This window comes from Microcaecilia unicolor, chromosome 2, assembly GCF_901765095.1.
Source record: "Microcaecilia unicolor chromosome 2, aMicUni1.1, whole genome shotgun sequence".
NCBI lineage: Eukaryota > Metazoa > Chordata > Amphibia > Gymnophiona > Siphonopidae > Microcaecilia > Microcaecilia unicolor.
The window spans coordinates 424,268,674-424,412,852 of NC_044032.1; the positions used below are offsets into that span (position 1 = coordinate 424,268,674).

The 144,179-nt window shown below is 43.0% G+C and overlaps 2 protein-coding genes across 2 annotated transcripts in view; one reads left to right on the forward strand and one right to left on the reverse strand.

The window, feature by feature from the left end:
* The window catches only part of BANK1 (B cell scaffold protein with ankyrin repeats 1), a 561,218-nt gene extending 535,364 nt beyond the window's left edge, over positions 1-25,854 (forward strand). The window contains exons 15-19 of the mRNA XM_030190750.1: positions 4,395-4,458; positions 9,334-9,363; positions 13,353-13,426; positions 19,673-19,746; positions 25,533-25,854. Coding sequence (XP_030046610.1) covers positions 4,395-4,458; positions 9,334-9,363; positions 13,353-13,426; positions 19,673-19,720 — 216 coding nt within the window. The 3' untranslated portion in view covers positions 19,721-19,746; positions 25,533-25,854. The remainder of the gene's footprint in view (positions 1-4,394; positions 4,459-9,333; positions 9,364-13,352; positions 13,427-19,672; positions 19,747-25,532) is intronic.
* A 31,180-nt stretch (positions 25,855-57,034) lies between these two features.
* On the reverse strand, positions 57,035-115,776 carry LOC115461146 (NACHT, LRR and PYD domains-containing protein 3-like). Its single transcript, XM_030190751.1, has 7 exons — positions 115,566-115,776; positions 99,476-99,762; positions 93,394-95,074; positions 86,935-87,021; positions 86,102-86,185; positions 79,844-79,927; positions 57,035-59,611 (listed from the first exon to the last, which is right to left on the reverse strand). The coding sequence occupies exons 1-7, from the start codon at positions 115,655-115,657 to the stop codon at positions 59,236-59,238; spliced, it is 2,691 nt and encodes an 896-aa protein (XP_030046611.1). The 5' UTR covers positions 115,658-115,776; the 3' UTR covers positions 57,035-59,235.
* Between the last annotated feature and the right edge of the window lie 28,403 nt (positions 115,777-144,179).

Here is a 144,179-nt window from a genome sequence, read left to right on the forward strand (position 1 = left end):
TTCTGGCATTTTGGCATGAGCATGTACAGCGGCTCTCAGGCTGGCATAAATTCTTACATTTAACTCCATTCATGCATATATATTCACTTACACAGTTATTCTGTAAAGAAAAGTAGATGCCTTCTTTCTTTATAGAATAGGTTCCACATTTCACCCTCTGCTTGCCTAAATATAGGTGCACTGTTATAGAAGTGTCCATCTATACATGAAAACCAAGTAGGCATCTATTTCAAGCCTATTTTATAAAGAGACAAGGAGGGGCATTTTCAAAAGAAACGTTCAAGTTGCGATTTGGACGTCTTTAAAAAAAAGTCCAAATCCAGGGGCGGGGATGGACGTCCATCTTTCGTTTCAAAAATACCGTCAGAGACGTCCAAATCCACTGCAATGAATGAGCAAAGAAGTTTAGCGAACTCGGAGCAGGCGAGCGCCGCAGCACCCCCCAGCAGCGTGCACCCGGGGCAGACCGCCCCCCCTTGGTACGCCACTGTGGACGTCTTTGACTTTTGGCAATTTTCGAAACCAAAGTCATCCAAGTCAGCACTGGTCCCCCTGACATGCCAGAACACCAATTGGGCACCCTAGGGGGCACTGCAGTGGACTTCATAAAATGCTCCCAGGAACATAGCTCCTTTACCTTGGGTGCTGAGCCCCCCAAAACCCACTACCCTCAACTGTACACCACTACCATAACCTTACGGGTGAAGGGGGGCACCTAGATGTGGGTACAATGGGTTTCTGGTGGGTTTTGGAGAGCTCGCTGTTTCCTCCACAAATGTAACAGGTAAGGGGGGTATGGGCCTGGGTCCGCCTGTCTGAAGTGCACTGCAGTACCCACTAAAACTGCTCCTGGGACCTTCATGCACTGTCATGGACCTGAGTATGACATCTGAGGCTGGCACAAAATATTTTTAAAGATGTTTTTTAGGGTGGGAGGGGGTTATTGACCACTGGGGGCGTAAGGGGAGATCATCCCCAATTCCCTCCAGTGGTCATGTGGTTAATTTGGTCACCTTTTTGTGCCTTATTCGTAAAACAAACATGTCCGGGTGAAAACATCCAAGTGTTGATCATGGATGTCCTTTCTTTTTTCGATTATGGGTCAAAGACGTCCAAGAGCTAGGCACGCCCAAGTCCCACCTCCACTACGCCTCCGACGCCCCCTTGAAATTTGGATGTTCTTGCGATGGACTGCAGTTGGAGACATCCAAAATCGGGTTTCGATTATACTGATTTGCATGTCTCTGTGAGAAGGACGTCCATCTTCCGATTTATGCCAAAAGATGGACGTCCTTCTCTTTCGAAAATGTGCCTGATAGGCACCTGTTGTGACAGACTTGGAAGAAAGGGGGAGAGAGGATATGATAGAGGTATTTAAATTCCTGTGTTATAAATACACAGGAGGCGAGTCTCTTTCAATTGAAAGGAAGCTGTGGAAGGAGGGGGCATAGGTTGAAGGTGAAAGGGAATAGGAATAACCTAAGGAAATACTTCTTCACAGAAAGTGTGGTGAATTAGTGGAATGGCCTCCTGATAGATGTGGTGGTGATGAATTGAAGAGAGCTTGGGACAAGTACATAGGATCTCTAAGGGAATGATAGGGAGTGTAGATGGCATAGATGGGCAGACTGGATAGGCCATATGGAGGGGCATTTTCGAAAGGGATGTCCAAGTTTTGATGAGGACGTCCTTGTAAAACGTCCCCATCTAGGGACGGGAAACCCATATTTTTGAAACAAGATGGATGTCCATCTTTCATTTCGATAATACGGACAAGGACGTCCAAATCCTGAAATTTGCTCATCCTTAGAGATGGTCGTCCCTAGACTTGGTCGTTTCTGATTTTTGGCGATAATCAAAACCAAGGACGTCCATCTCAGAAACGACCAAATACAAGCCATTTGGTCGTGGGAGGAGTCAGCATTTGTAGTGCACTGGTTATGGGTCGAGGACGTCCTAGTGTTAGGCATGCCCAAGTCCCGCCTTCGCTACACCTCCAATATGCCCCCTTGAACTTTGGCCATCCCTGTGACGGAAAGCAGTTGAGGACGTCCAAAATCGGCTTTCGATTATACCGATTTGGACGACCCTGTGAGAAGGACGTCCATCTTCCGATTTATGTCGAAAGATGGGCGTCCTTCTCTTTCGAAAATGAGCCCAATGGTCTTTATCTGTCTACGTTTTTCTTTGTTTCCATGTTTCTATATAGATATAGCAACAGTATCCTGCTATATGATAGTTACACTGCCTTTATAAAAGAAGCATAAAATTCTCCTCTTATCTGTTAATGATTAAAGTTTTAAATGTGAGTCTATTGAATTTAAGGGGTCATTTTACTAAGCTGCAGTAAAACATGGCCTTAGAGCACCCTTATGTGGGGCTTTCTTGTGCGCTAAGGTCATTTTTACCGCAGCAGGAAAATAACCAATTTTCTCAATTAATGGCCATGTGCTAAATTTTGATAATGGCTGCATGCTAATGGCAATGTGAACCCTTACTGCCACCCATTTTTTTAAGTGTTAAGGACTCGCATGCAAATCATTCACTAATCAGTACACAATAATGAGGCTGCGCTAACCAGTTTGCACTGTCATGCCCTCTCTCCACCCCCCCAGGACACGCCCCCTCTGAGAAAAATTCAGGATTTATTTTAGCGTGTGGTTTGCACACATATATATTGAGATTTTACCACAGGACACTTCAGCGTGTCCCTCATTAAGTCCTTTTAAAGCTGTGGTAAGCACATGCTACCACTTACCGCAACTTAGTAAAAGGACACCTAAAACAGAATAAATCAGCTCACTTCAGCACTCTGCACTGCTTTAGAGACAGTCCCTGTTTCAGATCCCAGACCAGAGTTTTCTACTTCCCAAGTCATCTGGAGCTGGGAATGCTGTGCAGGTGTCATTGAAAGCCCTATAAGGTGACATCTAGTAGCTGAATTGTAGGTTCCTATAGGAGCACTGGTGGATGGCTCCTTGCCTCAGCACGTTTGCTGCAGTTCAAACTAAAGATAGTGGGAGGGTTGAGATTTTCTGTAAAATAAAAGGAAATAATTCATGGGTAGTGGTGAATGAAGACTCTTGGTGCCAAGGAACTACCATCCAGCCCTCCACCTCCACCTCCTCAAAAATCTCAGTTTCACATAGCCAAAAGTATAGCAAACCAATGATTTTTAATGGCTAAGGAAAATTCTTGTGGAAATAAATACTCTCTGAACATGAACAGGTAGAACTTTACTAGTGGTCCAATTGAATCTGGACACACCATGAAAGTGATGACAACTGCTCACAGTACAGATGTCCCCTAACAAAGGTGAATCAGAGAAACTCTTTGTCCCCTCCCTTTATAGAATGCAGTCCTAGATAAAGGTAGCATAGAGAGATTAAACCATGACACTGCGTACTTTTGAGTAAACAGTGAGCCGACTACCAGTGTGTTGTCCCAATTGTGTTTAAGGTGCATTAGATTACTGCATGAGACTTGTGAAGTAGAACATTTGAATTCAACCTTTTCTAAGACTCCTGAGGCAGGCCGTATGGCCAAAACACGATTCGTGTCAAGTCTTTAGATGTTTTTTTTATTAAAGCTGTATTTATCTACTTCATCTAGTCAATTTCTCCTTTGGTGTCACCTTTGCTGGGTTTTTTACTTACTACATACTATATGTCCACAAACAAAGCAAAAACCAACACTTCCACAAAAACACAGCAAAAGAAAACCACAGGAGTTGAAGTGACCAAGCCACAGGATGATCCAAGATAGCAACAAATGAAATCTTTATTCACAATGGCATAAATTTTATCTGGATCAAGGTCTGTTTTGGACTGTGCATTTATACGATTGTGAATAAAGATTTCATTTACTGCCATCTTGGATCATCCAGTGACTTGGTCATTTGCACCCTTTGGTTTTCTTTTGCTGTGCATACTGTATAACAAGGCTTTCAAGACCTGTGCTGGGAACCTCATCACCAGTCAGATTTTCAGGATATGCACAAGGAATATACATACATTTCATATACTGGAGACTCACAAAATGCTAATTTATTGTGGCTATCCTGAAAATCCTGGCTGGCCTGGGGGTTCCCAGGATATGTTTCTGGAGCCCTGCTCTATAATGAGGCCTGAGGGGAAGAAATTTTCAAGGACTTTAGTAGAGGAATTTTGAATATTAATTCAGAACTGTGATGAAAATAAACTGAGTCCCATTGCAGTTAATGATAATTATTTACATGTAGAGAATGAACTGCTATTTTCATTTCCAGGTATTTAAAATAACAATCTGAGGTGTGAGCTAGCTGACCGCTCTACGCAGCAGTGTCTCATATCACTATTTCAGCTTTGCATCCTTTTTTTGTAAAATAAATTCAAATGTCTTTTTTTATCCTTAAGGAAAAACTGCGTCAACTCAGAGGCTGTATTATTGGAAATAGACCAGAAGAAGAAGTTGTCTATGGTAAATTACACTTTCAATATCTCAAGGCACTAAACACAGTAGACTGCACCATGTCCACCACCTTTTATGGAAATCACATGATCATTTCTAAATTAAAAGTTTAATAGAGCAACAAAGCAAATGGTTTGCAAGATCCAATATGGCAATCATCAAAAAGAGCAGACCATGTAGAAGATGCAGTTTTTATTCACTACTTTAGCTTCCAGGTTTATACAAACACGCTCAACATAGCAATGTTTTATATATATAAGAACATAAAAATAGCCATATTGGGTCAGACCAATGGTCCATCTAGCGCAGTTTCCTGCTTCCAACAGTGACCAATCCAGGTCACAAGTACCTGGCAGAAACCCAAACAGTAGCAACATTCCATGCTACCAATCCCAGGACAAGCAGTGGCTTCCTCATGTCTATCTCAATAGCAGACTATCCGCCTCATAATCGAAAGTCAAAGGCGTCCAAAAAGTGACCCAAATCGGTAGATGGGCGACTTTTTCGCATGGGTGCCCAAATCGGTATAATTGAAAGTCGATTTTGGGCGGTCTTCAACTGCACTCCGTCGCAGAAACGGCCAAAGTTGACGGGGGGGTGTCGGAGGTGTGGTGAAGGCGGGACTAGGGCGTGTTTATCAGCCGAGGACAGATGAGCGTCGGCCAATAATTGAAAAAAGAAAGGCGTTTTTAGTGCGAATTTGGGTCACTTTTTTGGACCCTTTTTTTTCACGAACAAGTCCCAAAAAAGTGCCCTAAATTACCAGATGACCACCAGAGGGAATCGGGGATGACCACCCCTAACTCCCCCAGTGGTCACTAACCCCCTCCCACCCAAAAAAAACAACTTTAAAAACTTTTTTTCCAGCCTGTATGCCAGCCTCAAATGTCATACCCAGCTCCATCACAGCAGTATGCAGGTCCCTGGAGCAGTTGTTAGTGGGTGCAGTGGACTTCAGCCAGGTGGACCCAGGCCCATCCCCCCCTACCTGTTACACTTGTGGTGGTAAATGGAAGCACTCCAAACCACCCCTAAAACCCACTGTACCCATATCTAGGTGCCCCCCTTCAGCCATAAGTGCTATGGTAATGGTGTAGAGTTGTGGGGAGTGGGTTTGGGGGGGATTTGGCGGGCTCAGCACCCAAGGGAAGGGAGCTATGGACTTCAGAGGTAGTTTGCTTTGTTTTTTTGTTACAAGTGCCCCCTAGGGTGCCTGGTTGGTGTCCTGGCATGTCAGGGGGACCAGTGCACTACAAATCCTGGCCCCTCCCACAACCCAATGCATTGGATTTGGTCATTTTTGAGCTGGGCGCCTTTGGTTTCCATTATCGCTGAAAAACGAAACCGCCCAGCTCAAATCCGCACAAATCCGATGCATTTGGCTGGCACAAACCGTATTATCGGAAAAAAGATGGACGCCCATTTTTTTCTAAAATACGGTTTGTCCCACCCCTTCATGTACCCGTTCTCAGAGATAGACGCCCATGGAGATAGGTGTTCACGTTCGATTATGCCCCTCTATGTACTTTTCCTCTTGGAACTTGTTCAAACCATTTTTAAACCCAGATACACTAACCATTGATGATACATCCTCTGGCAACGAGTTCCAGAGTTTACATATTCATTGAGTGAAAAAATATTTTATCCTGTTCATTTTAAAAGTAATACCATGTAACTTCCTTGAGTGTCCCCTAGTTTGTACTTTTTGAAAGAGTAAAAGATCAATTTACTTTTACCTGTTCTACACCACTCAGTATTTTGTAGATCTCTATCATATCCCTCCCCCCCCCCCCCCCCCACACACACACACAGCCATCTCTTTTCCAAGCAAAAGAGTTTTAACCTCTTAAGCCTTTCCTCATATGAGAAGAGTTCTATCCCCTTAATCATCTTGGTTCCCATCTTTGAACCTTTTTCTAATTCTGCTATATCTTTTTAAAGATACAGCGACCAGAATTGCACACAATACTCAAGGTGTGGTCGCACTATGGAGTGATACAGAGGCATTATAATATTTTTTGTCTTATTGTCTATACGTTTCCTAATAATTTCTAGCATTCTGTTTGCTTTTTTGGCTGCCATCACATACTGGAAAGAAGATTTCAGCTTATTGTCCATGATGACACCTTGATCTTTTTATTTATTTATTGCATTTGTATCCCACATTTTCCCACCTCTTTGCAGGCTCAATGTGGCTTACAATACATCATGAGTAGTGGAAATATATTAAAAATAGACAATTATTGTTACAGAATGATCTTGGACAGCATGATAATGATAAAACATGGTAGTGGTATAACAAGCATATATTGTAAGACAGTTTTGACTATGTGTGGGGGAGTTATGTGTATTCACATTGGTTGATCTTTGTGGGTGCTGACTCCTAAGGTGGAACTTAGCATCAAATAACTATGATTTGGGTTTTTAATTTTCTCAGGAGTCTGTAATGAGGGACTTTGTCAAACGTTTTCTGAAAATCTGGATACACTACATCAACTAACTCACCTTTATCCACATGTTTATTTATTCATTCAAAGGAATTAAGCAAATTGGTGAGGCAAGACTTCCCTTGGCTGAATCCATGTTGATTCTGTCCCATTAAACCATGTTTGTCTATGGGTTCAGGGATGATCTTCTTTAACATTATTAGTTTCTTTTATTTTATCACTTGGGGCCTAATTTATCCAGATCTTTTCCCATAGACACAGAATGGAAGCAAGGCCTTAGCCAATTAGGCCCTTTATGTATTACTACTGCAACATATTTGTGGCGGGTAAGATGATCTTAGCGGCTGCATGGAAAAGACCGCAGTTACCGGGACTTCAAGCCGTTTTGGAAAGGCTAAGCACCTTTCAGTTGCTGTGAAAACTTACAGCACTGCGCAGAGCACAAGTAGCCCAGCATCATAAAATCTGGGACTTATATAGTAAATGGTCCACTGCTAACAATGCTGTAGATCCTCTTAGCACACATCCCCTTAATAGAAAAGGGTAGGGGGGTATAGAGGAGAGGGGGTAAGGAGGGAGGGGGGACGGGGTTTGTATTAACTGTAGACAATGTTGTCTGATTTTTGTTGCATAAGTTGATGATTGGATATTCTAGTTGTCTTTTCAGCTAAATGGAAACAATGTTCTACTATAGTAGTGTATTGTGTTGAAAAACTCAAAAATTAACAATTAAAAAAAACCTTTTAATAGCTCCCCCCTCCACCCCCACGCAAAAATAAATAGAGATAGATAGATAGATTTTTTATTTTTTACTTTTTTTACACAGATGCAGCATAGCACATTATGGGATGGCTTTACTTTTCCTTAGCCATCTTCACAGCCCCAATATTGTGCATAAGTTGAAAATTGTAAAAAGTAATCCAAATAGTACTCATGCAAAAAACACTTATGTATTTGGGACCTCAGTCAGTCGGAGCTGCAGGGCACTCTATGGTTCAAGCCACCGCTCTCCTATTCGTCACCGGTCTTCTTTTTTTTCATTTTGATTTTCTAAATCGTTTTATGTTTATATGGATTTCTCTATTCAATGTGGAAATTCAAGTGAACATAGTGTATTCAAATACTTAGAATCTTAAAGAGAAATAGAATCAAATCCCACTTAATTCCCGCAGCTCAGATTGACTGAAGTCTCAAAAACATATCAATAAGTACTTTTTTGCATGAGTACTATTTGGATTACTTTTTACTTATCCTTAGAACATTATGCAGGATTACACCTGTTCACTCCTAACATCACGTCTATAGATAGTATTAAATCTAAGCTGAGTGCAGCCACAAAAACTGCAGGAACATAAGTAACTGCCAGCAGTGATTCTAGCAACCATCAAAGGACAAGTCATGGTCAACAGTTATTCTTCAGATGGAATAGCTGTGACCAGGGGTGGAATAAGTGATCTAGATCAGTGTTTCCAAAATCCGGTCCTGGAGTACCCCTTGCCAGTCAGGTTTTCAGGATATCCACAATGAATATGCATGAACTTCATTTGCATATACTTCATCATTATATGCAAATCTCTTTTATGCATATTCATTGTGGACATCCTGAAAACCTGACTGGCAAGGCATACTCCAGGACCAGACTTGGGGAAACACTGATCTGGGCTCTCAGGCTAAAAGGGTCATGGGCTCCCAACCACCTATCAAAAATGATTAAATTAGGTAGAACTTAGGGCACAGTTGGGCCCTCTACAGTTGTGGACCCTCAGGCACTGCCTTGTTGAGTAATTACCCAAGATATTGCACTTCTGGAAATCTAGATTTTTGAAAGTTCCTAGCCAGCTAAGTATGAGAGACTGCCAGTTAGATCTGATTCAACCTAGCAGCTGGAAAGTATACTCTGATTTAAATGTCTGCATGCTTTTTGCTGTATAAAACATAGATGTTCCCAGAAACATTTATAGTTTGATGAGAAAACTATGTGTATGTGTTTTTCCCATGCAAGTTGTTCCACAGAAATAGCTGGTGTAACTAAATGAGATATTTTACATTTACATAACTTTTAGACAGATTTTCAAACAGAAATTGTCCAAGTAGTTTCTGTTTGTGCCCCTGCTAAGCAAACTACTCAAATATAGCCTTATATATGTTGAAAATTGGTCTTCTACAGGACACCTTTGTGTGGACAGGTTAAACCAATCAACAAAGCCTAAACCTATAGAAGTGTTGAGCTCTGGTTACTTGTTAAAGTTGTAAATGTTCATGCTGAATGGTAGTATCACCACTGTAAAATGCTAAATATTTTGAAAATGTCTTTTTTTCCCATTTCCCTTAATAGTTATCCACTTTTTTGTTTTGCTGTAACTTAAGTGGCATCAGGATCTTAAATAATTGAAGCCAAACATACCATTCTCTGAATTTCTTCTTCTTTCACCAACAGACAAAATCACCATTGTCCATCATCCAAATGGTAGGTGAATCCATATGGCAGAATGGATCTCGTTATCACTTTTGGTCTTAATGATTCTTCAAAAATAAAACCAGATGATATATCCGCAGAAACCAGAAAGAAGTTTATACTCTTTTCTGTAGATATGAGATTTAAAAGAAATATAACTTGGTTTGAAAAATTGGTTGAGTGATTGGTAGCAGAGAGTAGTGTTACACAGACCAGCCAATATTCAAAATGACTTAACCGACTGGAAATGGCCGCCAACCAGTTGAATTGCTTCCAGTCATTTTCAGCGGCACTTAACCTGTTATCATCACTGAAAATGACCGGTTAGTGCTGAATTCAAAAACGACTAACTTGTGGGTATTCCAGGGGCAGAAATGGATTAAGTGCCAATATTCAGCCCCTCACCACATAAATTGGGCCGCATAAATAGTAGTTCTAATTGTAAGTGGTTTGGTTTGTGCGGTCGATGGCTGAATATTGACTTAGCAGGCTCAAATAAAAATGGATATTCAATGCCGAAGCCCGAACAGGGCCTGGCATTGAATATCAGGGAATAACGCTGGCAGCGGGCAGCAAAATGCTCACCACTGCCGGCTGAATATCGAGGGGAGAGTGATTAGAGGCATGACTCAGATATTGAACCTAGAGCTGATGGCATTCAGTATAACTCATACTGCAGCAGGTCAGTAGGGAAAGTTGTGGCTCACGTGAAGAGGTACTGATTCATGCACATGCTGGCTAGACAGATACTGTGCTCCCTAAATGTGTTCTGTTTAGGTATTACCCATGCATAAATACGATGTGAGAGTGCCTCTGTATAAGTCACTAGGGGGTCCTTTTACAAAACCACGGTAAAAAATGGCCTGCGGTAGTGTGGGTGTGTCCTGTTGGTACGTGCTTGGTCACTTTTACCGTGGCTGGAAAAAGGCCATTATTTAATGGGCCAGGAAATGGGAATGAGCAAAAATTAGAACTAGCACGCACATATGGCCTGAGCCCTTCCCTTCAGCCATTGACCTAGTAGTAAGGGCTCATACGCTACCCACAAGGTAACCATTCAGCGTGTACCAACATGGCCACGCTGCCAATTACTGCTGAGAACACCCCCCATGGTAGAAAATAGAAAAATATTTTCTACTGCGGGATTCAGCGCATGCCAAATTTGTAATTACTGCTGGGCGCACACACTACCCCAGCGGTAGTGCCGATCTGGCATGTGCTACCCGTGCGCTAGCCCTTCTACAGCTTTGTAAAGGGGCCCCTAGAAGCGAGACTTCGTCTGGAGTATTGTGCCCAATGCTAGAGGCATAAGCCAAAAAGAATAAAAGACAGATCACCAGGCAGTCCAAAAAAGGCTATTAAAATGGTGCAAGGACTTTACAAAAAGCCCTATGAATTGATGCCCAAAAATCTAACAGGTCAATATTCAGCTTCTGCAATCAATGCAGTTTTTAAAAGCCAGTCGCAACAGCTATATAAAACACGGATATTCAGCGTCAACTAACTGGATACTGAGCGGTTCTGAATATCTGGGTAGAGCAGCAACTGCCATCACTCTCTAGATAGTGATATTCAAATAGCAATCTAGATAATAGTAGAACAGCCATTATTCTGACCTAACTTTATCTGTGGAGTTACCTCCAACAGTGCCCTGACTATTACTGCTCTCTGGATAACTACCAGCTGCAGCCTAGCTCTGCCCATTCACCGTCCCCGCACGATCTGGATAGTGCCGCTGAATATCCACGTCCAGTGCTGGGTAAGGTATTTATCCAAATGTAACCCCCCTGTTGTATAGGGTTACTGAGAGGATAGAGCCCTGGTAGAAGGTCACTGGGGGGGGGGGAGTATCCTAGAGGTCCCGGGGTGGGGAGTAAGCCCAGCCTTAGGGGACGGGTTAGGAAAGAAAATGTAGAAAGATAGTGCAGCAAAGGGGATGAGTGACATAATGGGAGGAGTTAGAGGGTGATAAAAGGATTAACATGTGCTTGCACATGGTCTTTGGTGGTCCCAGAATCCCCTGCCATTAGATCAGTGTGCAGAAAGGGGAGTCCCTGGTTGAGAACTGGCAAGCCTTGGGTTTAGAGAAGGAGAGAAGTGATAGTCCAGATGAATAGAGACTGTCAGTGAGCTCTGGAGAGTGGATGAAGAGGATCACTTCCAGGAGCTGGAGATGGGAACTGGGGAGAGTTAATTTTGGTTTTTTAATATTATATATTATATATGTTTTAATTGTATTATTGTTTGTTTTGTAGCCCCTGATGCAGCCCAGTTGGGCGAAACACGGCCTGTGTCGGGCTCATTGTTTCATTTCACCAATTGTTTATTAAACTTTGATTTTATTTTTACTGATCTGCTCTGCTCTGTTTTGTTTCCATCCTGGAGTTTGCGGATCAGCAGTGGCATTCCTAGTGTCGACGACTCCCGGGCGGATCGCCGATGCGCCCCCCCCCCCCCCCCGGGTGCAGCCCCCCCCCCAGTGAAATGACCCCCCCAGGGTGCACGCAGCTGAGGGGGTGCCGCGGCGCGCGCCTGTCGGCTGCGAGTTCGAATCGCTACGCTAAATTCTCTCATTCGCTGCAGCTCCCTCCCTCTGCCCCGGAACAGGAAGTTACCTGTTCCAGGGCAGAGGGAGGGAGCTGCAGCGAATGAGAGAATTTAGCGTAGCGATTCAAAGTTGCAGTCGACAGGCGTGCGCCGTGGCACCCCCCAGCGGCGTACACCCAGGGCGGACCGCCCCCACCGCCCCCCTTGGTACGCCACTGCAGATCGGTTACCCTGTTGTTTTCGTGAATTAATCTTGGAAAGTGTTTCAAGAATCAATGACTCCCAAGGTCATGCTACCTAACTGCCAGCTTGCATCCCACAGGAGAATTGTAGCAGAGACTGAGTTCCAGGACGAAGAAGAGGTTCTATGAACCCATTAACCACTTCTTTTTCCCAAGTGGAAACACTGTGCGTCAACTGTAAGGTGAAAGGGTCAGAAGGAGTCTGCACGTCAAGGAGGCTTCACGCCCGCTCAGACCCCGGACCCGAGGAAATGCTGGAAAGGGGGGAGTTTCACAAATAACGGATGCCATTATTCAGATAAAACCCTTTGAATATCAGGCCCAAAACATATATATGTTAGAGCAGGGGTTCTCAACCCAGTCCTCGGGACACACCCAGCCAGTCAGGTTTTCAGGATACCCACAATGAATGTGTATGAGGTAGATCTGCATACAAACAGTGTATGTAAATCTATTCATTCGTATTCATTGTGGATATCATGAAAAGCAGACTGGTTTGGTGTGTCCCGAGGACTGGGTTGAGATTGAGAATGCTTGGCTTAGAGAAAGGAGAAAAGAAAGGATATGTTGGAGACATTCAAATACCTCAAAGATGTAAAGAATATACAAGAAGCAAACTTTTTCAGTGGAAACAAAGTTCTAGAACAAAAGGTAATGACATAAAACTCAGAGGGGGCTGACTCAGGAATAACATTCTTCCTACTGGAGTTGGTGGAGATAAAACTCATAACGGATTCAAGAACACATGGGATAATTATAAAAGAATCTTAATTGAGAAGAAGTGACTGTAAAGCCAGAGCAACTAGTTCTATGACATTGCATAAGGAAGAAAATTGGGCAGACTAGACAGGCTTTACAATCTTTATCCACCATCATGTTTCTAGATACAGAGGATGCAGTAATGTCAATCAGTTCATCTAGTCTACCCAGTTATTCTTTTGACAGTTTCCAAGATTCTTAATTCGTTCCTTTCAGTGCCCCATATTTTCTCATATCTACTGGGATTCACCCATCTCTATGATAATCTAAATAATCAATAATCCTAACATGAGCATTGCCTGAACATCCAGCCCCCTAGTTCCACTTAATATCCGGCCAGAGGGATTTAGCTGTTACTGCCTATTTTTCCAGTATGCCTTCTAGATATTTCTGGATTGCAAGACAAACCTAGCTGTGGCATACCACTAAATTAAGTCACTTTCTGTGTTCTAGAAACTGTTAGAAAAAACAGAAGAAGGAGCCAAAGCTTGGATAAAAATATGTATGCCATGCCATGCAAACCAAAGGTATGTGAGATTTGAAGTATTCTGTTTTACTTGTAGAGTTGTAGATTTTCTTCTGGGTATCAAAGATGGGTAAAGTAAGCAAAATACATTTTTTTAAATTCTTGTGTGGGGAAGGAGATGAAAATATAGAAAAGAGAGAAATTAAAAAGAAGTGAAAAACGGAAGGCAATTCCTTTCTCAGGTTTTTTGCTATTTGTCAGTGTCGAATAAATCTATGATCTCATCTTGAGAAGTCATCATGCCAAGGGTATAGCCAGACAACAGATTTTGGGTGGGCCTAGGCAAGAATTGGGTGGGCACCAAGTGTTCTCTCTCCCCCCCCCCCAAAAAAAAAAAAAAAAAAAATTATCTCAGCTGGTGGGAAAACGCTTCTTTCCACCTTGGCAGCAGGCATGCACTGAAAACTGAGCATGCACAGGTGCCGGTGTTGTGGAGAGTAGCATTTTCATTACCATCAGGGGGAAATCTTCAGCTGGCGGTGCTTGGGATTCCCATCAGTTACCACTAAACATGTGCTACTGTTGGGTGGGCCTGAGCCATAAATGGGTGGGCCCTGGCCCACCCAAGCCCACCTGTGGCTACGCCACTGCATCATGCAGTGACCAGCATATCTCTGTGTAACCCTTATTCTCAGGTTAAAAGAAAACATGTAAAGAATGTATAGAAATTAAAATTATTTCACAATATCTGACATCTTGAACGCCTGGATAACCCTCTTTAAAACAAAAGGATTAACATGATTAACCAGCTTTGCAACTGGTCTAGTGGTTGAATGGTGTTGCTAAAGACCTGAATTCAATTCCCAAGTCATGTCTTCTGTTCCTAGGCCAACCATGGCTTAGGGTGTTGAAAAGATGAAATGCACAATCCAATGGCAACACACTAGCTGGGCTTCAGAATCTACCTTATTGGACCTTCATACCATGGCCTCTTGTTCTAGATCAGGTTGTTTAAGTTCAGTCTTCAAGGACTGCAAGCCAGTGGCATAGCCAGACAGCCAATTTTGGGTAGGTCTCAGCCCAAAGTGGGTGGGCACAACATTTTCTCTTTGCTCCCACCCCCACCCCACCCCAGCACTTCCCAACTCAAAATATAAATAATTTAGCTGATGAGGATTCACAGCCTCTGTCAGCTGAAGACTTCCACCATAGATGGCCAGAACTTTCTTTTACCAAGCTTGGCAGGCATCAGCAAATCCTTGAAGCGCTGATGCCAGCACCCCAAGCATGCTTAGTTCTCAGTGTCTCAAGGATGCTGTCACCATCTGCTGAGCTCAGTAGAAGGGAGCTCTGGCCACCTTCAGAGGAGGTCCTCAGCTAGTGGGGCTTGGGGATCCCCACCAAGCTACAGCAAGAGTCAGGGCTGTTGTTAGCCATGCTGGGGCCCAGGGTAGAAAATAAAGAAGCCCCCCACCCCCCATTCTCTCTACCTCCCCTCCAATCTCCCCATCTGCCATTACAGTCACAATGACAGACCCTCACCAAATACAGAACAAGGGATCACAAATTAGAAATAAATAGATGTAGACAATAATTGAACTGGAAACCTCAGCATGTACTGCAACACTGGAGAAATAAAAATAAAAATGCACTTCCTTTTCTACTGAACATAATAAAAAGACAGCTGCTATGCACATGTCCCAGAACTAACATATTCTATATAAAATGTTCAAAATAAAATGCTTTTTCTACCTTTGTTGTCTGGCCATTTTATGTTTCTATCATGTTGGTTTCCAGATTCTCTTTCCCACTTTCCGTCTGTCTTTTGCTAATTCTTCAAGTGGCTGCTATCCATTTGTCTTTCTTCTCATTCAATTTCCTCAATATACCTGCCTCTGCAATATAGATTTTTTCCGTTTTAGCTCTTTCCTTTTTTTTTTTTTCATTTCTGTTCCTCTGTCCACTCAAATTTCAACCTCTTTCTAAACCTTTTCCTTCTTTTTACTTTTCAAATATCTTTCAAATTTCTATCTCCTTTCACTCACTAGCTCTCCCATTCCCAATCTCACTCCTTCCCAGCCTTCCATTCCCTTCCATCTTCAATCTATGTGCCATTACTATATTTGTACCCCATGTAATCACTATCCTCTCATTCATTTTCATGCTATCCCCACTCCCTGGGCCTGTCCCACATGGTTTCCACCATTCCCAATGTCTCCTTCCCTCTACCCTTCTAGCCCAGCATCTGCTTCCTCTTTCTATCCTCCCCACCCTCATAACCTGACATCTACCTGTTCGTTCCACCCCAACCCCACCAGCATCTTACTGTCCCTTCTCTCTCCTCTCCAACCCCTCCCCCATGGTCTAGCATTTCTCCCTCTCTCTTCCCTCCCACCCATTGTCCAGCATCTCTCCCTTACTCCCTACTGCCCCTGGATCCAACATCTCCCTCTTTCTCCCCTGCCTCCTCTTGTGCAGCATTTCTCCTCTCTCATCCACCTCCATGTCCAACATGTCTCCCTCTCTCCCATTGTTCACTATCTCTCTCTTTTTTCTCCCTGTCTTCCACCCCTGGTCTAACATCGCTCTCTCTACCATGCAAAATCTCTCCATCCTTTCTTCCCCTCCCCTCCACCATCATGTTCAACATTTCCCCCTCTCATCTCTTCCTCATTTCCCTCCGCTGCTATGTCCAACACTTTTTTCCTCTCTCTCGTCCTCCTTACCACTCCTGTGCAGCCTCTCCCCATCCCACTTCACCCATATCCAATAGTTCTTCCTTTCCATCCACCCACTCATATCCAACAATTCTCTCTCTCTCTCTTCCCCTGCAGCATTTCTCCCTCCCTCTCATGTTGAACAATTCCTCCACCCTGCCTAGCATTACCACTGTCTCACTCCCTCACACTAACAGTGCTCCTGTCTCTCTCTCTCCCTCTCTCTCTCCCCCCCTACTCCCCTCCCCCACCCCACATGCTGTAGGTTTTGTTGGCTCCCAGCCTCGCTTACCATCTCTTACCATCTTCGGGCCGGAACCACCTTCTCAGATATAACCTCCTCTTTTGGAGGAGGTGGGGCTGGTGCATAGGAAGCAGTCACAGCGTGCAGACAGCCCCGATTCCATGTAGCTTTGTTGTAGAAATAATACCGCTGCCTGACAGAGATGTTAAGGGAGGGAGGGAGGGAACAAAACCTACAGCATGCTGACGGATGGCTGGGAGAGGGGGAACTGCAATACTAAAAAGTTGATGTTTGGGCTGGGGAGACGTGGAGGGGCATAATTGACAGGGGCGCCCAAGTTTTCCTGAGGACGTCCTCGAGGACATCCCAGCGAAGAGACGGAGAAACCTGTATTATCGAAACAAGATGGGTGTCCATCTTTCGTTTCGATAATACGGTCGGGGACGCTCAAATCGCACAATTTAGGTCGACCATGGAGATGGTCGTCCCCAATTTTTGGCGATAATGGAAACCGAGGACGCCCATCTCAGAAACAACCAAATCCAAGCCCTTTGGTCGTGGGAGGAGCCAGCATTCGTAGTGCACTGGTCCCCCTGACATGCCAAGACCCTAGGGGGCACTGCAGTGGACTTCATAAATTGCTTCCAGGTGCATAGCTCCCTTACCTTGGGTGCTGAGCCCCCCAAAACCCACTCTCCACAACTGTACACCACTACTATAGCCCTTATGGGTGAAGGGGGGCACCTACATGTGGGTACAGTGGGTTTGTGGTGGGTTTTGAAGGGCTCACATTTACCACCAAAAGTGTAACAGGTAGGGGGGGCAGATGGGCTTGGGTCTGCCTGCCTGAAGTGCACTGCAGTACCCACTAAAACTGCTCCAGGGACCTGCATACTGCTGTGATGGAGCTGGGTATGATATTTGAGGCTGGCATAGTGGCTGGAAAAAATATTTAAAAAAAATTTTTTTAAGGGTGGGAGGGGGTTAGTGACCACTGGGGGAGTAAGGGGAGGTCATCCCCGATTCTCTCCGGTGGTCATCTGGTCATTTAGGGCACATGTTTGTGCCTTGGTTGTAAGAAAAACATGACCAGGTAAAGTCATCCAAGTGTTCGTCAGGGACGCCGTTCTTTTTTCCATTATCGGTCGAGGACGCCCATGTGTTAGGCACACCCAAGTCCCGCCTTTGCTATGCCCCCGTGAACTTTGGTCATCCCCGTGACAGAAAGCAGTTGAGGACGCCCAAAATCAGCTTTCAATTATGCCAATTTGGGCGACCCTGTGAGAAGGACACCCATCTTGCGATTTGTGTCGAAAGATGGGCGCCCTTCTCTTTAAAAAATAAGCCTGTTAGTCTCCCCAAGTCTTTTATACTTATAGAGCACACCATTGTTGAGTAGGCCTGAGACCAAAAACAAAGAAGTCTTCTGATTTTGATCTGGCACTTTCAAGTAATTAGAAGACCATTATAACCAAAGTTGACTGAATCGATTGTAGGGCAACATCTATCTAAATATCTAGATAAATTTAGGGGCTCATTTTCAAAACAGAAAAACGTCTAAAAACAGGGAAATAAATGTATTTCTCGCTGAAAAAGAAAAATGCTTGCAATTAGACCTGCTTTTAAAAGCATCTAGGGTAAGGCTAAATCTGTCTTTTTGACGCATTTGTGATTTTGCTGAGTTGGAGAGTGTAGAGGTGGAAGTGGTCATTTCTGAGAAATAGTGAAGAGTTTGCTGAGTGCTTTGTTAACCTTTGTGTGCTTGCCCCAGTCTGAACCTTTTCACCATTACATTTCCTGACTTGCCTCCTCTGTGTCTTAGCTCTTCAAGTCCTTACCCACACCTGCTAGCCCCCAAGCCACACCCATCCCTTCCTCTATATCTCGCCCCCTTCCCCCACCAAACCCTTACTGTCCCCTGACCCCCACACCTCCCAGTCTACATCGCTACCAGAGCCATCATTTTGATTACAAGAGTAATCAAAATGCTGGCTGGTGGTGGGCTCTTCACTGCCTAGGGCAAAAAAATATATATATTTAATCATTAAATATACCTTTTTTGCCCTATGCAGTGAAGTGCTTAACCCACCCAGAAGCCCACCACCACCAGCCAGCATTTTGATTACAATTACATGACACAGTGGTTAAAATTACCTGCATGGCACCTGCTTGCAGTTGCATGTGATGCAGATCACCCTGGCTCCTGTACCTTTTGTGGGGGGCCGAAGGGGCGTGCTCAGCTGCTGTGATGATTGTGTGATTGATTATTAGAACAGACTATTTCATCTAAGTAGACCCGGCCGGCAGGGCAGGCACAGTGTGGAATGGAGGAGCAACACCCGTGACACAGTCAGCAGCATTTCTCATGCGGCACTGCATGAGGCGCCAGCAGCAGCGTGCCGTGCGCACTGTGGGGAGCAAGGCAGTACAGTGTGCAGCTGAGGAGCAGGAGATTTTATTTAACAAAAAATAAAGAAACAAACCAGAGAGCAGTGCAGGCACAGCGGCTGAGAAGGTAGGTCGGAGAGTGGAGACCGCGAGAAACTAGAGCGGCGATGCAGCACGGGATGGCACTGCAGTGCTCATGCTGGCTTACTGAGGACCAGATTTAAGTCAGAAGAGCTGCGTCTGACTGCCAAAATTCAGGTGGGACTGGAGGTGGCTGAGCCGCAAGGGCAGAAAGCCTGTGACTGACCCTTTTCAGTGCATAAACACTTTGATTTCCATGATTTGATGCATTGGTAAATGATCCAAGTTTTGCTGCAGTTAGTTTTGTAGCAGTAAATAAGAATGCTCAGCATGAAAACCTCATAAATTTTCACTGACTTCTGTTGGTCTTTATTTTCAAAAGCATACTGTTGCAACCTTAAAAATGTGGCACTAGTATATCTGACCATGCGCTGGTAGTCCTCATCGATTTGTAGAGTCAATAAGGAGTGGTTTTACCTCAAGGATGCTTTTTTTTAAATTTAGTCTCCAAAGTGAGGGTTGGAATGGTCACTAGGCCTTAAGGTTTGGCTCATGGAAGTCAAGAGGCTTACACTGGGATCCGTGGCCCCTTTAAGGGGGCATGTCAGGAGCATTGTACACATAGTAGTACACAGATGCTTCCTGGAGAAGTTAACTACACCTTTCAGGTGTAGATAATTTTCCTGGAAGTTTATCACAAATCACATTCTTTGCTTTACATGGTAAATGATGTTTACTACAGGCAAATACATTAATTCATCTTAGTAAGTAGGTGCTTACATTTTTAATTTAGAAAATTTAGATTTCAGTATTTCAATTGTTCTATTATGTCCATTATTTATACTACAAATAACACTACTTATTTTATATCTTGTAGCCTCCTCCCCATTATAAGCCAGTAGAAAAGGATTGTGGAAATTTTTGAAGTCACCAAGATCTAATTAGGAAAAGGTATGAACATTATTAAAATTATTGTTTTTATTCATGTAAATTAACAATAATCCAAGAAGCATGTTCCCAATAATTGGTCTGAGACCCCTAACATACCTATGGTTTATCTTTAACCATTAGTATTCTTGCTTCTATCGCAATGAGTAGTTCCTATTAAATGTTCAAACACTGCTTGTAGTTTCATAAATGTCTTGTGGAAATCATTAACACTGTACACTACTGACAAATCTGCTATACCAGTACAAATCTGTTTGTTGATTGCCTGATTTAGTCTTCTATTCCAGCACTTATTTCCATACCTCCCCTCTCTGTGGGACAAATAATTGGTCTGGCAGGTTAGCATGGGACTGTAGCAGACTTATTTTCAAAAGAGAAGGGTGCCCATCTTTCGACACAAATCAGGAGATGGGCGTCCTTGTCCCAAGGTCTCCCAAATCGGCATAATCAAAAGCCGATTTTGGACGTCCTCAACTGCTTTCCGTCGCAGGGACGACCAAAGTTCACAGGGGCGTGTCGGAAGCATAGCGAAGGCGGGACTGGGCGTGCCTAACACATGGGCATCCTCGACCGATAATGGAAAAAAGTAGTGCATCCCTGACGAGCACTTGGACAACTTTACTTGGTCCATTTTTTCTTATGTCCAAGCCTCAAAAATGTGCTCGAACTGACCAAATGACCACCGGAGGGAATCGGGGATGATCTCCCCTTACTCCCCCAGTGGTCACTAACCCCCTCCCACCCTAAAAAAAAAACTTTAAAAATATTTTTTGCCAGCCTCTATGCCAGCCTCAAATGTCATACCCAGTTCCATCACAGCAGTATGCAAGTCCCTGGAGCAGTTTTAGTGGGTGCAGTGCACTTCAGGCAGGTGGACCCAGGCCCATCCCCCCCTACCTGTTACACTTGTTGTGGTAAATGTGAGCCCTTCAAAACCCACTAGAAACCCACTGAATCCATATGTAGGTGCCCCCTTCACTCCTTAGGGCTATGGTAGTGTTGTACAGTTGTGGGGAGTGGGTTTTGGGGAGGGATTGGGGGGGGGGGGCTCAGCACCCAAGGTAAGGGAGCTATGCACCTGGGAGCAATTTATGAAGTCCACTGCAGTGCCCCCTAGGGTGTCCGGTTGGTGTCTTGGCATGTCAGGGGGACCAGTGCACTACGAATGTTGGCTCCTCCCACAACCAAATGGCTTGCATTTGGTCATTTCTGAGATGGGCGTCCTTGGTTTCCATTATCGCCGAAAATCGGGGATGACCATCTCTATGGATGACCATCTCTAAGGTCAACCTAAATTTCGCGATTTGGGCGTCCCCGACCGTATTATCGAAACGAAAGATGGATGCCCATCTTGTTTCAATAATATGGGTTTCCCTGCCCCTTCGCCGGACGTCCTCCAAGGACGTCCTCAGTAAAACATGGGCGCCCCTGTCAATTATGCCCCTCTAGGCCTGATTCACTGGCTATAGGGAAACAGCTTAGTGAAACAACATATGTATTTAATTTTGCATAAATCTCACTATTCCACTTTAAATTTTCTAAAGCATTAATTTTGTCAATGGCTAGTACAGTGAACATGAATAGCTTTCTAGAACCACCATGGTTAGGTGGAATCCTAAGGAACACTTATTCACCCTAATTCTTATGAAATTGCATGCACAACTTTACATTTAGCACACAAGGTTGCACATATAAGTTACAGAATAGTGCTGGTTAGGTACATAAATTAATTTAATAATTAGCTGATAATTGGTATTACTGTCTCTCTGAAATTCAAGCATACCAACATGTAGCATAGTATAGCATAGTAGACGACGGTGTCTCAGATTGATAAACGCTGCTACATAGCTTTATGGCGCAGATTCTTGGATGACTATACTGTACATCCTTCACCTAGCTGATCAAATTTTGGGCAGTCAAGGGCGATGGGTGGGGGTGGTGGACTTTGGTCCTGAGGAACTGAGTTCAATTCCCACTTCAGGCACAGGCAGCTCCTTGTGACTCTGGGCAAGTCACTTAACCCTCCATTGCCCCATGTAAGCCGCATTGAGCCTGCCATGAGTGGGAAAGCGCGGGGTACAAATGTAACAAAAATAAAAAAATAAAATATGAGTGGGAGACGGATAGGTGTCTGTCTGTCATGGTGTGTACGAGGCTAGATTGCGTGTGGCAGAGAGTGGGTTGCTTGTTTTGTTTTGCTTCAATTGCATTAAAAAGTTCAATAGCAGGAGGCATAAATTTGTTGTAAAGGTCCTGATTACCCTGTTGCACTATTGTGTATTGTTTTGACGCTGATTGTTTCTGCACTTGACCATTGCAATGAAATACATTTTTAAAAAAATTATTGGCTATAATTGGTGCTAATTAGCAGTTACGCACATAACTGCTCTAAGTCAGGATTCTAGAAATTCAGCATGCAAAATCCATAGCTTGCAACTGAAGGGAGCATGGACCTGGGAGAGGCATGTGTGGGTCATGGACACACCCAGCATTTATGCACACATGTTATGGAATACTGGCAGTTACAAGCATGTACACCAGCCATTAAGCTAGCATAAGTACTCGCTCCTAAGGCACGTAACTGTGGACTTATGCCAGCATTCTATAATGCAAATTAAGTGCATAATGTGCACTTAGAACACAGCATCCCGGCACCTAACTTTGGGTGACCTGTAGAGAACTGTGTATATCTTTCAGCTACTCCTTCTTTAGAATATTGTTTTGTAGAAAACAATAGGCATGCACCTCAAGAGATACCGACCAATATTCATAGCGCTTGAATCACTTACCGCTGCCTAACTGGTGATATTCAATGGCACTTAACCAGACAGCGCTGCGTAACCCTAGTAGCGCTTTAGAAATGTTAAGTAGTAGTAGTAGTAGTAGTAGACAGTGCCACTGAATATAACCACAGATCGCCCAACACAAAAGTGGGCAGGTCAGGTGCAGCACTTGGGGAGGAAGCATTAGGGAGGAGCCAGGGGTTATATGGGTGTCGGCAATATTCAGTGCTGGGACTCACATAGCTAAGCAGGTTAATTTAGAACAGTTCAAAAGCTGTCCTAAATTAAAGTGCTTAGCTATGCTGGCCCTGGCACTGAATATCAGCCAGGACCCGCATGATTATTTTCTAATTTGAAAGCCCCTCGATCCCCTTCCCAGCTTCTAAAATGGACCCCCCCCCCCCTTCCTCCTAACACCTCACCCCAGACCACAAGAATCAAAGCCCTCCCCTCCCCCCCCTGGAATGAGTACCCCAAACCTCCGAGCTCTAGGTAGGTCCCAAGCTGATGTCCCTGGTGGTCCTTAGGGATCCTTGGGGGCAGAAGTGAAAGCCACTTTCGCCTGTCCCTTGAGGGTGGCATCTGCAAATGGCTGCCACAACCTCTCGCAGCAACTCACGGTACTTTGTGTACTATTGCAAGCTGCTGCGAAAGTTCATGGCAACCATTTTCCAATGACAGCTGAAAGGGGAAGGAGTGAGAGGGCTTTGCTCCTGCCTCTAATGACTGCACTAGGACCACCAGGAATATAGGTAGTCCAGGGGATCTACCTAGACCTTGGGGAAATGTTGGTGTTGGGGCTTGTTCCAGGGGGAGGGGAGAGGCTTTGATTCTCGTGGACTGGGGGTAGGAAGGAAGGGTGCTATCTTGGAGGCCAGGAGGGAGATCGGGGGGGGGGGGCTTTCAAGTTAAAAAATGGTTATATAGGTCTCAGTCAATATTCAGCCAGGGCCCACATAACTTTCTTATGTGGGCCCCAGCTGAAAATCGGCCGGAACCCACATAGGCTCTGGCAGCCATCCCCATCAAATGTAGCCCCCTATATTCAATGTTGGTTCCCGGACATGGCCTGGTACTGAATACTGAGGGCTAATCAAGCGTTTATACAATGCTGACCACTGCTGGCTGAATAGCTGGCTGGAGAAGGTCAAAATAGAAGTTGTTACTCAGACCCAAGGATGGCAGTTTTCAACTAGGACATTTTACCTGTGTAAATAGTCTTCTTATCCCATAGGGCTCTTACTTTTAACTGGGCTGCAAAGAGGTGCTCCCGGAGGCATATTTAGGTTGGGGAAGAACATAGCACATGTCCATGACATTTTCACTAGGAGAGTGCTTAAGAGGGGTGGTTAGTTAGTGGTAATAAACTATCACACTCCACTGCATGAGTAAGAGGGGTGGTTACTAAAGTGGTAAAATATTGCATTTTATTACAGCTTAATTTATTGTGAGATTCAATAACCTGCAGTAACTCAGTACTGCAAGTTAGTACCTCCTGAGGTGAATGAATAAAAAAAACTTACATTCAGCATCATAAGCTGCCTTATTCCTGAAAAAATTAACACTAGCTTTAAGCTGGCATTAATTTTACCTCTCGAGAGCATTGGGCTGCTAATGTCTAGTCAGATGCTCTGGAGCATAAAAGAAATCACCATGATATCTCTCCTCCCCCCCCCCCCCCCCCCCCCCCCCCCCCAGCAAATCCCTCTACCCCTTAATACTCCATCAGACAGTATTTTCCTGCCACTAGGTCCCACACATACTTCCAGCACAAGAAGCTCCCCTGGAAAAGGAACCCCTGGTATAAAGATCCACATGTACTTATTGAGACTATTCCTGGCGCCTGGTGTTTACTAGGGGGAGGGCACAGGAATGATCCCCATTTACTCCTGCCCCTAGGCTGCCAGCAACAAAATGGCACCAGTCAACCTCTAGTAGTATCGTTATAGTACTACTGTTAGGGATCAAGCTGCCAAATAAGTTTTTATTTGATTTACTACCTCTTTTATGGATCCTCTGAGAAGATAAGAATATAGGAAAAACCATGCAAGGTCAGACCAAGGGCCATCAATCCCTGCATCCTGCTCCAACAGTGACCAGTCCAGCTCCCAATCGGTCAGCAGCTCATAAAAGTAGATTTATTTCTTATTGCTCCTTTATGGGGATCAGCACTGACTTTGCTATGTCTTCCTAGAGAATAATCGTTTGGGTTATTTTCTTCTAGGAACTTGTCCAAACCTCTTTTGAATCCTACTTTGTTTTGTCGCCTTGACCTCTTCCTCTGGCAAGAGATTCCACAGCTTAATTATGTGCTGCATGAAAAAGGTTTTGATTTGCTGGTCGTTAATTTCACAGGGCATCCTCTCATTTTGTGTTGGTTGAAAGGTTAAACAACCATTCCCTATGTAACTGTTCTACCCCACTCATGATTTTATAATATGATGTATCCCCTCTCGGATGTCTTTTCTCCAAGCCAAATAGCCCTAACTTGTTTACTGCCCCTTAATAAGGAAGTGTTCTGTTCTCTTTATCATTTTTGAACAACCTTCTCTGAACCTTTTCTACTTCCACCTTATATCATTTTTGAGATGGAGCAACCAGAACTGCAAATTTGGTCAATGTATTGTCCACAATGGCTCCAAAATCTTTTTCTGAGTACCCAGCATTTTGTCCCTGTAGTTGTGATTTTTTTTCCTTATCTATATCACTTTGTAATTATTCATATCAAGTTTCATTTACATTTTCAATGCCCATATATTTATACCTACTCTTTGGGAGGCAATGGCTAAAGCCAGAGAAACCACTGCATAGTTTTCTTGGAGTAATTTTCAAATCTTTGCATGGAAAATCCAGCAAAGTCTGCACAGAGAAATGTATGCATTACCCTTGCAAGCAGTTATAAAATTCCCTATAAAACAAATCTCAAAAGATACAATGCCTGGAGTCTCAAGAACTAAAGGTGCTGATTGTGTTTACAGCCATCTAAATTATATTTTCCTATTTTAGGTGCCTGAGGTTATATTGCACTGGGAGTGATGAGTCATGACACCACAGAATCCTCAAAGACAAGGAAGACAGATAAGACTTCTCAACCTCATTCAACCTCATCCTTCTCAAGACAGGATTTTGCTGAAGAAAAAATGTACTGTTGTTTTACTGACAAAGGAACTTTCCCTCTGGTACCTCGAATGTCCTTCTGGAGAAAAAATTTCTATAGTGTTAATCATTTAGGGACACTTTTACTAAAAGACATAAAGTCCTTAATGCATAGTAAGGGGGAAATTCTATATATGACGTTCAAATTTGAGCACACAACTTAATTGATCGACACACCATTAACTAGCAAAAATTGGGCACTAACAATTATTGCAGTTAATTGGCATCAATTAGAATTCGCATGCGCAAGTGGCTGCGTGCTATTCTATAAGGCTCAACGCCAAGCTCTCATAGTGCATATCTGAAAAGGGGGCCTGGCCAGGAGGATGTTGGGGGCATTTCAGAAAGTTGCTCGCAGAATTACAGAATTTGCCTGAAGCGTGGCTAAGTTGGATGCCTGCATTTCCACCTGCTTTTAGTAGGCATAAGTATGGTGCCCAAAAGTTAGGCACAGGATCCATGCCAAATTATATTTTATAAAGGGCACGATCCCTTTATAAAATAACACTTACACCCAGATTCTATATATGGCGCCTGAAAATCTGCACGGAAACCGAAGTGTACTCTATAACAATGCGCATAACTTAATTTGTAAACTAGCAAATCACCATTGTTGATTGGTTTTTAAGCAATTACCAGCACTAACTGGCATTAATCGAGATTTACGCGCACAACTTGCCAAATGTGTTCTGTGACGTGGTGCGTCTAAATTCTAAGATGCATAGCTGAAAAGGGGGCGTGGCCATGGTGGGGCATGGGCGTTTCTAAATACTATGTGCATTATGCTAGAATACACCCGATCTGAGCCTAATTTAGGTGTCTGGATTTACAGCAAGTAAAATGTGGCCTAAATGGAGGCAACCAAATTTAGTCATATGGCGAGCCTCTCAGCGTATTCTATATACCGCACAGAAATTTAAGCCTAGTCCATAAAATTTAGGCGTACTTTGGAGAATACATGCAGGTATAATTTTTTTCCGTGCAGATTTTTCAGGTGCTAAATATATGAATCTAGCCCTTAGCGCCCAATTCTTTCAGTGACAAATTTTCAGCACCATTTATTGAATTCCCTCATTAGCGCACACTAACAGGCTACCACAGAACACGTTAAAATGTTTTGTGATAATTTGCCTGTTAGCGTGTGCCAATCAGCATGTTTATCTATTTATTAAAAATGTTTTTGGAGGGGGTGGAGAGTCGGCATTCCCATATTATCCAGCTAGCACGTTATGCTTAGCACACGCTAACTGCACAGCTCCCATAGGAGTTAATGCGGGAACACCTAGGAGGTGATAGCAGGGGCGTAGCCAGACTTTGGCAGGAGGGGGTCCAGAGCCTGAGGTGAAGGGGCACATTTTAGCCCCCCCCCCCGTGCTGCCGACCCCTCCCCGCCATTGCCAACATCCACCCCCCCACCAATGCTGACACCCAGCCCCCCCGCCGCCACCACCAACTTTGCCCCCCCCCTGCCAACGACCCTCTTGACCCCCTCCCACTGCCAACCCACCGTTGCCTACCTTTGCTGGCGGGGGACCCCAACCCCCACCAGCCGAGGTCCTCTTCTTCCCGCAAAAGGCTTCTTTCTGTTTCTGACATCAGGACGTCAGAAACAGAAGGAAGCCTTTTGCGGGAAGAAGAGGACCTCAGCTGGCGGGGGTTGGAGTCCCCCGCCAGCAAAGGCAGGCGACGGCGGGAGGGGGGTCAAGAGGGTCGTTGGCAAGGGGGTCTAGGGTCAAATCTATGGGGGCCCAGCCCCCCCTGGCCCCACCTAGCTACTCCACTGGGTGATAGATTCTCCCCTGTTAACTCAAGGCAGGTGCAGTGTGCTAATGACAACATTAGTGCACAGCCAGCAATAAAATATTTTAACCCTTCTTCCAATAAGTGCTGCGTTATATCTAGGTTTAGCGCTCAGTAAAGTACTGCGTTAAAGTGTGTTAAGACCAGAGTTTACCACACTTTAGTAAAAAGGCCCCTTTATTGAGTTACAGCAGGATGAAGTCTAATTTTTAAGTTGTTTGAGCAAAATGACAAGTAAAACTTTCTGCTTTTTGGCAGTTTGCCATCCTCTATTTAAATGTTAAGGATGTAGAAATGTAGCTCAACTTGTTCATCAACCCCATATTAATTCAGTACTTATATACGCTTATTATAATTATTAAAAGCTATTGTATAAATGTTGCATGTATTTGTTTCTGTTAAGTCAAATTTAGGATGATATAATGAAAGCAAAGGATTACTGGATCCCGAAATACAAACATAAGTTAGAAAAACAGACCAGATGGCCCAGCTGTACCAGAAAATTTGGTGTAAATTTCAAACTTATCTCCTGCTCTTTGGTCCAGCCAGGGCTGGGAATGTTGCAGGGACTGTCTGAGCTCACAGGGAAGGAGAGCATCCCAGCCATTGTACAATAGTGACCCTTATTCAATAATTCAAGAGTGCACTGCAACTGCAGTCTTTTCTTCTCTGCTATCATGCCTAAGCAAAATCCAAGCTGGATATCAAAGCAATAATATAAACAAATAGAACATTAGGAATTATCAGGAAAGGAATGGAAAACAAAAATGAGAATGCTATAATGCCTTTGTATCTCTCCATGGTGTGACTGTGTACAATTCTGATCTGCACATCTCAAAAAAGATATAGCAGAATTAGAAAAGATACAGAGAAGGGTGATGAAAATTATAAAGGGGATGGGACGACTTCCATAGTAACACAGTAGATGTATGGTCCATCCAGTCTGCCCAACAAGATAAACTCATAGCATAAGGTAGGATTTGATACTTCATATTTATACCTGATCTTGATTTTTCCTTGCCATTTTCAGGGCAAAGACCATAGAAGTCTGCCTGGCACTGACCTTGTTCTAAAACATCTGAAGTTGTCATCGAAGCCCCTGAAAAGTCTTACTCCAGCCCATCCAAATCTGTTCAGCAATGATCAGGGCACAGACCATAGAAGTCTGCCCAGCACTGGCTTTGCATCCCAATTACTGGTATTGACGCCTAATCAATGCTAAGCTTCATTGGGTCCATTCATTCTAAACAGGATTCCTTTGTATTTATCCCATGCATTTTTCAATTTGGTTACTATTTTCATCTCCACCTCCTCCCGCAGGAGGGCATTCAAAGTATCTACTACCCTCTCCATGAAAAAGTACTGCCTGACCTTATTCTGAGTCAGCTCCCCTTCAACCTCATTCATGTCCTCTAGTTCTACCACTTCCCGTCTCTGGAACAGGTTTGTTTCTAGGTTAAAACATTTCTAATATTTGAATGTCTGTATCATATCTCCCATGTTTCTCCTTTCCTCCAAGGTCTACATGTTCAGGTCATCAAGTCTCTTATCATAAGTCTTGCTAAGCAAACCCCAAACCATTTTCATCGCTTTTCTCTGAACCACATTATGTCTTTTTACGTCCTTAGCAAGATACAGTCTCCAAAATTGTGACAATATTCCAAGTGGGGCCTCACCAATGACTTATACAGGGGCATCAACACCTCCTTTCTTCTGCTAGTTATACCCCTTTTTATGCAGCCTAGCATTCTTCTGGCCATGGCCACCGCCTTGTTGCATTGTTTCGTCACCTTGAGATCCTCAGACATCATTACCCCAAGGTCTCTCTCCTGAGCCGAGGTTATCAATCTCTCTCTTCCTATCTGGAACATCTGCTTTGGATTTCTGCACCCAAATGCATCACTCTGCACTTCTTTAATTTTAACTGCCAGACCCTTGACTGTTCTTCTAATTTTTGGAGATCTCTTCTCATGGTTACTACTCCCTCCGGGGTCTCCACTCTATTGGCTATCTTAGTGTCACCCACAAAAAGGCAAACTTTTCCTTTTAACCCTTCGGCAATGTCCCCCACAAATATATTAAACAGAATAGGCCCCTACACTGACCCTTGAGGCACTCCATTGATCATCTTTCTTTCCTCAAGCAGATTCCATTTACCACCACCCTCTGTCACCTGTTGGTCAACCAATTTCCAATCCAGTTCACCACTTTGGCGCCTAAGTTCAGCCCTCTCAGCTTATTCATGAGTCTTCTGTGAGGAACGGTATCAAAGGCTTTGCTGAAATCCAAGTAGATTACATCTATCGCAGTTCTTTGGTCAACCAGTCAATGAAGTCAATCAGGTTTGGCAGGATTTTCCTTTTGTAAAGCCATGTTGCCTCAGATCCTGGAGCCCATTATTAGCTACCTTTTCCTTCAGCAGTGACTTCATTATTTTTCCTACCACCAACATGAGACTTACCAGTCTGTAGTTTCCCCACTCCTTTCCTGTCCCCACTTTTGTGAAGAGGGACCATATCTTTTGTCTCCAAACCCGTGGAACCTCTCCTGTCCGTAAAGATCTATTAAATAAATCCTTAAGAGGTCTTGCCAGGACTTCTCTGAGCTCCCTCAGTTCCCTGGGATGTACCCCAACTGGCCCTTAGCTTTGTGCACTTTCAGATTTTCAAGGTGTTTATAAACGCTTTCTTTCTTGAAACCAGGAAACTACTCAGGTCATGGGCAAATGTGTATAGTTATTTCCAGATGTGTCTAAGCAGACACAGAATAAAAGAGCTTTTCTTACCCCCCCCCCCCCCCTTTACAAAGCTGCGTGTTAATGCCAGCACAGCCCATTCACTTTGAATGGGCTATGTCGCTATTACATATCGGCAGCTGCTAGCACGGCTTTGTAAAAGGTGGGGGTTAGTCTTTAGCAAGAAGCGCAGTCCATTGGAGAACAGTTCTTTTTGCACTTTCCTGTAAAATGTTTGATTAAAATATAGTGGACAATCATATGTTTTCTGGGATTGATCCAAAAAAAATAAAAATGTCCTGCTTAGCGATCACAGAGTAGTTTCCTTATTGGGTTAGGGGGCTAGGCCACAGTAGATTTTGTATAATTACTCCACCCCTGCCAAATCTTTATGTATAATCTTTTTCTTCTTTATCGTTAGTAGTTTTTTTTTGTTTTTTTCGTTTTTTACATCTGCTCCCATGATTTGTGTGATCTTCTCTTTAACATTGTGGGTTAGAGCTTTGATGTCAACTGTTAAATTTATCTCTTTAGATTATAATTGCATTTTCCTTCTGATTTACTTGTACATTATACATCTTAGTTTTTCTAGGCAAAGGTTTTTCTTTGTTTTTGTATCTGTTAAAAGTTGCGTTCACAAATCAGCACAAATAGCCAATTTGCACATGCAACATAATTGATTAATGAGCCAATCAGCATCAATAATTGGCTGCTAACAACCAATTATTAGTGTTAATTGGCCTTAATTGAGAGTGTGCCCATCGTATTCTATAATGATGTGCGAGTAACTCCTATAACGTGTAATTTCAAGACGGCATGCTTAGGGGGGTGTTTTGGGGGTGTTCCTATGAGTTACGTGCATTTTTATAGCATACTCCCAATCCATGCCTAATTTAGGTGCTGCCATTTACACCTGTTTTCAGCAGTCATAAATGCAGGCATCTTTGGTTAGTCGCTTTAAAGAATAGCACTCAATGCATAACTTTTTTCTGCGCCAATTTTTCAGCTCGATTTACTGAATCTAGTCCTAAATGTCTAGTTTGTTATAAAAGGAATATATTTTTTTAATTATTTGATCAATTGGACCTTCTTTGTGTAAATATATCTACGGTGTAATAAAGTGGTTTTTATTCACAATGTGCTGATTGCCTTCTTCTCACCTTACACACTACAATCACTGTAACATTTGAAACATCACCTCACTCTTGCTAAACCATTTCTGGTTTTATTTTATTTTTATCTGGTAATGCTGCATTTAGGGACCCTTTTACAAAGCTGCAGTAAGCACTGTGTGTTTACTGCACCAAAAAATGGCATTCCGTGAGGGGCACTCGGCCATCTTGCAGTAATTATGGGATGTGCAAGCATTACCCGTGTTTACTAAGCCACACTACAGGTGTGTTAGCATTTTTAGCAAGCGCTAACTGTGTAGGTGCCCAAAATATTCCTATGGGTGCCTACACAGTTAGCGCGTGCTAATTTTGTGCACATGCTAAAAATGCTAGTGCACCTTAGTAAACAGGGCCCTAAATTGTTTTTTTTTTTTTTTGCACAGGGTACATCTCTGGGTCACAGTGGGCGTGTGCTGTGTGCTAACCGATTAGCATGTGCTTACTGTGTGAGCCCTTACTGCCTACATAATGGGTGGAAGTAGGGGCTTACATGCTCATGGCAAAATTAGCATGTGACATTAATTTAAAAAATAGAAAATTCGACCATTTTACCCCAGCAGTAAAAATGGACTTAGCGTGTGGGAAAGACCCACGTAATGGTGCGCTGACACTTTGGTAAAAGGGCCCCTTAATTTTCAGAGAGTAGCTAAATGCTCAAAGTAACCAGTTATGTTTAGCCAGCTATTCTTACACAACTAACCCAGCTAAACATTTGCTGAAATCTAGCTGTCTAGATTTAAACCAGCTATGACAGTGCTCAGAAATGGCTGTCTAGCTTAAAAGCTTATTTATCAAAAGAGGATTATAGGCTAATAGAGCCTATTGACTAATAATACATTTTGACAAAACACTGATATCTTGGAATATAGCATTTTATAAGTAAACAAATAACAATTTAGGGCAAGCAAACTTTCTCTGCTACCTTGATAACCATAATGAATAGAGGAAAAGACTTCAGAAACTCCATGTCAGCTGGTCCTACTTATAACAGGGCCGCTGACTGCTCTGCTCTGTGTGGCCAAATATTAAGCTCACACTGGCGAGAATCCTCATTAGTCTAAAACCTCTAGCGCACTAGCAGTAATTATTTTTGCATGTTTTCAATTTTCCTTATACATGCTGTGCGATATAAGTACTAAAAAAGTACTTAGCTGTGGCTGTGCTGGAATAGGAGCGAATGTCCGCGCCCAACAACAAGCTCCTGTTTCGCTCTACGCTTCTTAAGGAGCCGGACCTTACATCTTTTCACAGCACCTTCCAAAAGCCACCAGCTGACGTGGAGTTTCTGAAGTCTTTTTCTCTATTCATTATGGTTATCAAGGTAGCAGAGAAAGTTTGCTTGCCCTAAATTGTTATTTGTATGCTCAAATAAGGACAAGCACCAAGAATATAGTTTAATAACATTTTATAAGTAAGTAACTTGGTTTCAGATAACTACAGGAAGACATAAAGGCTCACATTAAAGGTTGGACAGATATCATTCTGCTAGTACCATTTATAAAAACCTTATCTACATATAATTTCAAAGTCTTGTGTTCTTTATTGACAGTCTCATGATATCCTTAAATATTTACTTAGTACACTATACTGGTGAGGGATTTGAAAAAGCTAATTTGAGTATTTATAGGCTATAGTGATGTGTAGGATTATAGATGGAATGTGTTTCCCTCCAGCCGTGTTCTACGGAGAAACCTTTCCTTTGGACGGATACCACAGCAGTGAAAGCATCCTTAAGTTATGTAAATAATAAGCTCTTGTTGGTCAGTGAGGAATTAAGGAACCTTTTTACTAAAGCGCAGGAAGTTTTTGTATTTATTGCACTTCGGATATGCCCATCATTGGCTCTGTATTTACCACCCAGGGCAGACACTTATTACATGGCAATCACGGGACATGCACCTGTAGATAGTGTGAGTTCACCTGTGCTACCTGTTGGTGTTTATTAGCATGGTTGCCCCAGCAATATCCCAGCTGTCAAAAAAAATGAAGCCATGGCAGTGGTTCCCCCTTCAGACTCTCCCCCTGATCACAAGTAGCCCCTTGATCTCCCCCCAAAACCCTACCCCCTTGAGCAGACACCAGCCTCTCTCCTAGGACTCACCCTTATATGGCAGCCTGACCTCTAGTGGTAGACTATTAGACTATGGCTAGGGGTTGGGGGCACCATTTTGAACCCAGCACCAGCAGGGACAAGAGTCTAGGGATCGCTGTTGTTCTTTGACCCCATCACCACCAATGATTCAGATAGGCCCAGGGCCCACATGGGGTAGAGAATGCCTTGGAAGAGGTCTGGGAAGCCAAAAGGTGAGAGCATGCCTTAAAAACATGGGAAGTCATGTATCTTTAGAGGGTGGCAGGTCTTGAAGGGGAGGGGGACCCCCAGACCACCTTGTTGATAGTATTGGCCCCTTTAAAGATGGCGCCCTGGACTATCAAGCCACCTGTAACTGGCTCAATGTTCCTAGGCAGGAAAAACAATACCAGCTTTGATCTAGCATTATTTTTTCATGGAATAACATAGCTTAATAAGTTCAGCACAAGCTGTAATATTTGGCTTACACAATAATGAGGTGTTTTGCATGCTTTGCATCTATTTTGCAGCCTGAGGTACATTAAACTAGCGTGCATTACAGTAAAATAATGCGTGATTTTGCTGTTTAATTCTTGTTAAGGGGTAAAAATTGTGCATTATTCCTAAGCCACTGGGGGACAGGAGCAGAGAGAAAGAAGCCTTCAATTAAGAATATAGGTAGTAGTAGATTCTACAGCCTGCTCATTCTGATTGGTTTTATGAAGACCCTGGAAAATAATTTTTGAAGTGTTTGAAAACATACAGAACAGTGACTGAATAGCCCCTTTTCTCATAGTTAATACCTGGGAACACCTGATATTTAGCTGCCTTGTGCTTCCTAGATTCCAAAATCATTGGGAAGGGAGTGAGTTTTGAGTCAACCCAAGCTGAGCAAGGGAGTCGCTGCACCCCTCTCTTTCTTGCTGCATGATTCTCTCTTTTATGGTCCAATCTAAATACCCAAAATACTGCATTTGAATATATATTGATCTGCAGATAGTGTTTTCTTCTACCCTTTATTTTCCTGAAACATACAAATTAAAATAAATATGTCCACGTTGTGCAGGTGAGATTAGAAGGGTACATGATGTTTGCATGAGTAACTAACAGATTTACATATGGAAGTAGCCATTTTTAAAAGGCCCTGATGACATATATATAAGGCAGCATGCAGAGATTTCAAGGAAGCATGTTCTGAGCATGGTCTGGCTTTCATGCAGGTATAATTGTATTCCATATTTTAGAATGACAATGTACTCAAATCCAGGAAAATTTCCCCATAGGCATGTACATCTACTTCAAGTCATTCATAACTGTCACTTACTTTCTCATTTGGACCTGGGCTTTGAAGGAGAAATTGAGAGAGAAATTGTTCCATATCAGCTGATGTTAAAGGGGTAGCATATTCCTTTGGCCGATGTTTATGCTTTTATTTATGCAGAGGATGTCACTATCTATATCCCTTTCAAAAATGGTATTCATGAAATTCTTAACCTGATCAAATTAGGTCTTGACTTGATGGAATCTTGGGCTTCCAAGTTTAAATTAGCATCAGAATGGCTGGTGTAAGTACTCACACCTAAATACAAATACTGTATATACCCGGTTACACTAGCATTCTGTAAAGGAAAGTAGATGCTTACCTTCCTTTACAGAATAGGCCCCCAAGAGGTGCCCCTTTATAGAATTACCCCCAAATGAGTAAATATATACAAGCACAGTCTCGATTAGCCGACCTCCACTAATCCGACCATCCGGCATATCCGACAGACCCCCCCCCCCCCCCCCCAGTGACGTTATCACATTGCATCTATTAAAATATTTTGTTTTAGAGCAGGCGTATGTACAGTAATTATATTTTAGCAGCAAAATGTGCTATAGTGTTGTTAATAAACAAATTTTGAAAATCAAGAACTCTATCCTGCTTATAATCGAATGAGAAAAACGCCCAAGTTCCGACCTAAATCGGGAGATGGACGTTTATCTCACAAAAACGAATAATGCGGTATAATCGAAAGCCGAACTTGGACGTTTTCAACTGCACTCCATCGCAGAAGCGTACAAAGTTGACGGGGGCGTGTCAGAGGTGTGATGAAGGCGGGACTGGGGCATGGTTATCACCCGAACAGAGATGGGCGCCTTTCGCCGATAATGGAAAAAAGTATGCGTTTGTAGCTAGAATTTAGGGCACTTTTCCTGGACCCTGTTTTTTCACGAATAAGGCCCCAAAAAGTGCCCTAAATTACCAGATTACCCCCAGAGGGAATCGGGGATGACCTCCCCTGACTCCCCCAGTGGTCACTAACCCCCTCCCACCACAAAAAATTATGTTTCACAACTTTTTATTTTCACCCTCAAATGTCATACCCATCTCCCTGGCAGCAGTATGCAGGTCCCTGGAGCAGTTGTTAGGGGGTACAGTGGACTTCAGGCAGGTGGACCCAGGCCTATCCCCCCCTACCTGTTACAATTGTGCTGCTTTTTTTTGTAAAAGTGCCCCCAAGGGTGCCCGGTTGGTGTCCTGGCATGTGAGGGGGACCAGTGCACTACGAATCCTGGCCCCTCCCACAAACAAATGCCTTGGATTTATTCGTTTTTGAGCTGGGCGCTTTCATTTTCCATTATCGCTGAAAAACAAAAACGCCCAGCTCACAAATTGTCGAATAAAACATGGGCGTCTATTTTTTGCGAAAATACGGTTCGGTCCGCCCCTTCACGGACCCGTTCTCGGAGATAAACGCCCATGGAGATAGACGTTTTTGTTCGATTATGCCCCTCCACGCCTTTGTTTATGCAGTGTTTTCCATATTATCTGACTTTTTACTTATCCGACAATGGGTCGTCCGTTTACATCAGATAATTGAGACTGCAATGTATGTGCATACAGGCTGCACATGTATATTTGAGGAGACGTTTCCAAGGCTGGGGCTGAGGAGGGGTTTGCACTAGCATGCACACTTTTCAAAATTCAGGCATATGTGCATTTCAAGTGTGGGTGTAAATCGAAGTGCATAGTTGTCCTGAGGTAATGTTCAAAGTGAAAGCGCACACACATTTTCCTTTTGAAAATCTGGCAAGGTTCACTCAAAGTGTGTGCGTTCTTTCTTTTTTTTTTAATTATGTTCTATGTATAAGTATTATCAGCCATTACGTTCAAGAAATGTTCTAGTACAGACAGCTGTTATAATTAGAAAACAAATCATCACACCCAAACATAAGGAAAGGAAAAAGGTCTTAACAAGAAAATCATCTAAAACAACAAGCATATGCCTTCTTTTGAACCATCGCACAGTCGTAAAATGACCTGCAGAATTTTCAGTCCTGTCAAGCTAACATACTCCTGAAAGTTATCTCTACCTCCGTGTCAGTAACCAAGATTTATAGGAATTCAGCAAGCTATAGCCATGATGTTCAATAAATAGAATAAAATATTAAGTGACACCACAACACTGTTATTAGTCAATTAGCTTAGAACAACAAATTTGTAAGCAATAAATTAAGGGAGATATAAGGGCAGTATATTTAGCTAATGAAAACTTAATTAGAGCAAGAGACCGGTGTGTGTTAATGAGCACTCTATTATGAATCTATTGTTCTTATTTTCTCTGGCTCTGGGTTCCCTTCTCTATCTGATTGTTTTACCTTTAATTTGAAGGAGTCAATTCATTTCCGTGCATATTTTGCACTCCCAGCATGCTGATGTACTGTGTGGAACATTGGCGCTAATAGGCTTAATAAATGAATACAAGGAAATACTTTGTAATAATTAATTGCATGGTATTTAAATAGCTGTCAAAGTTAATGGAAGTTGATATTGTTAATGAATCAAGTTCAAGCATTTTACTGTTTATCCCTCTATCAGAATAGTGATTCAAAGTATGTTTTTAAAGTAAAAGATAGAATAATGGAAGCAAATTACTTTAGATATGAAATAACAAGCGACACCATTTTTCCATGCATGCACTGCAGTAAACCCAGAAAGGACTAGATCAAACTTCATTCATCTTCCCTCTCCTCCAATCTTTGTGACACTTTAGGCAACTCATTACATAGTAACATAGTAAATGACGGCAGATAAAGACCTGAAAGGTCCGTCCAGTCTGCCCAACAAGATACATACCATGTAAAATGAGTTTAATACTTTATATGTATATCCGAGTTTGATTTATCCCTGCCTTTCTCAGGGCACAAACCGTAGAAGTCTGCCCTGCACCGGTTTTATTCTCCAAATACCCTGTGCCACCAGAGGTGTAGCCATGGGTAGGCCTGAGTGAGCTGTAGCCTCAGTGCTCAGGTCCACCAAGCTGAAGATGAAGAATGTACCAGCTGGCCAACCACCAGCAGACTCTGAGATCTTTAGAAGACTCAGGGCCAGAGTTAATATGTGCATCCTTATAGGCCCTGTAGCATCCCTGACCCCTTCCCCTACATGGCAAGGGGTCAACGATGGCCTCCCAAGTCTCTCTGGATAATAGGTTTTTATGGACTTTGGCTCCAGAAAGTTTTCCAAAACACTTTTGAACCCTGCTATGTTAATCATCTTAATTTACAAATTAATTTGCACTCATGAAAAATATCTTTCTAAAATTTCTTTTAAGCCTGCTATTTATAAATTTCATAAAGTATTCATTTGTTTTACTCTTGTTTGAATGGTTAAAAACATAAGATAAGAATAGTCATACTGGGTCAGACCAATGGTCCATCTAGCCAGTATCCTGTTTCCAACAGTGGACAATCCAGGTCACAAATACCTGGCAGAAACCCAAATAGTGGCAACATTCCATGCTAACAATCCCAAGGCAAGCAGTAGCTTCCCCATGTCTGTCTCAATAGCTGAGTATGGACTTTTCCTCCAGGAACTTGTCCAAACCTTTGTTGAACCTCATTAATGATTTCATAAACTTCTATTGCATCTTTTCTCAGTCATCTTTCCTTTAAGCTGAAGAACTCTAACCTGTGTAACTTTAATTCACAAGGGAAGTGTTCTATCCCCTTTATCTTTTTGCTGCTATCCTCTGAACATTTTTCAGTTCCACTATATACTTTTTGAGAACAGGAAAGCAGAACTGTACACAGTAATCAAAGTGCTGTCGCACCAGGAGCCTACATAGAAGCACAATGATATTCTCAGTTTTGTTCTCCTTCCTTTTTGAATAATCCCTAACATTCTATTTTCTACAGCACATCAAGCTGAAAATGTCAACATATTGTCTAAATGACTCCAGGATCTTTTTCTTTGATGGTGACTCCTAACCAAGAACCCAGCACGGTGTACCTGTAGTCATAGGAGCCAACTTTTCAAAATGATTGGGGGTGCTGAAATTTTTTTTTTTTTTTTTACAAGCAGTGCGTCCCCCCCCCCCCCCAAAAAAAAAACCTTAAAATTCTGTCTACTGCAGTCTTCACCTGGGCAGTGGCAGCACCGCTCATAGGCTGCCTGCAACCTGCACCAGGACTTCTTCCCTGAACAGTCCCACCCCTCAGTCCCCCTATACTGTGCAAATATAAAGAGATGCAAATTTCAAAAACTGACATATTTCAATCACTATACTATAGGTTAACAAATACAAATACAACAAAAAATGGAAAATATATCATTTTAGTGGACTAAATACATTTTTCAATTAGCTTTCAAAGGCCAAAACCTCTTTCCTCAGGTCAGGACAGTTAGAGGGGTGGAGGATACAGGGCCTTGCAAAAGTCTTCACACCCTTGTAAATATTTTACTGTTGTCTAAAAAAAACATATTTAATTCAAAATGCATTAAACTATCAGCTTGTTTTAACTGATTTATGTGACATCAAAATATGAAATCAAAAAGCCTTGACTAGTTAAAACTAATTTTACCCGAGTGAACGGCAGTGAAACAAGAAGAGTACAGCTGGCTCCGTCTTCAGCTTCTCCTTCCCTCTCAGCTCAGCTGTGGACCCGCCCTCATTTCCTGTTTATGCAAGGGCGGGACGCTGAGAGGGAAGGAGAAGCTGAAGACAGAGCCAGCTGTACTCTTCTTGTTTCACTGCCGTTCATAGGCGGTCGGTGGCCCAACTGTTTGGGGAGGCTAAAGGGGGCGGGGTTAGGGGTGGGGCCAGGGGTGGAGCTTAAATCCATAATTGTCTGATCACACACAGAAAAAAAAATAAATTAATGTCACAATTAATACCTTTTATTAAATTTAGATATTAGCTATGTATCATATGTCAAAGAATAAAGTGGTTGCTCAAAGCATATACTAACCACAATCGCTCAACTGCAAAACACTATGCACAACTTTGTGCAAAAACACACTCAGAACCTTAGTGTACCATAAATATTACACTGGGCAGAACCTAATACACCAATATACCACCCATACGGAAAATGTAGACCGTCAACAATATTGAAACAAGGGATCATAATATCACAATTCTCATGTAGAGCCACAAAACATCCTAATTCATGTTTAATGTGGGATAAAATGTCATAAATAAGTAAATAAACTTTTAATGTTGAACACCTAATTCTCAACGTGGACATATTCCAAACACTATAATGAAAATAAAATGATCTTTTCTACCTTTGTTGTCTGGTGACTTTGTTTTTCTGATTGTGCTGGCCCAGTATCCAATTCTGCTGCTATCTGTCCTCTTAACTCCGTTTCCAGGGCTTCCTTTCCATTTATTTGTTTACTTTCCGCCTTTCTTCTTCATTTCTTGTCCTACATCCATACGTAAAAGCTGGGTCCTCCGCAAACTTGACTGTCCAGTGGATCCAGCTTTTGCCTATTTTCTTCATCCATGTGCAGTTTTTCTACTCTCTTCCTTTTCTGTTATCTCATCTCCTTCCTCACTCCTCCCTCCCCCTCCATGTCCAGCAACCCTCCTCTCCCCCCCTACCCTCCCCTCCATCTACCCATATCCAGCAACCCTCCTCTCCCCTTCCCTCCATCCAGCAACCCTCCTCTCTCCTTCTTCCACCATGTCCAGCAACCCTCCTCTCCCCTTCCCTCCATCCAGCAACCCTCCTCTCCCCTTCTTCCACCATGTCCAGCAACCCTCCTCTCCCCTTCCCTCCATCCAGCAACCTTCCTCTCCCCTTCTTCCACCATGTCCAGCAACCCTCCTCTCCCCTTCTTCCACCATGTCCAGCAACCCTCCTCTCCCCTTCCCTCCATCCAGCAACCCTCCTCTCCCCTTCTTCCACCATGTCCAGCAACCCTCCTCTCCCCTTCCCTCCATCCAGCAACTCTCCTCTCCCCTGCCCTCTCCTCTCCCCTTCTTCCACCATGTGCAGCAACCCTCCTCTCCTCTCCCGTCTGCCCTGTTTCCTTCCTGCCCCCCCCCCGTACCTTTAAATATTATAGTTTTGCTGGAGTCGTGGGCAGCCGGCATTGAAGACATTGGCAGGCTTACACCGGTTCCAGCAGCCTTCCCTTCCCTCGTTGCAAGTCGGATGATGGCTCCGCCCTCGTAGAAACAGGAAATACGTCAGAAGAGGGCGGAGCCATCATCCGACTTGCAACGAGGGAAGGGAAGGCTGATGGAACCGGTGTAAGCCTGCCGATGTCTTCAATGCCGGCTGCCCGCGACTCCAGCAAAACTATAATATTTAAAGGTACGGCGGGGGGCGGGGCAGGGCAGTGGCGGGCTGGGGAGGCTTAGCCTCCCCAAGCCTCTTATACGGGGCGCCTATGCTGCCTTTCACTCAAGTAAAATTAGTTTTAAGAGTTGGCTGGGCAGCAGGAAGGCAACGAGGGCAGGTTTCAAAATATTGGGGGTGCTCAAGCACCCACAGCACCCACGGAGTCGGCGCCTATGCCTGTAGTTGAGATTATTTTTCATGAGTTCATATTAAATTTCATCTGCCATTTATTATTATTAATATTTATTTATACACCACTCGTACCACATGGTTCTACACAGTTTACAATCAGCAAAAAAGAAAAGAAAAGATAATCACATTCACAAACAAAAATATATAACAAATACCTTAGAGTACAAAATAAAAATAAAATCATATAGTGAGACTAAGGGGTCCTTTTATCAACCAGCGGTAGGCTACTGCCAGGATAGCACACAATGAATCAGTCCTACTGCTGGGCTTGCCCATGAGCCCTGCGGTAATTCCGTTTCCACCGCATGCCATTTCCGGTGCTAGAAATAGGGGGGTTTATTACGTCGGTGGGTGAGGAGTAGGCATGTCTGGCGGTAATTGGGCTGCATTACTGCCGGGTTACCGCTGGAGCCCTCACCGCCTCCTATATAAGAGGCGGTAAGGGCTCCAGCAGAAAATGGTCTCACACCACTTTTTTAAGTAGCACAAGGGTATTTTCTGCCTCTATTCTGAAAATGCCCTTTTACCCGCTGCAGTAAAACGTGGCCTCAGTATGCAGCAATCCCATGCACTGACGCCACCGTGGGCCACCTTCTACCACCACTTTGTAGAAGGGCCCCTAAAATTCCATGAAGATTGGGGATATCTTTTAAATCTTTACATTATTCCTAAACGATAGATAAGAAGTTGAGTGTTCAAAACAGAGAACAATTTCCTTCCAAATTTTTGGAGTTTGAAAAGCTAAGGGGGTCTTTTACTAAGGCACTCTAGCATTTTTAGTGCAGCTAATATTTAGGGCGCGCTAAAAGTTAGAGACATCCATATATTCCTTTGGACATCTCTAACGTTTAGTGCACCTTAAATATTAGCACATTCTAAAAATGCTAGCATGCCTTAGTAAAAGAGGCCCTAAGAGATTTTCATAAAGTTTATGTCTTTTTTTTTTATTTGTACCCCGCGCTTTCCCACTCATGGCAGGCTCAATGCGGCTTAGGTACTTATTTGTACCTGGGGCAATGGAAGTTAAGTGACTTGCCCAGAGTCACAAGGAGCTGCCTGTGCCTGCAGTGGGAATCGAACCCAGTTACCCCTCTCGCTGATGGAAAGGATAAACGGGAATTATTATACAATCTCCTATTCATATTGGAAAATTGAAAATGCAAAATCATATATCCTGGACAGTCACCATTTCAAACTCTATATAAAATTCATGAAAATTTAAACATGATTCTCTCCTCAATAGGCAGTGAATTTCATTTGTATTGCTTGTTGTTTGAATTTAATTAAGGAAGTATATATTCTCTGAAGACGGAAAAACTGACTTACTGGAAGATTGCATTTTAACGAATATGTGTGGCAACTATCAAAATGCAATAAATTGTTTCGTTCCATGGGGTTTTGAAATAATGTTGTCTCCAAAAGTAGTGTCACTTTTATGAAAGGAGATATCTGAAGGCAGCGGTTCACAAAGCTCTTTTGCGAGCAAGATTTGCTAATAGAGAGTTACTTTAAAAAATCGCCAACGATCTCAAGAAGAACTTCTGACATGTTTTACCTTTTAATAAAAGAAGGGATTTTCAAACCGTCTCAACTCAAATTCTAAATAACAGAAAATGTTTAAAATTGTAGTTTTGTGGGTGTCTCACCTTGTAATTCTAAGATTACACAACCGGAATCATTTCCAATAAATCAACAAGGAACCTCAAACCTCCTGATAGGGAACATATTGCATAAAATGCACCATCCACAATTTTCTCAAGGAGTAGGATACTATCACTGGTTCCAATGAGGAGAATGAGAGAGAAAAAAAACCAAACGCAAAAACTCATGAATACATGAGAAAAACGGATGGTACAAAAACTCTCCCTCTCCTTCACTAATTATAGAAATTAACAGGATGAAACACCTCCCCTCAAAACCACCAATCCGGTAAAAAAACGGTACTTACAAAACCCCAAACATGCACATCAATTTAAAGCCTGTACCCATAATGTATAAAACTAACAAAAGCTAACCGCCCAGTTTCTCAAAATACGGACCTCTCTGGATCAGCAAACAGCCATCTTGTTAGTGCATGTATTAATGATTCATGGACTGTTTGCTGATCCAGAGAGGTCCGTTTAAGGACCCATCGTAGTGCCCTTCCTGAAACAGCTTGTATATCGGTGAAACAAGGCGCACTTGTTGAAGGGTGTCACGGGATGGTGTCAACATTTCAGACTAAACAGCGTGGTGATTTCCCCAATTGCACTGTCATCAGCCTGGATTTACAATACTAACTCAGCCTGAAGTTATAACAAGAAGATAAGTGAATGTGATGTGCTGAGAGACATTGATTGGGAATTGGTTCCTTGTATTTTGAGAAACTGGGCGATTAGCTTTGTTAGTTTTATACATTATGGGTACAGGCTTTAAATTGATGTGCATGTTTGGGGTTTTGTAAGTACCGTTTTTTTACCAGATTGGTAGTTTTGAGGGGAGGTGTTTCGTCTGTTAATTTCTATAATTAGTGAATCCGTTTTTCTCATGTATTCATGAGTTTTTGCGTTTGGTTTTTTTTCTCTCTCATTCTCCTCATTGGAACCAGTGATAGTATCCTACTCCTTGAGAAAATTGTGGATGGTGCATTTCATGCAATATGTTCCCTATCAGGAGGTTTGAGGTTCCTTGTTGATTTATTGGAAATGATTCCGGTTGTGTAATCTTAGAATTACAAGGTGAGACACCCACAAAACTACAATTTCAAACCTTTTCTGTTATTTAGAATGTTTTACCTTTTAGTCAGATTTCTAAGCATTTTGTTATAAAGTTACAATCCCACTGGCATGTTATGCAGTTGCACCCAGTCTGAAGATTTTTCAACTACAGCATACAAAAGAGGCAGGACTATTGGAGATAGATTTAATACACAAAAATACTTTAGTCAAAGGGAAATTGTATGGGGTTCTCATGAAGAATGTGGGAGATGCCAATGGTGTTCTAATATTATTGCAGGATCTGAGTGGACAGTCCCGCAAGTGGGGAGAAAGACAAAAGCTCGGACCTCTACTTCTTGTAATAGTAAACATGTAATGTATGCTATTATTTGTCTCTGCTCTTTAGTAGATTTAGGGAGGATAGCCGTCCTATTAAGGTTCGTTTAAACAAACATAAATCTAGATTGACAATTAAGACAGCTCAAGCCCCATTAGTTCAACGCTGGAAATAGATGGGTCATGCAGTGGGGGATTTTCATTGGAGAGTGAAAAAAGAAGGGTGGGAGGGAGGTAACATTGCTCGGAGACTGAATTTTGCAGAACAGCGATGGATTATTGCTTTAAACACAGTTGCTCCTCTTTGGTTTTTCATCTGCATTATCAAGAGTGCGTGCAGCGCTTCTGACGGACATTTTAAATAGTCTTTCTAAAGACTACCACGTTATTTTTGAAGAATCAACCTTATTACCATTTAGCAATTCTCCGTGCAAGAGACTCCTGATGCAGGCCTGACGGCCGAAACACGACGTGTCGAGTCTTCAAACCTTTAATAAAGTTTTTTATTTAAGAACATCTTCCAGTTTCTGGTATCCTTGGTCGTACTCCCAATTTTTAAAGAGTAAGAGTCATGTGATCTATTACATTTAAAAAGAGAGCAGTTAGATGTTGCGGCCAGAGTGTGGAGGCTTTCGGATGTCCAACGGCTTGGGTATGTGATAATATGATGTAATTTTATAATGATAAGATAGAGGGGAGGGACGACAGATGACTGGAGTTAACATTAATGATGTGATTTCTCTGGTTGCAGGGGTGCACCTTGACACAGATCATGGGAGTGAAATATAGTCTGTGTCGGATGTTAATTCCCCTGAGTTAAAACCCTTTATTTTCATCAAAGATGAGTATTTTTTAAGACATAAGACTTAAGCATCGCCACACTGGTACAGACCAAAGGTCCATCTAGCCCAGCACCCTGTCTCCAACAGTGGCCCATCCAGGTCACAATCACCCGACAAGATCCACGGAGCAAAGCATTTTGTACTGCTTGTCCCAGGAATAGTGGATTTTTTCAACATATTATTAAATAATTGAGAAGTATAACATATTTATGAGTTTAGAGATTGAGAGAATATAAGAAATAAGAACTTTCTTTACAACCTATTGACCGATGACGAGGTGGGGACATAAGACTTGCCATAAAGAGAAACAAGTGCTGTTAGTGAGCAACACTGCTGAGGTCAAAGGTTAAGGCTTATAGAAGGAAAAGCATCTGGTTTTGTGATATGGTTTCCAAAAAACACATCAGCAAATTATATTGAGTGATTCTTTTTAGTAACAACATGTTAAGAGAAACGCAACTCAATATTAGCCTGATAATTGTGCAGCATAAAAAATGCCCATGCAAAAAAAGCAGGTGCTTCTCAGGATCATTTTCAAAAGGAAAGTATATTCGTACTTTCCCTTTGAAATCTGCTACAAAGCCTACAGGGAAACTTACATGAAGACTTTGCAATGTTCAAAGTTTTTTTCCATGGGCAAGCAGGATTTGTTTGTTTGTTTTACCTTCAGAGATGACCTAGCTGAAAACTGCTACCCTGACAATGGGCAAAAGAAACCACACTAGTGCCAATGAGGGTCATTTTATAAAGCTTTTTCTATGTGTGCTTAAAATAGGAACCTTTCTGGACTTCTCACATGTTAGAAAAATACCCGGGATGTGGATGCTTTAATATGCTCTCAAAAAGGAACTGGGCCAGTTTGAGGGTGGGTAAGTACACATAGGCCTATCATTCTTGAAAGCCCCCTTATCTTTTCCCGTGGGTGCATTTCCATCTACTTTAAAGCTGGTATGAATGATTAGGGGGAAAAGAAATGCATCGTGCTGCAGGCAGATCAATTTTGAAAGGGAAGTACTGTGGACATGCCATATGGCATGCAGTATTCAGAGAGCAGACGCAATCAAAAGAGTTGGTGCTAGGCTGGCAAAACTGAATGAGAGAGTTATGAGGACTCTGCTCCTCTTTTGATGGGGTCTTTTTTTTTTTTTTCAAGCATCTCAGCTTTCCAGTGGGAACCTTCCTTGTTTTCTCAGGTTATCCATATTGTGTCTGAACATTATACACTGTGGTATTCTATGCAATCAACTTTATAAGCTACTCTGTCATTGTCTGTTCTTAACATTGCTTATTTTAATATTTAAGCATCTGGGGTAGATATTTGTTAAATCCTAAAGCAATTAGGCTTGATTATTTGGTTATATTTTTTAATTTCACAGCTCTCAAGCTCCTAATTTTCATTAGCTACTACTGGGAGGTCAGGCACAGGGAATGTGTGTGACTTGACTGCTTTTCTAAATTGACATTAAAGCTCCAATGACTAAGAAACCCCCAGGACAGGTTTAGGAACCACTGCTCCAATGTACCTTCATTGTGTAACAGATAACTGTTTAATTTATTTGCAAGTTCAGTGTATGAACAAAACATATTTTTATATGCTTGTTTTATTTCTCTCAAGTAAATCCCAGTCTTTGTCTTTCAAAACAACAGTGCATTTCTCTGTTATTAAATGCATCTCCTTCTCGTTAAGGGGGTACATTTAAATGGCTTACGCAGTGTATAGGCACATACAAAAAGGGTAATATACAAGAAGCAATTTTGAGAAGAATGGTCAAGTACTAGAGAGTTTGTACATAATTGTGTGCATGTAAAAAAAGGGGCATTCACTAAATTATAGTGTATCATCTATTCCTCCAGTACATGCATGCGTCATCAGAAATGTACCCACATGCTTATGCCTCCTACATAAGGGGGAGAGATTCTATATATTGTGCCTTAAAAAAAAATTGGTGCTAAAATCAGTGCCAACTAAGCGTATTCTATAATCAGTGCCTAGATTTAGGCGCCAATTATAGAATATGCTTGGTTGATATTTCAGCACCTAAATCTACTCATATTCACATACCAACAACCGTTGAAAATGCAAAAATTCTTTAATTTTTATTTGTAAGAAAATTAGCTCATAGTCATTAAAATGTGCTTATCACACACATACACCACCATTCACATCCACACCAGTGGCGTAGCCAAGGGTGGGCCTAGGTGGGCCCAGGCCCACCCACTTTGTGCTCGGGCCCACCCAGTAGCAGCACACATATGATGTGGCTGGCAGGGATCACCAAGCCCCACCAGCCGAAAACTCGTAACAACTTCCTGCATACCTTGTAAACAGCAGATCTTCACCAGTAGTGACTGATACATACTGTTCGCACCGACCCCACAGCCTTCCCTCTGACGTATTCCTGCCTGTGCAGAAACAGGAATTTAAATCAGAGAGAAAGCTGTGGGGTCAATATGAGCAGTGTGTATTAGTTGCTGCTAGCTGCCGGTGAAAATCTGCTATTTAAAAGGTATGTGGGGGAGGGGAGATGTTTGAGAGACCATATGGCATGCAGGCGAGAGAGGGAGAGACCAAATCACTTGTGGGAAAGGGCAGAGTTCTGCCCACCCATCTTGGTCCCAGGCCCACCCAAAATTTAGATGTCTGGCTACGCCCCAGATCCACACATACCATAAAAGGTTTACATCAAACACTTACTAACTAATACAAATGAAATCAGACTGTTACTAAACAAGGACTAGTGCATCACAATGGAATTACACAGCTATTGATTAATCATCCTAATACATAAGTCCTTTCCACATTGAAAATCTGGTCCAAATTTATAAGATGAATTCCGTTCCTTTAGGACTTCACTGCAGATGTTCTCTCTTGAAGTTAAATGTCCTTTAAATCACTAACTCTAAGTGGACAATTATCTTCAGCCCACATACATCCGTGTTCAGCACTTCCAAATTAGTAATACTATTGGTAAATGCTCTTCCTCATGGGTTATATCACAATAAGAAGTTGAACCTGGACCTGACATGATCATGTTTCGCTAAAATTAGCGTCTTCAGGGGTCTTGTTCTAAACAAAATGACAATGAATTATACCATACAAGCTACCCACACCATTCATTCAAATACACAAAAAAACAATCAAAAACTAACTTACCAGCTCCTCCAGGTGGTTAGGTACTCAACTCCAGCGATGCTCAGATGAAAACATCCGCAAGGACGCTCACTCATGCGCATAGTTGGCTACAGGATCCCAGGGGTTTAAATACTCCAGTGATGTGCAGGTGAAGACAACCAAAAGGACGCCCACTCATGCGCTTAACTGGCTCCCAGGGATTTAAATGCTCATTTACATATTCAACCACTCGATTTCTTTATTTAGACCTCCAGAAGGAGGTCTAAATAAAGAAATCGAGTCCTGGAGGTCTAAATAAAGAAATCGAGTGGTTGAATATGTAAATGAGCATTTAAATCCCTGGGAGCCCGGTTGGTGTCCTGGCATGTCAAGGGAACCAGTGCACTACAAATGCTGGCTCCTCCCACGACCAAATGCCTTAGATTTGGCCAGGTTTGAGATCACCGACATTAGTTTCCATTATCGCCAGAAACCAATGCCGGCCATCTCTAAAGCCGGCCCAAATGCTGAGATTTGGCCGGCTCCGACCGTATTATTAAAACGAAAGATAGCTGGCTATCTTATTTCGATAATACAGTTGGGACGTCGCTTTACGGGGCTGGCCATAAAGACGGCCAGCGCCGTTCGATTATGCCCCTCTATATCTCCCATTATAGTACAGAAAATTGTGACCTTAGCACATGAAGAATACAGGTTGGGAAAGAATATTTCATGGGCTATGGCCTGTGATCAAGTACAGATCGAGCTTAATACTACCTTAAAGGAAATTATGATCACTGCTAAGTTAGGCCACTGGCCACCATCTCTTGATCAGATGGCATGGCTGCCCGAGAAGAACACTTTGCTGTAGAGTTTGAATTATTTACGGAACAATCCCTGGTGCAGTCATACACCTCTGGTCTCCATTACTATTAATGAGACAACCTATTCCACATCTCTGGTCACCAATGACTCTATTGACAATCCAGACTTTATACCATATGCTGTGCATCCATGGGAGAAGAGACTTTACATGAACTGCTGAACTTTACAGGATTCCATGCTTTTATTGATCACCTTAAGACAACCTCCAAAGAAGCGAATCATACCATCATTTATCAAAACGGACAGATTCAACAAACTGTTGAAAATTTGCTACAAGTTGCTCATGTCTCTGGGAACTTTAATTTGGGTATTCTCCTGCTGCTGCTTATGTATTTAATGTTCTTATCCACTCTATCATTATTTTAACTGTTGTACAAATTTTGTTACGCATTGTTTTGTTATGCTATAAAATGAGACACATGTACAGGGCCGATCTTAGGCAGGGGCGACAGGGGTGACCGCACAGGACCTCGCGCTCCCAGGGGTCCCGCAGTCCCTACGTTGGTGGTCTTATCGCAGCTTCAGAACCCCCCTCCGAGTTGGAATCCCTTTGCCCCGCCCCACCATGCAGCCTTCATGTTACCTAAAAGGGTGCTACGAATTGGTATGTGGCTGGTAACCAGCAGTCCTCTTCGTCAGAATCATCCAATTAGGAGCTCTTTCTTAGGCGCCAGACAGGCTCCCTACAACCAACCACAGCTGCATTTCTAGGTGTAGTTCAGCCACATGAAAAAACTGTGGCTGAGGCTGGAGGCAGCTATGATTAAATGTCATACCTGAGTGCTGAGAGCGAGTAACCCAGGCAGCTGCTGCTCTCTTCAGACAAATGAAGTCGGGTCAGCGACCGCTTCCTTCCTCTCTGTGAAGACTGCGATCCTGTTGCAGCCTTAGCCCAGCTGTGCTTGGACACCGACTGCTGCTCCTGCTCCACACTTGTTTGGTACGTTCTTAAAAATACTGGTCCAGCTAAGAAATCACTTTTCATTGCTTTTATAATGCTCTTTTCACTACTTGTTTGTAGCAATTTGTTATGAGAGAGGGAAAACAAAAAGGGAGAATAAATCATGATTTTTCTGTAGAAGGGAAGTGTTAAGCAGTATGGTGCTAGGATGAGTGAGATTGCAGTTTAACTCCTTGCTAAACTGTTAGGATTCCGAGGGATGATCCTGTCTGGTGTGAGGTGTCTGCACTGAGATGTTGGTGAGGGAGACTCGTGACAAGGAGCAGGCTGGCAGAGCTGGCGATCGGTTGGGGGGGAGGGGTGAGGAATGTGTGATCCTGGCTGTACTGTGGTAACTTCCTGTTGCGAGCAGGAATGAAAACAGAAAAGTACATCTTTTGTTGTGCTCTTAGAAAGTTTTTTAAGTTGTAAAACTTTGTTGCTCCTCTCTTCCCTTAACTGAACTGTGCAAAATCACTTTTTCTCTCTTTTCCTGGGTTGTACATGGAGATAGTAGCGCAATATGCAAATACTATCTCTACTGGTTTCAACAGATTAACTAGGTCATGCTTAGAACAAGAAAATAGTAATTCAAATATTAGAAAAATATTTAATCCATTGGGAAATACTTTTAAAACTGTGGAGCACTTTTTCTTCCTGTCATTTCGGCATCTGGAGCCAGAGAAGGCTTACCGCAGGTCTGTTTGATTGTAATAAGAATAATAATTTTAAAACCAAAATTGCAGGAATTTAGATAGAAAGCCCCAAGTTGGACCATTTAAATGTTGTTTTTGGTTGTTTTAACATGCTTTAAGGAAATAAACCTCTTGATCGGGTCGGGGCTAGGGAAGGGGCCAGGGGTCCCCACCAAACTGGTCTGCACAGGGCCCCGCAGTTGCTAAGACCGGCCCTGCACATGTACTGTAGAATATGGGCACGGCCATGAGCCTTGGGTCAAGGCCTAAAGGGCAAAGGCTAACTAGTCTGTGTGACTCAGAAACTCATGATCTGATAAGACATCCTTGCATGCAAGCAGGCATGAAAAAGGAGGAAGTATGAAAAGAAACAGGAAAATGTGGTTTAGCAACATAGGGGAAACAGATGGTGAGAAAAGAGAACAGGATGATCTCTGAAGAAGGTAACTTGTTAAAGCCATGTTAAGCATTGTTTTGAAAAAAGATATATAAGTAGCTGTATCAGAGCATTATTTTGGAGAGACAGCTTCAGATAGTACTTATGTATAGCAGAGCTGTTCTCCCATGAGAAACTATTAATTGTATCTATATTTGGTAAGTAATAAAAATTGCTTTTCTCATACGTGGTCTTGGTCTTTTATCACTCCAAATTGTGGGTGGCTGGTACATAATAATTTGGGATGGTTGTAAAAAGACTAAAAATAAAAGTACATCTCCTTACAGCGCATCTCCTACAAAATACCATCAACATTTTAAGATGGCTACACATACTTTTTCCAATACTTTTCCCAGCATCTCCCTCTGAAACAGTTTAAGTTGGCCTTTTTTACTGCATTACATCCCAGGGGTCAGCTGTAGTATATTATTGTTTCCCACTATCTCATACCTTCATGTATGGCATTCTGGTACCCTTAGGCTTTAACCTCTTCAGAAAAATTCCTGCATCCCTTATGCACTGTTCATTCTATGATGGACACTGAGATGGCATATTGGGTTTCCCCGCCAAATAGTGGCTGCCCTACCTAATACATGAGGTTTGGACTCATAATGGGACTTGCTTATCTCCATAGCTATGGAGATAATACTGTGCAGGATAGGGGACCTCCTGGTAAATACAGAAGTACTATTGGAGGTATGTGAGACATACAAGTATGGCAAGCTGGCCACTGCTGTGTATAGAGCAGTGGCGGATGTGAATGTTGTATCAGGTACCCCAGGTTTGCTTCCATCTTTTCCCATTTACAAAACAAAAGTGTGCAGATGTCAGAGTTAGCCTAACTGAGGCTTCAGGGCCTACTCTGTCAAAGACCTCTGGAAGAGCAGCTCTGACGTTCCCCCTTCCTAGTCTGATCCCTGGGAATGTCAGTGAAAGACAGGATGTCTCTTAACACCTGTGCTTCTAAGCAATAACCAAAATCTGCACAGGAAAACAATAAAAATAAAACCACTGTCTCCATAAACTGTTCTAGTTCACAGGAATTCACACTTCCTTGGTGAATCAGGAGGCATAGGATCAAAGCAAACCAAATTATATCATAAGCCAGTGTGGGAAAAGAATTCAGTATTTAACCCCCCCCCCCCCCCCCCCCCAGAGAGAGACAAAGACAAACATACACTCTCTCTCTCTCTCTCTTTCTCTCTCTCTCTCTCTCTGCCCAGACCTGAAAGAGACAGACTCTCATTCACTAAAAGGCATCAGGCAGACCCTGAGGCACACTGAAGCACTGCTGTATTATCTTTCTACCCTAAGTGCTGTAAACTGATTTCTAGGTAAAATACCTTTTGCCAAGCCACATTCGTGTGTTGTATTATTGTGCTACAAAACCCATTGCCTCTAAGAAGTGTACCTAGGACCAAGGAACTCAGAACCAGATAAAGTCAAAGGCTGACATCTGACCTCATTAGATAGGAAAGCAATATCCTCCTATCCTCCTTTTTTCTGAGAAGTTCCGAGAGAAGAGGACATTTCTCAGGTAAGTGAACTCTATTTTGCTTTGTGCTTTGGGAACTTAAAGATTGGGGTTTAAAGGAGGAATTGTAGGTTAGTGATAGACAAAATAAAAATATAAAATGCAAATTTTATCAAGTAATCTCCATAGTCTTTTCCAGTTAGTTTTAAAAACTTTGTACCACAGCATTAACAGATAGAATCTAGCAGGCACTGCGAAGGTGGTGGACCTCACGCATCACCTTGATAGGATTTTAGATAGTGCTGGGGAGGAGCCGGCTGTCTTGGTACATGTGGGTACCAATGACCTAGGAAAATGTGGGAGATAGGTTCTGGAAGCCAAATTTAGACTCTTAGGTAGAAAGCTCAAATCCAGATCCTCTAGAGTAGCATTTTCTGAAATGCTACCTGTTCCACTCGCAGGGCCCAAGAGACAGGCAGAGCTCCAGAGTCTCAATGCGTGGATGAGACGATGGTGCAGGCAGGAGGGTTTTAGATTTGTTAGGAACTGGGCAACATTCTGGGGAAAGGGGAGTCTATTCCGAAAGGATGGGCTCCACCTTAACCAGGGTGGGACCAGGCTGCTGGCGTCAGCATTTAAAAAGGAGAGAGAGCAGCTTTTAAACTAGAAATGGGGGAAAGGCCGACAGTCGCTCAAAAGCGCATGGTTCAGGATAAGGTATCTTTCAAAGATATCACCAAAACAGGGAAGATAGAGTATCCTGATAGTGAGATTGCAAAAGAGACCATAGTAGATCAGGTGTCCTTAAATAAAAATAAAAATCAGACAAAAGATTGCAAATTAATACTGTCAAGTACTAAGCATGATGTAAATAGGAACAACAAACATAGTTTGAAATGTCTATATGCGAATGCCAGGAGCCTAAGAAATAAGATGGAAGAGTTAGAATATATTGCACTAAATGAAAAATTAGATATAATAGGCATCTCTGAGACCTGGTGGAAGGAGGATAACCAGTGGGACACTGTCATACTGGCCTACAAATTATATCGTAGTGATAGGGTGGATTGAATTGGTGGAGGGGTAGCATTGTATATTAACAAGAGCCTTGAATCAAATAGATTGAAAATTTTGCAGGAAACAAAACACTTCTTGGAATCACTGTGGATTAAAATTCCATGTGTAAAGGGGAAAATGATTGTGATAGGAGTGTACTACCGTCCGCCTGGCCAGGATGAACAGACAGATGCAGAAATGTTAAAGGAAATTAGGGATGCAAACTGGGCAACACAATAATAATGGATAATTTCAATTGCCCCGATATTGACTGGGTAAATGTAACATCGGGGCACGCTAGGGAGGTAACATTCCTTGATAAAATCAAGGACAGCTTTATGGAGCAGCTGGTACAGGAGCTGATGAGAGAAGGAAAAATTGTAGACCTAGTCCTTAGTGGAGGGCATGATCTGGTGTGGGAGGTAATGGTGTTGGGGCCGCTTGATAACAGTGATCATAATATGATCGGATTTGATATTAGCTTTGAAGTAAGTATACATAGGAAATCAAATACGTTAGCGTTCAACTTTCAAAAAGGAGACTATGATAAAATGAGAAGAACTGTGAAAAAAAAAACTTAGAGGAGCGGCTGCGAGGGTCAAAAATTTACATCAGGCATGGATGCTGTTCAAAAACACCATCCTGGAAGCCTAGGCCAAATATATTCCGCATATTAAAAAAGGAGGACGGAAGCCCAAACAACAGCCGGCATGGTTAAAAAGTGAGGTCAAGGAAGCTATTAGAGCTAAAAGAAAATCCTTCAGAAAATGGAAGAAAAACCGACTGAAAATAATAAGAAACAGCATAAGGAATGTCAAGTCAAATGCAAAGCGCTGATAAAGAAGACTAAGAGGGACTTCAAAAAAAAGATTGTGTTGGAGGCAAAAACACATAGTAAAACTTTTTTTAGGTATATTAAAAGCAGGAAGCCAGAAAAAGAATCAGTTGGACTGCTAGATGACCGAGGAGTAAAAGGGGCGATCAGGGAAGACAAATCCGTAGCAATTAAATGAATTATTTGCTTCGGTCTTCACCGAGGAAGATTTGGGTGGGATACCGGTGCCAGAAATGGTATTCGAAGTTGACGAGTCGGAGAAACTTAATGAATTCTCTGTAAACCTGGAGGATATAATGGGGCAGTTCTACAAGCTGAAGAGTAGCAAATCTCCTGGCCTGGATGGTGTTCATCCCAAAGTACTGATAGAACTGAAAAATGAGCATGCGGAGCTATTGTTAGTAATATGTAATTTATCCTTAAAATCGAGCATGGTACCAGAAGATTGGAGGGTGGCCAATGTTACGCCAATTTTTAAAAAAGGTTCCAGAGGAGATCCGGGAAATTATAGACCGGTGAGCATATTCAAAAGCATGGATTAATGAGAAAGTCAACATGGATTTAGTGAAGGGAAATCTTGCCTCACCAATCTACTACATTACTTTGAAGGGGTGAACAAACATGTGGATAAAGGTGAGCCGGTTGATAGTGTATCTGGATTTTCAGAAGGCGTTTAACAAAGTACCTCATGAAAGACTCCAGAAGAAATTGAAGAGTCATGGAATAGGAGGTAGTGTTCTATTGTGGATTAAAAACTGGTTAAAAGAAAACAGAGAGTAGAGTTAAATGGTAAGTATTCTCAATGGAGAGAAGGGTAGTTAGTGGGGTTCCCCAGGGGTCTGTGCTGGGACCGCTGCTTTTTAACATATTTATAAATGACCTAGAGATGGGAGTAACTAGTGACACAAAGTTATTCAAAGTCGTTAAATCGTGGGAGGATTGTGAAAAATTACAAGAGGACCTTACGAGACTGGGAGACTGGGCGTCTAAATGGCAGATGACGTTTAATGTGAGCAAGTGCAAAGTGATGCATGTAGGAAAGAGGAACCCGAATATCTACGTCATGCAGGGTTCCACATTAGGAGTCACAGACCAAGAAAGAGATCTAGGTGTCGTCGTTGATGATACGTTGAAACCTTCTGCTCAGTGTGCTGCTGCGGCTAAGAAAGCAAATAGAATGTTAAGTATTATTAGGAAAGAAATGGAAAACAAAAATGAGGATGTTATAATGCCTTTGTATCGCTCCATGGTGCGACCGCACCTCGAATATTGTGTTCAATTCTGGTCGCCGCATCTCAAAAAAGATATAGTGGAATTAGAAAAAGTGCAGAGAAGGGCGACGAAAATGATAAAGGGGGTGGGATGACTTCCCTATGAGGAAAGGCTAAAGCGGCTAGGGCTCTTCAGTTTGGAGAAAAGTTGGCTGAGGGGAGATATGATAGAGGTCTATAAAATAATGAGTGGAGTTGAATGGGTAGATGTGACACATCTGTTTACGCTTTCCAAAAATATTAAGACTAGGGGGCATGCGATGAAGCTACAATGTAGTAAATTTAAAACGAATCGGAGAAAATCTTTCTTCACGCAACGTGTAATTAAACTCTGGAATTCATTGCCAGTGAATGTGATAAAGGCGGTTAGCTTAGCAGAGTTTTAAAAAGGTTTGGACGGCTTCCTAAAGGAAAAGTTCATAGACCGTTATTAAATGGACTTCGGGAAAATCCACTATTTCTGGGATAAGCAGTATAAAATGTCTTGTACTTTTTTGGGATCTTGCCAGGTATTTGTGACCCGGATTGGCCACTATTGGAAACAGGATGCTGGGCTTGATGGACCTTTGGTCTTTCCCAGTATGGCAATACTTATGTATGTACTTATGAGTAGGAGGTTAAGCTTATTTCTGATACATTTCTTAGGCTGGGCTCCAATACTTTGACTCCTAGATGGTGCAACCCAGTCAAATGCTGTTTCTTTTCCTGAACCATTGCTGCTTTCTAACAAGGACACTGGGAGTCCAATTATATTTTTGCCACAGGTTCTCCAGTATCATTAGATATGATTTGAAAAATGGTATAGTAGACTGAGATTCTACCTCAGATTTCAAAATTTACTCAAGACACTGTACAGAAGATGAAGGATCTTGATTCTAGACTGAATATTCTTGAGAATGCATAGCAAAAGTTTGATCGTTCAATTTCTACATTGCACACAGTAATGAGGAGGCAAAACCATGAAGGAGACACAAAAGATGATGAAAAACAACCAACAGACTCTAAGAGTTCATATCAGAAGTTTATTCCACAATAAGTACTGGACTCACTCGACACAAATCGTGTTTTGGCCGCAGAGGCCTATCTCAGGAGTCCCTAAACAATACAAATATATAATCAAATAAACAACTATCAAAAAATCAACATACGTCAAAAGGTAATAAAACAATTGATGACACAGTTATAAAATGTACATAAAATTAATCATATAAAACAATCATAATCATATAAAAACATTATGAGAAACATAAGTTACAAACAGGAAGAGAAATAAAGGAGTATGATATCTACAGAGTGCATTTATAAAGAAAAACAAAAATCTGATAAACATAAGCTCAGATAGTATGAGGACTGATTCTCAAATGGAGATTTTAGAGAATACCTTGAGAGCAAGATATTTGCGTTTTCTTAATTTCCCTCTCATTCATTATCTGTCTCCACTAGGCATATTTAAGATATACCTTAGAGATATTTTAAAATATCATGAGGCTAAATCTATTTCTTCTGTTAATATATATTACCTTCTCAGGGGATTTAAAAGTTTGGGAGTAGAGGGAAGTTTTGATCAATTAGCATCTACTGATAGTCTTGATCTCTCTCAATTTCTAGAATCATCTAAAGATGTAATAATGAAATATGCTACTTTATTAGTGGTGTTTCAGTCTAAGAATGAAAAGATATCTATCAAGAAATTGCATTTCACTAATTGATAAGAGCTTTTCTGTGGCCAAGTTGTAACTGTTTTCCCTGATGTATCAAGACAAACCCAAGTTTGTAGAAAAGCCTTTCTGCAACTGAAACCTAAGGTCTTAGAAGCAGGGGGTTTCTTAAATCTCCCTGCAAATGTCTCATCAGTCATGGGAATAACAATTACATTTTCTGGGAACCAGTTCAATTGCAAAGTTTTCTGGTGGATATATTTAAAAAGGATAATGTTGAGTTTATCTTCAGCTGTTGTAATGGAAGACTTCATTTATTAAGCTGCACTGCTTCGTTTCTTCGTTTCTTCTTGTAATTATTAATTCTGTACTCCATCAGTTACCTACAGTTGATCCCTGTGATGTGGACTAGACTTTGTGCTAGATAATTATGGGATTCTCTTTGAGCTTAGAAAACCAAGCACAGTGAGGAAATGGAGTCATCTTGTAGAACTAAACAGTCTTTTTTATTCCAACCAACATGAATAGCATAAAAGAGATAATTCTTTGAGCTTACTATTATCCATTTTTCCTAATATGCATTTTGGTGTGAATGTATATTTTAAATTACAATTTTAAAAAACACACACACAAACCAAAACACAGACACACACAAGAATAAAAACCCCACCCCTCTTTCTATACAGCTTGATGGATGCCAAATGTAAGCCCGGTAAGTTGGGAACAGGGACACACTCTCTTCTTCCTACTTTGAGGGATCGAGCCAAGACTAGGATTTTTCCTAGGAGGTTGGGTAAGCTATGCAACAGACTTGCACAGCCTCCTAGGAAAAATCCTATTTCATATTCAGAAACCCTCTCATGTAGTCAAACAATCCCTGAGGGAGTGACCCCCAAAGCCCAAAATGCCATGAAAGTCAAGCAAAGGGTTTTAAAACCAGCCTGATATTGATCAGGAAGCCAATTTAAGGCTTGCAAATGCAGTGACATACGGGCCTATGGGCTGCAACTAAAAGCTGAGCAATAGCATTTTGAATCCATTGCAATCAAGGTGAAGACCCTCAAATAGAAAATTACAGTTTAACTTTGGGCTAGATTGCTTGGGAAGAACCCAAACGATATGTGGTGTTTGTAATAAAACAGCCCTCTGTGGCCATTCGAGTATCCATGTACTGCGTGTTGCGTTATTTTGCTAAATTTCTGTATCGGTCCAAGTAGTGCATGTGCCCAAAAATATATGTTAAAATCTAAACCTTCCAATGTTAGCACACTTTTAGAACATAAGCCCTTGAGCGCCAACAGGAAAAGATAGATTAGCCTGGGTCTGGTCAATCAGCCACAGTGTTGTTAGGTGAAGGGAAATAAAGGTCAGTAGGAAGCCACATTGATACAAATGCAATAAATAATAATAATAACCTGTGTTGAGTGGCTTCAACAGCTACAGGGATCACAGAACTGGTACTCACTGTGTAACTCAGACAAGAATTTCTGGATCAGTGGAGTACACAGAATAAAACTAACTTGTATCTACAAGCGAATGGAGTTAGGAAAAAAAATGCAGTCAATATTGGCAGATATTTACTGCACCTGTTCTGGATAACTTTGTTTTTCCATTTTGAAATTATAACAAATATAATAATCAAGCAGTAGTTCTGGACAACTTTTGCATTCCTGGAACCTCCTCTATGTTTCAGCTGCGTCTGAGCGCTGACTTCAACTTCATCATTCTAGTTCAAGTATCCGAGGTAAGTTGAATTTTCCCATTTACTACTGGAACACTGAAGATTTGCTCCAGAGTGTGCATCCTCCTCTTCACATTGTCCACAAGGCAGTGTTGCATTCTCTTCTGTAGCAGCTTCGCCATTTCGGCATACCATTCACAGGCCCAGTCTGTTCCCTGGCACAGGCTCAGCCCTCGGCACACTTTTGTCAGGAAGGAGACCAGTTTCTCATCCGTGCATATCTCACATCTCTGAAATATCCACTGAAACCAGCCCTCCCAAAAGTCTCTGCCGGAGGCATCGTTGAAATCAGATATGATGAGGTTTCCACTGGACTTGGCTCTCAATTTTATAATCTCACTTTCTTGAATTTTGCTCCCAATAATTCTGAAACGAAAAGATATAAATGAAATTTGAATCTTGTGTCATTTAAGAAAAAACAGAAGATAATAATGGGTACAGTTGCAAAGTGGTTAAAATGCTTGCTCTGTTAGAAAGAGTGGCTATGAATGATCGTGGTATGTTAGAGACGAACAAAAAAGTGAGGTGGAACCAAGGAGGATATCAAACAGTCTTTATTGTGTTTCGGCACAAAGGCCTGCCTCAGGGGTCAAGTGAATTTTTGTTGTAATGATGGAAATGTTTAATAACAAAGAGAAATGTAGTCAAGGTTCTAGCTGTAGAATTCCTGCAGTATCCTCAATGGGTCAGTGAACGGTGAATCGCAATAGCCGTCCAATCGGCCATTACAACAAAGATTCACTTGACCCCTGAGGCAGGCCTTTGTGCCGAAAGACGGCCATGTCGGGTCTTTTTTCAGCTGTTATCAATAAAGACTGTTTGATATCCTCCTTGGTTTCACCTCACTTTTTTTTTTTTTTTATTTGTAGAAGACTTTATTGGATTTGAGAAAGACAATTCAAATACAAACTGAATGCAGCAAAATACAAAAGTAGGTATGTGAGGTTTGCTCCTCCTTTTCGCTTGTCTTGATCATGGTATGTTACCAGGCGTACAGAGCATTATAAAAAGACACATAAGAAATGGTGCCTACTTCATGGAGCTCACAATCTGGTCAAGACAAACAGGCAAAAATCAAAAAAAAAAAAAAAAAGAAGGTGGATTACAGAGAGTATTCAGGAATGGGTAGCCTTGAGTCAAAAGGGCCCTTTAGAAGGATCGCATGACATCTACACATGTAAATGGCGGATTTACAATGCTGCTAGTTTACATATGCAGATGCCAAAGGATACAAAAGAACGAACTTCTGCATATCACTGAAGACCCATCTCTTTAATAAAGCATACCACAACGATCAACCATTGTGAATATGCACAACTTGCCTATATATGTTTAGAACTGTTTCTCAATTATTTGCTTGTATACTATAACTCTGTTTAAGTATCATCATGATGACCAAGACTTTGTAATACTAAATGTTTATTTACTAACATTCTTCCACTACTCATGATGTATTGTAAGCCACTTTGAGCCTGCAAAGAGATGGGATAAGGTGGGATACAAATGCAATAAATAATAATAATAATAATAATGCATAAATTTGAAGAGGGTCTTGTTCTGGGTGGTCTAAAAACTATACAAATGCATGTATTATGTTTAAGAAATTTCCCTGTTGGCATATACAGCTGCTGCAAAACGTGTGTTAGAATCAACTCATTTAGACTGGGGGGGGGGGCAATTATGTTTGCCTCAATGGTGTCTTAACATCAAACATTTAAAAAAAATACAAAGCACAATTATTTCACTAGGCTCCTTAATGGTCTCTTTTTGTATGTAATTGTGGCAAACACGCCTGCAGGTTGCAAGATCAGCACTTCCGTGTCCAGTGTTTACACCTGAAAAGCGCCGAGTGACGCCATTCTTTTTCTGAATGTTTTTGGAAGCACCAGCACATCTACATGCATTGCCTGTTCCTCTTATATGTATTTTACAGAACCTTTGTAAAATATTTGGGGAATAGTTTAGCATCCTGAACTGGACGTCTTGAGTCCTAACCTGACTTCATTTTCAACGTGTGGTTTTCAAGCTGCAAGGGCGGTGGGGTAGGAAGAGCGGAAGGCTAAGTCCTCCCCATAAAGCTGCAGTAATACTCTGACACCTTGAACTGACATCAGGAGTCCGATATTCAGTGGCCCCTATCCAGGTAGGGGAAGCTCCTACCCGGCTAAGAGCAGATCACTGGGGCCACCCACTGGTTTTGTAAGGTATTAACCAGATGATGATGCTGAAAATCTTCTCTGATCACCCTGGTGCTATCCAGATAGTCTCGCAATGTAACGAGTAAGACAGGCAAATATTCAAGTATAAACAAGTCACAATGAAAAATGAAGAGGAAGGAAAAAGCCTCAGAACCATACCCTTTGTGTAATGCAAATAATAAATTAGATTCTGAAAAGAAACTTTGTTACTGAAGAGACTTACCTGCAAAGTGGATGGGTCCAGCAGACGATGGCCAGTGTTTCACATTAGGGTACATCCAGACTAAGTGAACCATGCACACTGTGGCTTTTGCACTCGACTAAGACAGTGTATGCGGTTCACTTAGTCCGGATGTACCCTGAGGCAGCTTTAATGCGAAACACTGCCCATCGTCGGTTGGGCTGGAACCCATCCACTTGCAGGTAAGTCTCTTTAACAACAAAGTTTCTTTTCAGAATCTATTAATTCCATTACACAGTGCACTATAGTATTGACCAGAGAAGGTATTTTATGCCAGTGAAGCTATCAAATCCCCATTGTTTTGTTTAAAAACAGCCAGGGAGGAGTAGCCTAATGGTAAGACGGAAGGATTAGCCTAATGTTTAGTGCAGTGGGCTTTGAGCCTGGCAACCTGGGTTCGATTCCCACTGCAGCTCCTTGTGACCTTGGGCAAGTCACTTAATACACCATTGCCCCAGGTAGAAAGACTTAGAATGTGAGTTCTCTAGGGACAAAGAACCTGCATATAATGTGTACAGCACTGCATACGTCTAGTAGTGCTACAGAAATTAGTAGTAGGGTGTGGTTCTGAGGCTTTTTCCTTCCTCATCATTTACATAGTGATGTCTATACTTGAGTATTTGCCTGTCTTACTTGTTACATTGGGAGAGTATTTTTTTTGGATTCATATGTTGGTTCTCTTTTATTCAGTAATTGGGATTGTACTATCCAGATATTGTCAGGGGGCAGAGCTAGAAGTTATCCAGGTACTGTAGATATTCAGCGCCGATACCCAGATAACAATTAAGTTAGGACAGAAAAGTAGCTATCCTAACTTAACAAAATAGTTATTCAGAAGCTGAAGCTGAATATCAGCAGTCACAGTATCTGAATAACTTCTTACAGCTGCCTTTTACCCAAACACACAGCACCAGTATCTGGGGACAGTCTAGTACCAAACATCAGGGTATAAATTTCAATGCTTCATTTGAAATCTACGTCCACCACAGAGTTTAAATATCAGGGAGCAAAAGTCTTCAGTATTACAAGTCTCTGCCATCTGAAACAATCCATTACAGAACATGAGTCAGAGGAAAATAATCTTACATCAGCAAATAAAGCACCTAACGGTGACAGCCAGCAAGAAATTGGCTTCTCAAAAATCAAGAGGATTTGTCTGTAAGCAGAAAAGCTGCCAGTAAAAGATAAGAACATGATTCAGATGTTGACGCTTTCAACATTGTTCTGTTTTTCAGTGTGTACAAAGCTGTCTTAAGACAGCTGACAGAACTTAAGTGACAAATCAGTAAAGAAATAAAAAGTAAAATTAAACGTGGAGACTGAACACAAACAGAAGTCTCACTTGTTCCTCCCCATATCAAAAATTTAAGCTGAACTTATTCCAAATTAACAAATTCAGCATAACACATTAAGGTTGGGAGGCAGGGATAGTGCTGGGCAGACTTATACAGTCTGTGCCAGAGCCGGTAGTGGGAGGCAGGGATAGTGCTGGGCAGACTTATACGGTCTGTGCCAGAGCCGGTGGTGGGAGGCGGGGCTGGTGGTTGGGAGGCGGGGATAGTGCTGGGCAGACTTATACAGTCTGTGCCAGAGCCGGTGGTTGGGAGGCGGGGATAGTGCTGGGCAGACTTATACGGTCTGTGCCCTGAAGAACACAGGTACAAATCAAAGTAGGGTATACACAAAATTAGCACATATGAGTTACCTTGTTGGGCAGACTGGATGGACCTTGCAGGTCTTTTTCTGCCGTCATCTACTATGTTACTATCCTGCTTATAATCGAATGAGAAAAACGCCCAAGTTCCGACCTAAATCGGGAGATGGACGTATATCTCACAAAAACGAATAAAGCGGTATAATCGAAAGCCGATTTTTGGACGTTTTCAACTGCAATCCGTCGCGGATGCGGACAAAGTTGATGGGGGCGTGTCAGAGGTGTGGCGAAGGCGGAACTGGGGCGTGGTTATCTGACGAACAGAGATGGGCGCATTTCACCGATAATGGGAAAAAGTATGCGTTTTTAGCTAGAATTTAGGACACTTTTCCTGGACCCTGTTTTTTCACGAATAAGGCCCCAAAAAGTGCCCTAAATGACCAGATGACCACTGGAGGGAATCGGGGATGACCTCCCCTGACTCCCCCAGTGGTCACTAACCCCCTCCCACCACAAAAAATGAAGTTTCTCAACTTTTTATTTTCACCCTCAAATGTCATACCCAGCTCCCTGGCAGCAGTATGCAGGTCACTGGAGGAGTTGTTAGGGGGTGCAGTGGACTTCAGGCAGGTGGACCCAGGCCCATCCCCCCTACCTGTTACAATTGTGCTGCTTAATGCTTATTAGTCGTCCAACCCCCCCAAACCCACTGTACCCACATGTAGGTGCCCCCCTTCACCCTTTAGGGCTATAGTAATGGTGTAGACTTGTGGGCAGTGGGTTTTGAGGGGGATTTGGGGGGCTCAACACACAAGGGAAGGGTGCTATGCACCTGGGAGCTCTTTTACCTTTTTGTTTGTTTTTGTAAAAGTGCCCCCCTAGGGTGCCCGGTTGGTGTCCTGGCATGTGAGGGGGACCAGTGCACTATGAATCCTGGCCCCTCCCACGAACAAATGCCTTGGATGTATTCGTTTTTGAGCTGGGCGCTTTCATTTTCCATTATCGCTGAAAAACAAAAACGCCCAGCTCACACATCGTTGAATAAAACATGGGCGTCTATTTTTTCCAAAAATACGGTTCGGTCCGCCCCTTCACGGACCCGTTCTTGGAGATTAACGCCCATGGAGATAGGCGTTTTCGTTCAATTATGCCCCTCTATGTATGTAAGAGCCCCACCAAAGCCTTCTGTATATTTTGTTCAAGATAGCACAAGGTACTATATACAGGAAAGCAGGCCTCAACAAATTTTCTTAGGATCTAGGAGCCAGACTCAGAACAACTGGAATTATTTATGCATGTATATAAATCACACATTAATAACCTGCTTGTTTTGATGTACAGCAAGCTATCTATTACAGAAGCAGGGAAGGAGTGGATAAGGCGACACTGCTCTTCTCCACTGCCCACCCACCCACAGCCTATCTGGCATTGGAGAGTGGCTTTAAGATGTGGTTGCTGAGGCAATGGAAGAGAGGCTAAAGCTGAAGCTACTAGGGGTAGACAGGGAATGCATCCACCCACCTGCCCCTAGAAGATGCAGCCTTAGCCTCTCTCCACTGCCCCCAACAGCTACAGGTTTTAACCTCTCCACCTATTTCCAGCAGCCCCAACCTAAAGCCTCTCTTCAACACCTACCCAGCCACCCCAGCAGCCTTCATCTCACATCCCTGCCCCCAGCAGTAGCCTCTCTGAATCTCTAACTGCAAATCTCTGAATCTGCAAAATCCACAGCCATGGGGTGGGAGCAAGCGGACATTGTTTCTGCCTCACTTCACACCAAGGACCCCCAGTAAGCCCAGGGACTGAGAGTGGGAGTAGGAGTGGAAGCTAAGTAGCCTTGCAGCCCAAGGACATTTTTGGAGGGCCTTGGGCCCCAAGAGCGGTGAGTGTGAAGGGGGCTCAAATGTGTTCAAAAATGTTATGAAGGTGCCGGACCAATATTCAGAACCGGCACGACAGCTTTAGAACAGCAGCATAAGTAAGCACTGTTTAAATATGTGGAGCTTTTCAGTAATAAAGTAAAAAAGTTTTGACATCAGGCTGTTTTATGGAACACTTGACAGTTACCAGGTTTTACCATTGTATTGGGCAATGCGAGTTGTAAGCAATGTGACAGTGTCGGAGATTCTTTTTGTGTTATAGATCGCTACGAGAAGTATAGCTTAATAAGCAAAGCAAGCGGAATTGCAGATATCAATATGGTTTTCCCAGAAAAGGCCAGTTGATGTTTATGGGCAAAAGAGGACCCGTTGGAGACATAGTCCCACATGAGAAGATAAGTCAAAAATAAGTTGTATATTTTGACGTATGTGACTTTGATACTGATAAATATTATTGCAATATTGAAGTGAAAGACTGCGAAATCCAAGCTATACCATAGAAGCTATACTCATTAAAGTTCAAGATAAGAAAAGAGGAAAAGAATGCAAAACAGGGGTTGTTTTGCCAATGAAAAGAGGTCGTTCAGCAAGTCTGTGAGCACTATAATATTCAGATCACTGACATACAGAGGCTTTTCCCTCTCTTAAAATTCTATTTCCTCAAGAAAAAAGAGGTAACTTGATTATTTAATTTATTAATTGGAAAATTAAAAAAAATTAAAATTAAAAAATTGTGAAAAAAATCTCCACAGTTAAGATATAATGCATATAGTAGAAAAAAAACACTGATTAGTTGTGATTGTTCTCAAATTGAGGTGGTGGAGTTCTTCAGATATTTGTTATCATATTTACCCATTTTTCACTGTTGAATCTTGAATTGTGTACTGCAAATGGAATTTGTTTTGCATTTAATTAAAAGCATGACTACAGGAGACCACTAAAATCATAATGCATATTGATCCTGGTAGCATCCTATAAGGAAATAAATTGCTAAAATATTTTTTAAAACTAAAAAAAAAAACAATCCCATAATTTGAACATTGTATATAAAATAACTATTAATAAACAGATAATCACATAAATAATTAGAACTAGTCATAAAGGTAGCAACTTTCAACTGTCTCTATCGGTGAGAAGTACACACATACTTTTGACCCTTGTGCTCTGCCCCTAAACCACAGGACATAAATTAAATTTGAGAATGGCACCCCTCTCCCCAAAATGTACTAGAGAGGATAACACATTCACCCACGCCTTGTGGCAGTATTCTGTGGTTCAGTGGTTTTGGACCGTGTTGATCCATTAAGTATAAAATTGGATCTGAGAGGGGTTGATTCAGTGGAACAACTGTTATTGGACAAACTGGGGGCCTTTTGGGGTCAGGAAAATAAGTCTTGTAGCGCGGAAATGCATCATGTAATATATTGGATATCTCAGGAGGGTCCTAACCACTGGCATTGGAGAAATTAGTTTCACCTGTTGGCTTAGTTGGAGGCTCGGGATGCTAGGGGATACCCAAAGTGGAAAAAGCAATTCCTTCAGGTACAGTAGCCTTATCTACAAACTCTTCAGCCCCATGGCCTTAGCTTCTTGTTAAATATGTTATGAGCGTTGTCACCGTTTAGAGTGGGGTAGCTTCACACAAGGATCATGTTTATAGCTATCTCTCTCTGATTAAACTACGGGTTGGGGAGCCCCCTCCCTTCCTGAGGCACAGAGGGTGCAAGAGTAACGGCTCTCTGTACGGTCTGTGACGGTTTTTTTGATCACATGAGGGAGGGGCCCCACACTGAATGATTTCCTTACAGCACTACTCATATGGGGCGAGGAGTTGAAGGAGGTAGGGGGATGGGGGTTTCTTTTGTATTTTTCATGTTTAATTGATAATAAAAATTGTTTAAACAAAAATTTGAGAATGGTGATATCTCCACAGATTCCCAGTAAATATTTTAAAAAACTGAGTTGTCAATATTCAGGAGAGGCTTCTGCCCACTTAAACCAAACTAAGTGGGCCAGCCCCAGATATTCAGCAGCACTTAAACCAAGCAGTGCCCCTGAATATTGGCTAACTGCCGGGGCACTGTCTGGTTAATGTTGGGGCAGGAACTGGCACTTATGCAGGCATCAGCCATATTCATTAACAGTGCCCGTATCTCTAAGCAGGCAGATAGGAGCCGCACAAAAGACAATCCTATCTTTTCCCACTTACCGTAGCTATGCGGATGCTGGCACTGATATCAGCCAGCACCTAATTAACTTCCAGGTTGGTTGCTGACCCAGATATTCATTGTGGTACCCAGATGTGATCCTGGCATTGAATATCCAGGTTAGATTCAATCCATGGTGATCAGTGGCTTTAAAATCGCTGACAACTGCGGGCTGAATATTAGGTGTTGAGTTTTATACACTTCTGAAATAAAGAAACTCATGGCTCAGCTTGATTTTGTTTTAATGCAGCTTGAATCTTCCCCAGACTACAGAGAGCCAAGACTCTAATCTTAAATTGCAGAAAGTTTTCAAAGCTTAATTAGCTAAAAGAATATCTAGCTTGCACAGCTTTCTGACAGAGTATTTAAAATGGTTGAAACAAAAATCAGTCCAAGTGCTATTAAGTGGATTGAATGCATGAATCTGTCCAGTCTATAAACAATGCAAATGTCTTCTCAATCTGTAAATCAAAGCGCAAGATAATGTTGTCACCTATAAGCCCATCAAGGCCACCGAGAGGGGAGGGTGGGGGGGGGCAAAATTCCCCGGGCTTCCAAGGGGGGCCCGGTGCCGGGGTCTCTCTCCCTCTCCTGCTCGGAGCAATGGTGGGGTGGTGGGGGCAATCCGCCCCTGCATTTGAAAAAACATATATCTCAATCAGCAATGCAGCATCTCACGTCTGGGTGAAAGAAGCAGAGCGCCTCGGGCCCGGCCTTCCCTCACTGCGTCCCGCCCTCCTCTGATGTAACTTCCTATTTCCACAAGGGCGGGACACAGTGAGGGAAGGCTGGGCCCGAGGCGATCTGCTTCTTTCATCCAGACACAAGGCGCTGTGATGCTGTTTGAAAGATTTTTTTTTTAATGCAAGGGGCCGGGTGGCAGACAGAAGGGGGCTGTTGAGGGAGCTGAGGGTAGGCAGGTGGAGACTGGATGGGGGGTAGGGGGGGCTCAGATGGGAGAAGGGGGCTGGAGCTAGAGCTGGAACTGGGTTCTGAGAAAGGACAGGAGGGAGAATGGGGCCATGCCTGGGGCAGGGGCAGGTGGGAGAACGGGTATGGGGCTGAAAAGAGGGGGCAGATGAGAGAATGGGGCTGGGGCTGAAAAGGGGGGGTCATAATACAAGACAGGTGGATGAAGGGGACTGGAACTGGGGGCTGAAAAGGAGGGTAGGTGGGATAAGGGGGCTAGTACTGGAACTGGGGGCTGAAAAGGGAAAGGGGATAGGGTTACCATATGGCTCCAGAAAAAGAAAAACAGATTGAGACAGTCTAGGTTTTACTTCCATTGCTTTCAATAGAAGCAAACCCCAGAGTGGATCAATGTGTTTTCCTTTTTCTGGAGCCATATGGTAACCCTAAACAGGGAGAAAGTGGCTGAGGCTGAATCTCGGGACTGGTGGTGGGAGAAAAGTGCTGGGGCTGAAACTGGGGACTGGTGGGATAATGGGGCTGGAACTGGGGGCTGAAAAAGAGGGGGCAGAGAGAGAGGGGACAGATCCTGGTTGGAAGGGAGAGAGAGGGAGGGCAGACCCTGGATGCATGGGAGAGGGAGGGCAATAGTGGATGGAAGGGGCAGAGAGAGAGGGTAAACTCTGGATGGAAGGGAGAAAGAGAGAAAGAGAGCAGACTGTGGTTGGAAGGGGGAGAGAGGGCAGACAGGGGCAGATGGTGGATGGAAGGGGAAGACAGCAGATGCTAGACGGAAGGGAGAGAGAGGGCAGATGGCCTGGGGGGGAAAGCAGCCACAGGGGAAGGCCATGCGGCAGAACGAAGAACAGCAGCACTGGAGAATGTGATCTCTTCTGCTGGTGGGGCCTTGGGATCCTTGCCAGCCAATGTACTTAACAATTGCAGCAGGTGGGCGGCAACAGCGATCGGAGAGGGTGGGGTGGAGGCAGCAGTGATCAGGGGGGGTGGCAACAGCAGTAGCGACTGGGGGAGGCAGCAGCAGGGATCGGGGGCGACGGTGATCCTGGGGAGGGGTGGGGGCGGCAGCAGCAGCCTTCCCCAGGCCTGGCTCAGTCTCTTGGCGGCCCTGAAGCCCATACTCTTATGCAAAGAGATAGATATTGAGCCCGTGGCGGTCAGCATCTTTTTAAACGCTCACTGCTGTGGGCAAAATTAAGTACATAAGTACTGCAACACTGGGACAGACCAAAGGTCCATCAAGCCCAGCATCCTGTTTCCAACACTGCCCAATCCAGGTCACAAATACCTGGCAAGATCCCCAAAAATATCAATATATTTTATGCTGTAGGAAGCCATCCAAACCTTTTTTTAAACCCCACTAAGCTAACCGCCTTTACCACATTCTTTAGCAATGAATTCCAGAGTTTAATAACATGTTGAATGAAGAAAATTTTCTCTGATTCGTTTTAAATTTACTACTAGTCCTAGTAAACAAATGATTCACGTCTACCCATTCCACTCCACTCATTATTTTATAGACCTCTATCATATCTCCCCTCAGCCGTCTTTTCTCCAAGCTGAAGAGCTCTAGCTGCTTCAGCCTTTCCTCATAGGGAAGTCGTCCCATCCCTTTTATCATTTTTATCACCCTTCTCTGTACCTTTTTTATTTCCATTATATCTTTTTTGAGATGCAGTGACCAGAATTGAACACAATATTCAAGGTGCAGTCGCATCATAGCCCTAGATATTCAATGCCAGGCCATGTCCAGGCACCGGCACTGAATACCTGGGTATAACTGGTTAGGTGCTGGCCTCCAGAGCTTACATGGGTCCTGGCTGAATATCAGCTCGTGCTCTGCTTTGACTGGGGAGCTGGCTGGGACTTCTGAGGGCAGGGCTGGCGAGGCCTGGGACACAGCCCCGAGTCACCTGAGTGGACCAGGCTGAGGTCTGCTAGCTACACCTTTGAAAGTAGTAGGGATCTGCGTCTCTGCCCAGCTGACAGTCTTCTTGTGGAAGAAAATGCAGTTGGAGGTTGCCGAGAGAGAGTGTGGATCGTGTCCATAATATGTTTCTTAATGGGGGTCAGCAACCTCTTCCACGCTTTCTCAAAATAAGTTGCAGTAGAGAGGGTGGGCTTGGCAGGAGGAAGGCCACTGAGCCGGCCTGTGTGAATCGCTACCAGATGGCTGCAGGAAAGTGTAAGTGACACCAAAACCTCCTCAAATGACACCCATGGGGGAGAGGGGTGGGAGAAAAATGCTGGCTGGACCCATGGGGGGGAGGAGGAGGAGGCTGGCTGGACCCATGGTAGGAGGTGGAGGGCTGGTGGGAAAGGAGAAAAGTGAGGGCTGGATGCATGGGAGGAGGGTGGAGAAGGGAAAGTAGAGAGGTGCTGGCTTGACCCTGGGAGGAAGGGGGCTATAGGGAAGGGAAAGAAGGAAGCAGAAGTCAAATACTGAACCCACACAGCAGGAAGGAGAAAAGGAAAGAAGGCAGGCAGGTGAACAAGATGCTGGAATGGGTAGAGAAAGAAGGAGAGAAACAGAGGAGAAATGATGTGCATGGGGTGGGGCACAGGGACAGGGATACAAAGGGGAGATGCAGTGTAGGGATGGTATATGGACACAGAGTGGCAATGCCAGATGCAGAAGAGAGATGTTGTTTGGCACAGGGGAAGAGGATAGGGAGATATAGAGGTGATGATGGATGTGGGGATATGAGCACAGGGGAGATACTGGACAGGGAAGTATAGGGACACAGAAGGGAGATGCTGAATATGGGGGACGATAGGGACACAGAAATGGAAGATGGATGGATGGATGGTGGACACGGAGAGCGAAGAGAAGTCATATGGACAGGAAAACATGGTGAGCGAGTTAAGAGAAGAAAGACAAAAGCAGAAACCAGAGCCTGAGACCAACATGATTTTAAAAATACAATGACCAGACAACAAAAGGTAGAAAAAATAATTGTATTTTCCATTTTGTGATTACAGTATGTCAAATTTGAAATGTACATCTTGCCAGAGCTAGTAATAGAAATGGCTGGGGCCCAGGGCAGAAATCTGGGAGGAGACCCCAAAGCCCACTACCAGGGTGCACTTTATTCAGTTTTCATCAGGCTTCGGGTTCTCTGGTCAGGGGCCAAGGGCAGTTGCCATAGTCACACTCCCTTAACACCATCCCTGGCATATGCCATCTTTATAATTTGCACAGTACAGAAGTAAATGCATCTCTTTCTATATCTCTGATGTTGTATTAAAGAACTGTCTGAGGCTTGTGCAGACGGGGTCAGAGCTTGTCCCCGTGTCATTCTCTACTGCTCACCTATACTAGTAAAGATAGGTATGCTATAGACCAATGTACCTACTTTTACCTGCACACTGTCCCTCGAATTCTATATATGGCACCAAACCTTTGGCAACAAGGCACGATACGCCCGCAACTAAATTAGTTAACGAGCTATCAAGTATCAATTAACTGGCCTTATCAATTATTGAACTTAATTGCACTAATTTGCATTTGCATCTGCCTACGCAGTATTCTGTAACACAGAGTGCCTCAAACGGGAGTGTGGCCTGGGGATGGACAAGGGGCATTCTGAAAATTTGAATGAATGTTATAGAATAGGCCCATTTATGTACTGAAATGCCATGAGTTGGGCATCAGCATTTCCACCAGGTTTCAACTGATGTAATTCCAGAACTCGACTTTACACACCAGACTCGGTTCTAAGCACTATTCTAGAATGAACGCTCAGCTTGGCGCGGCCTTTATAGAAAAGCGCTTGGGGCCAATTTTTGAGCGCCATTTATAGAATTCTCCCAAAAATGCTTAAAAAACAAAATGGTGTATTTTTCACCACATCTTTTTTTCAGCATTAAATGAATATTTTATGAGTATAAACTTCTATAGATATATGTTCACAAACATCCAAAATTTCTGTAACAGAAATATATGAAATTACAGTACTTTGAAGTCAGACTTGTGCACTGCAACTTCAGTTTCCTGGCTCCCCCCCCCCCCCCCCCCCATTCTGCCAATTGCTTGACGCTGCCACAGGTAACACTGAATAAACACAGCAGAGGGCCTTTCTTCTGCTGCTCTTGCCTCCAGAAACCAGAAATAGCATCAGAGGAGGTGGGAGCGGCAGACAAAATGCCTTTGTATTGGCCAGAAACAGCGGGTGTTCAGTGCTACCAGTGGCAGCGGCCTCAAGCAAGTTCGGCAGACCATGGGAGCCTGGCAAGTGGGAAATTCAGGCTAGGCTGCTGGGGAACAGGGGAAGGAAAGGGAGAGTGTCAGGAGGAGAAGAATGGAAAAGATGCCAGGATGGTGGGGGAGGGGGAAACAAGAGAAAGAGATGCCAGGATTTGGGAGGGAAGAGAGAGAGAGAGATGCCAGGATTTGGGAGGGAATAGAGAGAGAGAGAGAGAATGAGAAAAAGAGATGTCAGGATAGGGAAGAGAGAGAGAGAGAGAGAGAAAGGGATGCTAGGATTTGGGAGGGAAGAGAGAGAGAGAGAGAGATGCCAGGATACTGGGAAAAGAAGGAAGAGGGAGAGGTGCTGGACCTCCAAAGGGGAGATAGAACAGGAGCCAGGGAAGAGAGGGGAACACTTGCTGGACCCCTGGGGTAACAGGAGGGGGAAAGGGAAGGAGAGATGCTGGCCTGACAGGGTTCAGGAGGGAGAAGAAGAGATACTGGTATTGGGGGGAGGGGTGGGCAGGCGGGCGGGCACAGGGACCCAGAAGACTCATGATTGTCAGGGCAAGAATAGAGACACAGAGGTGGGAGATGCTCAACATGGCAGCAAGATAGGGGCAAGGACACAGAGGTGATGCTGGTAGGGTGAGTAGGGATGATGATGAACAAAACAGCGAAAATGACCAACAAAAATGAAAAAAAAAAGGAAAAATAAAAATATATAATAAAGACGACACTTCTAATGTAAAAACTTAAAAATATTTATTAACCATAAAAAGTGTTACAAAAATAGGTAGAACAGGACTCGACACAGCTGTGTTTCGGCCGTACAGGCCTGCGTCAGGAGTCTTCTCACCATATAGAGTCTCTTTCTCTATTTATACATCGGATGATTTTTGTACTGGTATGTAGAAAATCTTATAAGTGAACTGTGCTTAAAACGTCTGTGTGAACAACTCTCCGGGTGTCTCTTCTGGGATCTTGTGGCGCTAAAATTTACTCAAATCAATATAGATTGGAGGTGCTCTAATAAGCGTCTCCACCGCTAACTCCAGACTCCTTTCCTTTTATCTTGCTGCACCATATGCCTGGAATAGACTTCCTGAGCCGGTACGTCAAGCTCCATCTCTGGCCATCTTCAAATCTAAGCTAAAAGCCCACCTTTTTAACTCCTAACCCTTATTCACTTGTTCAGAACCCTTGTTTTATCATCCTCACTTTAATATTCCCTTATCTCTTGTTTGTCCTGTTTGTCCTAATTAGATTGTAAGCTCTGTCAAGCAGGGACTGTCTCTTCATGGTCAAGTGTACAGCGCTGCGTACATCTAGGAGTGCTATAGAAATGATAAGTAGTAGTAGTAATAGTGTATCAACTCCATGACTCTTTACCCTTTATAAAACAACAACCAGACTTATTAGTGATGACCTATCACAGCCATGTTTCAGCAACTGTGTCTATGTCAAGGGTCCAAGAGTCTATTTGGAGACATATTAAGTATTCCACCTGGTTGTTGTTTTATACTGCCTTGGCCATCTCCACTTCTTGACTGTTAGCTTCTAGCCTGCGGAATCACATCTTTCCTCCTTTTGTTCTTTCCAGATCTGGAAGCCCTAATGGTGGAAACAGACTTGGATATTGTGACCAATGTAGAGACATCGGTCAGTGAGTATCATGATTGGGATATTGTCATATCTGACTATAATTGGTTTAGGAGGAATAGGAATGATGGAAATTATTATAGCAGCTGAAATGTTGTAAGGGGGAGTAGAAGGGAAGAAGAAGTACTATGGATCATTTTGGAAAGAGGATATGGCACTTCCATCAACAGTGGTACAGTCTACAGACCTCCAACAAACAGAAGAACTAGACAGAGATCTGATCAAAGATGTTGAAAAGGTGGAAATGAATGGAGAGGTAGTGTTATTGGGAGACTTTAATCTACAAAATGCAGATTGGAATATTCCATCTGCAAAACTGGAAAGAAGTAGAGAGATCGTGGATGGCTTACAAGGGGCCTTACACAGAAATCTGCCAAAGAAGGGGCCACGTTGATCATGAAAGGATCAATTATAGGGATTTCAAGTATCTGGCTCTCTGCTTTACACTTTTCCCAGACCACACGTATATATGGTTGCTAAGGAAACTTTGGGCTTGCTATGTCGAATTTTTGGTGACATCTCCTAGCTCTTGGTGACACACTAAAACTAATATGCCCCAACACATTGTTTGATAATCACTGAATTATACATATATCTATGCATAAATCTGTTTGAAAAGGGGTGAGTATATATATATATATATATATATATATATATATATATATATATATATATATATATATACATACATACATACATACATACATACATACAGAGAGAGAGAGACAGATAGATATACATATATGGCCCTTTTAGTCGGGGTGGAACCAGCATTTTCTAATGCTGGTCCTGCATTAACATGACAATTAGCGCCTGGTACGATGCCCTTATTAATGACTTAGTACTTACTGCCTCCTATTTAGGAAGCACTTTGTCCTCCCACATTAACTCTGCATTAGCCAGTTAGCACACGGTATAATGTGCTGTCTAAGCCCACTTCTAATCCCATTCCATGCCCCCCGACAAACAAATTCAGGAAATTTCAGTAACACGCAGTTTAATGCATGGAAACAAGCAAACTACCACAAAACCCTTTAACGTAATCGCGCGGTAGCCTGTTTCTGCGTGTTATCTGCACATTAACCCCTAAATTGTATAAATGGTACCTAGACAGACAATTGGGCATGCAGTAATAGGACAGGGCCAGTCATGCATGTAAACTAATTAATTTATTTATTGCATTTGTATCCCACATTATCCCACCTCTTTGCAGGCTCAATGTGGCTTACAATAAATCATGGATAGTGGGAATGAGAGGAGAATTGACATTTAGTGTTACAGAAGTAATTTGGGTAGTATGGTAATGGAAAACTGGATAGTGACATGACATAGGGCATTCTTAACATTGCTAGATATGTATGGGGGTTTCACAAGTTTTGGTCTTTGTGGTATATCTTGTCGAAGAGATGGGTCTTCAGCTGTTTGCGGAAGTTGGTCAGTTCATAGGTCGCTTTTAGGTTCCTTGGCAGTGCGTTCCAGAATTGCATGCTCATGTAGGAAAAGGTTGATGCATGCATTAGTTTATATTTTAGGCCTTTGCAGTTAGGGAAATGAAGGTTAAGGAATGTGTGAGATGATCTTTTGGCATTCCTGGGTGGTAGGTCAATCAGGTCCGACATGTAGGCTGGATGATTTTGTGTACTAAGGTGCATACTTTGAACGTGATACGCTCTTTGAGTGGTAGCCAGTGTAGTTTCTCTCGGAGGGGCTTTGCGCTTTCGTATTTTGGTTTTCCAAATATGAGTCTGGCTGCTGTGTTCTGGGCTGTCTGGAGTTTTTTTGAGTATTTGCTCTTTGCAGCCAGCGTAGAGTGAGTTGCAGTAGTCTAAGTGACTGAGTACTAATGATTGTACCAAATTCCGGAAAACAGTTCTGGAGAAGTATGGTTTTACTCTTTTTAATTTCAACATTGAGTGGAACATCTTTTTGGTTGTGATTTTCGCATGATTCTCTAGTGTCAGGTGCCGGTCAATGGTGCTCCTAGGATTTTCAGGGTTTCTGAGATTGGTAGATTTGGTTTTGGGGTGTTGATGGTGGTAAATTTGCTCGTATTATGCTGACAGGTGAGTATTAGGCATTGGGTTTTTTCTGCATTGAGTTTTAATTGGAAGGCGTCTGCCCATGAGTGCATGATATGTAGACTTTGGTTAATTTCATTGGAAATTTCTTTTAGGTCTTGTTTGAATGGGATGTAGATCGTTACATCGTCAGCATAAATATATGGGTTGAGGTTTTGTTTTGATAATAGTTTGGCTAAGGGTGTCATCATTGGGTTGAATATTGTCGGTGAGAGGGGGGATCCCTGTGGAACTCCACATTCAGGTGTCCATGTGGCTGATGTTGTTGAATCTGATGTCACTTGATATGAGCGTGTAGTTAGGAATCCTTTAAACCAGCTGAGAACGTTGCCTCCGATGCCGAAGTAGTCAAGGATGTGTAGTAGGATTCCATGATCAACCATGTCGAAGGCACTTGACATGTCAAATTGTAAAAGTAATATATTCTTACCGGTTGCAATCGTTTGTTTGAATTTATTCATGAGAATAACCAGTACTGTTTCAGTGCTGTGATTAGAGCGAAATCCTGACTGGGACTCTTGTAGTATTGAGAACTTGTTTAAATAGTCTGTGAGTTGTTTGGTGACAATCCCTTCTGTTATTTTGGTTATTAGGGGAATGGATGCTACTGGTCTATAGTTGGTTAACTCACTCGCGTTTTTCTTTGCGTCTTTGGGTATGGGGGTGAGTAGGATGTTTCCTTTCTCCCTTGGGAAGCGTCCATGTTGTAGCATGAAATTCACATGTTTCGTTAGATCTGTTATAAAGTGTTGGGGGGCCAATTTCATAAGGTTATTTGGACAAATGTCTAGTTTGCAATGAGATTTGGCGAATCTTTTAAGAGTTTGGGAGATAAGGTCTTCCGATAGTGGTTCGAATTCAGTCCAGATCCTATCTGCAGGGTATGCTCCATGGTCTGGGTCTAGACAGTCTAGTAGTGCAGTGTATTCAATGGGGCTAACAGGTATTTTTTATCGCAGTTGTACTATTTTCTCTTTGAAGTACTTCGCGAGATCATCAGCTCTTGGTGTGTCTTTACTGTTATTCGAGACTGACATGGTGTCTATTAGTTTGTTCACAAGTTGGAAGAGTTTGTGTGTGTCCTTGTAATTTGGTCCTATTTCGGTTTTGTAGTATAATCTCTTGGTTTGTCTTATGGTGTATTTGTATTTTCTTCGGAGTTGTTTCCAGGCTTTGAGTGTGGCTTCGTCTTTCTTTTTATTCCATGCGCGTTCTAATTTTCTAACTTGTGTTTTAAGTTTTTTCAGTTCTTCGTTGAACCACGGTATTGAGTTCTTTCTATGTGAAGTTCTGGTTTGAATTGGGGCGATGTTGTCTAATATTGTTTTGCATCTTTTGTCCCACTCTTGGAGGAATTTGATTGTGTCTGTCTTTGTTGTCCATTCGTTATCATAGATCTGTTGCCAGAATATAGTCGGGTCTATCTTTCCTCTAGTGGTGTAGGTTTTTCGTTCTTGTTTTTTGATTGTAGTTTTCGTCCTCTACTGGAGGGAGATGTATGCTTTGTAGTGGTGGTCTGACCAAAGTGTGGGTGTCCATTTTGTATTTGCTAGTATAAGGTTTAGGTCTGGGTCGAATTTGTATGCGATAATGTCTAGTGCGTGTCCTTTTTTGTGTGTCGGTTGAGTATTTGGTACGTGAAGATCCCATAATTGTAGGAATTCCTTGCATTCTTGGGTGCTTGTTAAGGTAAGATCTTCCAAGTGCAGGTTGATATCGCCTATAATGATAAGGTTAGAAGTAGAGATGCATACGTTCGAGATGAAGTCCATAAGGTGTGTTTGAGTGTCTTGCCAGCTGCCTGGCGGCCTGTAAAGTAGGATAGTGTTAAAGTGTTCCTGCAGGTTTGGATGATAGATTCTTACCGATGCAATTTCGAGGTAGGATGAGGTAGGATGGATTCAGCTATGGTAGTAATAGTGAATTCAGATTTGTATATAATGGCTATTCCACCTCCTCTTTTCCCGTTTCTTGTCCAGTGTGTAATTTTGTATCCTGGTGGGCATAGGTCTAGGGTTATGGGATCGTTAAGGTCGTGTATCCAGGTTTCGGTGATGAATAGGAAGTCAAGTCTGTCTGTGGTGATCCAATTCATTATAATATCTGTTTTGCTTACTACTGACCAGGCGTTAACGTATCCCAGTTGGATTGGACGGTATGGTTCGGTCTGGTTCGTAGATGTGTTAATTTTTATTAGATGCCTGTTTTCTAGGTTTTTGGTTTTGTTGTTTCCTTTCTTCGTTTGCTGTTGATTATTTCCGTATGGATTTGTTTTTCTTTTCAGTTGGTTATTGTTCTTTTGTTCTGGTGAGTTGTAGGTGGGTGGTCTATAGGCTTTGTGTATTGTGGGTAGGTTGTTATTTAAGTTGGGAGAGGTCCAAACATGATAGATTAGGGGGAGGAAATAGATTATCATGAATAGTTTTTTGGTATTCGTGTTGGTTGTGATTTGTGTGTAGTTTTGACAGGGTACAGTACAGTGAATGCAGTGCGGTATTAGCGATACAGTCTGAACAGTGCCGTATGAACAATGCAACTCTAACAGTAGGCAGTATAGTATGCGATTTTAGATAAATCATATGGTATGAGACACCTATTAAGCAGTTAAGAGCTTGACACATCAAACCTAGCAGACATTTAAAAGCATTTGACTCTGAAATATGAGACGCCTATTAATCGGTTAAAAGCATGACATATCTTGCTCCAGTGAGGATGCTGTGGGAAAACCTAGCGAACATTTAAAGCATTTAAATTACAATGAGATACGAGACGCCTATTAAGCAGTTGAAAACATGACATGCTTAATCTCATACCATGTTGAAAACATGGTATAAGATGCTTAATGAGCGTTGCAGAACTAGTAAACATTTAGAGGCATTTAACTTGCAGTTTTAGATGTAATATTGTGAAAATGGATGCCTACTAAGCAGTTATGAGAAAGATAGAAAGAAAGAAAGATAGAAAGAAAGAAAGAGAAAAAAAAAAGTCCCTTCCACGTGGAGTTGTTTCATCGGTTCTCAATTAACTAATTGGCACTAAACTGGCAAATCATTGGTGATAAATAAATGATGTTAACAAGCACTAACTGGTGCTAATTGCATAACAGACATTGTCTCAAACTTCTCTCATGTCCAAATACAAATGATGTGTTAACAAGGGAGGGGCATGGGCACGTCAGGGGCATTCCCGACTATTCTTGTGTGCATTTTATAGTATAGTTGCATTTACATACCCAACTGATGTATTTAGGCACCACCATTTATGTCAGCCAAAGACACGGCATAACTGGTCACACCTAAAGTTTGGCACGTAACTACAGATTTACACTACTATTCAATAACAGATTTGGCCTGTTAACTGCAGTAATTTAATACTAACTTAGAGTCCAGTTTTTTTTGGTGCCTAATTTGTAGCGACCTGTATAGAATTTACCCCAGGTGCTTAACGCCCTTTAGTAAAAGGCCCCTAAATATTTATATCTCTAGTTCCTTCACTATGATATATCTGTAATCTCAAAATAATAGAAAAGCGTTTGGAATATTATTAACATGGTTTTACTTACATAGCATGTTGTAAGGTTGAATTAAATAAACTAATCTCTGAAAACTTTTCAACCGCATCATATCCAAATTCATTGCCTTCAATCCTAGATTAAGAATAAAGTCATTTAGAGAAAACCTTCAAATTAGTATAATTGCTATTTGATGATACAATTAGGACAATAATCTCATTAAGGGGCCCCTTTACTAAGCTGCAGTAAAAGGGTCCTGTGCTAGCAGCGGCGGCCATTTTGCCATGCGCTGAGACTCTTTATACCACAGTGGGCAGAAAGGACGAAAAAAGAAATGGCCATGCAGTAAGATAGCACTTATCGCATGGCCATACGGGGGGAGCACTTACCGCCACCCACTGAGGTGGTGATAAGACCTCCCGAGCTAACCTGGCAGTAACCGCCGGGTAACTGGTGCAGTAATAAATAGGACCCTTCTTTCCCTAGCGTCAGAAATGGAGCGCACTGGGGCTAGCAGTAGTTCCGGATTGCCATGCGGTAGGCCCAGGGTGGGCTTATTGCTGCTTAGTAAAAGGTCCTAAGGGGCGTTTTACAAAGGCACGTTGAAAAATGGACTGTGGTAGTGTAAACACATGTTTTAGGCGCACGCAGAATCATTTTTCAGCGCACCTGTAAAAAGATGCCTTTTTAAAATTTTTGCCGAAAATGGACGTGCGGCAAAATGAAAATTGCCGCGTGACCATTTTGGGTCTGAGACCTTACCACCAGCCATTGACCTAGCAGTAAGGTCTCACGTGGTAACCAGGCGGCAATGGTCTGCACGCGTAAAATGCCAATTACTGCCCGCGCGCCAGAAAATAAAAATATTTTACAGTGCGCATAGTGGGCACGCATCAAAAATGAAATTACTGCAAGGGCCATGGGGTTGCCGGGCAGTAACTCCAAACTGACACGCATTGGACGCACATAGAGGCCTATGTGGCTTAGTAAAAGGGCCCTTAAGAGAGTTATGAGGTTATTTGGGTAAAACATGAAACAGTGACCTGATAAGCACAAGAGATACAATCACATTTGATATTTCAAGTCATCACTTTTTACACTTGCTGAGTCAAACTGCTTTCATGGAACACTACCAAGTCAGATGAAATACAATCAGTGGCATACCATCTCTACCCCCACCCCCTGCCCGGGATTGAATCAAGATGTGGAATGGTCAGCTATGGTTTAACAATGATATCATAAAATACACTGCCACAATTGTGTGCTGAAACATACAGGAGGAGTTTGGGCCATTTTGGTTAAGGGCTTGCCCCTTTAGCTTTCATTGGCCAGAGTTTATTATAACAGCTGCCAGTGTTTTTTAGCGGTTATGTGTGCATGTAAAAACCAGAAAGCTGACGTTGTTTTCAAATTTTTTGAGAATGGCGTTTTCTGAATATGTTTAATCTTATATAAATTTGTTTTGAATATATAAATTTTGTATTTTGGGTTGATTGTATGACCTGTATTATTTTTGTTATGGATTTTTTTGGGGGGGAGGGAACTATTTATGAAGATGTTGATTTTGTTTTGTTTTTGATTGATATTGTAAATGATTTTTGACAGTTATATAAATATTTGTTTTGAAAGACATACAACTTCCGAGGAAGTTTTTTCCATGTCACAGTGATGAATTCTTATACCACTTGGCCATTTTTGAAAGAATGTTCAAGTCAGAATTGGGACATCCTGCTCATAACGTCCCAAAAAAAAAAAGTCCATCTCACAGCCATTTTCAAACAGGAAAAATGTCAGGATTTCCTGTTCAAAAACAAGTGAGGCCGTTCCTGCACTGAATATGTCCAAAATGAACAACCACTCTTTCCAAAATGGAACATCCAAAATTTGAACGCCAAAAAAGTTTGTCTGGCATCATTTGTACAAAAATGGCCACAAAGATGTCTCTGCAGGACAGAGGGACAATTTAATGGTCAGTGTAATGCACTTTAAACAAAGGGAACCATCCTATCTTAATTCTTTTATGTTATTGTGAGCCCTCCAAGAACAGATAAAAGCCTACTGTACCTAAAGGTACACGACAATAGCCATCACACATGCAGGTGTCTTCAGCTACAGCAGATATTTCTATGTTCCACGAGGGCTCACATATTTGTACAGAAATAAAAGAATTAAAGTGGGAGTTACACCTTTCCTTTCCCTTCTTCTCTCTACCCCCCAACTCTCGTAATCCAATATCTTCCCTCTCTCTCTGCCCTTCTTTCCATAGCCAAGCATCTCATCTTTCTCTCTCTCCACCCTACTCTTGCAGCCAAACATCTTCCCTCCCCCCCCCCCATACTTGTAGCGTAGCATCTCACTGTCTCCTTTCTTCCCTACCCCCAACAATGCAAGTCCTCCCCTCCCCTTGAACAGTGCAGCTTCTCCCTTTCTTTCTCCTTCTCCCTAAACAACAACCCCCTCTCTCTTTCTTCTCCTTCCCCTCAGAGTCAGCATCGCCCCTACTCTCTCCACTCTATCTCCTCCCCATCAGCATCTTCCCCCCCCCCCCCCCCTCTCTCTCTCTCCTACAGTCAGTATGGCCTCACTCTTTCCCACTTCATACCCAGAATCACAATCTCTCTTCCCTCCCCTTATCTTCATTTTACTCTCTTCCCTGTCCAGAATTTTTCCTTCTCTCGCCCACCCCAATGCTCCAGCATTTTGCTTTCTCTCCACGCCACCACCACCACCAATGGTCCAGTGTTTTGCTTTATCCCCACCAGCATCACTACCACCACCTCCTCCCCTGGTCCAGCATTTTGCCATCTTCCCACCACCTCCACAAATGGTCCAGCATTTTGTCGTCTACCCACCAGCACCACCACCTCTACCCCAAATGGTCCAGAATTTTACCTGCTCCCCCTCTCCACACCACCAACACCCCCTCCAATGGTCCAGAATTTTGCCTTCCTTCCACCCACCATCACCTCCAATGGTCCAACATTTTGCCTTCTTCCCACCATCACCTCTTCCACCTCCAATCGTCCAGCATTTTTTCTTTCCCCCTTCCCCACCACTACATCAACACCACTTCCAAAGGTCCAGCATTTTGCCTTCCCCCCACCACAAATGGTGCAGCATCCCCTTTCCTATCCCCTCCCCAGTTGGCAATCTGGCATCTCCCCTTGTCTATCTTGACACTCCCCCCCTTTCTCCTGTGTACCTTTTAATAGTTTTCTTCTCTGTAGCGGTCAGTGGCAGTGAGCAGCAATTCATATAGACTGCTTGCACCAACCCCAGAGCCTTCTCTCTGACATTTCCAGCCTATGCAGAAGCAGGAAGTTACTTCACAGAGAAGGCTCTGGGGTTGGAGTGAGTAGGCTGTATGAATTGCTGTTCGCTGCTGCTGACTTTTAGAGAGAAGAAAATGTAAAGATACATGGGGGAAGGGGAGGGTCAAGCAAAACAAAGGGAGATGCCAGATCATTGGTTGGGAAGGGTATAGGAAGGCGAGAAGTCTGTGGGTAGTGACAACGGGAGGGGGGGTGATGTCACTTCCTGGGCTCAAGAAGTACAGGAACATTGTTCCAATGCAAATTAAGCCTGAGTTGCAGTGATTGGTTTTCTGGTGAGGTCAGTACCAAATGACCCTTTTAATTATAGATTTTTAATTGGAATGAGTGAACTGTTTTTGAGATCCTTCTACATGAGACCAGCAAGCTACGTGATCCTTCTATGTGAGACCTAACAAGCTGTTTAATTGTTTCCCTGATATACAGTTTCTTTTTTTGTTTGTTTTTAACATGGAGGTCAACACTGGATGACCCTTTTAATTATAGATTTTTATTGTAATTGCTACTGAATAGAGAGAGAGAGAGAAAGAGAGAGAGAGAGGTGTCCTTGATCTATTTATTAACATGCAGCTCTTTTCTAACAGTACGCATTGGGCTCAGGGAGCCCTCTATAGGCAGCCTTTGGAAAAATTAGTGGTTAGATATTAAGGCAAACTTTTACAATCATGTGGCATTTCTTAGCTTCACTCTTTTCATTTTATTAACTGCATATAATAAATGTAAACTGCTTTGATTGTACCACAGAAAGGTGGTATATCAAATCCCATTATCCTTATTCTTTTTACTGCACTTGGTATTTCTTCTTGCTTCCACTTTTTGATTTTATTTTGATCTGATCTAATTTTAATTTGATTTTGGATATAATTTTATATTTTATGCTCTGCTGTCTAAAGGCTTATATATACTTTTATGTCCCTATTCATGTTTTTAGGTTTGATATAGCGCTATTAATTTGCCCCTCATACAGACATTACGTATGCCAAAACATATTCAGGCTTATTTTCGAAAGAGAAGGACGCCTATCTTTCGACACAAATCGGAAGATGGGCGTCCTTCTCACAGTGACACCCAAATCAGCATGATCGAAAGCCGATTTTGGGCATCCCCAACTGCTTTCCGTCGCGGGGACGACCAAAGTTCCTGGGGGCGTGTCAGAGGCGTAGCAAAGGCGGGACTTGGTCGTGCCTAACACATGGGCGTCCTCTACCCATAATGGAAAAAAACCGGCATCCCTGACGAGCATTTGGACGAGTTTACCTGGTCCAGTTATTCTTGCGACCAAGACACAAAAAGGTGCCCAAACTGACCAGATGACCACCAGAGGGAATCGGGGATGGCCTCCCCTTACTCCCACAGTGGTCACTAACCCCCTCCCACCCTCAAAAAAAGAGCTTTAAAAATATTTTGCGGCAGCCTCAAATGTCATACTCAGGTCCATGGCAGCAGTATGCAGGTCCCTGGAGCACTTTTAGTGGGTGCAGTGCACTTCAGGCAGGCGGACCCAGGCCCACCCCCCCCCCCACCTGTTACACTTGTGGTGGTAAATGTGAGCCCTCCAAAACCCACCCGAAACCCACTGTACCCACATCTAGGTACCCCCCTTCACCCGTAAGGGCTATGGAAGTGGTGTACAGTTGTGGGTAGTGGGTTCTGGGGGGGGGGTTGGGGGGGCTCAGCAAACAAGGTAAAGGAGCTAGGAACCTGGGAGCTTTTTCTGAAGTCCACTGCAGTGCCCCCTAGGGTGCCCGGTGGGTGTCCTGGCATGTCAGGGGGACCAGTGCACTACGAATGCTGGCTCCTCCCACGACCAAAGGGCTTGCATTTGGTCGTTTCTGAGATGGGTGTCATTAGTTTCAAATCTGTCATCAAGAACTTTTAAATGATTTTTATTCCGGGTAGCATTACCTCTAGCTCTTAATATGTATCTTTTATTTGTATTTCTATATTTCATCTTAAAAGCTGTTTAAAATTGTTCTCAAGTATCTTAAAGTGAGCTTTTTAAACCAGGTAGGACTAGTTGTAATTCATATATATATATATTTTTTATAAAAAGGAATATATTATATACAACTTTGAAAGTCAACAGATGTTTTGAATCTGTCTGTATAGTCCTCCCCATAATCAGTGTGGTGAGTGTCCTTTTTTTATTCAATAATAGATTTTTTAAAAAATTTTAAATTAATAATGTCCTCTGTTCTTCATATATATTTTTTTTATAATGTTTCTTTTCATATTATTTTCAAATATCATATTATCAATTATTATTTCCAATGTGTATTTTAATTTTATATTCATATGCATGATTATATGTGTTTATGTATAACATTTTATTTTTATGAGTGTATTTAAATTTTATATGTTTGTGCACACATATATGTATATATAACATAAATCCCTTTTTGGTTCCTATCTAGTTATATTTATATATATGGTTGTATCTATATATAATACTAAGTTGATTAGATCATTTTTTAATAATAATTTTTTGAATGTTTATTGTATTGTGTTTTGTGTAGACCCCTGACGCAGGTGCGGAAGCACCGAAACACGGCCCGTGTTGGGTCTTTCTACAATCAAACTTGATTATTAAAACTTTTTCAAAATAAGTATTTGTGTCCCTTTTGTTTTTAAAGGCCCTTTGTGCTGTTTCTTTTCCCTTGGACTTTGTTTGTGCTTAGTTCCCTCTCTTTGCTACATTATGTTTATAACACCCCCACATTCTGTTAGAATCTCTCTGTGCAACAGACATGTGAAACACCACAGAAACCTTCAGCTAGAACTGACTGACATGCAGAGGAGGATTTTTAGTACAGGGGGCAATATGTCACATCCTAATCATTAATGATGTTTAATTCACTTAACCAAAGCCAAATTTTATGAAATGCAACATGTACCAATAAAAAAAAAGTATTTCCAAAATTACTAAATAATTACAGTAAAAAAGAATTAAAGAAGTAATAAAAAAAGCCCAAAGTACCATAATTCCTGCAACGACGTGTTGTGTACCAGTGAGTTGTATAGTTCCAAGAGTGCTTCATCCCCAATGTTTGTCCATCCCATCCTGTATAAAGAAAAAATATAAAGTTTGCACTTCTATTTATGCTGAGTGTTTTGCCCTAAATCTGACTTTATATAAATTTAATTCTAAATCTGAGTTTATATGGGCTTTCCTTTTTGTGTTCTAACAATTTGTACTTACAAATAAAGCTGAAAGGGAGATAGATGTTTTAGCTTCAATTGGCAGCCAGGAACTTGCTAGATTTCTTGAAGATTCACAAGATTTAATTACTGAATGGGCAGCTGTGTTAGCAAGATTTGTTTCCGAGGAAGATCAAAGTTTGGGTTTATAGGCTTGTTTTCAAAATAATATGCCCATTACCCCTACTGTATTCAAATCTTTCTTAAGCATATTCATTAGGGATATCCTGAAAATCTGGCCTGTTTATAGCCCTTGAGGACTGAATTTTGACAAGCCTGGGCTCAGTGTTCCCATTCTATTCATGCACATGCCAGTATATTCAAAGGCTGTATATCAAGGGCCAGGGCAGCCATGGAAAGGTTCAGAAGGAAGTTTATGCTTTCTGTCTTTTTTTCACAGAAGGGGCACAGATTACAATAGTTCAATGTAAGGTCCATAGTTTGAACTGCACAGTTATTAAAAGGGCCTTAATGTTACAAAAAAAATAGATGTAAAGGAGGAACTCTAGCAGAAATCGTGAAGCAAGGAAATTAACAATTGGGTGGCAATTTTTTAAAAATGAAGATAAATTGGAAATTAAAGCTTGCTAGAAGCAACAATAGGTTTCTTACCCCAGAAACTGCATTTTACAATTCGGAGCACTCAGGATATGGCAGAGAATTTTCACTGCTTCTGTATCCAAGTTATTTTCACCAATCCTAATGCCAAAAAAAATCATCAGATTAAAAAGTTGTATATAACATAATTCTCTTTAAAAAAAAAAAAAAAAAGAAAGAAACTTGTTGCAACAGCAGCAATAAAGCTTTCCAACCAGCCATCACTGTCTGTCCTCCTTCCCAACTAAACATTCTTGTAAACTTCCTTACCCACTGACACATTAACAAAACTGCTGTACATATAAGTTACAAATTACTTTATTTTTTATTATATTTTCTGCATTTATATCCCACATTTTCCCACCTCCTTGCAGGCTCAATGTGGCGATCGCCATTTCCGGAATGAGAAGTACAGAATATTATTACAATTAAATTTTAGAAAATATAAAGTAAATTAGAAGAAAATAGATATACAATTCATTTATGGTGCTAAAGCTGCAATTTATAGTATCATAATATTTTTAAAAGGCATAAAGGGAAAAGTCAAAACACCAATCAATTATGCTTTTCACAAGTCCATGGGCCTTCTTCGTAGACTAACATACAAACCCACTTGCCTGCTTATAATCGAAAGAGAAAAATGCCTATATTGCGACCCAAATCGGGAGATCGGCGTCTTTCTCCCGTGGGTGCCCAAATCGGTATAATCGAAAGCCGATTTTGGGCATTTCCAACTGCAATCCGTCGCGGAAACAGGTAAAGTTGACGGGGGCGTGTCGGAGGCGTGGTGAAGGCGGAACTGGGGCGTGGTTATCGGCCGAGGAGAGATGGGCGTCTTTAGCTGATAATTGAAAAAAAAGGCGTTTTTACCGCGATTTTGGGTCACTTTTTGTGGACCCTTTTTTTTCACGAACAAGTCCAAAAAAAAGTGCCCCAACTGACCAGATGACCACTGGAGGGAATTGGAGATGACCTCCCTGGATTCCCCAGTGGTCACTAACCCCCTCCCACCAAAAAAAACCCACTTTAAAAACTTTTTTTCCAGCCTCTATGCCAGCCTCAAATGCCGTATCCACCTCCATGACAGCAGAATGTGTTCTATCCTGTGGCAGCCTTTCCCTGGGTCTGATGTGGCTCTCGGGTGAGTGTGACACCTTTTCTGTTATGCGCACTGCAGAGTCACATCAGCAATGAATTGTGGTGGGTGTAGGATATTGGGCTCCGTGATTCCACTAGCTTGTGGCAAATGCTCACGATGTTGGTAGTTGGTAGGCTCTACTCCCATGGTGCTTTTCCCCTGCTAACTGGGTCAGAGTGTGCCCTGTTTTGTTTCCGGTAGTCCATGAGGTAGTGGCCATTTTTGTAAGCCAGTTTTAGATCCCTTTCACGTGTTAGCCACGTTAAAAAACTTAATTCTTACCTTGAATGTAGCTGAAAGAGGGCATTGTACACCATTCTGCCAGCTCTGACCTACTGCTAGTCTCAGTACCAGGGAGACTCGTTGCCAGTGGGGCACAACCTCTGATCTGCAGTTAACTGTGAGTAAGCGTGCTTATTCCAATAAAGGACGTTTTCGGAGAGATTAGTCTTCAGGTGTCAACTGGTGTGCCAATGTTATATAGCAGCAACAAGTCCTAGAGGCCTGCATGTATGCAGGTCCCTGGAGCACTTTTAGTGGGTACCGCAGTGCACTTCAGCCAGGTGGACCCAGGCCCATCCCCCCTACCTGTAACACTTGTGCTGGTAAATGGGAGGTCTCCAAAACCCACTGTACCCACATGTAGGTGCCCCCTTCACCCCTAAGAGCTATGGTAGTGTTGTACATTTGTGGGTAGTGGGTTTTGGGGGAGGGGGGTTGGGTGCTCAGCACCCGTGGTAAGGGAGCTATGCATGTGGGCATTGTCTGAAGTCCACCGCACTGACCTCTAGGGTGCCCATTTGGTGTCCTGGCATGTCAGGGGGGCGAGTGTACTACGAATCCTGGCCCCTCCCATGACCAAATGGCTCGGATTAGGACGTTTTTGAGCTGGGCGTTTTTAGTTTCCATTATTGCTAAAAAAAACAAACGCCCAGCAGAAAAACATCAATTTTTTCGAAAATACGGTCTGTCCCACCTCTTCACGTACCTATTTTCGGACATAGACGCCCATGGAGATAGGCGTTCACATTCGATTATGCCCCTCTTGATCTACCTATGGCCCTAAGATTCATTAACTGCAAAAGTTAAGGTACATTAGATGCAAAACCTCCATGACAATTGTGAGGGATATTCACAGCACTTTAGGGAGGGCTCCCATGCACCCCCTTTTTCCTCCCAGCATGCTATATATTCTCACTACTTTGCCGTCATCACCATTTGCTCTGATAGTTTGTATCCAGCATATTCTGTTTGGGTAAGCACTTTTTTCTTCTCCTCCCAGTGCTTGATTGTGATGTCTCTCCATTATCCTCATTTAGTTTAGTTCATTATTTATATTTTTCTGACTTGCTTGTTTTGGCAGCATTTTTTGTCCCAACCTTTGTTTGCACTGTTGAATTTATTTGGCTATGTATTTACTTTTAGATGCCCCTTTTTTATGTAGTTTCTCTTTCCCTCCCTGCCCAGCATTATGTTGATTCATTTTCAGCCAACGTTTGGTTCCCTTTTACTTTCTCTGCCGGTTCTATCTAGTTTTTTTAGTATCATATGGATACCATGTTGCCAAAGGTTTGTTTTTAAACCTATTAAGATTATATCTTTATTCAGGGCTTGTAGTGCTAGGTGATACACATTCAGTCAGCGTTTGGTTTCACTTTCACTTTCTCTGCTTGTTTAATTAATCCCTCCTAACTCTTCAAGTGTTACATGGATACTTTGTTATCAGATGTTTGTTTTTAAACCCATCATGTTCTCATTCCTGGCTTGTAGTGCTAGCTGATGCACATTCAGTCAGCGTTTGGTTTTATTTTCACTTTCTCTGCTGGTTCAATTAATCCCTTGTAACTCTTCAAGTATTACATGGATACTTTGTTATCAGATGTTTGTTTTTAAACCCATCATGTTCTCATTCGTGGCTTGCAGTGCTACGTGATCAGTGAGTTGACAACACATATACAAGTAGGACTCTTCATTTTGCATTCATTACTTGGGTAAGCATGAGGTTTTGTTTTTAGTATATTGTCATTGCATGATACTAATATATAAAAGTGCACCTGCATTTAATATTAATTACCCTATTTCATTTTTTCTAACAACCATTTATACATCATATTTTAGCTGGCATATAAGTCTAAAATTATATATATACCTGGAATACACATAATATTTATATTTTCATATTTTTTGATTTATATTAGCAGAAGCCAAAAACTTTTTAAATCTTTTGAATATATGTATGCTGTTTTAATGGCTATTAAGCATATTTGAGCATATTGACCTCTGATCAGAAAATTAGTGTCTATTGAATTTTCATATCTCTATATGGATGTGCATATATGTTTTTATTGGCATTATTTATATGTTATATGTTTTGATTTGTAGTGTATTTATTGACCCCTGATGCAGACGCTTTTTAGCGTCGAAACACGGCCTGTGTCGGGTCGTTATCTCTGATATAATAAAGACTGTTGGACTCACGTTTCCAGTGGTGAATCGTCTATTAGTCTCTACTTTTGCCTTCTGTGTCCCATGCACTTAAAGCAGAGCAGCACTACTAACTGCAATGTGTTTATCTGTCACATTAGCAGTTACAGTGTGGCAATGACCTCCACTTTACCAGCAGGGTACAGTCCCCACCCATTCCATGCGTAAACACCTGCATTAACTTTACATGGCACCATGCTGTTAGTGTCTGGTAATTCCTGCACAAAACAATTATCTCATCTTAGTAAATAGGCTCCATAGTATAATCTAGATTTTGGAAAACGAAATCCTAAAAGATATCAGGACAACAATTTTTTTCCTTGAGGCAGCAGTAAATGTCAGAGGTAGCAAATCACTGTATCCCTCCATCCATCCATCCATGCCCAGCAACTCTCCTCTCTCCCCTGCCCTCTCCTCCATCCATATCTAGCAAATCTCCTCTCCCCTGCCCCCTCCAGCCATCCAAATCCAGCAATTCTCCTCTCCCCTGCCCTGCCTTCCCCTCCATGTCCAGTGATTTCTCATCTGCCCCGCCCTGTCCTCCCCTCCATGTCTGATTCTCCTTTGCCTCCTTGTCCACCCCTGCCATCCATGTCGACTTGCCCCAGCCCCCGAGTTTGAGGTGCTACCCAGCCCCGCCCCCACCTGCCCACCCTCAGCTCCACAACAGCCCTCCTCTCCAACAGGTTAGCACCATGCTAGACAAAAAAAAATTTACAGGAGCACCAGAAATGGCGTGTGCCAGGAGCATAGCCAGACCTCGGTGGGAGGGGGTCCAGAGCCCAAGGTGAGGAGGCACATTTTAGCCTCCCTGTGCCACCGACCCCCCGCCACTTTTGACCACCTCCGCCGCTGCCGCCGCCCCTCCCCTGCCACCACTTCCGCCAGGTACCTTTGCTGGCGGGGGTCCCCAACCCCATTCAGCCCCGGTCTCCGGCACATTCGCTGATCTGTTTCTGTGAGTCTTGACTCCTGACATCCTGCACGTCCGTGCAGGACGACAGGAGTCAAGACTCACAGAAACAGATCAGTGAACGCGCCAGAGCCCGGCGCTGAAGAGGACTTCAGCTGGCGGAGGTTGGGGGCGGTGGCAGGAGGGGGGGGTCGAAAGTGGCAGGGGAGAGTCAGCGGCAGGGGGTTGAAAGTAGAGGGGGCCAGGGCTAAATCTGTGGGGGCCCATGCCCCCATGGCCCCACCTAGCTACGCCCCTGGCGTGCGCTCAACCCGGAACTACCATAAGTGGTCCACGTTGGCCACATTGGGCTTACTGCTGCTTTGTGAAAGGGCCTCTCAATTCATTGCACACGACCATTAGAGCCCTTGACCCCAATATGTATCTTACGGAGGGGAGGTCTTTTACTAAGCGGTGGTAAGTCCAACGCAGGCTTACTGCTCGCTAAACTGCAAGTACTGCCAGACTACCACAGCAGCCTGGCAGTAGTTCCCACCCCCAGCATGCCACTTCCAGCAATACAACAATTGCTGGTGCTTCCCTGGCGGTAACTGGGCAGTACCGCACTGTGCCCGGTTACCGCTGGGTTAGCATGGGAGTCCTTACCGCCACCTCAATGGCTGGTGGTAAGTGTTCCCCCCCAAATGGGCATGTGGCAAGTGCTTTACTTGCCGCACAGCTATTTCCATAATAAACAAACAAACAAAAAAAACAGTCTTTTATCTGTTGCAGTAAAAGTAGGCCTCAGCACATGTCAAAAATATTGACGCAGTATAGTAAAAGGACCCCTAAGATTCTTCTGATCAGAAAGCCTAGGTAAAGTGTGCCTACAAATAAAAATATGAGGCCTTACAGTTTTTTCTCTGCATTTCTGGGTTCTCTCCTCTCCCCTTTTCTCTCCCTCTCTCTAATTCTTGGGGTTTCTGTCTATTGAGCTGTCAAGAGGTTATAGCAACTTTATAAATAGCACCTGAATTCTGAATTTCACAATAACTCTTCAGACTAATTTGTTATAACAGTGGTTCTCAATAACTCCCAAACAGCTCCAATATTCAGGATATCCACAGTTAATATGCATAAGGTATACTTAATATATCTTATGCATATTATACACAGTGCCTTGCAATATACACAATAGACTGTACACCTCCTATATGAAAGAGCAATTATAGAAATATTAAGTAGAGGAGTGTGGTAGCCGTGTTAGTCCACTCTTAAGGTTATCAATAGAAATCAAACAAAATAAAACATGGAAAAGAAAATAAGATGATACCTTTTTTATTGGACATAACTTAATACATTTCTTGATTTGCTTATTTCCGATCTGAGGAAGAAGGGCAACCTTCGAAAGCTAATCAAGAAATGTATTACGTTATGTCCAATAAAAAAGGTATCATCTTATTTTCTTTTCCATGTTTTATTTTGTTTGATTTCTATAGAAATATTAAAAAATAAAAAGTTTTGATTGCATAAATCTTCATACTCCTTGGCTCAGATATTTAATGGAAGCCCCTTTTGCAGTAACAGCCTTTCTTACATTACTTTTTAATTATTTCTGTAATTGCTATTTCATGTTAAAAATGTACTTCTGTTATACAGATCAGTGAAACAAACTATTTAATGCAATATGAATTGCATTTTTTTTTAGACAGCAAGATGTGAAAAATGTATAAGAATGTGACGACTTTTAAAAAGGCACTGTTTATCCCAATAAGCAGGCTGGCTAGGGGTCCGTGTGGACAGATTTGGCCACTGTGTTCAAACAATGGCCCCTTACAAATAGATTCTTATACGTAAGGATCACAGTATTTTCACAAATGGGTTAGAAAGGCGGAACCTTTGGTTTACTTGGTTATTTTTAGAGTTAACATGGGCAGTAGTTTTTGACTTGTTGCTTTACCAGAGATTGACACAGCGAAAAAGAATGGGCTCCAGCTCCTGTAGTATTCCACTGTTGATATTTGTGGCTGTTAAATCCAATTCCAAAATGTCTCCATGAACCAGACTGCAAAAATAGTCTACAGCGCTGAAGTCTATAGGTGAAAATGTATTATCACTTAAGTTAAGTCGCATTACCGTTGGAACTATTCTGCTGGCCAAAGAGTTTTCCTGTTGTTCAAACAGACAGTGCAAGAGGTTAAGAATGTAAGCTCCATTTTCACAGTGTTTGATGAGCTCTTCAATCAACCAAGAAGCATAGGAGTCCAATTTGATGCTCTCCTTCAGGTTCAAATGCTTCAGGAGCAGCTTTTGATTCCTCGCAGACAAAATCCCCGAAAGGAATCTGAGAAACAAATCCAAGCTGCCAGAGCTGAGGCCAAACTTAATCTGTACTTCCAACTCCATCATATCTACTGAGAGATTCTCTTCTAAAGCATAGTACAGTGCAGCAAAAAACTCTTGCACAGTAAAATGGGTAAAGGAGAAGACATCTTCAGTAGATTCTGGGTTTTGAACAGAGGTCTTGTCAAGGAAACTATGCATAAGATCGTTCGAAGTGTAAGGCTCCAAGTCATGCATGTAGAACACTGTTTCATGCTTTAGCAGTGTACTATAAGCAAGTTTTCCCAAGTCGAGGATTGTTTCCAGTACTGTAGAGCATTTGTTACTGTTATGAGTATGATGCTTCAGTATTACAATAAGATAGTGACTATAAATATCAGTCACTGTTTTTGGTTGGTCCATATTAAGATTTTTGCTTTCCTTTAGAACACTGCAAACAATCCAACAAAAAGCAGGTATATAACATAATGTGAATAAAAAATGGTTTTCTCTTACAAATGTAAACATTTCACTGCCTTGCTCTTTCGTTTGGAAATATTTCAGAAAATAGTCCTTTACTTCTTTTTCAGAGAATCCAGTAATGATGACAAAGCGCTCAATGCAGTCAACTGGGATATGGTTGATGACAGTTGGTCTACTAGTCAAGAGAATCGTTGACTCAGGAAGGAGTTCACCATTTAAAAGGCTGCCCAAGATCTGTACCAACTCCACTTCATCATCAGGATCAATGACATAGCGATCCACATCTATCTGATTATAAAATTTGAATTCATCAAAACCATCCAAAATGATCAGTAAGTGCTCACTGTTAAGAAAAACGTCATCCAAGACTCTAGACAAGTGGCCCATTTTCATAAGGATGAGGTTCCTCAGGGTTGTCGGCTTGCTTACTAAGTTGAGATCCCTGAAAGTAAAATGTATCACAAAGTCAAAACTGTCGAATGTCTGCGTCCTTGAGAAGTCATATAAAATCTTTTGGACAAAAACAGTTTTTCCAATTCCCGCTACACCACTTACTAGGATTTTCTTGGGCGCACTCCTGTCAGTTAGCTTTTGAAATATCTCTTCGGTTTTGATCTCAAGTCTCTCTGCTGTTTTCTGCAAGTGGATGCGTTGCTGCCCAAAAGTTAGGAGTTCGTGTTTCTTGATTTCAAGGCTGTAATGGCCCTTGATAAGTAAAAGATTCACAAAATGATCAGCAAAGTAGATTTTCTCTCCATGCCGACTGTTATAATACTTCATGCAGTCATTCCGCCTAAGGAGCGTTTGCTTGTGTTTCAGTGCCAGCTTAAAATATTCTGCACAGAAAATCATAAAGAAGGTCTTTTAACACCGATTATGTCGTACAGAAAAAAATATATTTAATGTATCTCATTTTTATCAACCATGCAGAAACAGACATCAAAAATGCTTTCAACATTTATATCGGCAGTACTTCTTCATAAGAAAAACAGGGCCTGATATTGAAAGCAGTAAGCACTGGTGCTTAATTTATGTATATATACAGCAGTGCCAGCCATTTAAATGATGCCACTGAATATGCATATAAGTGAATAGTGCATCACTGCTCATATGCATAATGTATGTTACAACCCAATTTATTACCCAGTACCTTCATGCATTACCATAATGTATACTCCCTTACCATGTATATATGCACGATATATATTTATACCATGATCTGTTCCATGCATGTTATGTTCCTTGTATATTACCATGTAGGTATGCACCTGAACGCAATACCATTTGTAATTCTGTTACCCGGAAATGGCATACGCCATTACGGCAAATGTAAACCACATTGAGCCTGTAAATTGGTGGGAAAATGTGGGATACAAATGCTACAAATAAATAAATGCATATCAGATCTGCAAAAAAAGCCTAACTTATGCATGCAAATTAAACGTAGTGACTGAATTCCACCGCTATTTAGAAATTTTGTGCCATTTCCTAGCCTGTCCCCAACCCTGCACCTCAGCACACACAAACCAATCAATACTCAGTCAGCAGCAGTTTGCATTTTTTATGCACTGATTGTGGCCAGGCATCAGCACTGAATATCCAGGTCTGACTAGATAGTACCTGGCCACCAGGACGTATGCAGATCCTGGCCAATATTCAGTTGGAACTTGCATAAAACATTTATGCAGTTTCCAGCTGAATATCTGCCAGGACCCAAATAAGGGGATTAATAACCTCCACCACCTCATTCTGACCGCCCACTGCCCCCCCCCCCCATAAAAAGCACCCCCTTCTGGTCCAGCCCTACAAGCAGAGCAGCCCTTTAGGGAGCACCCCACCACCACCACCCTCAGAAGGCCCTCCCCCAGGCCTACCTTCATATTGCACGGTGGCCTTGTAGTCTTTGGGGCAGAAGCAATGCCCACTCATTCCTGCCCATGCTAACTGCAGCCTCAAAATGGCTATCATGACCCCTAGTTAACAGGTGCTCAAATTGTGTTGTCTGTGCTATTCTGCCAAACAAAAAAAAATGATCTAAATAATGTACCAATCTGTCCAAATGCTTCAATGTATGCACATGACACAGAGTACTCCATGGGCATACCTTTAAATGGAGAAGTAGCCTAATGGTCAGTGCAGTGGCCTGAGAACCAGGTGACTCCTTGTCATTCTGGGTAAGTCACTTAACTCTCCATTGCTCCAGGTACAAAATAAGTACCTGAATATAATATGTAAACCACTTTGTTTGTAACCACAGGAAGGCGGTATAGCAAATCCCTTCCCTTATCAAAATAATATTCTGCCCAGTATTCAAAGCAATTTAAGCAAGAAGGAGAGTCACCTTCTGCTTAAATCATTCATCACCGCCCAACTGCCAATATTCAGAATCAGTTATCTGGGCAGTGCTGCTGAATATCATCTCTAACCTCCCCCCCCCCCCAAAAAAATGTGGGCAGGTTGGGAGCAGTGCAGGGGGAGGAGTCAGAAGGTATGCGAATGCCTGTTTTGACAGGAGTTTTCTAAATAAACATCCTCATGACTAATTTTAATAAATGTTGATGAGCAATATTAACAAACTTGTTTTGATTACTCTCTTCTATTCAAGAGCTATTATGTAGAGTACCCCAGAACAATGTGGAAAATTGTTTTAAGATGTTATGATTACGAAGTGCCATGGGATCCTCATTGAATGAAAGGTGCTTTACATATACAAACAGTCATTTATAATTAAATTTAACCATTTTCTTGTCATTTAAAAATATTTACATGATTGACTTATTTCTATGATTTAAAATCTCTTTGGGAGCAATTTTCAAAACTTTGGGGTCCTTTTACTAAGATGCACTAATGGATTTAATATGGGTTAATTGTTAGCATGTGCTAATTCTGTTAGCGCACCTTAGTAAAAAGAACCCTTTGTGAACATCCGTCCCCCCAGGGTGCAGCATGACACAAACCCCCCGGCGCAATGACACCCCCCTCCCCGGCACATCAAGGAAGTAACCTGTTCCAGGGCAGAGGGAGCAGGGAACCAGCGGAGCCGACAGGCGCACGGCTGCTCTCTGCACCCTCCAGCAGCGTGCACCCGGGGCGGACCGCCCCCACTGCCCCGCCCTTGCTACGCCATTGTCCATGGATACTTTCTTCATAGGCTTTGCAACTATTTCCTAAGGGAATTGACTATACTTGGAAAACTGCCCATGAAAAATGTACCCACAGATATCTGTGCCTGCATTTAATTTGCAAAATCTGCAAAATTGTATTAGCATCTACTCCAACCTAATCCCTAATCCCACTGCCTAGATTTGGAAATAGTGTAGGATAAAACATTTTTTTTTAATCGATCAATGCTACCCTAATTTTGTTGCATACTTTTAACTGGGGAAAGGCTAAACAATTTTCAGACAGCCTAGTTAGTTAAGTAATTCCATCGAGATACATGATGAACATGATAAAGAAGGAATGATTAAGCAAGTTAAGTAATGATTGCTCTATTTTTTCTATTCTTTAAGACATAAGAAACTTGCAGGTGAGGAATCTTGTAATTAAAATATTGTCATGATTTCCTATATAAAGGGGTCAACTATCAAAGGATAGTGCTGCTGAATATCACTAATGCCATTCCCTGACCGGGTAGGGGTGGAGCTTGCTTGGACCCAGCACTTATCTAGTTAGCTGTGATATTCATTCTACTAACTGGCTACGGGGTCCTTTTACTAAGCTGCAGCAAAAGGGGGCCTGCGCTGGAGTTAGTGCATGTTTTTGATGCGCGCTGAGGCCCTGAGGCTGGGGGGGTTTTAAAAAGACATGGCCGAGCAGCAAGTGAAGCACTTGCCGTGTGGCTATTTTTTTTTGGGGGGGGGGGAGCACTTACCGCCACCCATTGAGGTGGCAGTAAGGGCTCCTGAGCTAACCCAGTGGTATCCAGGCAGGGTGCGGCACTGCCCAATTACTGCCGGGTAAACACCAGCGCCACAAAAATAAACACATTTTTGTAGCGCCATAAATGACGCTTGCTGGGTGTGGGAACCACCACCGGGCTGTTGCGGTAGTCCAGCGGTACTTCCGGTTTAGCGAGCAGTAAGCCCACATTGGGCTTACTGCTGCTAAGTAAAAGACCCCCTTAAAGTAAGCACATAAAGTTGAGAGCAAAACGGATGTATAATATTATCCCCCTCAGATTCTATACAGTACGCCTAGAGACCCGTGTCACAATCCAAGCGGATTCTATAATATAGCGCGTAAATTAATTGGCATAGCAAGCTAATCAGCACTGACATCAGCACTTAACAAGCAATAATGATCGCTAATTGGCCTAATTTCTAACACATGTAGGTAAAAAGGGGCATGGATAAGGAAGGAGAAATGGGTGTTTCGTGAGCGTTCCTAAATTTATACGCGTAGTTACAGAATATGGCCCAGTGCACATAAATCTACATGCCATGATTTACACCAAATTTTAGTTGGTGTAAACGGATGCACTTAGATTTAGGCACTGAAATTTCAACTAAGTGTATTCTGTATACCGTGCCTAAATCTAGGCACCATTTATAGAATACGCTTAGTCAGCACCGATTTTTTAGGCGCCATATATAGAATCTCCTCCGATGAGCCGAGTTAACCCTTAATATTCAGACCAGAATCAGGTTACCTGAATATTCAGTGCCAGTATTGAATATTGGGTGTTAGTTCAGCTCACAGCTGTAGGCGACTTATAGGCTCCTTACTTCCGCAGGCTGAATATTACCCCATAATGCTTAATATACCAGTAGAGTGTTTTTTTTACAGATCAATGTTTATATAGATGCAACTCAGAAAGGATGACAAGGATGTACGTTTTACTGAGGGGAAGGGGAGGACTACTTGACAGGCAAACATTACTTAAGAAGCCAAGAATTCTAAGACAACTGGATACAATATAAAAATATAAAAAAACAAAAAAAGTTTTTATAAGGATTTTTGTATACATTAAAGAATAGTAATATTGGTCTTACACTATATTTGTAGCTGAGCCAATGACGAGGACTGTGTTACATGTGAATTTATGTTCCACATACCACCTGAAATGTGATTTCTTACATTGGGTTCATATAATACTTATCCTATTTACCCCTGAATGATTTGAGTTTGGATAACATTGTATAAATCCTAATTATTATCATAATTATTACCCAGGGGCATTAAATAGAATGAATAAACAGGAAGAAAGCATTAGGTACTTTTACTGAAGTTCTTACCACTGGAACTGCCTTGCACCACCTGCCTTTGCTTTCCACAAGGTTTTTCTTTCATCTCTGCACAGAAAGAGCAGAATATTGAGGCAAGCTCCTCTCCCCGACAATCGATGATATCCAACAACCTTCTCACTTGCTTTCTGGGTCCTCGCTCATACGCTGCATCCTCATAATCATCTTTTGTGATTAGTTCCTTCTGCAAGAACCGGTCAAGAATGCAATCGATATAGTCTGCCAGCTCATCTATAAGTTTTTCTCTGTTGCGTTTCAGGAACATAATTGAGGATGACCTGAAAGCAAATGAGCAAAATCAGAACAAAATGAAAAGGGTGGTATGACATGAGCTGCTGGGTGACTGAAGCAACCACTTTAATTTAATTTCACCCTTTCTATTCTGTTTGACCCACTAGAGATTGAGATAGATTAAACAATTCTAAACAAGTGAATAGAATACAATAATGTAATGCAAATAAAAAAGATAAAATACAATCTACTACTACTACTACTACTATTTAGCATTTCTATAGCGCTACAAGGCATACGCAGCGCTGCACAAACATAGAAGAAAGACAGTCCCTGCTCAAAGAGCTTACAATCTAATAGACAAAAAATAAATAAAGTAAGCAAATCAAATCAATTAATGTGAACGGGAAGGAAGAGAGGAGGGTAGGTGGAGGCGAGTGGTTACGAGTCAAAAGCAATGTTAAAGAGGTGGGCTTTCAGTCTAGATTTAAAGGTGGCCAAGGATGGGGCAAGACGTAGGGGCTCAGGAAGTTTATTCCAAGCGTAGGGTGCAGCGAGACAGAAGGTGCGAAGTCTGGAGTTGGCAGTAGTGGAGAAGGGAACAGATAAGAAGGATTTATCCATGGAGCGGAGTGCACGGGAAGGGGTGTAGGGAAGGACGAGTGTGGAGAGATACTGGGGAGCAGCAGAGTGAATACATTTATAGGTTAGTAGAAGAAGTTTGAACAGGATGCGAAAACGGATAGGGAGCCAGTGAAGGGTCTTGAGGAGAGGGGTAGTATGAGTAAAGCAACCCTGGCGGAAGATGAGACGGGCAGCAGAGTTTTGAACCGACTGGAGAGGGGAGAGGTGACTAAGTGGGAGGGCAGCAAGAAGCAGATTGCAGTAGACTAAACGAGAGGTGACAAGGGTGTGGATGAGGGTTTTGGTAGAGTGCTCGGAAAGAAAGGGGTGGATTTTACGGATGTTGTAAAGAAAGAAACGACAGGTCTTGGCGGTCTGCTGGATATGAGCAGAGAAGGAGAGAGAAGAGTCAAAGATGACCCCAAGGTTTCGAGCTGAGGAGACAGGGAGAATGAGAGAGCCATCAACAGAAATAGAAAACGGGGGAGCGGGGAGGTGGGTTTGGGGGGGAAAATGAGAAGCTCGGTTTTGGTCATATTTAATTTCAGGTGGCGTTGAGACATCCAGGCAGCAATGTCAGACAAGCACGCTGAAACTTTGGTTTGGATGCAAGGTGAGATATCAGGGGTAGAAAGGTAGATTTGGGAGTCATCAGCATAGAGATGGTAGGAAAAGCCATGGGATGAGATTAATGAACCAAGGGAAGAAGTGTAGATAGAAAAGAGGAGGGGACCAAGAACAGAACCCTGAGGTATGCCGACAGGCAGAGGGATAGAAGTAGAAGAGGATCCACCAGAGTGAACACTAAAGGTGCGGAGGCCCCTGTTTACAAAGTCGTGGCTTTGTAAACAGGGGGTAAGCCTTTAAAAGAAACGAAGCATGACTGAAAATATTTCTGAAACAGCCAGGTGCGTCTGAAGAAAGGTTGATCGTCAGGTTCCTTTTACTAAGTGGTAGTAAGAAGTGGCCTTAGCACGCCCTTATTTTCCTGTGCGAAAGGACATTTATAGTGCAGCAATAAAATGGCTGATTTTCCATTAATGGCTATATGCTAATGTTAATTCAAATATAGAGGTAAAAACTCAATTAATTGTAAGCAAACTCAAAAAGGGGAGTGTCAGGATTGCGGAAGGTCAAAATTATTGCTGGACATATTAATATGAAACCAGGTTGACAATATTAAACCAGCTTCTGACCTCTGATAAACTCTCCCCTTCAGGAACCACTGAGGATGGCACCAAATGGTGGTCAGAGGCCTGATAGCCTGACAGGGAGTAGATAATACAAAGAAGGAAAAAGCCTCAAGAAGATCCCTTCCATACACAAATGTATTATAGGAGCTAGGACTGCTTCATCACTGGCAAAAAAAACTCCTTTATGGTAAACAGGCCGCTTTAACTAAACTTCAAATGTTTATTTAAATGTTCACTTAGCTTAGGCTGTGGAGTCACTCTTCTTCACTCAGATTATTCAAATTATTCAAAGACCACATTTGAAGTTTAGTTAATGCAACTATGGAACGCACTACCGAAGGCCATAAAAACAATGCACGACCTAACAATCTTCCGAAAACTACTGAAAACTGACCTATTCAAGAAGGCATACCATAACGATCCATCCTAAATACTAAACTTCCCTTGGGAAGAAAGGTTTGATTCTTTTGAGTTTCTACATTGAGTGGAACATTTTCTTTGCTGTATTTTTCGCATGGCTTTCGAGTGTGAGATTTCGGTCAACTGTAACTCCCAAGAATTTTCAGACTGTCTGAGATAGGAAGGGTGTAGTCTGGGGTGTTTATGGTGCTGGGTTTGTTTGTGTTATATTGTGAGGAGAGAATGAGACATTGAGGGGCATAATTGAACAAAAACGTCTATCTCCATGGGCGTTTATCTCCGAGAACGGGTCCGTGAAGGGGCGGACCGAACCGTATTTTCAAAAAAAATAGACGTCCATGTTTTATTCGACAATTTGTGAGCTGGGCGTTTTTGTTTTTCAGTGATAATGGAAAATGAAAGACCCCAGCTCAAAAACGAATAAATCCAAGGCATTTGTTCGTGGGAGGGGCCAGGAGTCGTAGTGCACTGGTCCCCTTCACATGCCAGGACACCAACCGGGCACCCTAGGGGGCACTTTTACAAAAACAAAAAAAAAGGTAAAAGAGCTCCCAGGTGCATAGCACCCTTCCCTTGGGTGTTGAGCCCCCCAAATCCCCCTCAAAACCCACCGCCCACAAGTCTACACCATTACTATAGCCCTAAGGGGTGAAGGGGGCACCTACATGTGGGTACAGTGGGTTTGGGGGGCGGTTTGGAGGGCTCCCATTTACCAGCACAAGTGTAACAGGTGGGGGGGATGGGCCTGGGTCCACCTGCCTGAAGTCCACTGCACCCCCTAATAACTGCTCCAGTGACCTGTATACTGCTGCTAGGGAGGTGGGTATGACATTTGAGGGTGAAAATAACAAGTTGTGAAACGGCATATTTTGTGGTGGGAGGGGGTTTGTGACCACTGGGGGTGTCAGGGGAGGTCATCCCCGATTCCCTCCAGTGGTCATCTGGTCATTTAGGGCACTTTTTGGGGCCTTATTCGTGGACAAACAGGGTCCAGGAAAAGTGCCCTAAATTCTCGCTAAAAACACATATTTTTCTTCCATTATCGGCGAAAGGCGCCCATCTCTGATCGCCCGATAACCACGCCCCAGTTCCGCCTTCACCACACCTTCGACACGCCCCCATCAACTTTGTCCTCATCCGCGACGGAGTGCAGTTGAAAATGTCCAAATTCGGCTTTCGATTATACCGCTTTATTCGTTTTTGTGAGATAAACGTCTATCTCCCGATTTGGGTCGCAATATAGACGTTTTCTTTTTCAATTATAAGCTGGATTGTGTCTTTTCTGCGTTTAGCTTTAGTTGGAATGCATCCACCCATGAATTCATTATTTGGAGGCTGTGTTTGATTTCATTTGTGATTTCAGTTAGATCCTATTTGAACACCAACACCTATTTAGTAAGCAGCAAAGGCTTATGTAGTAATCCTGCGCTAACCAGTTAGCGTGTAGTAATGTAGCCATGCTAACTGATTAGCAAAGGAATGACTACTCTCTGCCCCATGACACCTCCTCACAGAAAAAAATTTAAATGATTCTTTAGCAAGTGATTAGTGTGCCGATTTGGCAGTTACCGCAGGACACCTGAGCGCATCCTAAGGTATGCCATTTTAAGCTGCTTAGTATTGGGCCCCTTCATTTCTTACACAGCGTATTTCAAAGGATCGCAGCAACTCCACGATCTATTTAAGTGGAAATCTCTTGGGTGGCAGATGGGGAGTTGAAAGGTTTGCAATTTAGTATACATAATTCTAACAAGTTACCCAAAGAAAAAGCTTAAAAGATCTTTTAAGGATTAGCACTAAGAGTTAACAGTTTAAATTGTATGAATAGAGGCCAATGTAAATGTTTCCAAGAAAAAAAAATGCTTTCTCCTACATAGAATCTGCAAGAATCAACTTTGCTGCGGTTCTGGAACAAAGAATTCCTTTCATATTAATCATACTTCCTGTTTCAAATGTGAATGGCAATTCATAAACCTAGGTAGCCACATTTACATGCATTATGGGCTAGATTCTATATATGGCGCCTGCAAATTCCCCCCAAAAAAATACACCTTGGCGTATTCTCTAAAGCATGCCTATATTTTAGAATACGTGTAAATTTCCATGTGGTATACAGAATACTCTGAGCACCTCTCCACATGACCAAATTTAGTTGTGGCCATTTACACCATGTTTTCTTTGGTGTAAATCCCGACACCTAAATTAGGTGCAGAGCAGGTGCACAGAGGGCCCCTTTTACTAAGCGGCGGTAAGCCTAATGTGAGCTTACCGCTCACTAAACAGGAAGTACCATTGGGCTACCACAGCAGCCCAACAGTACTTCCCACAGCTAATGCGCCGTCATATCCGGTGGTAATCGGGCAGTGCCGCACGCTGCCCAGTTACCGCCGGGTTAGCGTAGTAAAAGAGGTCCTCGGCGCACGTGAAAAACACACACCGACGCCAGCACAGGCCCCCTTTTGCCACAGCTTGGTAAAAGGGGCCCATAGATTTTAGAAATGCCCATGGCCATGCCCCCTTTTCAACTATGCAACTTAGAATTTACGTGCACTACATTACAGAATAGGCTTCACGAGTTGTGTGCGTCAATCTTAATGCCAATTAGTGCTAATTGCTTGTTATCATCCAATTAACAGTGCTGATTAGCTGGCTAAACAATTAAGTTGCTCACATCGTTATAGAATATACTTTGATTTCCACGTGATATATAGAATCCCGGGGAATGTGTCCAAATGTTTAGACACTTCAATACAAAGGCTCATTGCTGTTAAACTTTGATTTTCAAGATGCAGCTACAAACACCAGATAATACTTAGGGCCCCAAGCTAAAAATTAGCACACAATAACTGTGTAGATGCACACAATATTCCTATGGGTGCCTACTGTAGAGGAGTGGCCTAGTGGTTAGGGTGGTGGACGCTGGTCCTGGGGAACTGAGTTCAATTCCCACATCAGGCACAGCTCCTTGTGACTCTGGGCAAGTCACTTAACCCTCCATTGCCCCAAGTACAAATAAGTACCTGTATATGTAAGCCGTATTGAGCCTGCCATGAGTGGGAAAGCGCGGGGTTCAAATGTAGCTAAAAAAATAAAAGACCAAAACATTATGGAGGAAAAAGTGGTTTGGATTCATGAAATTAAAACTGAACTGTTTTGACCACAATCACACAAGATACATTTCGAAAAACAGGGTAAAACATTTGAAGACACAAACACCCTTCCAACTGTTATACAGGGGAAAGGGTCACCATCATGCTTTAGATGAGACAACACACAATAGGGAATGGGGGAGAACTCCAATTTTGATAAAAGAGGGTGGATTAAAAATAGAAGGTGTCCTGCAAAATGCTCACCAATGAAGAAAGCAGTTAACATGCAGTCATGACACACATTGACTGCAAGACACATCCCCCTCTTCCCAGTCCCTAACATGAAATCCCATATTTGATTTTGTAGTTAAATATACTTTTACAGTACCTTAGCTGTTTGGAAACACTTAATGCAGTTTAGTAAATACTTTTCTCCAGATGACCCAGGCCACGGCCTGGCCCTGGGGCCCTTTTGTAGCCCTTGTGACAGCTTCATCGAGTTGCTCAACTCTTCATAAGTACATAACTAATGCCACACTGGGAAAAGACCAAGGGTCCATCGAGCCCAGCATCCTGTCCACGACAGCGGCCAATCCAAGCCAAGTGCACCTGGCAAGCTTCCCAAACGTACAAACATTCTATACATGTTATTCCTGGAATTGTGGATTCAAGCCCCCACCATTCCCACCTCCTCATTCCTCTCCCAGTTCCATGGGGGATGGGGGTGGCATGGGCACAATTTTGTGGTGGTGTGCGGTATATCAAACTCTAATAGACTTGGAAACTTGGTGGGGACAGCCCCAGGTACCTGGAGCTCTGAGAGGGAATAATGCTCAACTTGTGTTCTGGGACAAACACGGTACCTGCCTGCCTGCCTGTTCAACCCTTCCCTGTGTCATCCATCGCATCCAGCTATCCTATTTTATATGTGTCAGAGCCAATTTTATCTAGCAATAATTTCTGGGAGTTAAATAATCTATATGCAGATACAGAGCAACAACTTATTATATACTGATAGGCAAGGCTTAGAGACAACAAATACATCGCTTACTGCAAATGAATTATCCTATAGATAAGTTAATATGAAATCGGAACTGTCAGCCACTGCTGCAGTCAAACCAACAACAAAGTGCACTGGATTTAAAGTCCTCAGATCTTCACACCCGTGAGGTTGATTTCCATGTTTTTCTCCAACATACGTGACGTGGGTTGTTAGTGGCTTTATAAGCTGCTCAAGTCAAAACAAAAGCAAAACACTATTGAAAAGGTTTCCTTATTCACCACAAGATGGCACTGTAATACCATAAACTGTAACAAAAAGCACAAAGCAAAGCCACTCACAGTGCCACTAAAACCGGAGCCTATTAGACACATGACAGAAAACATCATGATGGTTTAACAAACACAAACATGCAAAATGTGAACAGCAAATGCCAAAAGTGAATTTCTGAAGAAAAACTTAAAAAAGGTATTGAGTCAGAAGGGTCATGGGTAAAAGGGAGAGAGGTCCTGTGCAGACTCTCTCTTCCCTCATCCCACCCAGATCTTCTTTCTTCCCCTCCATACCACCCCATGAAATATCATATGGCTTGACCTATAAGCAGTAAAAGTTTTTAAACTACATGCCTTGCTCTGCAACACCTCCTCCAAGCAGCTACAGTGGCATGTGGGCTAGCTCTCTAGCTACCTTAGACCGCTTCCTCTTTTCAGTAGCTGGTGTGATAAGCTCTGCTGGTATGAGTTTTAAACACAACAAACATGTTTAAAACTCATGGGCCAACACCTCTTGGCTACTGAAACAAGTTTGTTTGTTTCTTAAATTCCCACATCTTCACAGAAGCATACAGCACCCAAAAAATGTTTGTTATATCACCAGAGCCCTGAACTGTGGCAAATTCACTTAACAGAGTTACAGTCTGCAGTCATGGAAATCGAATTTACACTAGTTCAGACTGACTTTTGCAATTTCAAAAGCTTGTATACAGAATCATCCTTAGATTCCGTCCACTGGAAAAACATAAGAATTATCAGAAAGTTTCCTCGGAACAGATACTTCCAGCTTACAGAAGCCAGGCACACAAGAGTAATAGGTACCTTGAAGACTGTTTCAGTCAAGATATAATCTTAATTTTTGATTGGAAATTGTTAACATTTTGGGGAACAAAGAGAAGCTGAAAGCAGAGGAAACATGTTTCATCTTATGCAAGGGGAAAGAAAAAATTAAGGAATAGCCGGAGCAGAACATTTTTTTTAAATATCCAGAGAAGTTTGCTTTGATTCCCTCCTACATAAGAACAAAACATAAGCGTTGCCATACTGGGACAGACTGAAGATCCATCAAGCCCAGTATCCTGTTTCCAACCATGGACAATCAAGGTCACAAGTACCTGGCAAGATCCCAGACCAGTATAACAGATTTTATGCTGTTTATCCTAGATACAATGGATTTTCCTCAAGTCCATCTTAATAATGGCTTATGGACTTTTCTTTTAGGAAAGTATCTGAACCTTTTTTAAAACCCTGCTAAGCTAACTGCTTTTACCACATTTTCTGGCAACGAATTCCAGAGTTTAATTACATGTTGAGTGAAAAAATATTTTCTCCGGTTTCTTTTAAATGTACTACTTAGTAACTTCATTGTGTGCCCCATGATCCTAGTATTTTTGGACAGAATAAATAAGCAATTCCACTCCACTCAGTATTTTATAGACCTCTATCATAGCTCCCCCTCAGCCGTCTCTTCTCCAAACTGATGAGCCCTACCTGCTTTAGCCTTTCTTCATAGGGAAGTTGTCCCATCCTCTTTATCATTTTCGTCACACTCCTCTGTACTTTTTTTAATTCCACTATATCTTATTTGAGATGCAGTGACCAGAATTGAACAGGGTATTCAAGGTGCAGTCACACCGTGGAGCAATAAAAAGGCATTATAATGTCCTTATTTTTGTTTTCTATTCCTTTCCTAATAATTCCTAACATTCTATTTGCATTCTTAGATACTGCTGCACACTGAGCAGAGGATTTCAACATATCAATGATGACACCTATATCCTTTTCCTGGGTGGTGATTCCTAATGTGGAACATTGCATCACATAGCTAAGGTTTGGGTTGCTCTTCCCCACATGCATCACTTTGCACTTACTCTTTCTATACAGGGATACTTTGTGTTTATCCCATGCATTTTTTAATTCTCTATTTTCAACTCCACCACCTCCTGGGAGGGTATTCCAGGAAATCCACCATCTTCTCCATGTAAAAAGCATCAAATCAATCTTTGGATGCTAGGTACCACAATCTTCTAAATTCATAAACAAGCACTTCATGGCTGCTGATCTGATGCACTGCCAGAAAAACAGCCCGTTGCAGTACAAGTGAATAGCAGACATATCACATCAGCTGCCAAAAAGAGGAGGTGACCCAGGACAGTGTACCAGCCACCCAAAGGAGGGGTCTCATGGCAGCTAGCAAAGCTCAACCTGATGACTGCTGAAGAGAGAGATCAGTAGTGGCTGACGAGTGGAAGCCCAGTCCATCAGCTGCCACAGAGTAAAGGACAAGGTCTGGAGCAGCCAGCAGAGCCTTTTCCCATCACCACCAAAATAATGCCTTTTTTGTGGCTTACCACAAGCAGCACTGAGAGGGTCTTTTACTAAGGCGTGTTCACGTTTTTGTGGGCGCACTAAACGTTAGAGACGAAAATGCATTCCTATGGGCATCTCTAACATTTAGCGCACCCACAATTTTAGCGTGCGTTAAAAAAGTGAGCGCACCTTAGTAAAAGACGCCCTGAAAGTCCTCCAAGTAACTCAAAATGTTGCTGTCTGTGTGTTGGGTGAAGGGTCTAAGATGGATCATATTACTCCATAATTATTGAAACTTAATTGGCTGCCACCCCCCAACCCGGTCTAACATCTCTCCCCTCTTACCTTCCTTTCTCCCTCCCATTGTTCAGCATATCTCCCTCCTACCCCTACACCCCCAGTCCCTTTTCTCTCTCTTCCTCCTATCCACCTCCCCCCCCCCCCCCCCCCCGGGTCCAATTTCTCTTTCTTTCTTCCTTCTCCCTCTGCCCCCAGGTCCACTATCTGTCTTAATACCCTCCCCTCCACCTCTCTGAGTCAAACATCTCTCCCTCTTACTTCCCTCCCTTCAGTTGTACAGCATCTCCCTCCCATGTCCATTATATCTCTCTACATCTTTCTGTCCTTCCCATTGCACAGCATCTTCCCCCCCCCCCCCCCCCCCCAGGTACATTAGTTCTCCCTTCATCCTTTTCTCCCTCACATTGGCAAGCATATTTCCCCCCATGTGCAGTATTTCTCTCTCCCTTCCTCCCCTCTACCCCAAATCTATTATCCCCCCCCCCCCCTCTCTCTCTCTCCCTCAATGGGAGAGAGAAAAGGTCGGTAGGATAATGTGTGTAATAAATGTTTTACTTAAATATTTAAAAAAATTGGCATCTCCCAATCTTTCCCTCCTTCCTCCACCCAGATTCACAGTCTGGCTTCTCCCTTCCTACAATTCAACAGCTCTCCCTTTCTCAATTTTCTCCCCTCTCCCCCTTGGTGTACCTTAAAATCAGGTCTTCATGGATCTAGCAGTGGCAGCGATACTCACTTGCTGCCTGTGGCCTGCTCTGGAGCATTCTCTTGACCTGTCTCACTCCAGCAGAAAGAGGAAGTAGTGTCAGAAGGGGCGGGACCGAGAGGACCTGATTTTTACATACACAGTGGGAGAGAATGGAAACAGAGGGCATGTGGTAACGTGAGCCAGTGCTGGGGCCAGAGCCCAAGACAGACAGAGCAACACAGCAGTTGCAGACAAAAAATAATGTTTATTAAAGCTGTAGGTCAGGGGCCCTGTTCCACTCACAGGTAGGAGAAAAAGGCAACATAAAACTAGTCTGTAATGCCACAGTGTCCTCAGGTGGCCTGCTCCTGCAGGGCCACCGTGTACCTTACTGTCTCAGTACAGTAGCACACTTTGAGGCATATTTTCAAAGCACTTTGGGAGGCTAAGTTCCATAGGTTTCTATGGAACTTTGGGAGGCTAAGTGTTTTGAAAATATGCCTCAGTGTCTCTGGCCTGGTTCCTGAAGTACTCAGGTCAAAACATAAAATCTGCACAGTTCTAAGTGAGGCTTGGCCTACCTGACTGTAACAGTGGCAATTCACACATAGAGGGTGAAGCCCTATGCTGTGGGGTGTCACTGCTTCCTTCTGGGCCTCCTTAACCTGGCTTTGCCCCTAGCTTTTATATTTCCTCGTTCCTACTCTTCTGGGTCCACCCATCCTGTGTCACTTCCCCCCAGGCAGGACTATAATTCTAACACTGAGAGGGAGTATCCATAAGGGGAAGGGCAGTGTACTACACAAGGAGCTATTGAACTGCAGGCAAGGCAGGGAAAAAGATGCTGGACTCAGACGCCACTTACTGCCACAGGCTGAATATCGGCAGTGGATATTCGACATCACAAAGACTACTTCAGAGAAGTATCTAATGCAGTTAAGCATTTAAACTATTTGAGCCAAATTTTGTTCTGTCAAATCAATCCAATTTTGTACTTGACACTTTGTTTCACCTTTTGTCACCTTTTTTTATCATAATAGGTTCCACAATTCCCACATTCCCACAGGACATCTGAACTGGTATTATTCACTTTCTTGCTCTTCCTGTGTTCTTCTCTATTTAACTCTTTATCTCTATCTACTCTGACTTTTATCTTTATGTCTCTGTGTTTATGACTACTTCTTTGTGTGCACACTTTTTCAATATATGTCACTTAGCTTTTGTATACTTTTCTTCCTAGATTTTTCTTATGCAGACTAGCACTTACGTTCTTATGAAATCCTCAGCAGTGCCTTCTCAGTTCTTCTTCTCCTTTGAGAACCTACTCCCTAACAATAAAAAATAAATGAAGAAAAACCCTATACCTTCCTATGTGTGTTCTTTTCTTCTTGTCCCTTGCTTTGTATCAAAGCTACATCCACACACAACTAGTTCACTAGCACAACATCCCTAACAGAAGAATTTCAAACCCTCTCCGAAAAACACAGCTTCCATAAACAACCAGCCTATTTCAAAGCCAGTTATCAATTTTCTTTTTAACAAATTCTCTTCAAATTTCTCACTCAAACTAATAGTTCTGAAGTCAGGTATGTTCCAACACATCATAGCTCCAAAAGGTCAGCACTCACCTTCTGTCCAGAGTCAACCTCAGTACTCTGAATCTTCTTTTTCTGCCCTTTATAGCCCAAACATTTTTCCAGGCTGTGTGCATGCTCCCAGTCACATGCATGCACAGGAGCGCTCACTTCCAGGTCCACAGTAATAAACCATAGCCACTCGAACCTGAACTGTGCTTTCCTAGGCAGCCGCCTGATTCATGCTGATTCATGTAACCAATTGTTGGAGTTATGTAACATGTCATGGTGGGATTCTGTTAGTTTATTTTATGTCATTTCCAAGGATTTGACCAAAGGTTCTTGTAATAGCGGTATATCAAATATTGAATAAATATATTGTAATCCACACAGATCCAGAAATAGTTTGTATTGGAATCCACCCAGATCCAGAAATGGTTTATAGCGAAATATAAATTTTATCATATTGTACTGTATATGCTCTGGCTTATCTGGAGGTTTTCTGACACCTCCAGACATCCCACCAGAGCCACCTATACTACTACTACTACTAGGCCACTTTCTCTCATGGCCTGGCATCATTCCATGAATGCAAAAAAGTTCTCACATGTGCCAGCTGTCCACAACCCAATGGCTCAGGCCACCTTTTCCTGGTGCACCAAGCAGGTCCAGAGCTCAACTGGACCTCCAGTGCTGCCTTTCTGACAGCCACAGTCCCTTGTGGGTGTATGACTTTGCAACTCCGCCCTCTCATACCACTAGCCAACTTCAGTGCTGCTTCTCTCTTTGCCACCTGCTACTCCCAGCTTTCCACCTACTTACTGCCAAGGCCCATACCAACTAACCAGAAGCCACAAGGCTCCAGGATTCTCCAAGACCCCTGTCACATTTTTATATAACTTTTTTTCCCATTTACACATGCAATTTCTGGAGAAGTGAGATGGCGGGAGGGGCTGAAGGCCTTAAAGATCTTGGGAGGGGGGTGATGGTGATAAAAGAAGTAAATTGGAGGGGGAGATTCATGGTGGGAGGCCCACACATGTATGTTTGCCTATGGCTCAATATAATATTAAACCAGCCCAGCATGTGCAGCCACTGGCCTAAAGAGCTGCACCTGCTAAGCCCAACAAACATTATTCCTACGTGGACACAGTTAAGGAGTTTGTTCAATATTAACAGTGGTAAAAACTCTCAATGCTGGAATCCATGCCTATATAGACAGGCAGATGGACAAACTCTTGACAACAATGGTCTCTCATGGTATAAAATAAATGGCCCCTAATTCCAAACTTGCACACACAACTTTACGCTTAGCGTTTTAGTTATATAATAGTGTCAGTTATGCCCGTAACTAAATTAGCTGTTAAATGGCATTAAAAAAACAATAGTTATAATTGGTGTATAGTGGTGCTAATGGGCAATAATTAGAAGTTACAGCATAACTGCCCTTAGTAAGAGTTCTGCAAATTGTGAACACAAAATCCATAGCATACAACTGCTAAGAGGACATGGAATTGGGAGGGGAATGGGCAGGTCAGGGGCGTGCCTAGCACTGACAGGCACAGGTTCCAGAACACTGTTGACTTATCTATATAAATAATTCCCACCTCCAACGTTCTGAAGCTCACTCCATGCCAGTGAAGCACTGAAGCCCTGTACTGTTCCTAGGCTAGGCTGTCAGCATCACTCACCCTCACTCATAGACCCGCCCTCAGTCACGCCCCATCCAGACATAATTCGCAACTCCAACGTTCTAATGAAGCCTCAAATCTCCCAACGTTCTAAATGTGAAGTGGTGTAGATCAGATTTTCTCCATGAGTGTTTCCTCCGCCCTCGCGTCACAATGTGATGACGTGGAGGGCGGAGCACTGATACTCAGCAAATTGCATCGCTGGATGAATCGTGACGTCAAACCCATGACGCGCGAACACCATTCGGCGCGCCCCGTGACCGATCGCCACTGCCCCGCAAACCAAACCATAAGGACAGGCAGCAGGGACCCAAACCACGCCACGCGAGCCTGCACAGAGACACCGACACCACAGCACTAAGCCTGACCACCGCCGCTCCCCCCCCCCCCCCCTCCGTCTGACGTCACCTACGGCCGGTAAAAAAACAAACACAAACAAAAAAACCTTTACAAAAAGGAACCGGGGAACCGGAGGCAGCCATCTGCTGTCAGCTTTGCCACCACTACCACCCTCCACCCCCCCCCACCACCAAGGTCACCACAGACACTGCTGAACCCTCCACCACAGGTCGCCGCCGCTCCCCCCCCCCCCCCCTCTGTCCGACATCAGCTGCGGCCGGTACAAACAAAAACAAAACAAAAAACCTACAAAAAAGCTTTTAAAAAGGAAGCAGGGCACCGCAGGCAGCCATCGGCTGTCAGCTCTGCATCCGCTCCTCCTCTCAGCTCTCACGTCACTGCCCCGGAGCGCTGCGACGTGACAGCTGAGAGGAGGAGCGGATGCACAGCTGACAGCCGATGGCTGCCTGCGGTGTCCCGCTTCCTTTTTTAAAACATTTTTGCAGGTTTCCTTTTTTTTTTTCTTTTCTTGTTGAAGAATTATGGGAAGGGGGTTGGAAGAGGAGATCCTGCACAGCTGTCTCCACTGTAGCCCAAGGCTAAGCAACAGTTAAGGCCAGTGGCGTTGCCACAGGTGGGCCTGGGTGAGCCGAGGCCCACCTAGTTAGGGCTCAGGCCCACCCAACAGTAGCACACGTTTAGCGGTAGCTGTTGTGGATCCCAAGCTCCGCAAGCTGAAGACTTCCCCGATGGTAACAAAAACGCTGCTCTCCACAATACTGGAACCTGCACATGCTCTGTTTTCAGTGCATGCCTGCTGCAGACTGCTAAGGTGGAGGGAAGCATTTTCCCGCCAGCTGAGATATTTTTTTTGGTGTGTGTGGGGGAGGGAGAACACTTGTTGCCCACCCACTTCTTGCCTAGGCCCACCCAAAATCTGCTGTCTGGCTACACCCCTGGTTAAGGCACAAGGAGGGGGAGAATGAGGGCCGGAAGAGGACCTGAGATGGAGGGGGGAGGGGGTCCTGACAGCACAGACGAAGGGGGGAGGGGGGATCCAGAGACCTGAGAGGAGGGGTGCAGGGAGACCTGAAAGGAGGGGGGGAAACTGACCAGAGAGGGAGGGGAGGGGTCCTGCGACAACAGAGCGGGAGAGGCAGAAGGAGGGGGTCCTGCGAACACAGACAGGGAGGAGGGGAGGTATGTCTGTCACATACACTATCTCTCACACACACATACTCTCTCTCTCTCTCACACAGTCAGTGTCTCTCTCACTCTCATACACTGTCTACAACACACACCATGTCTCACACTGTATCACATTCACTATGTATGTGTCACACAGTCACTCTCAAACCCTCTCTCAATCTCATACACTCTTGATCTGACAGAGAGTCTGTGTATTGCACACATACTCTCTCACACACTCTCTCTCTCACACACACTGTATCTGTGTTAAACACTCTCTCACAATCACTGTGGCTCACATACACACTCGCACACACTGTCAATCTCACACACACACTCTCTATCACACACACTCGCAGCCACACACATTCACTCTCTCTCTCACACACAGTCAATCTCACACACACACTCTCAAACATACACACTCTGAGGAAAACCTTGCTAGCGCCCGTTTCATTTTTGTCAGAAACGGGCCTTTTTTACTAGTCCTATATAATAATTCTCACCTCCAACATTCTGAGGCTGCCTGGAACCGTGGATCATGTTGGAGTAGATAATAGTGATGTCACACAACCCACACCAGATTGGCCAGTAGAAGGGAGAGGGGCAGAGCCATGATACAGGGAGCAGCAAATCAGCACAACATGGGGAATGCACAGCAGCAGGAACAGGAGCCTCTCTCACACAGTCACTCTCTCAAACATACACACTCAGAGGAAAACGTTGCTAGCGCCCGTTTCCTTTCAAACAGAAACGGGCCTTTTTTACTAGTGACTAGATAGGTCAGGAAGGAGACTTTACCAGCCTACTGAAAGTTCACTCCCCTTTTGGGTCTATGGGAAATTCCCTCATAAAATCTGACTGGAGGAAAAAGGTTCTGTCAGAATATGTATTAAGTTAGTTCAAAATAAAAGCACCATCTTATTTTGTTTCTATTTATCACCTATTCCGTAAAACAAGCTCATATACAAAACCCTTCTGCTTTACAAACGGGCATTGCTTTCACTGCCTGCCTGGTCTTCATTACATTGATAGACTGCAGATCTATCATTCAATGCTTCCCATTTTTTTCCCCAGACACATACAGACATTACACCAAAAGGTGTAGCTGCTGAACAAGGAAAGGAAGAGAAACCACTGAGACTCTGTAATCATTTCTTACCCCTGCGCCGGCCACATGCCCCTGGGTGTCTCTTGCCACAGCCTTTCCTCTTTCTCTCTCCAGAGGAGCCCAGCGCCTCTTCCTCCTAACATGTCTCTTCCTTTTCAGGCTGGCATCTATTTTCTCCGTCTGTCTCTCTCCTGTTAAGTGGGTCTTGGAAGCTCAGAGGCTTGAGAGTGGTACCCAGGCAGCAGGATTTCTGGCTTACTGCTCTGCCATCACTCCTGTACTTGTCCCCCTGCATTCAGAACTGAAATCGAAACCTCTTGTTGTTTCCTTTAATGAGTAGAGGGGAGGGAGGACAGCTCCGCCGTGTGAGGGGAAGTGGTTTCCTGGGATGGTTTGACAGGCTGGAGGGAACCGTAGGAAGCAGACAAAAGGCAGCTTTGAGAAAATAACAGAGGAAATATATGGTCCTCTTTTTGTTTTCATTGAGGTTTGTTGCTTTCTATGTTAAAAACAGGAAGGGTGCAAACCTGCTTTCGTCTGCTACCCAAACAAAAAGCCTTTGTAATCAAAGGCGGTGGTTTATCCTCCTGCACAGACTTCTTGTTTGCACAGCCCAACAGGGGTCTCTACATGAAGGGAGTTGAATGCACTGATTAATCAGAATGCAGACCGCTCTGCTGTCAATTCCTTTAATGTAGAAAATCCAGTTGATCCGCTGTGCAAACAAAAAATCTGTTACAAGAGATTCGTGAGCATAGGTGTTTACCTGTAACATAGGCAAAATAGATGCCAGCCTCAAAAGGAAGAGACATGTTAGGAGGAAGAGGCGCTGGGCTCCTCTGCTTCCTACGGTTCCCTCCAGCCTGTCAAACCATCCCAGGAAACCACTTCCCCTCACACGGGGGAGCCGTCCTCCCTCCCCTCTACTCATTAGAGGAAAACAAGAGGTTTCGATTTCAGTTCTGAATGCAGGGGGACAAGTGCAGGAGTGATGGCAGAGCAGTAAGCCAGAAATCCTGCTGCCTGGGTACCACTCCCAAGCCTCTGAGCTTCCCACTTAACAGGAGAGAGACAGACAGAGAAAAATGACCTTGCCACGTGTTTCACATTGAAATTTGATAAGTAATCACACAGATAATTGGTATTAAAATTGCAACAACTTGACTGTAGCCTTTTTTTTTCTAAGCAACAAATATTCATAAAATTAGGGTACCAGAGCCAACTGTAAGCTTTAATGACTCCTCACTAGTTCTCTACTCTTTTCAGGCTGGCTTTAGAAAGAATCACAGCACTGAAACCTTATTAATCTCTTTGTATGATGCAGTGGTGTAGCCAGACCTGACATTTTGGGCGGGCCCAGAGCTAATATGGGTGGGCACTATGGGCCTAATATTCAAAATTATTTAACCAGCCAGGAACAGCTCCTGGCCAGTTAAATAGCATTTTAGCACATAACCATGGATATTCAGCAGGAGATAACCTGTCGTCTCCTGCTGAATATGCACGTTTAGCGGCTAGCCACTAACTGGCTATACATGCAACATAGTTGACTAAGCACAGGTATTCAGTGCCAAACCAAGTATGTTTAGCGGTTAGGCCGCATAAATAGCAGGCCTATCTTTAATCGCTAAGCACCTAATGGGTTAGCACTGAATATTGACTTAACTAGTTAAGTTACCACAGTCAAAAATGAAACTGGATATTCTATGCCAGACGTCAGAAATGGCTGGAATTGAATATCTGGGTTTAACACGGAATATCAGGGGGTCTGTATATAGGTATGTTTCTTGGGATAGTACTAAATAATGCCTTAGAGTACACTTGATGACAGATTTCTAAATAAATAATCTGCCCAACAACTGTCCTGCATCAACATAAACCACATACATACTTAATGGAAACACTGACATTTTAAAATATAGTTACAGTATCCCATAACTTAAACTTGACCAGTCTACTATAATGAAAATACCCTGCAAAATAATTATAGCAATGGCACATATCCTTCAAACTTTGCTTTATAGCAAATGTTCATGTTGATGGCACACTGAAATTTGTAGTCTGTGGCAGAACTAAAAAAAAAGCCCAAATATAATTTATTTTCTTTGTTTTAAAAGGGAAGCAAGGGAAATATAAACTGCTCTCAACAGAATTTACTTTCATTTCAATATCAATTAATTTACACACGTTAATAAATTTACATTTTTCACAAATGTTAACCTTAGTCTACACTTCAACACATCAAAAACTGCATGAAGCAAAGCCCAGGTTTCTCACTGATGAAAGAAGCAAAATCACACTGTCAACATCAAGATTTTTTTCCCCACCTATTGTGGAATCTGTAGCATACAAAACGTTTCCTCTTACGCTTTCCATAGGAAAAATATATTCAAATTCTGGGAGCACCTCAATAATAACAACACAAAGTTCCTTCAGTGCCAGATACTGAAGTAACACTAAATCCTGCGAAGAAGCTTCTCAGAGCCTATGCTGCAAACCATAGGCGTAGTTTGACTGTTTCATTTGGGGGGGGGGGGGGGGGGAAGAATGGGCGGAGCATATTAGCATATCATTTGCATATATACATATGCAAATGAATATGCTAATATGGAGGAAGGAATTGAAATTTACAGGCAAAATATCACAGATGCACATTTCAATTAATAAATTATGAATAAAATACTTTTATCTACCTTTGTTGTCTGATGATTTAGTTTTTCTATTCGCTTTGGTCCCAGTGTCTTCTGTTTTATGCAGTGTCTTCTTTCCAGTAGGCTTCCCTCTGCTCCCCACCCCTCCCAGTCCCAACCATCTCTTGCTCCTTCCCTCTGCTCCCCACCCCTCCCAGTCCCATCCATCTTCTGCTCCTTCCCTCTGCTGTGCCTGACCTCTCCCAATCCCATCCATCTCCTGGTCCATCCCTCTGCTCCCCACCCCTCCCAGTCCCATCCATCTCTTGCTCCTTCCCTCTGCTCCCCACCCCTCCCAGTTCCATCCATCTTCCTTCTACTGTCCCCCCCCCCCCGCGAGGTCCAAGATCATGACTCCGTTTACCCCCTCTCTTCCTCCATCCCTCCGGCGCAGGCAGCAGTCTTCTTCAGCGTTCCTGGCAGCAGTAGCGATGTACACGCTGCCTTCGGTCTGCCCCGGAAGCCTTCTCTTCAAGTTCCTGTTCCCAACTATGCGGGAACAGGAACTTGAAGAGAAGGCTTTGGGGCAGAGCCGGGCAGCGTGTACATCGCTACCGCTGCCAGGAACGCTGAAAAAGACTGCTGCCTGCGCCGGAGGGATGGAGGAAGAAAGAGGGGTAGATGGACACGCTCCTCTCCGTCCGCTTGGCTTCCCTGCCCTCTCTGTCTACGTCCCGCCTTCCTCAGAGGAAGGCGGGACGCAGACAGAGAGGGCAGGGAAGCCAAGCGGATGGAGAGGAGCGCGTGCCTGCATGTGTTTTTTTTTTTAACTAATGGCGCGGCGGCGCCTCGTCGTCGTTTAGGGGGGCATTGCCCCCCCTCGCCCCCCCCCCAGTCTACGCCTATGCTGCAAACCTTAACAACAATTTTGAACTCACAAATACAAATGACAGTATCTTTAAAAAGGAAGCAGTGAATATAAACAACAGCGCCAGACAAGTCAGACTGATATAGATCCCGACACTAACCACATGCCAGCAGAATCTATCAGTCACATGCAGAACACAGATCAACCCTGATCAATTACATAATACAGGACCAAAATTTTGAAATTATCCTTACCCCCCCCCCCCCCATTCATCCCTGTAGCCTAACATCAGCCCTACCCTTCCCTTACGCTCCCCATCCATATAACCCAGCATCAGCTCTAACCTTTCCTACCCCCACCCCTCCCTGTAACTAGTGCCAGCCCTACCCTATCCCATACCCCATTGTCTGGCATCAACCCTACTCTTCCCTACCTCCTCCCTCACCCAGAAACACACTAGCATTAAACACTTTTTTTTTAACATCCTGGATACTGCACAGCCCATCTCCACCCAAAAACCCACAATGTATTAAATACAAAACTTTATTTTTTAACCTGGGCAATGCAGACAGAGCCCACCCCCACTCAAAAGACCACCAGCATTACACAAAACAACTTTTACCTGGGTTTGAGCTTCCTTGCAGAGGTCTACCAATATGAGGCCCAAGATCACCTGGTGCAAAGTGCAGCCTGGAGAGGAGGCCCAACAAGATCACCAAGCTGATTCCTACACTGCGCCCGATTTCTCCAGCACTGCTTACCGCTCCGATTTTGCCCTTTGCAGCAGCAGGTTTTCACCAGCCCAGAGTCCTGGAGCTCAATGCTGTGCTTAGTTATGACAGCATGGAGGGAGACCGGTTGACGCGGGCCGCGGGATCACTGGGCAGGCATCAGCATCATCACACTGCACTGCAGAATTGACCGTGAGCTAGGGATGGCGGATCCTGACGTACGCGGCGCCGCACGGCCGCAGCCACGTCATCCGCCAAAGCAGGTCCCGGTTGACCCGCCCCAATGCCTGACTCCCAACGCCAACGGACTCCCAGTAAAGAATAAAGATAGGACTCGGAGGCGCTGCGGGAGAGCTGCTGCTGTGCTGCTTGTTTGCTGGACCGACTCCCAGAGGCTGCCTTGCACGTCTGCATGTGATGTGACTGCAGCTGTGATTGGCGGTCAAAGAAACTGGGTGGGCCTTAGCTGAGTTTGGGTGGGCCTGGGCCCACCCAGGCCCACCCGTAGCTACGCCCCTGGTATGATGCTATCAGTACCACTTTAGATCAAAGCCACTCTGCAGTCATTGTCTCACTTGATCTATCTTCTGCCTTTGATCTTGATCATGCTCTTCTCTTACATCTTCAGTCTCTAGATATTTCAGGTACTGTTCTGCACTAGTTCAAAAGCTATCTTTCTAATTGCACCTACCAAGTCAACCATCATCATGCTTGCTCTCGTACTTTCCCCATTCTCTCTGGTGTTCCTCAGGGTTCCATTTCTGCACCTACACTGTTTAATGTCTTTCTTGCCCCACTCCTTACTCTTATCCAATCCAACCACTGTCTTCCTTTTTGTTATGCTGATGACATTTAGATATTCTTCCATGTTCACTCTATGCAACCTGACTTAACTGACCTCAATTTCTGTCTACAAAAAGTCTCCTCCTGGCTCCGTGATCACCGTTTATTTCTCAATTCCAAACAATTTGAGGCCATTCAGTTCCCTAACCCGCTCACTCCCGCTCCTTCTTGTCCCATCATTGATCAGCAACCACTGTTATTCAAGAATTCGGCAAAGATTTTTGAGGTTCATCTTGTTAGTCGCCTTACCTTCAAGGTCCAAATAAACCCTGTTTTCAAATACCCTTTTTTGCCCTTCACTGTATCCGAGCCTTCACTTTCTCTTTTCATCCTCCTCTGTTCACACACTCCTTCTTTGTCTGGTCATCACACACCTTGATTACTGTAATTTCCTTTATGCCTGTTTACCTCTTTCCTCTTTGAAATGTCTCCAATTGGTTAAGTCCACCCCCGTTCGTCTGCTTCACTACTCCAAACCCTTCAACCATGTCACTGTACTTCTCCTCCTTGAACATTGGTTACCCCTCTCAGCCCGCAATCAATTTAAATTACTGATGCTTGCCTTCAAATCCCATCTTCCTTCTGCCCCAGATTACTTGTCCCATCTTCTCATTCCCTACACCCCATCTCGCTCTCTCCACTCAACAGCAGCTGGCCTTCAAATTCCTCCTTCCTCTGTGAATTGACTTGATACTACTCGTACAACTGTCATAACTTATGCTAGTCCAAAACTTTGGAACTCCATACTTGCACATATTAGATCTGAACCCTCCTATATCTCTTCACTCTTGTCTTCTCTCCTCATTCTTGACTCTTCTGATTTCTTCCTCATAACATTTTTTCTCTCTTCTTCTTCTTTTCTGGCAGCCTGAATGTTCTCTGTAAACTGCTTAGAGGCCAGTCCCTGGCACACATGGTATATCAAGCATTTTTAAATAAACACATAAACAGGCTCCAGTCTGCTGCCGTAAGCAAGACCGATAAAACTCCATAACACAAACTCCAGAACTCCCCCGCCACCCAGCAAGGTGTGTTCAACTGCAAGCTACATTAACAATCCAGGCTCAGGTACACCTGCCACCAGCCCAGGGTAGTATCACTTGCCCCAGGTCAAATGCCCATCAGCTGTGGTCAGTTATCACCTTTCCTATTGAAAGTAATTCACCACATATCATGCACAACTATGTATTGTTCTATTGGATTTTACTGGAAATAGATCCCTATACTGCCAATTAAATTACATAGAGTCTATTTACCTTTTATCTTTTACCTACTTGGTTGTTTGTTTGATGGTATAGTAATAGTATTGTTTTTGGTAATATATCAGATTATATGTCAGAAAATTTAATCTATATTAGGCATAACTAATATTTTTAAATATTTTTAATATTCTAATAATTTTTAATATTTTTAATATTTTGTTATATTTTTCAATCTTTATATTATATTGAAATTTGTTGTAATACATTCGATTTAATTTGTTTCCATTCATTTCTCATTTTATTATATATGTGTTTTGTTTTTCTGTTCTTTTGTTGTTATGTTATAGACCCCTGATGAAGGTTTTTTTAAAAACCGAAACACGGACCGTGTTGGGTCCTTAATAAAGTTTTTCTGGAGCATCTCACCTCTTGCCTTGGATTGATCTCTTGAAGTTGTTTTTTCCACCTGTTTCTTTCCAGTTGTGGCTAAGACCAAATTTTCTAGCACATCTTGCCAATCATTACTGAATATGTCATTTCCAATATTGGACAGATGAATGTCATCTTTCCAATAAAATCCTTCACAGAGCAAATCTGCCCATGGATGTAATATTTGCCTATTGACCTTCTTTCTTCCTTTCCCCCATATTCTTTTTTGTTTATGTTTTAGAAATACTTCTCTGATGAAGGCATGCACTGAAACATAGATAAGTAGGTCCACTTCCCAAAGGGTGTAAACTGAGGGCTTCTTTTACAAGCAGTGTGCCCATATGCGGGTCTTTCCCATACAGGAAGGCCATTTTTAGTGCTGCAGTAAAATGGCCGATTTTCTATTTTTGGTATTAACGCTCCTGTGCTAATGCCATTAGCACGTGGCCTAATTCACAATTTTAGAACACTGGGATATACACGTCTCAAACCTAAGTGCATGCAAATGGCAAGGGGGTATGATCTGGATGTGATTTGAGCGGGACAATGGCACGGCAAGTTACTATTTATTCCCCGTTTCAGAAGGGGACGAAACATCTATGTCCTAAAAGATTGACATCGGGATGGGTGTTATACCTGCTACCAAGTGCATTTAGATTTTGGCACACTGCTCCCTTAATGCCACAGTGGTTTTTGCCTCCTCCCCCCCCCCCCAAAAGGCAAACTGGCAAGGGATAATGGTGTCTGTGACATATATATTTCTAAAAATGGCAAAGATAAACATGTGTGTGCCTGATCTGAACGTTTCAATTCCAACTTCTGCATCCTGTCGAAAATGGGGCTGTATATCTAGGTTACTAGATGCAAACTACCTAAATTACTGAGGTTGGATTAAGTCATAATGTTTGTGATGTTTATTTCCTGAAAACCCTATTCTTTCTTTCTTTGTGTTTTTGACAAAGAAACACCTCCTCCTCCCCCCCCCCCCCCTTTTACAAAGCCGCGCTAGTGGCTGCCGGTGCGGTAATGCCTATACAGTCCATTCAAAGTGAAAGGGCTGTGTCATTGCCATACTTTCATTTATATATGCAATACCTCTTGCAAAGGCATCTGTGCTTACATTTTTTTTCCTAAAGCAGGTTGACACATCTAGCCCTGAGGCATGCTAGACAGAAGTTAAGAAAAGATAGGTTAAACAAATGTTTGTCACAGGGGCTGTGGTCTGTGACAATAATAGCTGATCAAAAGAGATAAGGGTGGGCCTCCCAGTCAGCTGAGACAGAAATGCCTTCAACAGTTTACTATCCTTTTGCAGAGCTCACTGATACCAAGGTCTGAAAGGCACATGGCTGAATTCCGTCTCTTTAGTTTTGGCAGAGGAAGAATACTTGTATGACTGAGCTTGACTCACCCAAAATAAAATTCTTAAAAATAATTTGTGACCAAAAGATAATTGCCAAACAAAAACACACTATATCAAAAAAAACAAAACAAACAGAAGGGTAAGAGCATACTATGGGAAGTGGTGCTTTTCTGGTGTTTATCCAATAAACACCTATTTGAAATTTTTTGCATTAGGGGTGTTTTATTGGCATATATTAATTAAAACCTAAAATCAGGGAACACATTCCTGCTTATAATCGAACGAGAAAAACGCCCAAGTTCCGACCTAAATTGGGAGATGGACGTTTATCTCACAAAAACGAATAACGTGGTAAAAAGCATGCAGGCTTGGTGCTTAGTTCCATTTTTCCTTCTCTCTCTCTCTCAGCTCTGGCCACGCCCTCATTTTCTGTTTCCGCAAGGGCGGGGCCAGAGCTGAGAGAGAGAAAAAAAGGAACTAAGCACTGAGCCGAGGCTGCATGCTTTTTACCGCTGCTGCCGCCCTAACCCCGACGAGGTAAGATAGATGACTTTTAAAATTTGGAGGGAGGAGGCCTGGAACTGGGAGGGGGGACCCTGGAACTCAAAGGGAGGGGGGACCCTGGAACTGGGAGGGACTGGAACTGGGAGGGAGGGAGGGAGGGGGACCTGGAACTCGGAGGGAGGTGGAGGGGGGACAGGGGAGGGGGACAGGGAGAGGGGGAGAGGGAGGGGGACAGGGAGAAGGGGGATGGGGAGGGGGTCAAGGGGGAGGGGAGACGGGGGAGCGGGGAATGCACCACCTGTAAAAAAAAAAATCAGCACCCCCAATCATTTTCAAAAGTTGGCTCCTATGAGATGGAGTATGGGTGCAGGGAGGGAGACTGTAAAAAGGTGGATGTAGTGTGGGTGCAGAGAGGGATGGGGCTGTAAAAAAGGTGGATCATGGCTGTGGATGCAGGTAGTGGGGCTGGACAAAAAATTGTGAGGGGGACATCTTATACATGGAGGGGAGGGAAGGAAGGGAAGGGGGAAAAGCAGCACAAGGATAGAAGAGGATGGAAAAGACAGGGGGGACATGCTGCTCATGGATGTTTGCTTTTTTGTAAATGTGCATCTTTTCTAATTTTGTATTTAGCAGAGTATGGAAGAAAATGCAGTTCTGCATGAGCGTAGTTTGGGAGGTGAGGGGGGGCTGTGCCCCTCCAAATGAGCTGCTACCCTATCCTCCAATCCCCTGAGCCACCAGCAGCCTCAGCAAGAAAGCAGTATACCACACTGCTTTAGACCTGACCCTGAAAGCCTTTCTTTCTCCAACTTCCTGTTCCCGCACAGGTGGGGGGGGGGGGGGGCGGCAGGGTCTTGTTCACTTGGCGCAGAGCTAGGGTTACCATATGGCTCCAGAAAAAGGAGGACAGATTGAGCCAGCCAGGTTTTACTTCCATTGCTTTCAATGGAAAAGCAATGGAAGTAAAACCCGGCTGGCTCAATCCGTCCTCCTTTTTCTGGAGCCATATGATAACCCTACGCAGAGCTGAGTGTATCGCAGGCATACTGGAGTAGCGGGGCCTCTTCCCTTAGGGCCGGCGCAGGACAGAGCTTGCGGCGCAAGCATGTACGTCGGCACACCCCTTTGCCGCCTTTTACGTTCCTGCGTCTTCCTGTCATGCCCCAGCTAGCCCTTTAAACGCCGGCTCCTCTCATCAATCTGGGCTTCAGCAACGCACCACTTCCCAGTGGTGAGTTTCTCCTCTTGAGTCTCCTGAAGCTTCTGTCTTCTAGTTCCTGCTTCTGTTCCTGCCAAGCCAAGTCCTTTCCTGGCTTCAAGTGTTCCTGCTTTTGTTCCTGCCTAGCCCAGTCTGCTCCTGGCTCCAGCTAGCTAAGTCCAACTGGCCGTCTGCACCTGGGGGCTTAACCCTTGGATGGAATGACAGTCAGGCCTGGTGAAAAACTTCAGGGTTGTTGGCTGTCTTTGGCTCACAGGGCCGAGGACTTTCACTCACCTTATCCGGTTCCGGCGACCCAGTGCGGGGTCGTAACAAGCTATAATGTCATTATATTTGAGTGGGTGCAGTTGGGGTGGGGGTGAGGAGTGGACTGGTAATAAATCTATATGTGTGCATCTGGAATGTATTGCTATATATATCTTGACAAGTATGCATTTCTAATGGAATGATGATGGAAATGTGACATCTCATGACACTGCATGGTCAGTCAGAATTCATGATGCCTCTCTATCATTTCATAATACTAATATGCCATAGAAGAGGGTGACAATGCAGTTTCATTATCAACCACTTTTAGTCCGGTTGTCAACAAGGTTATATATTAACCTCTCTGAATATATAGAAAGAAGATTGCAGATGAGTTTCAGTTCATACTTTTTATTTCACTACCTTATAACTATTCTTTGGGTATCTGCGAATTAATATAGAAAGTTACATTATCCGAATGAAAGGCATGTGGCTTTTAACTCTTTTTGACTCTTGAAAGCTAGCCAAAAGTTGTTTTATATTAGTCAAATGAAAAGGTCTGTGCCGAAGCTTGTCTACTGACTCATTTCATTTCTGTATGTAATTGGTTATTCTGCCCCTTTTTCCATACTGGGAATGTGGTAGGATGTTTCCTCTCAGCCCGAAACGGGGTTATGATTTTGAAAGACACCCAGGTTACACCAACATTTCAGGGGTTCATCTGTTGCTACACAACACATCCTATATTTACTAAACTATTAGCATATATTATTGGACAATTAACAAAAAGTTAGTAAACAGAAACACATTAAATCATGTTAGAGCCTTTTTGTAATGTAAAAAAAAAAGTCTGGCATAATGCATGGTTAAATGATTTATATCAAAGTAGCTCACTAATATGTAAAAAAAAGATTAGGGAAGGGAAATGGGACTTGATATACTGCCTTTTGGAGGTGTTTGCAACTACATTCAAAGTGGTTCACATATATTGAGGTACTTATTTGTACCAGGGGCAATAGAGGGTTAAGTGACTTGCTCAGAGTCACAAGGAGCTGCAGTAGGAATCAAACTCATTTCCCCAGGATCAAAGTCCAGTGCACTAACCACTAGGCTACTCCTGGGAACATGGGTATCCTTAGTTAGACCTGAAATAAAAGGGGCCAGGGTAAGGGGGAAGTTGTCTTTAAACTCATTAGCGATTTTGTGGAGTTGGAGAGTGGTGAGGTCGTTGTTGGGAGAGAAAGCTGAATCGTTGTTTGGAGAGGGCTAGCTGCTAAACAGTAATATTGAGCCAAGAAAACCAGCTATCTCACTCTGAATATTAGTGCTTAGACAACTTAAAGCTATTTAACTGGCCAGGAGCCGTTCCTGGCCAGTTAAATAGTTTTAAATATCGTCCGGAAGGTATCCTGAAGGTTGCTCTTTCTTAATTTTGTGACTTACACAGGAAACGGTTGGCTAGTTAGAAGAATTTGATAAATAAACTAGTTTGGTGGAAAAAAATGTCTTTCAAATTTGGAACTGCAGATAGCCATATTGCGGGCTACCAAAACATCTGAGATCACAGACAGACTGTCTATCACAAATGCAAAGACTTAGAAAATGTAATAACATCTAGAAAGATGTGTTTTTTTTTTTAAACTTCCTTATTAGATGTTTAGGACTAGATTCAGTAAATTGGGTGATGAGTGCTAGTCTATAAACAGGGCTGTGAGTTGGGCACTGTTCATAGAATAGCACATAGCACCAGGATCTGCAGGATTTACACCAACTGAAACCTGGTGCAAATCCTCGTGCATAAATTAGGTGCAGATTCTCCGAATTCTATAACACTGCACACATCTTTAGTGAACACCACTGACCTGTCCATGCCCCTCCCATAGCCACACCCCCTTTTCAGTTGTGTGCTAAAAGACTTGTGTGCGCTGCGCATCTTTACAGAATAGCACCTAACGAGATGCGTGCGTAAATACAAATTGTTGCCAATTAGTTCTAATAATTGATTGTTAGTACTCAATTATTGGTGCAAATTTATTCATTTATTTATTTGTTACATTTGTATCCCACATTTTCCCACCTATTTGTAGGCTCAATGTGGCTTACATAGTACCGGAGAGGCGTTTGCAGACTCCGGTGTGAACAAATACAAAGTGATGTTGTGGTAAGATAAAGTTAATGTGGCACGGCCACATTAGGGCATTGTTGGCTTGTTACTTAATTAAATTGCACACACAAATTGGGTGCACACCCAAATTTGCATGCACAAATTTGAGTGCCATATATAGAATCCAGGGCTTATTGCCCATGAGATTTTATTAAAGAAGCTTCTTACTAAGGTGCTTTATTTCACCCATAGGATAGTATTGCCATCTCTAGGGGTCTTTTTACTATGGTGCATTGAAAAATGGCTTGCGGTAGAGGGCACACGCTGTCCATTTTTCAGCGCGGCTGTAAAAAAGGCTTTTCTTATATTTCTGCCAAAAATGGACACGTGGCAAAATCAAAATTGCCACACGACCATTTTGGGTCTGTGACCTTACCGCCAGCCATTGACCTAGCGGTAAAGTCTCAAGTGGTAACCGAGTGATAATGACCTACACGCATCAAATGCCACTTGGCACACGTCCAATACGCGCGTTTGAAAATATTTTTCGGACGCGCATATCAGAAATTACCACAAGAGCCACGTGGTAGTCAGGCAGTAACTCCATTTTGGAGCACGTTGGGCACGCATATACGCTTACACAGCTTAGTAAAAATTCCCACTGCAGCTCCTTGTGACTCTGGGCAAGTCACTTAACCCTCCATTGCCCCAGGTACAAAATAAGTACCTGTATATAAGTAAACCGCTTTGAATGTAGTTGCAAAATACCACAGAAAGGCAGTATATCAAGTCCCATTTCCCTTTCCCTATTTGAGATTCTACATGGAATATTGCTACTATTTTGAGATTCTACATGGAATGTTGCTATTCCACTAGCAACATTCCATGTAGAAGCCTGCCCTTGCAGATCAGCAACGCAGCTGCGCAGGCTTCTGTTTCTGTGAGCCGCATTGGTGATCTGCAAGGGCAGGCTTCTATAGGGTATGTTGCTAGTGGAGGAGTAGCCTAGTGGTTAGTGCAATGGACTTTGATCCTGGGGAACTGAGTTCAATTCCCACTTCAGCTCCCTGTGACTCTGGGCAAGGCAATTAACTCTCCATTGCCCCAGGTACAAAATAAGTACCTGTATATATGTAAACTGCTTTGAATGTAGATGCAAAATACCACAGAAAGGTGGTATATCAAGTCCCATTTCCCCTTTATTATGTATCTGTGAATATTCGTCTTGAAAATGAGATTGAAGGGGGAGGGGGATATGATTGCAAAATAGACAACTTTGACCTGTCTGGCATTTTGGAAATAGTCCAGAAAAAAAGCACAAAGGGATCTCAAGGATGGAACCAAGTGTTAATGGGTCACCATTAAAATGCACATGTTCCATTCTTGAGAGCCCTTTGTATTTTTTTTTTTGGACTGTTTTGTGTACTTTGACCCTCTCTGTTGTTTGTTGTGGCATTTTGGAAAATACCACCCTCCTTGAATCATTTGTATCTGATTGTGATATAATATTGGTGGTGCTTGTTTGTTTCTGGAAGAAAATTTTGTTTTGTGGCTAGAAAGTACGGGTATTCCCTGATATGGTCTGTTCCTCAATTATACAGGAAACATTTTCTTCAGTTAAAGAGGCAAGTGCTTGATTAGGGCTGTTTTTTTTTTTTGAGTTAACCTTCCTGTGCAAGTGCCTTATTATTTTTATGTTCAATCTTTTTTATTAAAGAATCCGTGGACAAACAAATGTAGTACATTCTCAATATGAATAACTTTGAAAAACCAAACCAACTTCCACCCCCCCCTCTCCTGCCAACCCCCCTACAATGTGAAACCAAGGACAAGTGCCTTATTATTTTTAAAAAGAAAACACTTTTTTGAGCCATCTCAATTAGAGTCTGATAAAGAAAGACAATGAATCTTGATTTATTTGATTCTAAGGCTGTCTTGTTGACATGTGGTAGGACTATGGGGATAAAATAATTGTGTGTGGTTTAAGGAAGTAATCTTCCCTATTATATTATTTTGTATAGATCTTTTTCTTTCATTAATGCTCTTTCTCTCATCATTATGGATTATGGGGGCTTAATTTTATGTATAATTTCATTTGTTATTTTTTTTTTCTTTTGTAGTTTCAATGTATTTTGTTTCCTTGTCTATTATTTGGAATGTAATGGGAGGGGGGGGGGGGAGGAACCCAGACTGTTCCAGATGAACTACATCCACACAGTCCAAAGAAGAAAAGAGCCCAGATTACAGGAAAGCTTCTATGAGGGCCAAAAGGGCTGCAAGAACAGATACCAAAGAGCGGAAGGGCACACCAAAGCCAAGACTGCAAGTGCTACAGTAGGTGAGACCAGATGATCATTTTATCATAGTATCACAGTAGGACTGAGGAAATGCCAGGACAAGGCTGCAGAGTGTAAGAGAGGTGTATGTTTGCTCAATTTGAGACAGGAAGATGAACACAAATTTAAAGTAAATTAAATTGAAAGAAATCAATTTTTCCTCAGCTCATAACACTTATGATTGCATGTACTGACACACACCAAAAGTATCTGGCCACTGTTCACATATTCCCTGGGGTTCCTGAGATCACAGTGCAAGGCTAAGCATTAGGGCTATGAACGGTCCTAAAAAATGATGCAGTTATGAGTGGTTGTGTGGTGCTGTGTGTGTCATTTGGGGGAACACTTCGAAGGCATTGCCAGATGTCGTCATGCCTGTGTTTTGCATCAAAATTGATTTATTTTTCTTCAGGTAAAAAAAAAGCCTATAAAATTGAAACACAGGTGTATTAGGGAATTTGTTTTGCAAAGTGTTTCTTTCATAAAGTTTCCTTATCTCAGCACTCAACTGTGGAACGGGCTGCCTCGTGAGATCAAATTCACTTCAGATCACCCGACCTTTAAGAAGCGTCTCAAACGTTTACCACGAGTCCTGCAGGAGCCGCAGCCTTTTAGCCCACAGCTCACTCCGTGATACCCTCACACACCCTCTCTTCCTTTCCCTCATCAGTCATCTCTTTCTCCCTCCTGTGGCCCTTGTCCACTGTACTTTATGTTATTGTATTATAGTTTGTTTATTAACTACTAGCCGTTGAGCCCGTTAAAACGGACTGGTGGGTCACCGCTGTCCGCTCCCCCCCCCCCCGAGTTCGCCGCCGCCGCCGGTCCCCCCCCCCCCCTGAGTTTGCCGCCCCGTCTCATCACTATTCAACTTACATCTCCGCAGCAGGCAGATCAGCTGAGCTGCCATTGGCCTTCGATCTCTGCCTGTGTCCCGCCCTCGTGTGATGTAACGTCGGCGAGGGCGGGACACAGGCAGGGAATGAAAGCCAATGGCAGCTCAGCTGATCTGCCTGCTGTGGAGATGTAAGTTGAATAGCAATGAGACGGGGCGGGTGGAGGGGTGGCGGCAGCGGCGACTCCGGGTGGGGGGGCACCAGTAGTGGCGACCTCGGGTGGAGGGGTGGCGGCGCGGCGGCGGCGGCAACTCGAGGTGGGGGTTTACCGGTGGCGGCGACCTCGGGGGGGAGCGCAGTTTCCCTCTCTGTCCTGCCCCCGTCATCACGGGGGCGGGACAGAGAGGGATGTCTCTACTGCGCATTTGCGAGTGAGTACGGTCACTCGCCGTTTATATGTTTGATTGTACGCCACATTGAGCCTGCCCATGGGTGGGAATATTGTGGGATATAAATGTTATAAATAAATAAATAAATAAATGTTTCAACAAAAAGAGGACTTCAAGGTCTTATGATTATGGTGAGCTGTTTAGCTGTGTGACTGCTCAGATGCTCAGTTCATGACTTTCTTGTTTCTGTTCTTGTTTTACACATCTGGTTAACATGCTAACGCTTGAAAGTAGCACATGGGCATTAATAGAAAAAAATGGAAAATGGGGCCATTTTACCACTGCATTAAAAGTGGCCTGAGTGTGTGAGAAAGACCCGCGCTGGGGATAGCACTGGCCACTTTAGCGCTGGTTAGTAAAAGGTCCCCTTAAATTTTTGGTGGGGAAAAGGAAAATACTCTAACAATATTCACTCTGTAAAAATAAAGCAAAATACTAAGGGGCCTTTTTATCCAACTGTGGTAAAAGTGGCCTTAGTACGTCCTTACACAGGTCATTCCTGTGCGCTAAGGCCGTTTTTACCACCAGTGTAAAACAATTGATTTTTCTGTTTTCCGTATTAATGGCCATGTGCTAACTGATTAGCACAGAACATGACCATTCCCAACCCTCAGACCCACCTTCAGCACTAAAAAATAAATGTTATTTTTTAGGTCATGGGTCGCATACGCTCATCCAAGCATTACCACTGGATGTCTCAGCTATTGTTTTGCTATGATAAGCATGTGTTAGTGCTTTCCACAGTTTAGTTAAAGTGCCCCTAAGGGGTCCTTTTACTATGGCCTTAGTGTGGGTCTTTTCTAAGTATTAAGGCCACTTTTTGCTGCAGCCACAAAATGGCCAGTCTTCCATTTTGATTTAATAGTCGCGTACTAATCTTGCCATTACCATGTGGCCATTAACAACAATTAGCACATGATCCCTTACTGCTATCTAATGTGTAGGCAGTAAAGGCTCACGAGCTAATCCTGCACTAATCAGTTAGCGCACAGTAATGCTTGGACCGCACCAGGAATTGTGGAAGTGTGGAAGCATACTGATTCGCTTATTTGATTGATTGATTGAGTCAATCCATACAATGGCAGAGTTATGGCTGGATAGTGTATTGCCATGTCATCCATGGCATATCATTTGGAGATTTGATAAACCGCATTTTCATATTGTGATGTGGTTTACTGGACGTTACTGCATGACAGGAGCGAGTCTCAATTTTGAGTAGTAGGGTGCGGGGGTATATGCTCCAAAGAAAGCTATGTGTGTAATGCAGATCTGAAGAAGGGAATAAAATAGCACTATAATGATGTTATTGTGATTATGAGATTTTAATACATTTTTGTGATATATAAGTAGAGAGGTGTGGTAGCCGTGTTAGTCCACTCTTAAAGGTTATCAATAGAAACCAAACAAAATAAAACATGGAAAAGAAAATAAGATGATACCTTTTTTATTGGACATAACTTAATACATTTTTTGATTAGCTTTCGAAGGTTGCCCTTCTTCGTCAGATCGGAAATAAGCAAATGTGGTAGCAGGTAGTATATATAAGAGAAACATCAAAGCATTACTTTGACAGTCTGACAGAGTGGGAGGGTGGGGGTATGCATGGGGACATCAAAGCATTTCATTGATATTCTAACACTTACAATCTAAAGAACGAAATGTCAAGTTGGGGCAGTCTAGATTTCCTGGGTAGAGGTGTAGTGGTTAGGTGCCGAAGGCGACATTGAAGAGGTGGGCTTTAAGCAGTGATTTGAAGATGGGCAGGGATGGGGCCTGGTGTATGGGCTTGGGGGAGTTTGTTCCACGCATGAGGTGAGGCGAGGCAGAAAGGGCGGAGCCTGGAGTTGGCGGTGGTGGAGAAGGGTACTGAAAGGAGGGATTTGTCTTGAGAGCGGAGGTTACGGGTAGGAACATAAGGGGAGATGAGGGTTGAGAGGTAAGGAGGGGCTGCAGATCGAGTACATTTGTAGGTTAGTAGCAGAAGCTTGAACTGAATGTGGTACCTGATCGGAAGCCAGTGAAGTGACTTGAGGAGAGGGGTGATATGAGTGTATCGGTGTACCCCTCTCCTTGTTAAGTACTGTCTGTTGGGTGTTAAAATATATTGTGATATATAATAAATGTGTGAAGATAATATATAGTTTTGGGAATACTGTACATTGATAGCTATTAGGGACGACCTAGGAACAATCAACCATATATCTTAAGTCATTTCATGTTTATTAAACAGAACAATAGTAAAAACTGAAATGTAGGTTTTTTATTGTGTCATTAATAGCATGCACTGTTCTTAGAGCATACTATTCCTACCAAGCATGCACTATTTTTTAATAGCACACAGTATCTGATTTGTGTGCACTAAACATGGAGAATATCCAACATAACAAAAAAAAGCAGAACAATATGAAAAGTGAAATAATTAGGATTTAGGTCATGCCTTTTTCGGTTGTAGCTCAAAGCAAGTAAGAATGAGCTCAATGAAATCTAAGCTGTAAATGAAAGACACTGCAGGTCTTTCTGACGTGCCCAACACAATAGCACCAAATGGACCTTTTGAGGTTTCTTCTGGAATGCAGGACAGAAACCAAGGCAATTAAGAGACGAACAGAGGGTCTAAATAAAATCATACTTCTACTGTACTTATGTGTTGGTAATAATAAGCTTTCATTCAGAGATCACAGGGAATTCTTCCACTCACTAAAAAAGTTTCATCTGGAATTATTTAGTCAATGGAAATCAGCAATTTGTGACACAAATGGTTGGTGATGGCCAAGGGACACCTGGGACTCTTATCCTGGCACAGGAACTGGAAAAATCCTAAGAGACTGGGAAGAAAGACAAGACTACCTCACAATGAATGTTGGGAAGGTAAAGTTACTATGCTTCTGCGAAACGAGGTGTACTAGAAGAATGAACCGCATTGTTTTGTTGGTTTACCTGAGTTGCCCCAAATTAAAAGAGAGGGGCAAAAGGGATTCTTTCAACTTCACATCTGAATTGTTTATAGAAATGGTGGTTCATTAGATAATCTTTAACCTTAGATTTTATCATGCCTGTTATTATAATCACAGTTAGTTATGCCATCTTTAAGCTTGAAAAACAAGCTAGGCAAGTTCACAAAATCATTCAAAATTCTTTCAAGCTTTACTGTGCTCTTCCTTGTATGTTGGTCTCCTTACCATGTAATTTTCATTTCCTCATTCTGCATTAAGGATTTAGATCTCTGTTAGAAGGGTCTTCTACTCTGTTCCCCTTTTCCTCCCATCCCTAGTCTCACTCATCTTCTGGGAATTTCAAGGAGATAGTGAATTTGTGGCAATTGGTGGATATGAGTGGGGATATGATGATGGGTTGGGAGAATGAGTGAGGGTGTGAAATGAGGGATAAGAGAACAGGGATGGAGTGTGAGGAAAAGTTCAGACATAGTGTGAATGACCTGAAAGAATGGAGAGAGGATGAGAGACATTGTAAAGGGATAGGGGTACTGGGGAAGGATATGAAAGGAAAGGGATGGGTCTCTCAAGGGATTGAGTGAGGGTGGAAATAAAGTTAAAAAGAAGATAAAAGAGAGGCCATAAGGGTATAGAAGAATGGCTTGGAGGCAAAGGAAGGAAGTAGAGACAGGGATGGAGCTGGTAAGGGGATGAGAGGCAGTGGAGAGTAGATGAGTACAAAAGATGGAAATGGGGGACTGAGAGACATAAGAACATAAGAATAGCCATACTGGGTCAGACCAATGGTCCATCTAGCCCAGTGTCCTGCTTCCAACAGTGGACAATCCAGGTTATAAGTACCTGGCAGAAACCCAGATATTAGCAAAATTTCATGCTACCAATCCCAAGGCAAGCAGTGGCTTCCCCATGTCTAAGTCAATTGTAGACTATGGACTTTTCCTCCAGGAACTTGTCCAAACCTTTTTTAAAACCCAGATACGCTAACAGCTGTTATCACATCCTCTGGCAATGAGTTCCAGAGCTTAACTATTCTTTGAGTGAAAAATATTCTTTTTATTTGTTTTAAAAGTATTTCCATGTAACTTCATTGAGTGTCCCCTAGTCTTTGCACTTTTCAAAAGAACAAAAAAATAGATTCACTTTTACCTGTTCTACACCACTCAGGAAAGAAGGTCATTTTCAAAAAATAAAAACGTCTCTCTTTTTTTTTTAAATATTGTTTTGAACAAGGTTTTGCGATTTGGACATCTTGTTTTTTGGTCCATTTTCAGAAAAAACAAATAGGTGCAAAATGTAGAGATTCATGCCATTGGGATGTAGGAGGAGTCAGACATCCCAGGAGAGCAATGGGACACCCTAGAGGGCACTTCTGTGCACTTCATAAAAATGCTCCAAGGTACACATCTCATCTTTGCTCCCTTATTTTGTCCCCTGAACTCTCCAAAACCCGTCCAAAATCCACTGTCCACCACAATAGCCCTTATAGGTGAAGGGGGCATCTATATGTAGGTACAGTAGGGATTTGGTGACCTTGGGATGGGTCATAGTTTCCACCACAAGTGTGACAGGTAGAGGGAAATAGGGACCTGGGTCCCCCACTGTGTACTGAACCAACTACTACACTACTCCAGGAATCTGCATAATGCTCTAATAGACCTGACTTTAGCATCTGCAGCTGTCATAGAGGCTGGTAAATCATATTTTTATTCACATTTTTGTGGGGTGGGAGAGGGTCAGTGACCACTGGGGGATATTAGGGAGGGGATCATCCCTGATTCTCTCCATTTAGGGCATCTTTTTGTGCCTTATTTGTTCTGAAAACAGGTCTAGACCAAAATATCTTAGTTTTACTCCTGGACATTTTTGATTTGTTCCATTATGGCTGTAGAACATCCAAGTGTTAGGCATACCCTAATCCCGCCTTCGAAATGCCCCTGTGATTTGAATGCATTTCTGAAGGACTTCGTAGAAAAACATCTAAAAATAAGTTTTAAAAATACTAATTTTTTTTGTTACATTTGTACCCTGTGCTTTTCCAACTCATGGCAGGTTCAATATGGCTTACACAGGGCAATGGAACATTAAGTGACTTGCCCAGAGTCACAAGGAACTGCCTTTGCCTGAAGTGGGAACTGAACTCAGTTCCTCAGGACTAAAGTCCACCACCCTAACCACTAGGCCACTCCTCCACTTGGATGTTTGTATGAGCAAAACATCCAAATGCTGCTTTATGCCACTTTTTAGATGTTTTTCTCTTTCGAAAATGGCTGAGGGTTTTTACCTCCTTTTTGTTTTAGCTTTGACATAGTAAGCGACAGCAGATAAAGACCTGAACAGTCCATCCAGTCTGCCCAACGGTCACACTCATTATCAATTCATGATTAAATCAACAATGAATGTGATATTATATACTTTATCACGAGTCTTTCTTTGGCATTTCTGGAACATAGACTGTAGAAGTCCGCCCGGCTCTATCCTTATGTCCCACCTATTGGAGTTGCCATCAAAGCCCACTCCAGCCTATCCAATCTGTCTTGTCATTTGCGGGACCCAGACCATAAGAGTCTGCCCAGCTCTGTCTTCGGTTCCAGATACTGAAGTTGCCATTGAAACCCTTCCCAGCTTATCCTAAACCGGATTGCCATATACAGACACAGACCTACAAAGTCTGCCTGCCACAGGCCTTAGTTCTTTACAGCCGCAGTAGCCGTCCAAGCATCACTCACACATCCCACCCCATGCAGCGGTTTAAGGGTTTTTTTTTTTTTAATGTATTTTTGTTTTCTACAATTTATTTTCTAAATAGAGTTCCTCTGTGTTCATCCCACACCTTTTTGAATTCTGTCACAGTTTTTGTCTCTACCACCTCCCTCAAGAGGGCATTCTAGGCATTAATCACCCTTCCCGTGAAAAAGAATTTCCTGACGTTACTCCTAAGTCTACCACCCCGCAACCTCAGCTCATGTCCTCTAGTTTTATCATTTCCCTTTCTCTGGAAGAGATTTGTTTCTATATTAATACCTTTCAAGTATTTAAACGTCTGTATTAATATACATACATATTGAAGTCTTCCAGTCTCTTCTCATATGTCTTATAGTACAAGCCCCATATCATTTTTTTTGCCTTCCTCTGGACTGCTTCTAGTCTTTTTACATCCTTAGCAAGAAACGGCCTCCAAAACTGAACACAATACTCCAGATGGGGCCTCATCAGTGACTTGTACAGGGGCATCAACACCTGCTTTCTTCTGCTGGTTACTCCTCTTTCGATGTAGCCAAGCATCTTTCTGGCTACGGCCACCGCTTTGTCACACTGTTTTTTCACTTTAAGGTCTTCAGACATCATCACCCCAAGGTCCCTCTCCCCATCTGTGCATATCAGCCTCGCACCTCCTACGACATACAACTGCCTTGGGTTTCTACTCTGTTACAAATCTTGGTATCATCCGCAAAAAGGCATACCTTACCTTTTAATCCTTCAGCAATGTCACTCACAAATATATTTAACAAAATCGGACCCAATACCAATCCCTGAGGCACTCCATTGCTCACCTTTCCTTCCTCCGAGTGAATTCACTGACCACCGCCCTCTGGCATCTGTCTGTCTGTCAACCGATTTCTAATCCAGTTCACCACTTTTGGTCCTAACTCCAGCCTTTCAAGTTTATTCAAGAGCCTTCTATGAAGGGACCCACCCCCTCCATTATCATTGGCTGACACTACTGTGGAGCTGAATGTTCCTCCTGCAACTGTATCCAAAGGCTCATTTGCCGCCCTGCTACATATATATTCATATATCCCTCCCTTTCTGGTGGAGACTCCTTAGACCATGACCTCTCTAGTCATGAACCTCCACAGATCTGGACAGTTTTCAGGCTATATTTAACTTCCATGGTCAATATTTCTTTTAAATGCCTGCCATGGTGTATAAAGTTATATCTGGATATTTAACATTAGGTGATATCTGAACATTGGTGCTAATATCTGGGTATGGCACTGTCTCTAATATCCAGATAATGGTAATGTTCCTGTCCTAAGCTATCCAGGTAGTTATCTGAACACTGGTGCCAAACAACACTGGTGTCAGGATAAAGCCTGGCTGTACCTCCAACAGCCCTAGTGCTATCTGAATAGTGATTTTCAGTGGCATTATGCAGATAATGCTGATGAAAATCCATGGATGGCTCCTATCAGAGCTGTTTGTCTGGGTATCAGGCATTTCAACCTGCATGACTAGCTTTGAATATTGTGCCTTTTCTCTGTTTTAGATTATCAATAGAAATCAAACAAAATAAAACATGGAAAAGAAAATAAGATGATACCTTTTTTATTGGACATAACTTAATACATTTCTTGATTAGCTTTCGAAGGTTGCCCTTCTTCATCAGATCGGAAATAAACAAATGTGGCAGACTCAGGAGTAATGTCAGGAAGTATTTTTTCACGGAGAGGGTGGTGGATACGTGGAATGCCCTCCCGCGGGAGGTGGTGGAGATGAAAACGGTAATGGAATTCAAACATGCGTAGGATAAACACAAAGGAATCTTGTTTAGAAGGAATGGATCTATGGAATCTTAGCGGACATTGGGTGGCAACGCCAGTATTTGGAGAATAAAACCGGTGCAGGACGGACTTCTACAGTCTGTGCCCTGAGAAAGGCAGGGACAAATCAAACTCGGATATAAGTACATAAGTACATAAGTACATAAGTACATAAGTAGTGCCATACTGGGAAAGACCAAAGGTCCATCTAGCCCAGCATCCTGTCACCGACAGTGGCCAATCCAGGTCAAGGGCACCTGGCACGCTCCCCAAACGTAAAAACATTCCAGACAAGTTATACCTAAAAATGCGGAATTTTTCCAAGTCCATTTAATAGCGGTCTATGGACTTGTCCTTTAGGAATCTATCTAACCCCTTTTTAAACTCCGTCAAGCTAACCGCCCGTACCACGTTCTCCGGCAACGAATTCCAGAGTCTAATTACACGTTGGGTGAAGAAAAATTTTCTCCGATTCGTTTTAAATTTACCACACTGTAGCTTCAACTCATGCCCTCTAGTCCTAGTATTTTTGGATAGCGTGAACAGTCGCTTCACATCCACCCGATCCATTCCACTCATTATTTTATACACTTCTATCATATCTCCCCTCAGCCGTCTCTTCTCCAAGCTGAAAAGCCCTAGCCTTCTCAGCCTCTCTTCATAGGAAAGTCGTCCCATCCCCACTATCATTTTCGTCGCCCTTCGCTGTACCTTTTCCAATTCTACTATATCTTTTTTGAGATACGGAGACCAGTACTGAACACAATACTCCAGGTGCGGTCGCACCATGGAGCGATACAACGGCATTATAACATCCGCACACCTGGACATATAAAGTATTACATACCATGTAAAATGAGTTTATTTTGTTGGGCAGACTGGATGGACCGTTCATGTCTTTATCTGCCGTCATTTACTATGTTACTATCCAGCTCATTTTCGAAAGTGATCGCCGGCCATCTTCCGACACAAATTGGGAGATGGCGGGCGATCTCCTGAAACCGGCCAAATCGGTATAATCGAAAGCCGATTTTGGCCGGATTCAACTGCTTTCCGTTGCGGAGCCGGCGAAACATCAAGGGGGCGTGTTGGTAGGGTAGTGAAGGCGGGACGGGGGTGTGCTCACGAGATGGCCGGCTTTTGTACCCCGTGCTTTCCCACTCATGGCACACAATTGCAAGTTTTATGTTATACTGGACCTGCTGTACACCACCTTTGGTGAATCTAGTCATAAAGGCAGTTAATAAATCCCCAATCAATAAATAAATAAATAATAACTGAGCACCCCCTTTTAGGTGCCCAGATGCTCTGTTCCCTCTAAGCTGAGCGGAGTCCTCCACCTACAGTTCTGCCAGTAGGGGATGCTATTTCACTATTACATTTTCAATAGTGAAGAACAAGTAAGCTCTGCAGGATTCCAGGGAACTTACCTGTCCCTAGCAATTAAGCACAATATTTAAGCACCCACACACACACACACTGGCAGCAACACAATTGGAGGACTCCTTTTCAGCTTAGAGGAAACAGTGCCCAGATGCCAAGTGATGAGAGACTATTCTATAATTCTATCTGGGTGCCAAGATTCTGTTGTAGAATACTAGCATAGCCCGACATCAGTGCACCTAAATCTAGGTACCCGCAGATACACCAGCCATAGACTTACTGCCATTATGGGTGCCTAAATCAATGGCATTGTCAGTTAGCTAATTTAGGGTGAGTGGGCATAAAATTTTGCCTCCAGCCCCACCCATTTCGAAGCACCCCCAAACTAAAAATAGAAATACCTGAGCTGGCAGGGATCCCCAAGGCCATCCAGCCGAAAACTCCTCCCTGCCACAACTCTTGAAACCTGGGCAGCCAGTAGCTGTATGTTTTGTACTACTTGTCAATAAAAGATTTTTTTAAAACCTAAAACAAAAAACCAAAACAATCAGACTTACTATTTATAAGTATAATTGTTTTTAAAAAATCATTGATTAGGTTGAGACCTGGGAGCATTGAACATCTTTTTTTTTTCCCTGTGCCTACATCAAAAGTAAAAAATGGCATGTGGGAGCTTGCTCCTTTTGGTCTTTTTGTTTTGTGGAATGTAGTGGTATATTATAAAAATGCACTTGCATTTTTTTATTACTACTGTTTCACAGAAAGGTATTGAATAATGAAGGAAGGGCTTCCTTCACACAGAAGTTCTGTCCAGAGTCAGTCTAAATTTGACAACATTGTCCAGTTCAGCACACTATTAGCCGCCAAGTTCATACAAAGTTAATTATGTTCAGTGGAAAATAAATCTGTTGACTCAGGCTGCTTGTTATGTGAATATTCCATCACTTTTATTATTGCTACCAAGTATTACATATTAAGGGTATTTGCTTTAAACTTTGTTTTAATTCATATATCCAGTCCTTACATGTACATGATTTTGCTTTTTAAACCCAAAGATGAATCCTAAGAATGGTTGAACAATTAGGTATAAACTGTGTTGTTTCTGACTTTGTGTTGGACTGCTTTGGGTTCTACTGATCTATACATCTGCTGTCTAGAATTTTGGAAGATGGAAATGAGAAAATAAAAATTAAGTTTTGGATGTACTCTGTAGAAGTTGTTGTTTACTTTTGCAATGTGTGTATGTATGCCTGTTCTGGTGTGTGCATGTCTATACCTATGGCTATGATTTCTGAACATGCGGCATCATTAAAGGACAGACTTTTAAATGCCCAGTTGAGTATATATATGCGAATCTCAAGTTTGTTAAATGTTTCAGACATATCCATCTACTTGCTCCCATGATATAATTGAATTCTATTATTCTGTCTCACTGTATTTTCAAATGTAAGCCACATTGAACCCAAGTTTGCTTGGGATAATGTGAGATATAAATGTCAAAAGAAAAATCCTTTATCCTCCACCTTTTAAGACACTGACTATCCAACTGGATGGTGATGGCACAAGGAAAGCAAATTTGGTCCAGTGAAGACTAACTCAAAATAACTTCTTCCTTAGCTGGGCTCTAGTATTACCATCAGGTCCAGCCCAAGGCAAGATGCCACCTTCTGGGCCAAGATACTGCCCCCCTTCCTACCTCCAGCCTGTTCACAGCATTCCCTTGCCACCGACACCCATCTCTTTCCTTTACTTTGGCTGCCTGAGCCTGACAAAACATGAAGTTACATCAGAGAGGTGGCCGCAGTAAAGGGAAGAGGCAGATGCCGGCGGCAGGGCAGCGTATAGGAATCGCTGCTGGGTAACACCGAAAAGGGAAATGCCAGGTGCCGGCGGCAGGGCAACGTATGGGATTCGCTGCCGGGTAATGCAACGAAGGGGAGATGCCGCTCCTGAAGAGTGCCGCCGCCTCATCGGGCCGCTCCTGATTACCATATTGAAAATGCATGGATCCATAGGAATCTGACTTGTCTGGTTTTTCCAATAGGAAGCATATTGCAGTTCTGTATATTCAATGCTGCATTTTTAAAGGTACAGTTACTGATATTTGTGTGTTCAAAACTGGTGCTGTTAAGCTTGCTACAAAGGCTCTGCAAAGCTTTTTTTGCAGGATTTAATGTTACTTCATAAAGTGATTGGTAGACATTCCTCTGTCTGCTCCTTCCTAAGGAGAAAGGGGTGGAAGGAACACTGTCAGGAATTGAACTGATTAATGTTGACTTCAGAAAGGAGAGAAAGCAGTAGAACCAGAGGAAGGGACAAGAAGGCTTATTTTATTAATATAGCTTTGTAAGGCATTTTATATTTGTCATAAAGTAGAGGGACATGTATCACTGCAGTAATTATTTTCCAGGCTACTGTGATGGGTGTTGACAGGTTGACCAGACTCAAGACTACTATAATGGCAAAGTTATGGGATAATGCAACTTCATTTTAAAATGTCAGTGTTTCCAAGGTCTCCATAAGTGTGCATATGGTTTATGTTGATGAAGGACGTGCCTATTGATATGTGAATAAACAATCTTTCCATATCATCAAGCTGATCAATCCATAGACTGGTGGGTTGTGTCCATCTACCAGCAGGTGGAGATAGAGAGCAAACTTTTGCCTCCCTATATGTGGTCATGTGCTGCCGGAAACTCCTCAGTATGTTCTCTATCTCAGCAGGTGGTGGTCACACACAGCAGCAGCTCTGGCTAGGCCTCCAAGCCTAATTTTTAGGTTTTGTTGAGTACCTGGGGTGAGGGCTCTTCTTGAGCAAGTGCAAACCTGGTGGTGCCAGGTCCCTCCTTTTCTCCCCCCTCCCGCTGGCTCCATTAAAAAAAAAAAAAAAAAAAATTTTTGAACGTCCTTAAAGGCGTTTATTTCGACGTTTATTTAAACGTTTATTGCAGCTACTCACTGGGACACCAGGTCGTTACAGCTCGGAGCGAGAAGCAGGTAATTTTTACCTTTTTATAGCGGGCAGAGGGTTCCCCGATTGATCTCCACGTGGGATATGGTGTCGGAGGGCGAGGGCGCAAAGAGTCGCTCCCCGGATCGCTTAGGCGCTTCTAGAGGGGATGCGGGGGTCTTAAAGTCTGATTCGCCCTTGTTGGGTGACAGTTTCGTGACCGATGAGTGTCCCGGTCCTTCCTCCGGTGTGGCGGTTTTTCCCGCCATAAATGCCCATCCCCCGCTGCTCGCCTCCGCATCTTGGCCGGCCACGCGGCTCGGACGGCTTCTTCGTGGGCCGCCCTTGAGGGAGACATTAATGCCATGGACGCCCTTAATTTGGGCGACGGCACCAAAGCGGCTAAAGTTAAGCGCCGTTTTTCCCGCGCGGCTCCTTCGCGGAGTGTCGCGCCGGACGCCATTTTGGATGCGCAGCATGTCTCTCCCCCGCTCTTGCGAGCGCCGGTTGAGGGTGCGTCTAGGGCTGTAGCCCAGGCTGCGGAAGTGCACAGTCTGGGGGGTTTCTCCCCCGAGTTTGTTTTGCTGCTGCATCAGGCCTTCCTTATGCAAAACGCTGCCCCTGCTCCCTCGTTTGGTAAAGAGGTTGAGGTCCCCGGAGGTAAACGCCCTCGGGTTGATTCCCAGGCCTTGGAGGACCTTGTCTCCTCCGATGTAGATGAGGGCAGCGTATCTGAGTTCTCCCAACGGTCCTTTGCGGATTCCTTGGAGGAGACGGATCCCCGCTCGGTTGGAGCGGATGACCCCTCTGCAGCGCGGCTTTTTAGCTCAGAGGATTTGCCCAACCTGTTAGTGCAGGCCATGGGCATTTTGAAGATTTCCTCTCCGGAGGACGTCTCTCCCTCAGCCCCTGCTGGCTCTGCCATTATGCTGGGGACGAAACGCCCGCCTAGAACCTTCCACGTGCATGATGCCATGCACACCTTAATTTCGGCTCAATGGGATGTCCCGGAAGCGAGCCTCAAAGTGGCTAGGGCTATGTCCCGCCTCTATCCTTTGCCTGAAAGTGAACGTG

What these genes read in the sequence shown, in the direction of transcription:
- LOC115461146 (XM_030190751.1), bottom strand. Translation starts at nt 115,657, where the DNA reads ATGTTAGGAGGAAGAGGCGCTGGGCTCCTCTGGAGAGAGAAAGAGGAA. An exon ending in TTTCGCTGTGTCAATCTCTG is followed by an intron (nt 87,022 to 93,393) that starts GTAAAGCAACAA and finishes TTTTGGCATTAG; the next exon opens with GATTGGTGAAAATAACTTGG. An exon ending in ACGTCGTTGCAGGAATTATG is followed by an intron (nt 79,928 to 86,101) that starts GTACTTTGGGCT and finishes TTCTTAATCTAG; the next exon opens with GATTGAAGGCAATGAATTTG.